Raw genomic sequence first — 121,896 nt, forward strand, 5'->3', positions numbered from 1 at the left:
AAAAAATTAGTTGCACTGAGTTTTTTAATAAATGAACGCGGGAATCCAGGCACGGCGCGTGCTGGCGCGGCATACTATACTGTGTGAAGTGCACCACAGTAGGGTGCGAATTTGAGTGATTTGTTTCTCATAAATGTAATTGTTATTGTACTGGATTCGACTATCATTTTCATTAACAAATCATTACTGATTCTTGAAAATTTTCTATTATCGTCTAATAGTGCAAGATAATTAGGTTTGAAAATGGCAAATAGAACTTAATTCTTAAATTTTTTAGGACAAGTGGAGGATCATTAGAGATGCCTAAAACCACCAAAATCCAACAAAATTTCCTTGTGTTGGGTCCGCCATCTTGAAAAACATGAGAAACTGCGAATCCTCGATGAATCGACTACTATTGGTTGGATTATGGTTTTTTCAGTTTTGTAAGGAAAAATATTATCCACAACTTTTATTTGAAGTAATTTTTTATAACTGTGAAGGAAAACATTTTACGATTAATAAAATGTGCCATCAATTTATTGTTGACAATGTTCATTGTCGATTATACTGTTGCTACTATATCCTTGGCATTACATGCCGACTACTGTGCACAAACTTTTAATTCACGGCGCAAAAACAATAGGGGCTTCCATGTTGCCGATAGGACACATGTCCGAGGAAGCCCAGGAATCTTGCAATAAATATATAAAATCATTTAGACTAGACTTTGCTAGAAAATTTAGTAGGAAACAAAATATGGAGGATGTTTTTGCGCGGCTTTTGATCGCATCTGATCCTGTTATCTCAAGTTTGCGTAAACTACCAGCTAAGTGAAGTGAATCATTATCGCGTGAAGTCATGGCTTTGTTGGAATCGCCAACTGCAAACAATCCAAGAGTAGTTGCAATGTCTGACTGCAGCAACTCTAGCGACAAAAACAATAGCGATTCGGATAGCAATCGGAGCCGTCAAGTTTAAGTGCCTTTACGTCATTTTAATATATGAATGTAATATTTAATGTAATTTCTTAATAAATAAGTATTTGTATTCAAATTCGTATTTACATTTACATACTTTCCCAATCTACTATGTCCTACACATGTACGTAATAATAAATTATTTCTATTCAAAACCCCTTGGTACCTAATTCCATAGAGATTGATTCAAGTTTAAATAAAATTATCCGCCATTTTCGGGCCACGATTTTGTTTTTTGGAAATTTGATTTCAGAATGGTGTTCAGCGACCCCAAAAACCCCCGAGTAATAAATCTGATAGCGCCTCGATAATACCTTCTATATTTGGCCAGCGATTCGGGATTTGGAACCACTGTGCATCCGTCTCACGGGATCAACAGCTTGTGAGCAGAGCGTCGCAAAGCGACTGAAGCGAGATATCTTGAGAATGTGAAACCTACTGGTCAGTTTCATCGGACCGTGAGTCCAGTTAAAAGCTGGCCATCTACGCGTGAAGTACGTACCTCGGCCACGTCTGGACGAGGAACGCGGCCGAACCTAGGAGGGACTTAAACCTCGGCGACGCGCAAAACTTCCTTAACACGTGGTGGAACGTTGTTGAGAACCTTCCATGCGCGGCTCCCGATCACCGCAAGAAGACCGAGCTCAACAGCAACGTCCAAGGGCTGCAGTGCCATCTGTAGGCATGGGCTAGCAGGGCTATAGCCCAGGGACTCCTCCAAGTTGGGGGCGTTGCTTCGCCCGAGCTCGAGAAAGAAAACGAGTCAAATCCAATGTTACACTTGCCGCTAATCCTGACGATGAGAAATTCGATTCGGGTACAATTACCGACATAATGCTGATTTTCCTGCTTTTGAAAAGCATCATGCAAAATTTTCAGAGTGCAAAGTCGATGATGTCCCCGAGATCGACCTTTCAGATCCCGCCAAGTGGCCCCTGTTGACTGAGGAGACCAAGGATATTGGATATTAGAAATATATAACAAGGATATTAGAAATATATAACACCCTTGAGCAGCTTGGATGATACCAATTTTGCGAAATCCAATCGCGTTCATGATATCCAAACATGGTCAGCATGAAAGTCTATGTTTTTCACTAAAATTAAAAGTAGCCAGACTAATAAGACGGTATGGCTTAGATACTCTTAGTCGAAAGGAAAATTTTTCAGCATTTCACGCAAACTTTTTTCTAGTAACCTGCATCCGAATGTTTTTTCAACGGGTTTCAATGATTGGAAACACGAAAATCGCATTGCGGAACGTGAAAAAAGCCGAGAGTACCGAGCTAATCTAACAGCTATGATAAAGCGAGCAAGTGTTTTAGGTAAAATAGACACGAAGGTTCACGAGCAATATGCAAAAGAAGTGACTACTTGCATCGAGTTTTGCGTCGAATGGTCAGCGTGATCAAGATTCGTGTTAAAAGAGATGTACGATGCATTTCATTCAGCTATTAACAAAATATTAAATGATTGCTATGAGAAGCCAGAGATCCGAGCTGAGGCTGAGGGCTTGAGTCACCAATTTCAACTTCTAGAGACTTCTCGTGAAGTTTTGGGCAAACATCTTGGCAAGCGTCGAATGAGTGAATAAATCACTGCAGCGGGTCTCCGCTAATTTAGATGACATTGAGCGTTATTACAATACCCTCAAAAATTATATCGAAGGCTTCGAGAGCTATACGATCACAACGAAGCACAAGGCAAAAAGTTATCTGGATCTGACGAGTATTCAGGGTCAAATTGATAGATCTAAGAGACGAAAGCTCAGGTGTGACGAGAGTGGAGCAAACGAAACAACATTTAATGCTCGCAGTAACATGGGAATCAATACCTATTTGCTCGTAATCGACAAATTGTTCGCAAAACTATCGCGCAGGATTGTTACCTATTCTGAGATCGACTCGAGATTTGGATTTCTCACGTAAATTGTCCTCGCTTTCAGTTAGTAGCATCAGAATGTAGGCTATTGAAATTATTAAAATATATTCTGATGATCTCGAGGAGGGATTAATAGATGAATTTGCACATTTTCAGAATTTTCTGAAAGAGTTCTCATCGGAGACAAATTTATCTGGAGATCTCTTGAAAATTATTCGCAATAAAGGGCTCATCGGATTCTACCCAAATTTGAATACTGTGTCACAACTGTGATTTGTGTCATAAAGGGATAATTCGAGGAGGATTTGATAGTCGGGGTTTTAATTAATAACGCAGTCGTTCCGCAGGTAATTTAGTGAATTGCAACATGCTCGGGCGTAAAAACCCTTCCGGAGTAGAGGAAAAAGCCCGAGCAATACGGATAGTGCAATTGAGTTCATTGACCGAAGTAACATCAGACCCAATTACACAAAGATGAGGGTCTCCAAAGGTCAACCTTAAGTTCTAGTAGAATTATCGCTACCTAAGAGAGCTCTCTTATTTTAGTCGAATCATCGTAGGAGGGACAGAATTAACAGTAAGCGAAAGAACACTCGAACCAATCCAGAGAATTGTGGAAAGCACACCCCCCACCTAAGCGTGCAACGCGACCCCAACCGAGCACATCATGTGACTCGTCCAGCTGATGCCCCCTGAGTGGCTTGGTGAACGAGTCGAAGAATTGGCTAGTGGCTCTAAGAGGCGAGCCCGTAATGGAGAGTGGACCCAATACAGGGATACCAATTGAGGATAAGGCGGTTTATGAAATATGCGCAAAGCTACGCTCGTATATACGCTCGTACATCGAGTATAGAGTTTCCTGTGCGGATAATTTGCGTTCATTACTTGATGAGAAAGTTGTTAACACGTTAAATGTGGGTTTGAATGAGCGTTACGGTGGCATGATCCGTGATTGTAGGAAAGTTTTGCGAATAATCCGATACTTAGTGTCGTCTCCGGAGAATTTTCGAACACTTTTCATTCAAGAACCTTGGATGAGGATTTGCTTAGATCCGTCCCGATCAAAATTAGATTAAATTGATAGTGGTTCCTGAATTTAGATGAAAGAAGGAAGATCACTAGAATTTTTATATTGTTGAAATGAAATTTTTAATTTTTTAGTAGTCACTCAGGACCGAAACTTATTTACCGAAATTTGCGCGCTCACGGTTATCAGGACATCAAGTGGCAACCGCCTGCACTCTGGTTCTACGCACTGAAACTTATCAAGCTGAGCTATATTTTGAACTGTATTGATCGTCAAACGCGTGAACACGCTGCTTAGAATACTCGTATTTATATGTATTTTACCTAAAAATGCTAGCGGTGAACGCTCCTTTTCAGTTCTGAAGAGAGTCATCAGTCTTTTAAGGAACTCTCTTGCTGATCAAGGACTTACTCCTCTAACTTCCTTCGTGGCCAATGCAGATTTGCTTCGTTCCATCCCATTCGAAAATATAATAACCAAGTTTGCTTCGGCGCAGACCAAAAGAGCTAACGTTTATGGTTCATCATCTTTTTCTCAAAAAATTCATGAGCATTTGATTATTACGAAAAAGGCACTATATTTTTAGTTTTGCATGAAACACGACCTGAAAGTCAGTTTTTGTGTGTGTGTGACTCAGTGACTCATCTGTGAAATAAAGCTATATCCTACAGTAAAAGTCCCGAGTGTAATTATTTCACAAAAACGTAATACATTTTTCATTTTTTATATAACTAACGCGCGTCCTGTACCGAGGGGCGAGGATGTCGCCAACCGATAATCTAGCCATTTGCTTTGCACTTCAAAATAAAATTGATTGTTTATTCCCTACGCAACTCACTTACTCTCATTGAATGTTGAGTTGCCTTACTCAGTATAACCCTCCTTTTCATTGCAACGTAGAAAAGGGAGTTGAGTTTGTATCAATTTTTAAGTTCAAATTCAAAAATAGGAAATGCTGGATTAAATATGATGGTATCGATTGACTTACAGTATTTCACTATGACTGTCACCTCCGTTCTGAGCTGGTGATAAATATAACCACGACTCCAGAGTGTGCCACGGGAACGCTGCGGTACGATTTCACACTTCATTCCTTCTCTTTTTTTTCAATCTTGCAATCTGGAACCAAAAATTTCAATTCAAATTTTTTTTTTCATTTTCTACAACGCATGCACGATAACCGCAAGTGTATGATAGCTATGACCAAAAACTTCAAGATTTATTTATTAACGCTAAAAAGATGAAAGTAAACTTTATCAGCAGTAAATAAAGATTTTGGTTAATATCCGATGGATTGAATCAAAATTTATTTGTTCAAGTATAAACTCAAAATGATTTTTTTTTATATTGACCTGTGATTAATTATTATTTTCGGATCACAGTTCAATTGAATTTAAGTAATTCCTCTTAAAAACCGAAATATCATTCGTATTTACATAGACAAACTTTATTTAAAATACCAGTTTTTTTTTCATCAGTGACATGGAAGAAATCAAAACTTGACATCTAGAACCCGGACTCGAAGTTCGTGTTGACCGGTGTAATGAAACTTGTATACATATATTAATATGTAACATGTATTAATATTGAATCACGGATTCCGGTGGCAAAATTTTTGTCGATAATGTATTTAACGAATGAAAATCCTAATTCGCCTATCAGATTTTTCTGCTGGACATATCTGAAGGCTTTTTTAGCACGGTTTCAAGATATTTTCCGAAAACAATAAATTTCGTCAGTGTACATGTTACTGGCTATTTTAAATATATTTCACAGAAAAATTTGAGCGCTAATTATAGTTACTTATTTACGGACTTGAAGTTGAAAAAAACTGTGACTGCATTTAGCAAAATTAAGAAAGCCGTGCTTTTTATTTTGGAGACGTTAAATGTTTTTTTTTTTTGTCAATGTTACGTATCGCAAATTTTTGCTAATTCACAAAGAATCAATATACAACAACCTAGTTAAAAAATGACTCATAATCGGTTTTCTAAATGGAATTCGTTACATTCGCGTATCGTGTGTTTGAGAAAAACATGAGAAAATAGGTTAAGAGTCTGTAATTCTTACGAATCGAAATTGACGATCGGATACCGGTGAAGTTAGTTACTTAATCCTGAGATATAAAATTAAGACTCGAAAAAGTACACGCAAAATTATTTGCGCCAGTTATAATCTATGACGGATTAGATTTCTTAACGAAAAACTAAATTGTTTTTCGAATGAAAAATTTTGAATCTCTTTCTCACTTCTAAAATTTGCTTCCGTATTATTCCGGCCAAAGATGTGTAATCCACGATTGATTTATTACGTACCTAATTTTCATTCCACTTCGTTTGCAATTTTTGAATGAACACACATACGTAGGAAGCATATTAAACATCGTTAGTACCAACCGTAAACAAAATTAAACGATATAAGAATTCGTGTGCGTATACAAAGCGCGCAGTGGGTAGAAATTGAGTTTTCGAACATGAATTTTTTTCCCTGAAATCACTTCTACTGCAGGATTGTATTATTATGCAAGTTGATGAACTGTAATTTCCGGTGCGTTTTTTTTTTTTTGTTGAACTCAGTAAAATTATGCTGACAAACGCGAGGCGCATCGGGAAGTCGTGCCATTCAAACACAATCTCTTACGATTCCAGTTCAGTGACTTCACGCGCCTTTTCATATACATTTCTGACGTATAGGCGTCGAAATTCAAAATTTCGCAGAACTATCAAACAAATTTATGGCAAACCAAAATTGTTTTTACGGCGCAGTTTGTGAAATTTTATTTGGCGACCTGGAGGGGTGAAAACGTTCAAGTTTCAAGACATTCCAACCGACGAAAAGCAACGCGAAGCGCGGCTGTGTTTCCTTATGGGAAATTATTATTTTCTGGAATGATGTTGGAGTGTGAAGTGAAAGGTTGTGGAAAAAATGCTCGAATGCAAAAAGGCCATACTTTTTTTCACAATCCACACGACGCTCAAGAGCAAGTGTAAACCAAGAGCAATAATATTCAAACATAACCTAGTTTACTAAACGAATATTTCGTGTATGTCTATCGTGAAAGCTGCTGTACATCAATCAGACGTATTACTTGAATTCGTATGCCGTTTTACAGGCGAGAAAAACGGCTGGAATTCGCAAACATCTCCGACGAAGAAACGCATTTCCAAATCTGTTTGGATCATTTCAACCCGAAATGCATTTGGAAAACTTGACGGAAAATTTAACACGTCAAATCTATTTTCAATACTGCGACATCCTATAATGTATCTTGTACACAGGATGAATTCTCGACTTGAATCTATTTTTCATACTTTAATATCCTATAATATATCTGGCTATAGGTATTTATACTGTGCAATAAATCTGTAGCTCGAGGTCTAAATACCGTATACGTAGTCCTTTTACCCGCAAAAACAAAAATTGAAAGTCCGACATACACGATTATTTTTACACGAAACCACGGCACGACGTCTGTTCAGTGACGATGCAGCGATGTCGAGCACGGCAAAGAGTGACAAACTATTCCATTGGTGGCGCTAGTGCAGCTGTTTGCGAAATGCGCAACTGTGGATAAAAGCGCGACCGTCTTTTTCGCACACCGCTAGCAATGTGCGAAGGTTTTTTTCTCCCACCGCTAGCGATGCGTGAAAGTTTTTCCCGCACATGTGTATGAAAGACTACTTTCGGTGCTTGTAAATGGTGCATAAAAATGGACTTTCCATGCAGGTGTTGCAAAAAATACATTGACGCCTTATGGCAGTTTCTACTCTACCCCATCCTCTTTGGTTCCTCTTTCCAGGCTTGTATATAGTGCGGTAAAACAGGAGCTCGCGACTATTCTGACGACTGAAGGGGAGGGGGTGTATTCCTCACGCAGAGTGGGGGGGACTCCGTCGACGGCAAGAGAGAGGAAAAGAGAGAAAGGACAGTCACCCGTCAGCTTTCGGCGCCGTCGCGCGTCGGGTCGACGGTTCGCGATGTCGAAAGCTTCCTCGATCCTCGGGTCGTATCTCCACGCCGGAGAAAAGTAGAGAATTAAATGGCAACTAATCGCCCCTGAGACCGCGAGTTGAATAATCAAAAAAGCCAACCGACTCGAATGCAGCGTCGCAATGCACCCGAAATGACATTTGCCATTGACAGTGGTTAGTGAGAGTGATTAGCAGTGAGGATTGTTTGTTTCGTCGACTTTCTTCCGCTCAATGATGGGTACTTAAATGTTCGGCAAGTTATTGAAATTTTACCGCACAGCTTTGATAATAATTTATCATTTATTATTCGAACACAGCTGGTACGGAATTTGAGATCTTTATTCAGTCGCCTTTTTGGGGCTTGTTGTTTCTTGTACGATAATATTGACTGCGTTCCGGAGTTTACTTTTGGCTGGTGAAAACGCTCGGCGTACATAGCGGGGTTCAACCACGGTGTATAAAGTTCTGTCTATTTTTTTCAGCTTTTCTGCAAGTTTCTCGACTCTTTGATATTTTTTCTTTTCCTTTTGTACCTTAGTCTTCTACTTATTGGCTCGACTCACCGGAGGTGAATAAAAGTTTTGCTTTATCCGTAGGGATTATTACGTCGGTAGGAATGATGATACTTTTGGGAAAAGTTGTTCTTTTTTACCCCTAGGACATTTTCAATTCTAACTCAGTTTGCAGGTTCGAAAGTTGAGAACTGACCGAAAAGAAGCTTTCAGAAATGTCAAAGTATGTATCGAGGACTCGAGACACCTTTCGAAAGACCAGCATTGTGTACCGAACGTGGAGTTTGGCTGTATTCATATCCTTGCATGTGGGACGCAATGAGAACCAAATTTTATAAGCGGAAGGTGTTCGAACTAATAGGAATAAGTGAGAAATATGAGAAACGAAAGGTGAATTGAAGCCGGAAAAATTCGTATTGAACGCTAAAAAATATTTCAAATTTTCTGAAAACTTTCACCGAATAAGGTTGGTCCGATCATAATGAATAAACGAAAAGCACCGATCCGTTGGTTTCGATTAATGACAGCTGATGGTTATACTTTCGTAAAAGAATTGTGTGAAAATACCCTGATTTGAGATTTTTCCATTAAAGCTTTTTAATTAATTAAAAAACTGTACGCAAAATCGATATCGGTTTGTATTAATCAAGTATCGCTTCAGCAGTAAGCCTGTATCGAGGTGATTGAATATTCATTTCTGGAAATTTTTGAAGAATCAAATTACAAAAGAAATAATTAGCTTGGATCTATCAAAGTACAAAAAATACGATGTTTGTATCAAAAAAAAAAAAAAAAACGCAAGGATGATTCGATCCTGATAAAGTTAACAAACACTAAAGTTTCTCCACTCGGATTATTTTTTATAAGCGTAAACGCGGTTCATTTTATACAGTTAATTTATTTTCTTCAATTTCGATTATAGTTTTTGAACTTCTGATTTTCTTGGGGCATTGGATCCCACGTTGTCATCAATTGTAACCTTGACGCGTTCCTATCAATATTAAAAATCTCTAAAGTTTCAGAAACTTTTCACCAAATTAGTGAGAAGAAGAGAGTCTTGAATGAGTTTTGCCTCTGATCTTTGACTTAAGGTCCAAAAAAATATACGAGATTTCAGATTAAAACACTCTGAAATAGATTTCAGTTTCACTCGGGGAGATAATAAGTTTTATATGAAAGTTCTAGGAAAAAAGAAGGAAAAATTTAACGTTTCTACCATGAATAAAATAACGTATTTCATTCTCTCGTTATTTCACCACTGCGTAAATTTTCAATCCTTCTTCACAGATACTAGTCATTTTTTTCTATCGACATTCGTCGCAGTAACGTCAGAAGCTTGATTAGAATCCAATATTCAACAGCCAACAGTGAATTCCGATGTAACAAAATATGTTCGAAAATATTCTCACGGACGAAAAATGCCCCGCATATTGTACACGATGACGCATTGAGCGGATAAAAGGAAGGTGGGTAAGAGTACCGTGAGAAAATGGAACCTGTCGACCATAGTGAGTGAATTTAAGGTGCAAGCATGTGCTGGAGAATTGCCACGATTTACATAATGGCTCACCTCTCGAGCATTCGTGCTGATATGGATTATATGGGTAAGCCTGTGAATGTTTTATCGAGCCAAAGCTTGACGGCGGCAACTGGTTTTCTTAATTATGATCAACGTAGGATAATTGGCATTAATGCGCGATGCAAAAACTTTATTCAAATTCAAAGGAATCGAAATACGACACTGCCACCAGTTCACTAGTCAGGGAGGCCACAAATTTTTTGGACAACAAATTCCATCACATTTTCCAAGTTTGCCAGCACCTGAAACCTAGTTTTCCCTCATATTTCCCCAGTTCTAGTAAAGTACTAAAACCTAAATCGTTCGGCTTATCAACTCTGTATTCGGTTCAAATTCAATTCGAATTGACGAACAATATATTGTACAAAAAAGTCAGTATAAGCCAGTTTATTTTTGTGACAAAAAAAAAGTAAATTTGTTACCTCGAAAAATCGTTTCCAATTCCCATGATAGGAAACTGATATTTTCAGTTTTTTTCCAATTCCAGGTTTTCCAGGTTTTCCAGGTTTTTCAGGTTTGTCAAGTTTTCCAGGTTTTTCAGGTTTTTCAGGTTTTTCAGGTTTTCCAAGTGTGTCTTAGTGTTGCTTCGATCGTATTGCATTCGATTCCAGCAAAATGTAACTTTGCTTCCGAATATACTGAAAAGAAAAATTATCACACGTTACTAATTTTTACAGATTTTCAATTTTGCTCTTGTTTTTATTTAAATCAGTACGTTTGTGAAAATTTTCCAGAAGAAATAAAATTTTGACTTTCAGGACGTTTGTTTTCATAAAATGGCAATTGAATCACTCGGTGCTTTTAGAAATAAATTACACGATGAATCCGGCAAGCTAAACAGTGTTACAGAGTAGATGAATTAATCCTCGTTCTAGTAGGTATATGAGTTGAGTAAAATCTCAACTATCGAAACAATGATTTTAGTTTCAATATCCCGTTACATTAACGTTACTAACTTCATCTGGTGAATTTAGTAACCTTTAAATTTCTTTCATGTATATTCAAGAATAAGCACGAACGATCAGAGAAATAAACCAAAGACGCCCGGTTACAAATTTCGCTCAAAATTCAGAAGTCTCGTATAATATTGACTGGCTGGATTATTAAGGTTCGCATTGGATTGAATGGATGAAAATATGTATTACGAATGAATAGAAGCAACGAACCAGCGTAATTTCTAAAACAGGATATCGGTATTCCGATTTTTATCATGCTGTGTAGTGGTGAGATAATAATAATGTTATTGTATATTGACAATAATAGTTTTTGTAGTTTGTTGAAGCTATTCGACTCTGCAGGCGAAGTTGAAACGCGATATTTGATAGAGCAACTGTTTCAGGTGGGAAAAGATTATAATTAACGAGCAAGGTAATTAAACAAGACTAGCCTGCGGTATGAAAAGTGCATTCGCTCTAGAACCGGGGTAACTAATAACTGTGGAAAATTAACGGGGTGAAAGAAAGCTATAAGCTCACCACAAACTTAAAAAATTTCAACAAAATTGAAAATGGTGGCGTAAAAACTTAGTCGGGTTGGCTCATACAGACTGACAAATCTCGTTAGGTACATTCGCATATTATATAATAGGTACATTTTTTTCGCGGATCTGACTCGAATTAAGCGGTGGATAAGGCTATTGGCAATTAGCGAAATCCGCTTCTTACTCGGCCTTAATGTTCAAGCTTAATGCTGCATCAGTCGGATTTTTTCGTTACAGTGAGTCTAGTTTTGGATATTTATAACCTTGTGAATTTAATCGAATCAATTTTGGTAAATGCATATATTTTTTGTGATACCCGTTTCAACATTTAAAATTATTGAGTATTTGAAAAATATAATCAATAATCACGTGTATTTAGCAATTCGGTTTTGGAAATTGAACATTTTGTACACTCACCATTAATTATCAAGTATTAAAAAACTATAACCAATAGTCGCGTGCATTTATATCGTAATCCGGTTTTTGAAAATCAAACAGTCTGTAGTGAGCAGTTAGGGAAGAGAATAATTTTTTTTTTATCTTGTGGTTAGGTGTTTGCATTGTGCGGGGCATGGTTGAAAAAACGTTTTGTTTTTTTTTTTTCAGTTCAAAATTTCCGTTCGTTCGAATCGCTAATTTCGCATACTGATTTCATACGAAAGATAATGACCGTTTTGTATTCGCTTTTCTCAAAATTGTAGGAAGAAACTTTACTTATTCTTTTCTTTCCAAGTACCCAGAAAATAATTACGATATTTAAAAAATTGTCAGTACGTTCGGTGTCAAGAAGTGATCAAAATAATGCCGAATTATTAACACTGATACATTTTATAACAGCAATTGCATTTGAAAATTGTTGTGCTATTGTTTTCGTTCGATATTGGGTGAGTTGATCAGTCATGTATATGTAAAGTAATTGTACGTTATTACTTCGCTTATTTGACATTTCGCCTATTTGCGCCAGTTAGATAAGTAAATAAATAACAACACTCGAAACATATCGACATAGCTGTCACGTCGTCCTAAACGACGAGTGTGGTCGGTTCAATAATAGACACTGAAGTGTCAATATACATTAAAAAACTGTAAGGTAGAAACGATTGGGATATAATAACTTTTAATTTAGTTTCTTATATTCTTACAGGTAAGAACATTTATCTAGTTCAAGTTAGTTTATAAAGTTGTGACAATTGTGAATAAAAAACTTGTATTCTTACAGAAAGACAATTTAGCCGTTTAAACAAATCGTGACTAAGATAGAGATTCTCAATACATATATTTATCAAAAAAGCGTCGGTAAGTTAATTTCAATTAATTTTCATAATTTTCGTTTTCTTTTTCTTTTTTCGTTTGAAACTCGTCGTTTTTAAATATGCAAACGAAGGTTATCAAGTTGCGAAGAAATGAATTCTCCTCCAGAGTGCAATAATTTTCTGATCCCTGAGAACGAAAAACGACATGTATCAGAAAAAGAGGAAAAAAAAATATCACGGGACAAGTAGAGTTGAGCTGAGGTGGAATGCCCGGTACATGTATATTCTTATCTCGTGGGCCAAAATCTCTCAATCACTCGGGAAGGGTCGGAGGGGGAATTGATCACGCTACATTAATCTGATTGTGAAATCGCATATAATGGCTTTGAGAAAAAATTTCCTGCAGGGGATATATTGTACGTAAGGCGTTCCGATAGTCGATTTTAATTTCTTTTTTCACACTCCAGTACGCGGATTTTCATTTTATTGGGGAGAAAAGAAGGACGCAGCAGATCGAAATTAAGATACACGAATCTCAAGGTTTTTTATGCGAATCATGCATTGAGTTTGAGACTTGAACGAATAAAGTTCGTTCGAACATAATTACGTTCAAAACAAGTTCCAGGATTCTGTTTGTGAATAATATGTGGCACCTTCCGTGCAAAATCACCCAATTTTTACCCTAGCCAGATTTTTCGATTTTTCAAAAACTTTTTTAAGTATCTTGAAAGAATTTCTGAAACCTGCGATTCGTGTATAGAATTTTTGTCTCTGATTGCGAAATATGAAAATTCACTAAATGTCGTTTTGAGGAGGGCCCCCACTCGGGTCGAAACGTCAACATGTGTCGTTATCATTGAACTTCGTATCCGAAAATCATTTTGTTCGTCGACGGTGAGGTCAAGAATTATTTTTACATTACGAACGATGTCGACGAAGGCAGCAATATACTGGAATGATTGAGAACTTCGTTATCTTTTCAGCAGTCGGCGATTCCACAAAATTGATCACAGCAATGTGTTGAACATCCGCCTCACTCACAGACAATAGCACTTGACTCTAGACTGTCGATATCAACACATTGCGTATGAGTGTTATTGGCTGGGTAACGAGCGTAAACATAATTCAAAATTTCGTAACGTTCATATATCGTTGGGTTAGTGGAATAAAGAGCCACTTCGGTTTTGAGAGTGAAAAACGTGACACATCGTTTTGAGCTTGAAAAAAGAGCCACCTCGGTTTTGAAGCGAAAAACAGGACAACTCGCTTTTAAAGTTGAAAAAGGGGACACGTCGTTTTGAATTTCAAAAACGGGACACGTCACAAATAAATTTTCGTATCACAAATTTTAATTTCATAATATTAATATTGTAATAATGTTGAAAGCTCCAAGGGTTCAATTCAATCTACGCAAATATTATTAAAAGAAATTAGATCTGTGCGTTGAGAAAAAAAAGACATTAAATTATAATATAACATTAATATATATATATACATATATACATGTGTCCACTTTACAGCCTATTCTCTGATAAGATTTATTTTTTGTAATTTTGAATAATTTATTCAAAATAATTAACTTTTTTATTTTCAATAACGGAGGAATTTAATCTCGAATTTTGATTACAATTTATTAATTATATTCTATGTGAAAAATTGTATCCATCATGTAAAGTATTGAAAAATAAGGTTCATTATTTATCACTTGTAAACTTGTTTAGTCATGTCGCTAGTATTAACGATAAAATTTTTATTATTTTGAAAGTGGTAACTGCATGAAATGAATAGGAAGTCTTTTTTTCTTTCACAGGCAAAGTACGTACGCGATTAATGCAATATATACAATATTATATACAAGACTATGAATAATATGCAATTTAAGGAAATTATGATGGAAACAAGTAGCGTCGTTATGACGTTATTATTTTGCAACTTTTATTGCAGATTATAATATACCTGCATTATAATTTTTAAAAATTAAAAATTTTCCACTTTAAAAAACAACTCAGCAAACAAAGAAATTATAATTTGAAATGAAAAATGAATTTATTAGAAAAATCTACGACATGTCCTGTTTTTGAAAATCAAAATGACGTGTCCCGTTTTTCAAATTTAAAAGCGAGTTGTCCTGTTTTTCACTTCGAACCCGAGGTGTCACGTTTTTGGAGCTCAAAACCGACGTGTCACTTTTTTGAACTTCAAAATCTGCGTGTCTCTTTTTCGAAATTAAAAATCACGCGTCTCTGTATTCCACTAACCCGACGATACGAAGTAAAATAGACCAGTAAAGAAAAATACACAGCATAGTTGAAGATAGTGTTGAAAAAAAAGATTTTTCATTTATTTATAGTTACCGACGAGCCATAAGATAACATTTATAATAAAATAGGCGATTAATTCCCTTCTACACGGCGCAGCTCAGAAAATTTGACCTGATAGTTTAAATCGAACGAGAATAAAAAATAAAATGTGTACATAATAATCATCGAATTCAATTCAAAATTGTCGTAAAAGTGACTGAAGAATAACGAAAGTGAGGATATCGGATAGCCGTTGGTGAAATTTACATGAAAACGTCAAGCGGTTGGGAGAAGTTATACAGATATCGAAGGAAGCTCGAATGTGAATACTTGAGTGTGTACGTGTTATTTTATTTAATCGCGTTATTTTATATATTTGCAATTTCAAGCCTCGTCGTGTATCGGTTCTCGGTTTATTACCTGATCAGGATTCATTTCTTTCACACTTCGCAGAGATTTCTTCACGCAATTTCAAAATCAAACTGTTGCCTCCGACTCTTCTCGGCAAACTGATCCGCTCCGACCTCTTATCCTCGATGTTTACTTCGAATGGATCACATCGTCACAAATTCGACGCGTGATTAAATACAAACTTTGTTGCCGTCAACTTGAGATTATCTTACGACCGTGAAAGGACAAGCGGGTGTTGAATGTCACAGCGAATAAATAGAAATAGCAGAGGGTGAGTATTGTTCGATAGACAATGTCGACCGCGTGTTTACCGTAGTTCCGAATTTTCAAGTGAAACAGAGAAAAAGCCATTTTTCGTGAAACCGAAAAATAACCGCACTGGATCTTTTACTCTTTGCTCCGTACGTAGCGGGAAGTAAGAGGAACTTACTTTCTGCAGAGCGAAAATCAAGCGTGTCAGTTATCGACACCTTTAGACCCAATTATTGACACTTTTACTTTCCAAAATTGTAAATTTAAAGCACAAATTGTGAATTTCTCGATTACTAAAGTCAATTGCTCGACCCTTAGACGCTACAAATTTATGATCATGTCATTTTAGAACTAAGGATCAAACAGCTGCAATCGAAAAAGGTGAATAATTGGGACAGGATTATTAAATGGTACACTCACCGTAGTTAATTATTCGTTGTGACTGCAGAATGTCTTCGCACCGTTGCCGATCAAGCTAACAAGGCTTCGGTACTGATTTGGGAAATAAAAAATCGAAATTTGAGATATTTTTAAGTCATTAATGTGAACGACGTGAGAACTTGATAACGGAAGTAGCCGCCAGTGACGAACAGTACACAAGATTAATCTCGTACAGCATGTATTATGTTACGGAGTTTTATGGTCATGAATTTCGAAATGAGGATTAATGTTTCGTATAAAATTACTAACACTTTGAATAATATATTTACATATTTAAAGTCGAAGACTGCCATACTAGAAGAAACCAACATTGTATACAAAATTGAATGTAAAGACTTTGACAAGTGTTACATTGGCCAATCGTCACAGCATTTCAAAAAAATAATAACAAATCATAACTGTGATCTCGAAACGCGTGATCCTGATAGATCTGCTATGGCTGAGCAATCATTGGTTGAAGGGCACAGTTTCAACTTTGAAAATGAAAAAATAATTGAAAAACAAAATAACTGGCATAAGAGGCTTATCAAAGAAATGATACACATTATCTAAAAACAATACTGTCAACAGAAGAACTGACATTCAGAACCTGAGTCACTTCTATTCTGACATCATTTAAAATTCTCTATATAAATAGGCATAGACTGTTATGTAAACAATTGGGCTAATATACCAACGAATATGTAAACAGGCAGGTGACATTCAAAGATTGTTGTTAATTTAAATATCAAGAGAACGGTTTGCTTAGTAAATGTAAGTTGGTATTTATTTCCTTCTTGAACACCGTGCAATGAGCAACGCAGGTGTCAAAGAATGTCGATTTATGTAAGCGACAAATAATTTGATTATCAATTGTAGTTTAAATAATATGATCAATTATCACACGTGGCATTTATGTACAATATTAAAATTGAAAACACTGAAAAATAGTTTGATACGATAGAGATAAACAATTGCTAGCTGTGCAATGTTTTTAACATGACAGTTGGTGATCAAATGTAATTCATGTAACGATTGGCGACTTTTTAGATATTACAGAAACCTGATGACGATAGGCGGGGCCTGTCGAAACGTCGTATGGAACAATAAAATTGGGCGCTTAATTAGGCTCGTTTCAACCCTGACCGTTATCCAAAGAAATCAAATATTCGTTATATGGTTACAAAAAAATTGATAAAATAATATACACAACTGGACAATGATTCTGAAACAGCTCATTTTTTCCCTAGCCAAGTCAGGGATTATGTTACGCTTGCAAAGATTGAGCCGGTTCCGCTGAAATTCTCTTGAGTCCCTACTTTAAACACAGGGACCCTAAAATTCCAAATTGCCGACTTAAACGGCTAGGGAAAAAATGAGTTATTTCAGTATCATTGTCCACATGTGTACCTCTATGAATTGCAAAATTCCATCCAGCTTGTCAAGTTAAAATTCGTAGGTTTGAAAAATTTTATTTTTCTTACGAAACCCTTTTTGCGGATTTGTACCGTACTAAACGCAAACGGATCGCTTCGCCACTGGATTGGAACAGTTCGACGGTTTTTCGGACAAGGATTAAGGTAGTAGTCTGGTAACTTAAGCCGATTTTCGTGTCTTTTTTGGAGGGCGTTTTTCTGTAGGAAAATAAAAATGAAATAACAATGTCTCACTATACCATATAAGCTTTTTTCAAAATTCAAAATGTGTAAGAAACGGGTCATTCTAACACTACCACAGAAAAAAAATACAACCGACTCTCTCGAAAATAATACCGTATAAATCGATACACTTGCTCTTACATTACTTAAACATGCGTAATATACGTAAATATACGTAAGGTTATATTATATTACATTATTTTATCATGTGATTATACTTGGCATAACTTCCATTGTAACGCGACGATATTTTTTTTTTCTCTCAGACGATAAAAGTAAACCATGTTCTTTGAAACATATCCCGGAGGAACTAGTTTCGGGTCATGGAAAGCTCCTAGCATTTTATGAATCGACGTCATTGGACATTCGAGCAAAATTAATTCTCGAATCGAGTAAATACGCTCTATTAGCACAATTCAATTTCACGTTGTCTTGATTCGACTGAATTTTTCTGTTTGCAATAAAAGCACTAAGTCTCGATAACAGCAGCTGCTATGATCCCACCTGCAGAGCACTGTGTACCATATCTAGCTATCTGGTAAAAATTTTCGCCGTAGATTTCACCACGTAACTCCGCGGAATATCTTTCCGGACGTCTTTGTAAAGTGCTCAGTAAAATGCACAGAGAATTCCTGAGCTTCCTCGATGCGTTCTCCACATCTTTTTCAAATCCCTCGCGATTTATTTGCATCTTTCAACAGCTGCATTCTGATCTGCTCTGACACGTTTATCAGTGGTACTGAAATTCTTTTCACGTACATACCGGTAGGATTCATTCATTTCTGTAGAATATATTAAAAATACTCGTTTATTTTTAAGATCAAACTCATCTGATGCTATTCATGCTTATTTGCGTAAGTAAATGCTCGGAAAGTTTCTCAGGAAACACGGTAAAACTTTGATGGAAAAGAGTATCATGTTTCATGGGATACTAGATAGCCAGTTTTTACCGATCGCGAAAAGTGTACTCATTTTAACCAGTGACTCCATTAATTTTTCAACGGTAACTGGATCAATTTTTTGGATCACCGACGCGTGGCTGGCTTTGCTAATAAAGTCAAAATAACGCAGTGTCGCTTTACGATGTTGGTAAAGGCAGACCAAAGAATCATCTCCCTATTATAAATGTAACAATTCCGATTGCGACCAGAAAAAATTTCCGCGTTCACCATTTTTACACTCGAGCATTTGACGGCAACGACGAAAGCGTTGATGAAAAGTGAGGCATGTTTTGCTGGTTACATTTACAGAGGGTGCGGGTTTCGAGGGCTCGAAAGACGAAGGCATGTTCTACGTCTGGGTCGGCCTCTGCTCGGGCGTTCTGCTGACGCTGAGTGCTGTTCTGGCGAGGGTTGTCGTTCAGCAGTTGAACTCCGGCCGTCCCCTCACCCCCGACACACCGCCGAGGACAAAATTCCCCGCCGACTTGGCCGCGATCGAGGCTGAGGTCGACCTGACAACGACGACGCTTTCGATAACAAAGAAAAAAAGGTAGGCTATCACGGGTGTTTTCAAGTATAGTCTGCAGTATGTGGGATTGCCTACCACTAAGGTGAACAAATATCGGTAATACAGACCCACCGAGTTATCAGTAGGTAGCACGCTTAATTCGTTGCTTATAAATTATGCTGAAACGGTAAATAATCGCGTTTGCAGTCACGTTGAAGTGATTATTATATGACTTAACTTGACTAAAGTTATAATGACTCGGGAGCCCTGTTTTACCGATATTTGTTTCTCTCAGTGGTAGGGAACCAACATACTGCAGCGTTTACTCGGAAACAATACACCCAGTGACTTTTGATGTTATACTAATCATTGGCCATTCATAGTATTTCTCCATTCTTTCGACAGAATATTGAGAAGTTCATGAAGGATGTGTACAAAAATAGGTATGGGGAAGACATTAAAGAGAGCGCAGTTAAGAGGTTGTACTCAGTCGTGGTCAGTATATTCGCCATTGGCGGTATGCTTGGCGGTTTTAGTGGAGGGATGATTGCCAACAGATTTGGCAGGTAAGTTTCGGCACACATATTGTACGGTGGCTCTTTTAATTTCCGCCAGTCTTCTGACCTACATGGTTATTAACTTCTAACACACAAGCACATAAAAGTGTACCCATCATGATTATGTGAGATTTTAAAACGCGTTCACCGCCTGTAGCGCTCTACAAATCTTTTCGAATAGTTTTAAAAGTACTTATTTCCAATCAAGTAAAGTTATAAAAATATCGTTGACGATACATAATTTTTGTATGAAAATACTTCTCAATTTGTTCATTGATCAAAAAATGACAAATTCGTTTTTAACTTATAAGAACGCATATTTCGAAATAGAAATGTTGTGATTTTTCACAGTTTTAAGAATATTTATCATTTTAAATTCCACATAGATGATCGATACCTTCATTGGAAGGATGAACTTTTCTCGGCTATAGGAGTGTATTTTTGATAATTTTCATTTTGGATTGTACTAGTTGGTTGAAAAAAACCTTGGATTGATATGTTGTAAACATTCTTAAAACTCACAAGCTGGAGCATTTAAATTAAACAGGTGAGTTTGATCATCTAAAGCCGTTATGTAGAATATGGGTCAAGTATCTTATGACATCCCAAAGTTATGAAAAAGCCTGCGGCCACGAAGCCAAAAGCATGTCAGATGTCGAAAGAATCATCCACATTTATACATGGACAACTGGTGGTACACTTTTGACGGTTCAATCAGTAGCTAATATCTTACATTACAAGAATCGCACGGATTTGAGATGTCAAGTGTAATAATAGTTTTTGAACAAGCTTTTGCTTGTATTTCAAATGTCCTAATTTCGAATGGGACTGTCATGTCCTTGGCGGGAAAGATTAGTCACAGAAAATCTAAATTACAGATATGCGAGTTGAGAGAGGTTGTTTTTATATAATGCATAATAGTAATCAATTGTTGAAGACTTTTGAAAAAAGCTAGTAGAAAGCGTAATAGGTGTTGAAAAATTATTCACTAACGTTGATGCAAAGTAGACACTCAGACTAAAGGATTAAATTACATATTCATCGGGAGTGATCCTACAATGAATGGGAAACAATGCATAAGGAATTAGCAGTATTTTGTGCAAATTCAGAGTTAGTGTTGGAATTTAGTAAAATTTAACAAGATATCATAAATTCACATCGAAAAAATTACGAGTCATTTAAAAAAAATTCGTCAAGTAATTTCTACTATAATTATTTCGTTACTACGTGTACATGAATAATAAAAAAATGTATTTTAGTATCTGTAATTTACTTTCGTTGCAAAAGTTTTTAACTACTTGTTACAATATTTTTTTGATCCAATTTAATTACTATCACTAGTGACAAAGCACGAATCTTGCGAGTAAATAAAATTAGCCAAATAATAATTGAGCAGCTATGCCTGGCTATAGTTTCGCAATAATTTCGTTCGAAAGCACTCGCATAATTTATTTTAAACAGAAGGATGCGACGAATTTCACTTAGAAATTGTGTTAAAACAGAAGTCACGATATGTAGGAGTGCTTTCAGTGATTTCTATGTATCTAGTGCGCGAATTGAGCGTGATTGAAGGTTGATGTTAACGTGACGTCTGGTTGTCTTTCAGAAAGGGGGGCTTACTGCTAAACAACGTGCTGGGCATCGTCGGGGCATGCCTTATGGGTTGCACCAAAATTGCCAACTCGTATGAAATCCTGTTCCTCGGCCGGTTCATCATCGGTGTTAATTGTGGCTTAAACACCTCCTTGGTTCCCATGTACATATCGGAAATAGCACCACTGAACTTGAGAGGCGGCCTGGGCACGGTGAACCAGCTCGCTGTTACGGTGGGCCTCCTGGTCTCCCAGGTGTTGGGCATCGAGCAGATTCTTGGCACAAGAGATCGCTGGCCGGTTCTTTTAGGTTTGGCCATCTGCCCTGCCATACTGCAGCTATTATTATTACCATTTTGTCCAGAATCTCCCAGGTAAATTCATCTATTATATATTCAAATGAAACAATGTTTAGTACCATTTACGATTTCAATCAAACATACACGTGGTTATTTCGTGGTAATGGCTCATCAGCAATTCAAAACAGTACGAATTTGATCACATTAATAGAATTTGGTGCACATTCTACCGAAATTTGCCCTAATTTATTTACTGGATCCTGCCTACATTTATGCAGCTCAGTGTACTAAAACAAATTGAAATTATTAAAGTACAGGCTATTTCGATAGAATGTATTTTGGATTGTATAAATGCAGCAGGATTCACCCAGTATGTTAAATTCCCTAAATTTAGGAATTACCGATCGTTTAATACTGTACTAACACTTCAATTTTTTCTTAACTCTTGCCAGCTATAGTCTCCGACCGAACCCGGAGGTTTGCTAGAAGTGAAAACCGCTTCCCGTTTCTAGAAATGGGTTAAATAACATTTTGCTTCTTGGGAACCGAATTGAGTTTCCTCTGAGAGGACAAATTTACAGGTATGGTTTAATTTCTTTGACGACAGAAGTGACAATCCTTCGGTAACTGTAGTCAGATTATCTTACTTCGGATACTTGCTCATAACAAAGCAACGGGAAGAGGAAGCAAGGAAAGCCTTGAGAAGACTGAGAGCTAGTAATCAAGTGGAAGAAGACATTAAAGAGATGAGAGCAGAGGAACGTGCTCAACATACAGAAGCTTCCATTTCAATGACACAACTCAGATGCAGTCCAACATTAAGGGCTCCTCTGGTTATTGGTGTTGTTATGCAGTTGTCACAACAGCTGTCCGGTATTAACGCAGTGAGTATCTTACTTCGGAACTGATTGCAAGAGTTTTAACAGTGCAATTACTTATGTTATGTAAGAACTTGAACTTGCCACTTATGGACTGTAACGCAATCATTAAGAAAAATTTTATTCTTCTAGGTTTTTTACTATTCTACAGATCTATTCGTGAGTTCTGGATTGACCGAAGAGAGTGCGAAGTTTGCAAACATTGGAATCCCCTGATGGAAAGGGAAGAACGACGTACCCTCGACTTGTACGGTCTGGGCGGGATGTTCATTTTCTCGATCTACATCATTATTTCATTCTTAATAAAGGTAACTTCATATTTACGCCTTGTTCATCGATCCTGAAACAATTCACCGTATAACGTGCATTTGAAACACGTCTCATACGAAATGTTATAACTAAGAGATCATTGTTGAAAATATGAAATTGAGAGGCTTCAGAACATTCTTGGTTCATGCTATCAATGATTTGATTCGTCTTCAAGTTAATTCGCGGAATTGTGGTTGACTTGACAAATCTTTGAAAAATTTTCAATCCGCCATGAAACTGTTGATTAAAGTTTTCAGAAAGTAATCATATACGACTGTTGCTGAACTGTATTAATATTTTGGCAGGAGTAGAATTGCTTCAACACCATTGCATGGTACATGAACGCCAAACTATTCTGATGTAACTGATGTCATTTCGTCAAATCATTCAAAAACATTTTTTCTATCCATAAATTATTCGATTTGTTTGGAAGCGCATATTGAAAGGCAAAAGGAAGCAAACTTTCATGAAATCATATCATTTTTCAACGACTATTGAATCACTGAATTACTTTTCGACCATTAAAATGTATGCACAATCCATTGATCTATCTCTCGATGTTGAGATTTAAAATTTTATCAGAGTTGCGATCCAAATTCTAGAATTTCACACACCCTCGCGCGCGTGTAAGTTTATTTATTGGCATACATCACGCTATTTTTTCCCACCTGCATATCGATAAGTCAGTGAATGACAAGAGTATAATATGGTAATCCTAATTACTTGCCGATTATGAAAGTAATATAATTATCGTTACGTGAAAGCTTATCACTTAAAAATGATACCGATTGTTTATAATTGAGCGCCGTAGTACGTTGGGTTGCCTACTAATGAAGGGAACAAATATCGGTAAAACAGAGTTACCGAGTCATAATCAGTTCAGTCAAGTCAAGTCAAGTCATTTGATCATTCTAACGTGACTCCGAAACGTGATCACTGACACCTTCAGCATAGGTTATATCCAACGAAATTATTGCCCAGCCAAATCCGTAAAAATCAGTAACACGGGCAGTTCTTTGTAAGTCACTAGGCGAGGACTTTAAATGCGCTGCCTACCGATAATTCGGTAGGTCTGGATTACCGATATATGTTTCCCTCAGTGGTAGACAACCCAATATACTGCGGTGTTTAGTTGGAAATATATGGTATTTGGGAAGGAATAATTTTATACATCAAAACTGTATGAACAATTGTTCTGCATTGCAACTTCGAATCAACAATTGTGACTAATAATAAGTACATTGCACTTTTATTATCAATACAACAATTTTCATCTTCACAAAAAAACAAAATGTCAACTGTATATGTATAAAAATGCATTTATCACTGTCTACTATTTCGACATTATTATTCCTCGTACACTTTGAGGCTTTTACATTCACTAAGTTAAAGACTCCTTGGCTAAAAAATATATATTAATCATTCACTATAAATCTGACAAGGCAGTATACCTCAATTTATAAATATATATAACATTGTAATAAATTTTATAGGCATTTTTATCACAGAAAATTGCATTCATTCGCAGACTAGTTTTATTTCTTCATGGAACGCGTGACTCAAATTTCTTCAATCACTTGACCGAAAAATTGGTTTGATTTGAAAATTGATGTATAATATAAAAAACGCGTTATTTTCTCTCAAAAGTTATCAAAGTGCTACTTATGAGAAAGAATTCTATTATCGTGTAAATTAAATATGAATTTAATGAAAGACGATTTTTCAAATCGTTTATTCGCATCTCGTGAAATGCTACTTGAATAATTTCATTGTCTTCCGTTTCTATGTTCATAGTTCTAGAACCTGAAGAAAAAAGATTAACAAAAAGGTATTGGACCATTTGTACCAACTTAGCGTAATATGCGTAAACTTAGTGTAAACTATTTGAAAAAACTCAAGGTAGTATGAATACTTGGTAATAGATATGGGGAATGAATAAAATAATTGAAAGAAAAAAAAAGTTAAAATACAGTGCTGCGCACCATATAAACGTAATTTAAAAAAAAAAAGAACTTCTAATTATAAGCTGTCCAAAACATACAGAATCAGTGAGAAAAGCAATAAAGCTATTAAACTGAGAATATGCTAAAGTAGGTTTCCTCGTATTGTGGTACTATCAAACTTTACGATACTATATTATTAACAATAATTTAAGTTAAGACTAAAGTTATAATTGCGGACCGAGTAAAGCTAGCATATCCATTTTTTAAATGTTATAAGCTTATGAACTCAATACGATAACTGGTAAAATAGAAGCAATTCTTTTGACTCAGAACTATAAATGCGTGTTAAGTACACAGGCGTTATTGTTAGTAAACATGTAGTAATAACCGACGAGATTAATCTGGCAAGTGTGTAAACTTTTCGAATAGTTTTTACGGTTTCTACCATGATTCCAAGTTCATAGTATATGGTACAGCCAGAGTATAATAACGAGAACAATTCTACAAATTTCAAAAGTATTTTACGACACGCTGAATTATATGTATCGATGAATATAAAATACAGCATTTCATATATTTTATTTTAAAAAGGGTAGCTAATTTGCAGAAAATGTTTTGAGTGAATAAATAAAATCACGGTAAGCTCATTTGACGCAAAGTAGATAGAGCCTTACAAAGTTGGGACCCAGAGTCCATCGAGCAAGTGATTACAGTAACAATGAGTAAAATAAGTTCATTACCACACAAATAAAAAACAAAAATGAAAAAAACAATGACTTGCGCCCTCGTTAAAGCGCCAATGTTCCAATTATGGATGTGTACAGTTCTGTGAAGATAACAATTACACTATAATTATAATTACATTATAACGATACTCATTATGATTATGATTGTCATTATACATAGAATTAATTACGATATGATGATATTAAGAATGATATATAGATTTAGAATAAAGATAAATCAACTGCACACCTGTTATATACCGAATAAAAATGAATAATTATCCCATGAAAAGTACAGTTTTGTTGCGAAAATTGGAAAAAATTAATAAATGATGTTGCGATCAAACTAGCAAGTATGGAAATTCATAATAATATCGATAATACGGGTCCAGTGATCAGAACTCAAAAGATGGTTTCACCAAAACGAAAAAATATCTGTAGATCACTTACAACCGGAGTTTACGTCCGTGGGACGTTGGACGCAGTATTTCGATTGAAATAAACATCCACAGATGAAAAAAGCAGGTATAAATTGCAATTTGTTCAATTAAATAACGCTTTCGCACATTTTCAGTCGTTATAGAGCTCAGTGATTGAAACTCATGCTAGTAGCAATTAAACACAATAATATACAATTAGCGTATTATAAATAAAGAAAAAGGAAAAAAGAACCTACTTACATAAACTTGTAGAATCAATTATTTACAGTGCGTAATAACCTAATCTAACGGAGACTTTTGCAGCTCCCTATCAGTTTGTAGATAAATCTCTTTTTAGTATCACAAAATGGTTTGCTCCTTTGGTGTTTCTTGATCAGCTCTGCAAACACACATAAACATAAACACAGGTATTGATATTTTGAGCGAAATTGACAAAACAAAGGACAATTGTACAGATCAAATGACAAAAGTTGGATTCTTATCGGCAATGGGCGAGCTACACGGTTCAAACACTAGCGACAGAATGTTTTTTGTTTATCATCGAATAAACCGATTGAAAGTACTTATGCCATTCTCAAGCTGTCGATACTGATATTATTAATCAATTGTTAAATGATGAAAAGCTTTTATTTGATCATTCAGGTCGTTAGAAGCTTTATTGGTAATAATTGAAGTATTGTAGTAATTGCTGACATATGTATTCCTTCATTTATTCTATACATACCAGGTATATTTAGCAAATATACGAAATACGGTATTGTTCCGAATATTCGCCGAGGTTTTTCGTCGTTGACAGCACCCTCCAAACGGACTATGCAAACTCGTCTTACGTCATAGTTAAGAAAAACACTCTTCAGAATTGGGGGTCGTCTTATGCTCGGAACAATACGGTAAATAATAGAACACTCAATTACGACCATGCATAATTTATATAAGGTCAATGCGATGATTGGTTGCTTAGAAAAACTTACCATTCGTCGAAATTTGATTCCAATCATTCTTTATTTCTGCGATTCATTGAATAAGAACGATTGAAGAGAAGTCGCGCCTTTTTGTTAATACAAACTGAGAAGACCAAGTTGTGTGTACATACTTTTCTAGTTTATTACCAGTCGTAATAAGTTACGGGATTTCAATTACGAGGCTCTGCACTCTTGATGATAAGGCTCCAAGGTGTCAAAATCTCGCCAAGTAGGCGGCAGGAAGTTGTGAAGATACAATCCGCATCGTTTGCAAGGTACACTGAACAGATTAGTGAAGCTGTGGAACCAGTCCTGGAGAATATGCAAAGATTTCATCAAGTTTTCTCGGAGGATGCATTATTCCGTCGCCCAAAACAAAACGAATAATTAAACGAACCATGAACGATATAACAGAGCATTCAGGTGAAGTGGGTGAATCAAACTGAAGCATAGCCGCGTATGCATTCTCTGTAAGTTTTTTGAACACCTCGTGTCGCGATTCTGTCCACAAATCCGTCGACTCTCCGTACCCTTTTACGACCACGCTCTCGATCAACAACCCCTTGCATGCAATCACTGCTTTCAAAATGTGACCAAGAGTGACGTGGAGCACGGCATTGGAGGAGAGCTGTCGTGAAATGGTTATCGTCATGTCGTCGTACAGTCTGTTTATTGTCATTATGACAGAGTCGACTTGCCTGTTGATATCATTTGTTAAAAAAGCTTGCCGTCGATTCCACGTGTCACAATTTATGACAGCAAGTACTGGAGTACTTACTCCGGAGGAACGTTATGACTGGCCGTTCGCAATCTTTTTTTCACTGGTCTGCCCGCAGTTAGGTACGAACGCGTCATTGAGTTCTGATTAAGTAGTGTTTGGGCGACGTCGCTTTTCTCCTCAACATCCTTTATCCATCTATAAGTGTTTACCAATGTGTCGTGGAACGCTTGTCCTTCCTGTGTCGTGTGCTGGCCCAGGTACATCATACTTGGAAGATCGAACGGTTCCGGAGTTGGTTCCAGAGTGTTCACCGCCTGTTCTACATCTCTGCAAACATTCAGTCAGTAATTCATTTTTCCAGACATGAAAGATTGATCGATCGATAGAAACTTCAGAAGCGTGAAAATTTAAACAATCACAGGCATGTAGTAATTATTATCTGATGAAGTGTGAGTAATGTGTAATTTACCTTACACGGCTAGCAATAGTACTTAGAAATTCCTGGAGGTCCCGAGGAAAATTTGTCATCGAGTTATCTTCACCACCATCGACTCCCTGGCCGCTTCCCACAGAATTAAAAAGCTGCCGGACACTTATTCGCAGTAATCTGATCGCGGTTAACGCAGTTTGCAATTCCGCCATGGCTTATTTTAACGTTGAAAAATTTATTATGTTCTCAAATTGACCATTACTTTGATTAATAGTATCCCATACAAACATCAAAAGTACTTCTGACACTCGGTGATATATTTAAGGTTATTATCAACAAAGTTAGTCGGTTATAATTCAAATGATGCGACGACATTCGAGATTCGATATACGTTACGATATGCGATAGTCGATACTCGAACATCGAAGCTCGACATGGATGGCGTCAAGTCCATGGAGACTACAGAAAGAAATCTCTCTGGAGACTGGAGGTAAGGAGGCGGAACGCAATGCTGGCAAAATGGACTGTGAAAATGAACGATTCGCGGATTTTACCTACCTGGCAGTGCTACCAAAACCGATTCTCACGTATGCATCTTATAGGCCAGCCCCCTGACACACGCTGCTAAAAGTGGTTCGCAAAATGTCCCTCGATTCTACCGCCAATCCGCACCACTAGTGGCGCTAGTAGTTGTCTGACAAGCTTGCGCGCCATCAGCGAAGGCAGCGAGCGTGTCAGAAGTCTACTAGTGCTACGTAGAGGAAATAAAAAACGGGGACAAAACGCGTACAATTTTTTAGTATACGAGAAGTGGTAAGTGTCAGGGGGCTGGTCTCCATGTTACAAAGTAAAGTTATCTGTATATGAGTATCAAAAAGATAGGTTAGGGTTCCGCCAAATAATAATAATAAGCTTATGAATAACTCGTAGCGCCGCTCTTGTGGCCATAAGTTGTACTTTTGTTTTGGACGTGAACTGACCACCCCCCACCACGTTCATTGCAAGGGTACGGTATGTAACGCCGTGTTTGTGTATATGAAGTGGCCGTCGGGTTTTGATTTAGTAGTAGCATCAGCGTTCTTGAGGTTACGGGACGTTATATTTTAAGCGTAGTTTTACTTCTAGAATATGCTGCAACTGTACTACGGAATATTACAACAATGGATTAATTTGTTTAACTAAGATACAATAGCGTTTGCTTTTGGTTATTATTTTAGACGAGTAATATTCTATATGCTTCATTAAAGTAGAATAGTGATTGATTATGGAATATAATTGTGGTTTATTAAGTATGGATCTCTGATACTAGGATCACGTTGCTGAAATTACTTCGAACTATTTGTATGGTTTATCTTTAATGGAATTAATTGAATAAAATCTCGAATAATTAATTATCTTAAGATATGCTTGCATATACTGTGTTCTGTAACATTTTTCATGTGGGTAGTATTCCTTAGCTAGGGTAGGTCAACTTATGAGCAGTGCCGGTTTTAGCACAACTGGCGCCCCGGTTCAAGATTATGTGGCGCCCCTTTCCAAAATGGGAAATTGGCAGCTTGCTGTTTGATCCGTTCGGGCGGATTCAAATTAATGGAACCCATGTGAGAATTTTTAACACTCTCCTTCAGCTTTACCCAGAGCTAACGAATTCGACGTAGAAAGTTTTGAACCTCCTTTTTTAACCCTTTGAAGGCTTAATACTGTACACTTTCAGCACTGCTTCTCTTTTATCTAATTATCACTATGCGGACTGCACCAGGCAGTGGCGCCCCCATAGATTTGGCGACATGGGTGATCGCCCAACCGCGCCCTACGCGAACATCGGCGATGATTGCACCTCTTTGCAGGACATAACTTAAACTATACTAATAAACTGCAAATATAACTATCTTACATAACATTTTTCATATTCGACTGAAACTAATGTACATAGCAATTGTCTTTCTAGATATTGTTTTGTACTTTAATATTAATTGGTAACTTGTTATACTACAATACACTGACGACAAAACACTTGTACTGAAATTCAGGTATATTGAATAGACCGAAACTAAAACTTTGGGTCTCGTTGTTTTTTTTCCTCACCTCTTTGTGAATCTAGTGGAGTTTTTCGGGCGTCTACTTTCATACGTTGCTCGCAGCAACTGGACTGTGTGGGACCAGATTCTCTCGCAACCTTGCGTGAATGAACAGCCAAAGATGGCAGAATTGAGAAATTTTGAAGATCTCGAAAATTAAGAGAAATAAAATACAATGGATTGACAATAATTCCACGATCGGACTATCCATTTGGTGAATCGAGTAACAGGTAGGACAATCTAAGGAATTTCAGCGTACAACCGCTTCTGGTAGCAAAAGCGCATCTGAGCCGAGGTGCTCCTCTGAAAATAGGGAAACTTTGATTAACTGCATGTGATATCGTCGCTGTGTGACTGAAGGCATGCCTGCTTGATTCAAAGAATGTGATCGATGATTTTCCCGCCACTTTCTCTTAGAACTAAGCAAATCGGACGAATTTCAGCGAAAATTACTCCTAGTATCAGGAGCGCAGGAAAACCGAGAAGCTCTTCTGAAGACAGGGACACATCGATTGACTGCATGTGATGTCGACGCTGTGTGACTGAAGGCATGCCTGCTTGATTGAGAGAGGATGTGATCGCTAATTTCCCTACTACTTTCTCATATAACTGAGCGAATCGGACGAATTTCAGCGAAAATTACTCCTGGTATCAGGAGCGCAGGAGAACCGAGGAGCTCTTCTGAAAACAGGGACACATTGATTGATTGATTGACTGCACGTGATGTCGACGCTGTGTGACTGAAGGCATGCCTGCTTTATTGAGAGGGCATGTGATCGCTAATTTTCCCGCCATTTTCTCTTAGACCTAAGTGATTCGGAGAAATTTCAGCTAAAAATGACTCCTGGTATCAGGAGCACAGGAGACCCGAGGAGCTCTTCTGAAAACAGGGACACATTGATTAATTGATTGACTGCATGTGATGTCGACGCTGTATGACTGATGGCATGCATGCTTCGAGTATCAGGAGCGCAGGAGAACCGAGGAGCTCTTCTGAAAACAGGGACACATTGATTGATTGATTGACTGCACGTGATGTCGACGCTGTGTGACTGAAGGCATGCCTGCTTTATTGAGAGGGCATGTGATCGCTAATTTTCCCGCCATTTTTTCTTAGACCTAAGTGATTCGGAGAAATTTCAGCTAAAAATGACTCCTGGTATCAGGAGCACAGGAGACCCGAGGAGCTCTTCTGAAAACAGGGACACATTGATTAATTGATTGACTGCATGTGATGTCGACGCTGTATGACTGATGGCATGCATGCTTCGAGTATCAGGAGCGCAGAAAAACCGAGGAGCTCTTCTAAAAACAGGGACACATTGATTAATTGATTGACTGCATGTGATGTCGACGCTGTATGACTGAAGGCATGCCTGCTTTATTGAGTGGGCATGTGATCGCTAATTTTCCCGCCATTTTCTCTTAGACCTAAGTGATTCGGAGAAATTTCAGCTAAAAATGACTCCTGGTATCAGGAGCACAGGAGACCCGAGGAGCTCTTCTGAAAACAGGGACACATTGATTAATTGATTGACTGCATGTGATGTCGACGCTGTATGACTGATGGCATGCATGCTTCGAGTATCAGGAGCGCAGAAAAACCGAGGAGCTCTTCTAAAAACAGGGACACATTGATTGATTGATTGACTGCATGTGATGTCGACGCTGTGTGACTGAAGGCATGCCTGCTTGATTAAGAGGGCATGTGATCGCTAATTTTCCCGCCATTTTCTCTTAGACCTTAGTGATTCGAAGAAATTTCAGCTTAAAATTACTCCTGGTATCAGGAGCGCAGGAGAACCGAGGAGCTCTTCTAATAACAGGGACACATTGATTGATTGATTGACTGCATGTGATGTCGACGCTGTGTGACTGAAGGCATGCCTGCTTGATTAAGAGGGCATGTGATCGCTAATTTTCCCGCCATTTTCTCTTAGACCTTAGTGATTCGAAGAAATTTCAGCTTAAAATTACTCCTGGTATCAGGAGCGCAGGAGAACCGAGGAGCTCTTCTAATAACAGGGACACATTGATTGATTGATTGACTGCATGTGATGTCGACGCTGTATGACTGATGGCATGCATGCTTCGAGTATCAGGAGCGCAGAAAAACCGAGGAGCTCTTCTAAAAACAGGGACACATTGATTGATTGATTGACTGCATGTGATGTCGACGCTGTGTGACTGAAGGCATGCCTGCTTGATTAAGAGGGCATGTGATCGCTAATTTTCCCGCCATTTTCTCTTAGACCTTAGTGATTCGAAGAAATTTCAGCTTAAAATTACTCCTGGTATCAGGAGCGCAGGAGAACCGAGGAGCTCTTCTAATAACAGGGACACATTGATTGATTGATTGACTGCATGTGATGTCGACGCTGTGTGACTGAAGGCATGCCTGCTTGATTAAGAGGGCATGTGATCGCTAATTTTCCCGCCATTTTCTCTTAGACCTTAGTGATTCGAAGAAATTTCAGCTTAAAATTACTCCTGGTATCAGGAGCGCAGGAGAACCGAGGAGCTCTTCTAATAACAGGGACACATTGATTGATTGATTGACTGCATGTGATGTCGACGCTGTATGACTGAAGGCATGCATGCTTCGAGTATCAGGAGCGCAGAAAAACCGAGGAGCTCTTCTGAAAACAGGGACACATTGATTGACTGCATGTGATATCGACGCTGTGTGTCTGAAGGCATGCCTGCTTGATTGAGAGGGCACGAGATCGCTAATTTTCCCGCCATTTCTCATTGAAACTAAGCAATTCGGAGAAATTTCAGCCAAAAATTACTCCTGGTATCAGGAGCGCAGGAGAACCGAGGAGCTCTTCTGAAAATAGGGACACATTGATTGTTCGATTGACTGCATGTGATGTCGACGCTGTGTGACTGAAGGCATGCCTGCTTGCTTGAGAGGGCATGTGATCGCTCAGTTTTGTGCCTCTTTTTAAAATCAGGGAAATCGGAGAAATTTCAGCGAAAAATTGCTCCTGGTATCAGGAGAATATTTGAGCCGAACGCACAAGCTGGTCAAGATCAATTTATTCACTGGCATGCAACACGTATATATCAGTTTCGCACAATCAGCAAGAAAAAGTGGTCAGCTTCTGCTATTTCACTAGAATGTCTGTCGAAATAGACAACAACACTTCCCAATTCTCATCAGAAAGACTAATATTTCTCAGTTCGAGTTTTGAAATGTTAACTCACGACAAAAGCCTATGATAGACTGACTTTTCGTTTGTTTTCCTTGGTAATTTCCTAAGCGATGATTCATTTGCCTTGAATTTTTGCGATATAAATTTGCACATACTCACTCTTATTCAGGTAGGAAATGATACTAATGACTGCTGCATGTTAAAATCTTTGGAAATGAAAGTTTCTTTGTTTTGTTTTTGAAACATAGTTATAGGATTTATTGATTATACAGCATAAAGATGTTACACAACAAACAAAGGTATAATATATTATGTACAGATAGTTCACAAACAATAATTTAGAATATTATATATTTCACTGTCAACATGGTTCGTAAAGTACATTTATAAACATAATAATCAAAGGTGTATATCCAAGACTTGGAGAATGACAGTAATTTTGACATCGAAGTAATAAAAATTCCATAGAATTTCATGAAATTTTCAGTAGACAGTATTTATAATACCCTACATTCACCAAGCTTGAAGAATTTTCCAGTCACATATACCTGTATTTACAATTATTCGGTGGAAATTTACTGTGCAAAAGTACAAAATTGCGAGAATTACAGTCTGAAGGACGACAGTTTGGATCGGTCAAACTTTCACTTTAGAAACTCTAAATGCTGAGCAGATCTAGTCAGACCTCCATGAATTAATTATCATAAAGCCAGTTGAAGACCTCGTAAATTTTGTAAGATTCCGTTAAACATCAAGTTGACTTATAACGTAACTGATGTTGATAGAGTTGAATTTTGGTTAAGAAACAGCCAATAAGCCTCCAAAAAATTTGGTTAGATCACAAAAATCAACTACCACAGTCCCATCATCTGAAACTTGAGAGATAACACTATTCAATCATTTCTCGAACAAAAAAGGCGTGTCATTCGCGAAATTTGTATAAACCACAGGACTTACTCAGTCGACAAATAAAAGTCTCTACAACGTGCTGCCTCTTACATTAAAAAAGTATGATCAATGACATGAACAGTCATAATAATGTGTAACTGATTTTCCATGCGAAAATACTTTATCGTTGTTGTAAAACCTTCTCGGCAGGTTTTCGACTAGAATGTTCTTTTTCAACATACTATTTTACAAATGAAAGAATACTCGATGATCCCGGAATCATTCAGACATTATTCATAACTAAAGATCATATTTTGAAACCGAATTTGAAGAGCTGTAGAGGGTTCCAGCTGTAAAAAAAATCGGCGAGTATTGCAAACGGGTTTTTAAGAGCTTTAACAAAATTTGAGTTATTTAAAAATGAAAAAAAATTAATATCATCGTATAGAATTTTATCGTACCTATAATGTCACTGAAACGCAATTATCAGATTGCCAAATGTGCTGTACAACTTCCAGTTCGGATTGACAGGCGTTTTTGTGTTGTGGCTGGTACACTTTTCGAAATCATAACCAATAATTCCGATTCCAATTCCCGTTCATATCAAACTATAGTATATTGTGGTAACAGGGAGGCAAAATCGGTCATTTCGGGGCGAGCGTAAGTTTGCAATATGAATTGTAGGCGAACCGAAGACGATAATACGCAAATACGCGATGCGAAAAAAACCGTTGCCTTCTTGTTGCACACCATTCTTTATATAACAAGAGTATGTTCCGCGTTCTTCACTAAACATGAAAACGCATGCGCGCAGTGCAAAAAAGACCACTTTTAATTCCAAGAACTTAAAAGTGGTCTTTTCAGTACTCCGCGCACGCGCATTCGCAGAGCAACTCGACCGGCATGGAAACGAGTACTTTGAGTACGGAAAACAGACATGGAAAAACGCGTAAAACATGTTCGCGTTATATAAAAACATTTCAAATTTCAATATAGTCCGTTCCGAATCGTGGAAATTGATCAATGCACTTTTAGAAACAGTACATCCTCGTGCACGATTTCGGTTGACCAATGACGTCAGACGACCTGGCCTTTGGCCTTGGTTTGTTGTTCTCGGGGCTCCCGATTCCAGCCAAGTGGCGGCCGTCTTCCAAATGACAACGAGTACTGCCCAGAATCGATGGTGATGGCGAGGCGGTCACGCGAAAATCGGATTGGCGACCACCGCCTTGACGTCACGCAGGACAACAGAGGTTCTGACCATTCCGGAGGGAAGCTTCGACCAGGTCATTCGTCGTCACCAGAGACGTCTCCATGAGTCCCCGATGCGTTGTCGAAACAGGTCGCAGCGGGTACCGATTTTCCGCCGCAGTAAACGTCATGGTGTCTTCTACGACGTGAGGCACGCTTTACATGTAAAATGAAGAAAATTTTGTCATAACACACGGTAAAAAATATCACAGAATATAATAGTATAACTTATTTTTCGATTGTATCGCTTTTAGATTCATCAAAATTGTGTGCATGAAATTTAAATGTGTAGCAAAAACCGAAGAGTGTTACAACACAGCTGTGCATTTTTCCATCCCTCAACTTTCAAGTGCTTTGTGTGGTCGTGAGCGGTTATTTTAACTCAGTCTTATCTTTATATCTAAAAGACATCTTTGTGCCTAAAAAATTGTCTGTGATGAGGCGCTTGTATGACGTATACGTTTAATTGCATGTAATTAGGAGCTTCGGTTCTGTACGTCAAGTTGTCTCTAATAAAGCGAAATTACCATGTGCAAGATTGTCATTCTTTCTCTGCTATCTATCCCCTTACAAAGTAAATCGACAGCTACGGAAATACGGCATAATTTTTCTGTCTCATAACCACAAGTTCTGAATCATTCATCGCTGAAACAACTGCTACAGGAACAGTTCCAGCTCACTGGCGAGGACTTTACACGCGCTACCTAACGATAACTCGGTGGGTCTGTATTACCGATATTTGTTCACCTTAGTGGTAGGCAATCCCACATACTGCAGACTATACTTGAAAACACCCGTGATAGCCTACCTTTTTTTCTTTGTTATCGAAAGCGTCGTCGTTGTCAGGTCGACCTCAGCCTCGATCGCGGCCAAGTCGGCGGGGAATTTTGTCCTCGGCGGTGTGTCGGGGGTGAGGGGACGGCCGGAGTTCAACTGCTGAACGACAACCCTCGCCAGAACAGCACTCAGCGTCAGCAGAACGCCCGAGCAGAGGCCGACCCAGACGTAGAACATGCCTTCGTCTTTCGAGCCCTCGAAACCCGCACCCTCTGTAAATATAACCAGCAAAACATGCCTCACTTTTCATCAACGCTTTCGTCGTTGCCATCAAATGCTCGAGTGTAAAAATGGTGAACGCGGAAATTTTTTCTGGTCGCAATCGGAATTGTTACATTTATAATAGGGAGATGATTCTTTGGTCTGTCTTTACCAACATCGTAAAGCGACACTGCGTTATTTTGACTTTATTAGCAAAGCCAGCCACGCGTCGGTGATGCAAAAAATTGATCCAGTTACTGTTGAAAAATTAATGGAGTCACTGGTTCAAATGAGTACACTTTTCGCGATCGGTAAAAACTGGCTATCTAGTATCCCATGAAACATGATACTCTTTTCCATCAAAGTTTTACCGTGTTTCCTGAGAAACTTTCCGAGCATTTACTTACGCAAATAAGCATGAATAGCATCAGATGAGTTTGATCTTAAAAATAAACGAGAATTTTTAATATATTCCACAGAAATGAATGAATCCTACCGGTATGTACGTGAAAAGAATTTCAGTACCACTGATAAACGTGTCAGAGCAGATCAGAATGCAGCTGTTGAAAGATGCAAATAAATCGCGAGGGATTTGAAAAAGATGTGGAGAACGCATCGAGGAAACTCAGGAATTCTCTGTGCATTTTACTGAGCACTTTACAAAGACGTCCGGAAAGATATTCCGCGGAGTTACGTGGTGAAATCTACGGCGAAAATTTTTACCAGATAGCTAGATATGGTACACAGTGCTCTGCAGGTGGGATCATAGCAGCTGCTGTTATCGAGACTTAGTGCTTTTATTGCAAACAGAAAAATTCAGTCGAATCAAGACAACGTGAAATTGATTTGTGCTAATAGAGCGTATTTACTCAATTCGAGAATTAATTTTGCTCGAATGTCCAATGACGTCGATTCATAAAATGCTAGGAGCTTTCCATGACCCGAAACTAGTTCCTCCAGGACATGTTTCAAAGAACATAGTTTATTTTTATCGTCAGAGAAAAAAAATATCGTCGCGTTACAATGGAAGTTATGCCAAGTATAATCACATGATAAAATAATGTAATATATTATAACCTTACGTATATTTGATCGCATGTTCAAGTAATTCTCAATTCTAAATTCGTCTGCATAGCTTTCGAATTTTTTCATTTGAACAACAGGATTACAGGGAGTTCATAGTTAAGTTTCCTTTCTCTCTCAAAACTCCAAAATTTTTATCGCATAGCCACGGCTGAAGGTGAAAAATTTGCCAAATTTCACATTATATTCAGGCAATACGTGGATATAGTAAAGAAATTAACCTGCACGAACTGCCAAAAATCCTGTATGTTATTCGATTAAAGAAATTCTACTGAAAAATTGAGAGCATGAGGTTTTGTCTGAAGTTTATTTTTCTTCTCTTTTCTCTTAATATTCACCTCCAGATATAATAAACACTGAAAAGTATGACGATCATATTGAACCGAGTTTATAATTAAATGATCAAACGAACTTACCTGTGAAGTTCGATCATAATTGTATTTTCTGCCCCGTCCTCTAGATCATCAGGTAGATGTTCAAAGCATCTTACGACAATGCTTGTGAGGACACAAACGTACACGTATGTTTTTGAAATTCTATTTTATAAATATACCTTATAATTAATTAGAATAATTTTTATTGACTCTAAACGTTGTGATGGGAAGGTGTTGTCGCCCGAATTTCTATCTTCCACTTTATATTATTACGGTTATTTATTTATTTAGTTCGTTACGAGAAGTCTCATCAATAATTTATCTTAAGATAAATTGGTGATTTGTTTAAGATGTTTTCTCTTAAGTTTTGTGAATTTCTTAAATCTTCAGCTGATTAAATCCTGGTCTTTAGTTATCTGGAAGACTTTTCCTTTTAGATGAACTAAAGTTGCCAGAATCTCTCTGATCAACTTTTACAACAGAGGTGGAACGACTTAAATCGAATAATGAATTGAAATAAACTTTTCCAGTGCACTTGATGATACCAGCGATACGAAATTCGTAAATAACTTTATTTATTATTCACAAAATAACTCTCAATTCCTACAACATTTTTTACCGAATGCCTTCTCCCTTTTCACCACAATCCCGTGAAAAGAGCGTTGCTTATTAAACTTGAAGTTATTTTCTATCAATCAAACATTTACAAATACCTCTGAATTAACTTAGAACTAATTTACAAACTATAAACCAACGAACAAGTCCTTCCTACACAAACTTTGGGCATGAAAAAAAAATCAAGCAGAAAGTACTACTTAGGCAAATGAACACGCTTCTGGAACTGGTTTATTATAAAACTTGGCAAAGCCGTCTGATTTTTTAGTCCAACTAATAAATTTTCTGATTTCTTCTAAATCGAGGATCTTTCTGCAAGCGGCAAAAGTGAAAGCATGCCTTGTTCTATGTGCCTCAAAGACGTTCGTGTCTAAACCACTTCCGCCTAATACAATTTTCACCCATCTGCTGAGGGTTTGTGATGTTATCATTTCATTACGCGGTCTCCTTGTGGTAATGAATAATCTTCTGATAGTACCATGGATATTCTTAGTCTTTGCGGTATAAGTTTTTAATACGAATGCTATAAAAATGTTGGAGTTTTCGTGAAAATTTGTCAGTTTTAGTACTGGTTGGACTTTGTTAATACTGGATAACGATCTCATATTTCCCGCAAATGCGTTTTAGGCCATTTTCGTCCCGCTTTCGAGGTAAAAAAAGTTAACTTTATGGTTGAGTCGGGAATAAAGGTAATTTCTTGTTGGTATCCGGCTACTTATAGTCAGGTTTGTTATTTTTCAGACTCCAAGAAATTTCTTCCAGAGATTTTGCCGAGCTTACCTGTTCTCCCAAATTATTACCGAATAAAAACTTTCCAATCGGAGCCCCTGTCATTGTTTCCTTATCTGACGTATCGACACTAGAGCTTATGAATCACCTTCGTGTTTCCGAATCAATATGACGTAAATCTGACATCGATAAGAGTGCGATTACGCGGAGCTCAGTATTTCTTAACTAACTCCGATTTCAAATCGGGGGAAAGTTCTTTTGTTGGAATCATTTCCCATCTGCAGGCAATATCCGGATGAATTTCCTTGCTTCAAATTTTTTCCTCTATAATCTTACTGCCTAGTATGTTCAATATGTTTTTACATATTTTCGACAGAGGTTGTTTTGAATTAGAACAACATCCGATTCTCTGCATGTCGTTGATTCGGATCTGCCTCGTCGTGAAGTTGATCCGAATCGGTCTCGTCCTGAGAAGTGTAACGACGCATCTTCGTAACCCGTTACGTAAATTCTTATCTGCGAGGATCTGATTTTCCAGAACTCGTCTGAGAATTGATCGGCTTCGTTGAACAACTCGTGACTAATCTACCCAAGAACTCGTCTAAGAGGAAGCCGTAGGGAAGAATCAACTTGTCATCTAACCTGGGTAGAACTCGTCTGTGGAAAATCTGGTCTGTGATCGTTGGTTTGATTCAAATTTCAACTTAAAATCATTCTTTGAGTAGATGCTATCCTATCTGTGCCTATGATGTCGATGATGTCTGTGCTTCGTTTTACGTAACCATTTTTCCTGCTTTTCAAGTCGCTTCAAAAGTTACCAAAGTTGGTGATCCTCCCTTTTACTAGCTTCTGATTTCGATTCTTCTGAATCACTATCGCGAATTCGATTTCGCGACATGATCAGTATCATTTTGAACGTTTTCTTTCAATTCTCACGAATACGTGGCGTATAGCTGTTACATTACTATACGTTATTATAATAATTTTAAAAGTGGTTGTACGTAGCCCATGAGATGGGAAACTACCTGGTGATCTAGTGGACGGGCTGGAAAATGTAATTATATAATTGAACATCGCCGATAATCTACAGGTAGTTGCGAAAAGAAACTGTAACAGCTTGTCGAAGATTCTGAATTTATTCAACGTTAAACAACTTTTCCACGGGGCGGGGTTGAAATTCCTAATCTTAAAAGTTAGGAAGCGTCTGAATCCGAATTTTTTGGCGGTGAAACTTGAAGTGAAAGCTTCGAATGGTCCGTAATCCGATGCTCAAAGTTCCGAAGGTGCAAAAATGAGAAGATCTGAAACATCTGAAGCATCAAAACTCCGAATAATCGAAAATTTTTAGTACCGTGAATTTCTGGCATGGTGAAATTTTTTCACCACTTTGATCTTTCTTTGTTTTGGATTTTGGATATTTTTACGTTCGGAATCCTGATGACTCTGATTTTCACTTTTTCTGAATTTTTACACCCACTCGTTCAATAAACTAGGCCGCGTGGGCATATTTCAATATCTGGAATTTTACTCCATCGAAATTTTATTCGTCGGATTTCTGCTCTATCGGCACGTTACTTTTCGGAACTTTGCTCTATCGTAGCTTGAATTTTCGGCATCTTGCATTTCGACACTTTGACCCGCCGAGTTCCCGACGATTCGAAAACTTGTTGTTTCGCAAAAGTTTGATTTCTTCGCGTCAAATTTCCTCATGAAATAATTCGGAATCAGGCGGTTTCGGAACTTTTCAAATTCGCAACTTCAACCCCGCCCCTTTTTCCACGTGAAAGCTGTGAGCTTTCGGCCGTCACGTTGCGACCATTCACCGCGGAAAAATTGTCAAACGATTCGCCTCCCTGTAAAACGTTGATTTCCCACTCACCCTTGGTCAGGGGTGGCCGAGGCTGCGGAGTCCGCGACGTCGAGTTGACGGTGTCGGAAAGCGGTCCGACCAGATTCGGGCTGGGACTGAAGGCGGCTTTGAAGTCTGCCTTGTCGAACCCCTCCTCGAGGACATCCGGCTCCTGGAGGTTTTCGTCCTCGTCGGGCAGCAGAGGCATTTCGTATTCCTCGGCGAGGACCTTTCTGGGAACTGCGTTGGAAAATTAGAGGGTACGAGGCGAGCTGAATTTTACGGCCAACTCGATTTCCGCGTCAGTCAAAATCAGGGAAAGTCGGCGTTTCAATTTACACGGTATGTACCCGGTAATCAAAGGTTCGCGGCATCGCGACCGCGAAGCTCGGACGTAAGCTCGCGGACGTCCCGAGCCCCGAGAGATTCGTACTCGACTTCAGGTTCGGTATCGTAACATCGAACCGCAACCGCAACCCAATCAAACCAAAATCCCGCGTCTGCCGCTGATTTATGCGGGAACAGTCATCACCGCTCCATTCCCGCCCGGGCTGATTTCGTTATGTTGGCCTTGTGTGCTCATCGGTTATCCTAACTCGATCGGTTTATACCCGATATTACCCCGGATTTATAGTCCGGTACAGGGTTCGAAGTCGTTCGTGATCGATTAATGCGTAGATGCGGTAGTTGCGGTTCGTCGAATCACTGTTTCGATAGTAAATTAGCTGTCCATTCCTACTTATCTCCGATTCAATCGATATGCCTCATTCGATGAATCCGAAGGCAATGAAATTCGGAGTGAAATTTCTCGAGTCACCTTCGAAAATTAATTCATTCGGCCAACACCAAAATTGGACGATATATATTTATTTTTTTTTTTTTTGCTTCCCTGGGACCGATTTTGATACGTGATACGTTGAACATAATTATCGCCTTTGCCCGTTGATTTGGGAGATTTGTTGTTCAAAATGCGGATCAGCAGCGATATTGGAGGAATTAAATTTAATGTTTATTTTTCGTCTGAAAAGGTCTGAAAAGCGACCTATGTAAATAACTATACGTAGGAATGTATAAAAATTTCGTTAGCAAGGTGGAGAAAATCTCTCAGATACACCGGCCTCCTTATTCTTGTTTTGTTTCCGGTATTCCGCACCTATAGCTACGGTTCAAACTCGGCTACAGCGTTTATTCCATCGGCCATTAGGTATTCGGGTCGTAGACTGGGAATTGTATAAAGCTTTAAAACCGATACACGTCGATACGCCCGAATAAGGAACAAAGCCTTAAAGGACTTCTGCATGAGCACGTGGCGTGTGCGAATTTCTTTGGGACGATCGGAAGAACGTTGGAGCCTAGAACGAAATAAGTTGGGGTCGAAACTATCCATTTTTTTTTTTTTTACCATTTTATGGACAGAAGCGAAAGTTTCGATTTTTACTGTGAAAGAGCAATGCTTTGACATAATTTTAGTAAATTCCAGACATCGGCTTATTAATGACGAAGAATGAAAAAAATGAACTAACTTGCTCGATAAAGAACACACTATTAATTTAAGTGCTTTCAAGCTTCATCGAAACATTTGATAACAGTTCGCCTGACCTTACTTTGGATTGTGTACTAGGAATAACGAAACAGAAAAAAGGGAATTGAATATTCTTGGACTGATAAAATAAAATTAAAAATAATCACACCTGAAAATGTCTGCTGAGAATGATTTTCTAACGTTAAACTAACCTGTAGAATGTTTACGTAATTGTTTATTTTGCCACAGGGGGCTTTGTAGAGAAATTCTGCCAAGAATCTAACAAAAATATTTGCATTCTAAATACGACTATGATGAACTTCTGCTCCAATTCAATTCCCGATTATCCAAATTCGAGTTGTGTCAATTATTCAGGCCCTCATTACTGACCTGCAAAAAATATCACGGTGTACGTAACAGTGAGGACGTTGATCACCTTACATTACACCGATAGCATCATCGACTCGTGAAATCCGACGTTTGATTCTGCCGTCTGAATTATCGACGACCTTTGGGAAATCAGAGATTTTCTCATTCGACATTTCGGATTCGCCAGCGGTGATTCGATCTCCGATTCGCTTTTCCATTTGCATGTTGGAGAAGGAGGGAGAGAGAGAGAGAGAGAGAGAGAGAGAGAGAATGATCCCAATTTGGAGAATTTACGATTACCCGAAATGAAATCGTCCCTGTCATTGATCACGGGATAGCAACTGCCCGTAAAAATACGTCGGTATAATCACATGCAGGGGAAAACGGGAATAATATACCGGAGTACGCGTACAGATACAAAACGGCCGATTCGAATTAATCACCGTAACGCGAACGGGTGAAATTTCGCAATGAAATTTATACCTCGCGTTCGGCAACCGGAATGCAACCACAAAATACACTTGAACCAAAGTAATTACGCTTCTGTTCATTTGATCTTTGCATTTTTATAGTAAATTTCATCGACCCGACTGCGATAAATTATCGTATGAGGTTATTTTCAATAACCGAATTTCGCGAAGCAAATTTGGAATTAATTTATTCGATCAAATGGAAATTGTCCGTTCGTTGAACAAGCGACACGTGCGTCATGATTTCAAAATCATTAACCGCGTATAATTTTGATGCGATGTATGTTTTGGCGAGAAATAATTTAATTTTTTTGTATCATTTTACAATAGAATGTTCATAGTTTTAATCAATTCAAAGGAACAGTGTGTATGAAATCGTAAAAACGATACTTCGATATCTTCTACGTATGATTTTGGATAACTAGACGTTTTTGCATGATCTAAAATCGTTTGTTTTGAAAATCGAAATCCATCGAACTCCCAGACTAAATTCGTCAATTCCGATTCGGCACGTTCAAGTTACACCTGAAGTAATTCCCCTTTCCGCAGATCTTGTGTCGTCTTGGCAACGTTGCAAACAGCCTTCCACGAAGGCTCGATACTCAATAAGCCGGAGCTTAAATCAAAGTTGAAACTTCACCCAAACAACAGTAAATCCGTTTCAGAACATTCGACAGCTGAAAGCCAGTTCTGAGTCAATGAAAAGTACAGTTACCGAGTTATCCGGTGAAAATGTTATAAAGTGCAGTCTAACATTATGGTATAAATCCATCGGCATTTATGCGAGCGATTCAGGCAACAGTTTACGAATCGACATTTGTTTAATAGTCTGGGATTGGAGAGAATGAGGAGTCGGCTAAGCCTGAACAATGAGACGAATCTTGAACGGTAAAATTTTCCCTAAATTGAATAAATGCAGTCGAATCTAGGTTAAATGTGCGCTGAATTGCATTACAGACAGATTTTTCATGTTATTTCAAATTACGCAGGAAAATTTTTTACGGAATAACCCGGTATACATATATGTACATTAGACTGGGCCAAAAAAATTGACTATTTTTTTTTTTTGAAAAATATATCGAGAATATCATTCAGTATGGCAAAAAAAAAATTTCATGAAATTTTAAGCCCTTAATATTAACTTTAAGAGGTCTATCATCGCTATTTTTGATTATTAGTAATAATTTGATGTTTTACGTCAGAACTGTCGAAATATTGAAGTCGATTATCGATTATCGATCGATAAATATTATCGATTGATTCTCGATTGATTCTCGAGAAATTATATCAATTTATTAAGCTTAATTACTCGGAAACGGCTTGTCTGACAAAAATCTATAATCAGACCTTTTTTGTAGGGAATTTAATTTTATAAAGGGATAAGTGAACATAAATTTTTTCACTTCAATATTTCGACAGTTCTGACGTAAAACATCAAATTATTACTAAAAATCAAAAACAGCGATGATAGACCTCTTAGAGTTAATATTAAGGGCATAAAATTTCATGAAATTTTTTTTTTTGCCATACTGAATGATATTTTCAATATATTTTTCAAAAAAATAATAGTCAATTTTTTTGGCCCAGTCTAATGTACATCCGTATTGCTTTATACTCTGAGAGCAAATCAGAGGGGAGGCAAAAGTGCCGGTTTCACGAGTCATATCGCGATAACATTAATTTACTACCTGCGACGGCTGGAAGATGGATTAAGGGGTAGAAACGACCGGTGATACGTCAAAATAGCCCAATAACAAAGAAAACGAAGAGGAAGAGGAAAAACCAGTGATAGAAACGGCGAGTCGGAAGGTTTCTCGAAATAACTTTCTGAGCGAGCGATTTTTGTGTAACTCGACCATAAAAGTGTCACAATTTTGCGCAACCTCGAATATAAAGATTTGCCGGCAATTTATTGTAAGGAATAAATTTATTTTGTAAAAAGAACAGAAACAAATACTGTGAAAAACCGTTTAAAAATTACTAATAATCGATGACAAAAAAAAAAAAAGAAATGAATAACGAGGATGGTTTGAATACTTTTTGTTTTGTACAAACGGTTAAGATATATTTGATTCGTCACTTTTTTCTCCCAATCAAACATTGACGTTCAAAGTATATCAGTGGTATCGAATCGTGGAGAAACGATCAGATTATCTTCTCTCGCATTGAGAAGTTTAAATCTCGAATTGCTTGACAGCATTTATTCAAATTAGTTTGACAACATTTCGACATTTGCAAAACCGCGTTATTCGAGAATTGGATTTAGCCATTTTCCCATAACCTCTCTCCACCCTGACGGTATACAAATTGGGGTGCGGGTCGAACTTTCGAACTACCGAAATTCAGATTGACCATTAATACGTCGAAATTCATCAGTTGGAAGGGTCAAACTCCGGACGGTGTGAATTTTCATGGGGTCAAAATTACGAACGGTTGTAATTCTCCCAAGCTTCTCGTGTAAATTATCTCAATACATGCCGGGCAAGATTTTCTTTCAATTTATAAAAATGATTCAGAGTTTGAACGCCATAAGATAATTTAAAACGTACAAAAATTCCCCTGCATTCGGTATTTGGACCTTTCCGAAATTGAATAAATTTTTTAGAAAAATTCGTTGTTCATTTCCTTTGATGTTTCAGATATTTGGACCGAGAGTGATTTCTAGTTGTAGTTTAGATTATAAACACCTTGACTATTCTCATTATTCACTGTAACCCAAGAACAGACTTCTGGGTGTAATACGAATTGAAACAAACGAAGGATTAAAAGATGGAAAGTTTTCTTTTGATATCAATAATACCTGAACCATTACTGTAACTATCCCAGTTTTATCAGAACTTCCTGTACAAGTAACTAAACGAATGAAATTGCTGTTTGAATTTGAATTTGAACCCTTTGAGTCACAGCGGTAAGTATTCTTCCCGCCTATTTCATATCCATTTTTTTGGGTATTTAGAAAACTTTTCAACACATTTATTTGCGATTTTTTGATATTTCTTACAGTATACCGGTAGGTTTTCAATGCTCGAGAGTAATTATTGCGATACGATGTGAATTATTATTATTGCTGGAAACAAATTGAATGTATATTATAATAAGAATAATTCATTCCCGAGAAAGAAACTCTTCGACACGCACCCATAAATTACACCACTTGTAAGATTTCGGGATCACTGATTACGGATCTGGAATCAGACTCTGCAAATTCAGTACGGCGAATACAATCAGCGACGCCAAAGTACCCCTGCATAAGAATTTTTTAACCCCATTCGATCAAGTTCGAAATTTTCGTGCTTCGCATCGGATCGACCGTCTCGAATTTCCGTAATCTGATTTTAGATTTGTAATCAGGGAGGCCAAAAAGCAGAGAATACTTTGTTGTGATAAAAGTTGACTCGGCGCAGTAATTTTCGACTCAAAGGGTTGACTGTCAAGAATCTCGACCAGCATCCGCAGGAGAATCGAGCGACCCGTTTAGCGCGATAAAGTCGCCAAGTTCGAGGCAGTGGAAAGAACGACGAACCGGTCAGACACAGTTCGGCTTGTCACGCGGCTCGGAGAAGGGACCGAAGCACTCCATTCGGTTTTCCTTTGAGGGAATCGCGATTGAATCGAGCTTAATATTTCACGAACGACGGCACCACGCGGTCAGAACTTTCGCGAGCTTTTCAGGACTCGCAGAACTCCGGGAAACTTGCTGTATGTGCGCCGGAATAATTTATGGCCGGCACAATCGGGTTCCGGGGTCAGTCCTATTTTCGGTGAAGATGAGCCCGTGCATTCAGGGGGCAAAAATTATTATTTACCGGGTCCCTTTCGTTTCTGCGGTACTTTTTCCCCGATCCCCTTTATTCTCGTTTCCTTTTTTCTCCCTCTCTCCATCATCGGCTCATCTCCAAAGCATATTCCCGCTTCTCACCCTTTTCCATTCTCGGCATTTGTGTATTCCCTCCGGTTTATCCGACCCCGGAAAAGCAATCGGAAAGGTCAGCGAATGAGAGCATCGCACACGTGTGTCTCTTTTTTACCTCCTTTCCTTTCCGCACCTTTTTCATCTTACCCTTCGCCGATGGACTTTGTTTAAACACAAATTACTCACTCTCGCTTGTGCGTACAACATAGACTGTCCGTTCTCATTTCGAGTTCCCTCTTTGACCTTTTTGCGAATGAATGTAGCTAATGGGCGATACATACACGTTCACCGTGGGATATGATGGGATATAATAGTTAAATATTCCCTCATCTATGCAGCGTGGGACAGAATAATCTTGAAATGATCCATTCCTAATTTTACGTCATTTTTGTAACGATGCTTGGTGCTTCGTGATACAAAGTATCGCTAATTTCAATACAAGAATTCAGATCTTTTGTGCTCACTGAATGAATAATAATGTGCAAAAAAGTATAATAAAGTTTTAAACAGGAAAGAGAAGAGTAGATTTATGAAAAATTTAATTTAACTATCTGATTCAAGATCGGAATGGAATGAAAAATTACAGTTCTGCGGGAAATCAGATTTCACGACACTTTTTTCACATATGTATTTGAACTGTTCGCAGATGCTGAACTTGAAAAATCAACGCCATTCGATGTATTATGTTTCTACGGTGTTTTAAAACAATTTATGCAAGTACGATTGAAATTTGGATCAATAACTTGTTCATGTTTCATCTTTAGCACCGTTAAAAATAACCTTCATGCGTAAAACGTTGAAATTTTCGTCACCGTATAAAATTTTTATGCCAAAATTAACGCGGATTAGAGTCGATTTTGCATATGGAGTTCGTAACTCACCTGCGAGGCTGTTTCTAAGGGTTTGAACCCCGGGATCCGACATAATTAGAGTGGAGTTTGTAATTAGTTCGAGAAAAGGAAAAGCACTTTGGTACTTTTAACACCGTAGTAGAAACTGTTTTATCCTCTTTGTTGGCATAATGAAGCAAGGTGGATAACAGACTACTGGCTTCAGGCGTAAAGTAAGAGTAATTGTTTGACAGTTGAGAGAACTAGTCCCTAATCGTACCCTTTTCCTACGTCACACATTCTAATGCGGTGAAGTAATTTACAACGACATATATATTAATATTCCGGTTGTTATTCGCAGGCTGTCTAAAGTGTATTTTGCTACAGAAAAAAAAAAAAAGAAAAAAAATTTTATACTCTGCAAACAAACGGTTGAGAACTTGACAGATGAATAAATTTTAGCACAAACATCAGAGTCATTATACAACGCGTGTTACTCAAACTCACGTCAAGGTCCGCTGAATTTACAAATTGGCCCCTCAAAGTAATATGTATTCGAAATGAAATCTATTACAAATTACAGAAATTTTCCGATAGCTTCTGCAAATTGTAACTTATTCAACAAGTAATCGAATCGAAAGCAAACTCTTAACAAAATTACTTTATAAATTTGCTATCGAAGCGAAATTAATTGGAAAAAGCAAAATTTCGGAAATAACGAAGAAAGATATTATTTTTGTAATTTGTAAAAGAATTCTAAAAGTATATGCAAGAGTAACTTTTACCGTTACTTGTAATTTGTAATCAGTTTCGCTGCAATTGAAGGTTATAGGAGGAATTTCGTTAGAGTTGGTTTTCAGTTACAAATCACAAAGGCGATTATTTTTGCGATCACAAATTACTGAAACGATTACTATTGCGATTACATTTTACAATTTATTACAATCACAACGAATTAAAAATCACAGAACGGATTATTTTTGTAAATAATTTCCTAAACCGTAGTTAACTTCGTGTCAATTGTGACTTAATTGAAAAGTAATTTTTTCTAAAGTTTGTTTCCAATTGCAAATTACGAGAATAATTGACGACCATCTTTGAATCGGTCGCATTTTTGAAGTGTAGTTGAGAATCTCACCGGACCAATTACAATCTTGAAATACAATCGACGGTATTCACTGCGTCTGGTATAATTTTGAATGCAGTTGACAGCTTTTTTGCCTCAGCAAACACTCTCGTTATTCGCAACCAATTTCGCTCCGCAAATGATAAAAAATCAAACTCGAGCGAACGTTTGTTACTCAAAGAAGTAAAATGAGACGGGATCGTCTTACCGCAAGTGTAGACAACGTAGAGATAAGGCTTCGTGTTCGAATGCTTGCACGGATTCGAGGTCGCTGGACGAATGAACAATTTTGGGCTCGTCGTTAGGACGCAGCTTCTCCGTCCGTGACAAGCTCTCATCACAGTTCTCGTTCCTCCCTCGCTGACACAGGCTGCGTGGCGTGAAAAGGGGTCGTAAACATCGATCAAACATTAACGGCGATGCTGTCCGAAAAATTACTGGTTTTTCAACTTTGAAATAATCGTCGTCAGTTTTTTAAATTGCAGAAAAATAAAGGGGCACCTTGGAACAAAATCTTGGCAAAGAATCGAAAATTCGGTAGCGTTCTAATCTCTACAGGAAATAAAGAATTTTCGAAACTGGACGATTCTCAGTTTTCAATCGATTTTCACTGATCCTGATTCACGGTATTTTTTAGTCAATCGGCATCTTCCTTAATGTTTTTTATCATAGTGTTACAAAATATACTGATAAAATCACAGCTCGTAAGCGTGAATAGCTCAAAATTTTGATAATCGGTTTTCCTGCAATAAATTATTCGTCATGTTGAAGGTGCTCAAAATCATCGATCTAAGATCCTAAATAATTGAATGGGAGACTGTATATTACGACTATTTAGAAGAGCGGGTAGAATTTGAATGGAATTTGAATGGAATTTGAATGGAATGGAAAAAAATACCCAAATGGAAAAAAAAATTAGAATTAGGTATGGAATTTTAATATTTTGAGATTGGTTGTCCGTTATATGCGTCTTGTCTTGAAATTTCAATTTGTTACCGCTTTTGGCGTCCGTGTTGAAGAAGTATAACCGATGCAAAAAATTGCAAAATTTTTTTACTTCTACTTTTAAATAATTATAATCAACAGTTACATATCCTACATAATTATCATGAGTTTTAAAGCGACAATTTCGAACACTCTCAGGTTTAAGTTGCGAGCCAAGTATATACAATACAGTCCTTAACAATTTTCATTTTCTACCACAACCGAATAACCGAATACTTTTGTACCTGTAATTAGAAATCTAGTTTGTAGCACGATTCGTTTTTATTACGGTCACTCGTGCTGCATATTTTAAGTCTCCATTGCGGTAATTTGAATTCGGGTGTTTGACATTGATATAAAATACAACTAAAAACATGCGGTAAGGTGAGAAAACAGATCAAATAACCTTGCTGTAATCGATAAATACAGTACGGACAACCACATTCACACCGAATACGTTACTTTTACAACATCTTCGTGCAATTCAAGGAACATTCAATGTGTCGCGGAACGTATATTCCCATCCAAGAGTGAGTTGTGGTCAGAATATTCAACACTTCGCGATAACACAAAAATCTGAAAAAGAATCGTAACTGAGTTGATGAGATAATCCGTTTTGAACGGTAATAATAATGCTAAAAATTTGTTACTCAAGTGTTTAGACGAAAATTTGTGTACTAAATCTTTGGTGAAATTTTTTTCGTTTCATTTGAAATGAATTTGTCGATTTTTCCGAACGACTGCGCATTTTTTCGGGATACTTGGTGATTTTGAAAAATCTGATTCGAGAATCTGAAAATTGTATCAAAAGTCCTGTATTTTCGGATAGGTTTTCGTAAATGGTCAAACGTTACACCGAAGAAGTTTTAGAGGCACGGAACAGACAGTTTTACAAATAGCGGGTAAGAAAATTTTGGCAAACGGAATTATTCAAAATCGCCAAAGATTCTAAAAAAATTCACAGGTACTCGGAAAAATAAATAATTCATTTCGTATGGAACGGAAGCAACGTCACTAGAGATTTGTTTGACAGATTTTTGCTCAAACGATTGACCAACGACTTTTCGGCATTATTATTATTCAAGACTAATTATCTCATCATCTTGGTTTTGTTTGACTTTTCTCAGACATTCATCTCATCGCGAAGCGTTCGATACTCTCACCGAGACTCGCGTTGATCGATATCGACGTACGTCCCACAACATCTCATCAAAAATATCCTTTCGTCGATATTTCCGTGAATCTCACGGAGTTCTCGCTTACTTTCCTCCGGAACGCCAGGCGGCTGAGGGCAGTGGAGGTTTTCGTACTCGTTCCTGCCGTAGAATCCGCTGTAGACGGCAACTCGGCTTCCGGGGTTGCAGGATAACGAGACTCTCTCACCGGCGCATGACAGTTTGCTCCGAAACTCGTCTGCGAGAAAATTTCACGTTTAGCTATTGGAGAGGAGGATTTAGCGAGCCCGTGAGCTTATCTCTAGTTTCGGAAGCCCGCAGCTGGTAGAGCGACGAGATTTCAGTGCCGTTCGTTAAGTTCCACTTCACCGAGCACTCCGACTCCGGTTCGAGTTGTGCCCGAAACGCAAAGCGATCATGCCCCCGTTAAGTGAGGAATCGTCGAGGAGGCTTCGATCTCTGCCTAAACTAACTTTGCCTCCGACTAAACGCGTCCCGGCGACGACGCCCAACTCGCTGTAAAGATTACGCGATTCCGTTTAATCCTTCTCCGAAACACCGAAACGATCCCTTCGCGTTTAGTACGGTACAAATCCGCAATAAGGGTTTCGTAAGAAGAATTAAATTTTTCAAACCTACGAATGTCAATTTGACAAGCTGGACGGAATTTTGCATTTTATATGCGGTAAGTACACGTGCGAACAATGATACTGAAACAACTCATTTTTTCCCTAGCCGTTTAAGTTGGCAATTTGGAATTTTAGAGTCCCTGTGTTTAAAGTAGGGACTCAATGGACTTTCAGCGAAATCGGCGCAATATTTTTAAACGTAACAGAAACCTTGACCAGGGAAAAAAAGGAGCTTTTTCAGAATCATTGTCCAGACGTGTACATTATTTTATCAATTTTCTTGTAACTATAGAATGTGCTCTTCCTCTAATTTGAGTGAATCAATGATCGTTGTATGTTTCAATAAATTCTTTGTAAATCATGTTGGATGAATCCTTTCTTATCTCTTTGGTCGGTCAAACAAATGCTAATGATATCCAACCGAATCGAGTTCAGTTTCAAATACAAACATGAATTTTTACATTATTTCAAACATTCGCTGGAAAATGAAACTTGCGATGTATGCTTAAATCATCTCATTCCATGCCAATCATATATATATATATATATATATAGCTAATGAATTTGACCATTTCATGTTTGGAAACTTATTTCATACCGTAGATGGCATGTCTCAAAAACGATAATAATGAATTTTTAATATCGCCATGACGATCTTATAAATGTCTCCAAAAACTGTCAGGTGAAACAAATTTTTGATACGATTTTGTCAGTTGGTTCAAAGTTTTCTGTTCAAAAGTTTGAGAGCAGAGAGCCAAAATTTTAACAACTTCAATCGCTTCTGTACTCTCAATTGTGACTCTCTGCGAGTCATAGTTCATACGAATGATCAATTACTTCCAAAACCACGACGTAACATTGGTATTGATTATCGGGCACAGAATTGAAATTATGCAAGCTTCGTTGAGCACAAAGTTTTTTGAGAGGCACTGGAATTTGAATAGGCATTTAATTTTCATTAGGTTCGACACATTCCGATCAGACACAAGAATTCAAACAGATGTTGAGTGGCGAGTTTTACCATCGAAAAACGTGACGCCCTCTTTGCCTTAAATTTGAGCACGATGAGGGAAAAAGAATCGGAGGTAAGAGGACCGGTAGATGGGATGTTCTGCGCGTAGAGTCCGCAAAAATCAAAATATTTATGGTCGCAATGGAAATCGGGAATGAACGATAAGAATATTCGGTGGTGACATTGAAGCATTCGTTTGGAAGGAGGTCGTAAAGTGGAATAGTTACGTGATAGAAGAATGACAATGTCGATTGTTCACAGATACGAAGATCTGTTTCATGGAATATCAAAACGTAGAGGGGGACAACATTGGTATTTAGGAATTATAGGTTACTGTAAAAATTCATATAACATTTTTCTTTACATTTTTACTACTTTCGTAACGATTCTGCATTTTGGCATTCTACGTTCGTACTTGAATTTTCATATTTTTCAACATCTTCGCATCAACGCCGGCGATTCCGTAGTTCGGCCTCCCAAATCTTCACCTTCTCAGGTTTGAAAAATTCAATAAAACAGACTTTCACGGTTATAAAAAATTCGGTATCGCGAAATTTCCGGCGTCAGGCGAAAGATGTCCGAGAAGCCTCCTCGGCGAATGCCAAGTTGTCCCGAAAGTTAGGTTCCCAGAGTGAATTCGACTCGAATCTCAACTCACATGGTCGACATTTGTAGGCGAGCTCGACGAGTCGGGGCCGACGTAGACGGTGGTGTAGAAGGCAAGGATCCCGTTCGTTTTCATCGCCCGTCAAGACTCGACACTGTCTCTTCTTCTGGCAGGCCTCGACGACCGTCTGCAGCAGCGAGTACTGTCGCAGGATCCCCAAGAAAAGGAAGAAGAGAGCGGAAGGTGAGGAAACGACGGCGAGTGAAACGAAACGAAACGACAAAAAGGTGAAAAAAAAATAAAAAAAAAAAAAAAAAAAATGAAAATACGATTGAGAAGAAAGAGCAGAAAAGACGGAGGGACTTTATTTCGTTAGCGCGAAGACAAAACGTTTGACCCTCCGAACCGTTTTCGCTTTTATATATCTACCCTTCCCCACGATCCGTGGTCGACGTCCCTCCACTTTGTCTGGAAGCAAAGAAACAACGGGAAATAATTAACTTCGGGCTTCGCTGTGCGTTAGATATATGACTATAATATTATTAAACAACGGACGTCTCTCGACGAGAGATCGGAAGAAGGGAGGTGGACGGTCTCGTGGATGGATGGATGGACGGATGGATGGATGGGCAGATGGAAGGATCAGGAAGCAATTATTCTCCTGTCCCAGATTCACTGATTTCTGTACTAATAACTGGATAGCTGATTAGCGTCCTCGGCAGCGTTGCCAACCTATCAGAGGAATAACCCAGTGAACACAATTATGTCAAACTGATGTCAGAATGACGTCATGTCACGTCATGATTTACGTAAGATGTGAGTCATATATGAGTCACATATGTCTCATAATTTCCCACTTCCTGACGTAAGATTCTTACGTAAGATAAATGACGTAAATATGACCTCCAATTGACATCATTATGACTTGACTGGCGTCAAAATGACATAACTCTGATGTCATAGTGATAAAAAGTATTTAAGAATGCTTATAATAATATAACTGTTACAACAGAACTTGTAAAGTCAAAATGTTTATATTTTTCATTTATAAATAGTGATTATTTTGTTACTGTACCTCTATTACAATATAATAATTAATTTTGAAATTAGTTTATATATTTTATTTATGACAATATCCTAATATTTTCAATGTTAAAAATATATTTAATGTTTGCATTTAAAGAGAATTTGCGGTAAGTTAAATTTGGACACTAAATATAAAAGTAAAAATTAAGAAATGTCATATGAAATTCCACTTATGAATTATTAAATCAATACATGATACAACATAGAACATAAATAGAAAAGTATCGTTGATCGTTTTTTTTTATACCGTCGTGACATTAGTATTATGTCACTCGTATGCAAAAGAATGACCGGAAGCTGATGCTGGGGTATGACGTTCATCGTACGTCAATTTTACGTAAAAGTATGAGTTGTTTCTTACGTAAGAATATGACGGTTTATGATATCCTTTTGACGTCAGAATATGACTTGTAATTTATGTAATTGTATGATTTATTTCTTACGTAAATAATATATAAATTTATGACTTTGATGCGACGTCACACATATGATGGGGATAAGACATAATATTTACGTAATATTTAAGTCACAATCATGACGTCATATAAAAGTCAAATTTTATGTCAGCACTATGTCATAATGATGTCATACTACATGACATCATATCAGAGTCATCAATAAAGTCATTTTTATGTCATATCTATGTAAAAAGTCGATGATCTCTATGTGACCTATCTATGACGTCATATGGAGGTCGTGTGTTCACTGGGAACTCTTTGAATGGTGACAAAACGATTCTTTGGATTTCTTATTTAAACGGTACCACAATAATTCTTCATATTTCTTATTTTAAAAAGTGATGCTTGACGGTATTGTAACTCAATAAATATAAGAATACGGAATACATTTCATTTTTTCGCTTTATAACATGAACAATTTTCCTAGAAATATATATATATAATTGTAAAAAAAAAATCTGATATGCGAAAAAAGTTGATTTTTATCAATTTGCGAATTCAAACAAAACTTTGATTAGTCACATTGACTTCACACCGAACAAAGTTGGATGTGACGTGAAGAAATTCGTCACAACGAATGCAACTTTATTCATCTGTATAATATCTTTTTTCCTTTTACTTTGTCATTTTCCCAACACCATTAACAATTGTCAAGAGTATTTCGCCGTTTATTAAAGGCTGCACAGAGAATCGGTATTGTACCATTTTCCATCGGTAATCTATCGCTCGCCATTCGTAAAGCTTATGGCACAATTGTTCCAGCACCGATTCATGCCGCGCTCTTTCATTTGCGAATCGTTGACACACAGACACAAACGCACAAGAATATATATTACAGGTAGCGTTCGTTATTTGTCGCGCTATTCATTGGCAGACTACCGGATTGCAATCATCTGCCGGCATGCGTTAATCTCAATAATATAGGTATACATATAATACATATATGGGATATTCCAATTGAACTCGACCTCATTTGTGCAGATTCAGTTCCCAATTTTTTTTTTTCGGAATTCCAACAGCCCGCAAGAAGACCCTGAATTTTGTTCAAATTTTTTTAAAGACCAATCTCATTTGCGCAATGTTTTTTTTTTTTGATCATCTTTTTTAAAAAACTGACGGTAAAATTTCATTGAAAGAAAATCCTTGCTTCGTTTAGAAGTTCGATAAAAAAAAAAAAAAAAATCTAAAACTCCCTAAATTGATTTTTTCTCTCCGGAAGCAAAACAAATCGATTTCCCATCGAGTACGTCATGATTGGATCGTCCCGAATTTTTCGCACAAAAACGCGCATTCGTTACAAATATTTCAAGACTCGGCAAATTTTACACCGACTTTTCGTTGAAGAGGAAAAACAATTTCAACTCGACTCGACAATATTTGGTGAAAAATTGAATAAACCGTCTCGAATAACGTGAATGAAATCATTTCCAATTTTATTTTTTTTTTTATCCTGTAACATTTGAAAATATTTTGAAAATATTTTGAAACATTCTTCCAGCTTCGAGAATACTCGGACAACTCTTGAAAACTTTCTGGTATTATTTAGAAACGCATAAAATCCTCTGGTAACCTTTGAAAAAATTCACAGACTTCTCGTGGGTTGATAAAATATAAAAAAAAAAATTGAGAACCGAATATGAACAAATGCGGTCAAGCGTAGGTCGAATTCAGTTGGAATGTCCCATGTATGAAACATGGGGTAGGTCATCGTCCAACGCATTTCCTTTTTTGCACTACGACGAAACCAGGTTTGAGGTGAGGCGAATTATCGCAATTTACAAAATCGCTTCGATTAATATTCATAATGTTGAAGCCGCTTTTCAACAGCTTTTCACTATTGTATACCTTCACCTACGTGCTTATCGACAGATTTAAAGCTGGAGTCGTTTTTGAACTGGTCAATTCAATTTGTCCGCGACAATTTTTACACCGTAGGTTTGTCGAGTGATTTTTAGCAGGGCAATGTAAGCTTGAAAGCTTTTGCATTTCTCACATTTTTAAAAGATTTCGAACAAACGGCTGAATTATATGCATCTAATTTTTTTTTTTTTTTTTTTTGAACATAGAATTAATGTAGAACAAATAAACGGTGAAAACCATTTACTCAAATTGACTGTCGTTTCGATCAAACCAAAGTTCGACCTTCCTTAGAGCTTACATGAAAGAAAAAAAAAAAGAAAAAAAAAAAGATCAAATTGTATACATGACATTTTTTACACAATATTTTAAGGAGAATTTACTTTCGCAACGGTAAATCACAATGTTTGCATCTTTAACACAGTTTTCAGACCAATATGGTTAGATTAACAGCTTTAAACTATGAAATTTCCAACTAATTCAATGTCGAGAGAAAAAAGCAAGGTAGATTCGTCACATGTAATAGTTATAAAAATATACACACCGCGAAAAATTACATTCAACCGATTAAACAATTGAACGACAGAAATTGAAACTTTTGCTTTGACCGAATCGTGAGAAAATTTGAATGAATAGTTTTCACCGTTTGTAATGACGAAATTTTGTATTTCTTCTTCTACGATAATAATTGGCAAGAAAAATTGGCGAAAGTTTCGCAGAAATCGATACAAATCAAAATTTGCTAAAAATATTCCTTTTTTCCTTTTTTCTTCTTTCTTCCTTTTTCAGGTACATGCATCGGTACTAGAAATTGCATCGAATTCGCAGGGATTTGAGAACGACCGTAGGCATTAATATTTATCACGCGGCGTGTGACACAGGTCAAAGGTCGACACGAATTTCGGACAACTATGAGGTATAACAATGATTCGTTTCGACGTTGAATGATCCCCTATTTCAGGCTTTACGGAAATTACATCGCAGGCATTCAAAGAACTTTTGCCTCTCGTTTTTCTGACCCACACGTCATAAAAGTTTCAACGATACGCTCCGAGAGACGATTGTAAATTTGAATTTTTCCCACAATTTCATTATCAGGTTCGTAATTAATAACGCAATAAAAAAAAATAAATAAAATAAAATAACAATCCATGATGTCGTTGAAGTTTCGAGCTTCTTGAAACTCATTTTGCTTGATAATTAATTATCCAAGATTTTGTACACAGAGATAAAGAAGTCTTGAAATTTTTTTTTGTGTTTTTGAGTCCGGGTCTGATTTGAAAATTTTCAGGACTTTCATTTCTTTATAAATATAATTATTATAAACCTGTTTCCCATCCGTTTATACTTATACCTGTACAGTCTTCTTTTCAATCAATCGTTAATAGAATCATTGAAATCGTTTCCACGGTTACTTTGAAATTTTATACGACATCCTCATGATTTTCTGAAAAATGCAAGTGCCCAAAGTTTCTCATTATTCACATTTCTAGCTGCAAGTATCATCTTAACTTGGTCCTCTAGTCGGAATTTCACAACCGACTTCGTACAACCCTACAAATAGAATTTCCTCCCCCATAAAGTTAAATTTCGCCAAGTCATTTATCACTTACATCGCTATACGTAGAATGAAATATTCGTGTACTCTTTTTCTAATATCTCACAATATTTCGACGTCCGTTCTCTTTCTCGTGAAATCGCAAAAATTTCACGTGATATATTTCACAAGGATAACGCAAATATTTCACGAAATTGAAATGTCTCTACTGTCAAGCCGTGCAATCTAATCTTTCCGATTCTCGTATTTTTGTCTACTTTTATTCAACGGTAATCTTTCAAGTTTCGTTCTTTCTTCAGTAACTGCGAAACTTGTTAAAATTGTTAATGTATCCGCACAGTATATTTCAGCAAATGATTGCCAAAAGCTGCTCTAAGCTACAGAATATTAGCAATGTTTTCAAAATATTTGTTCCGATAACGTGACGGTGCACTGAAAGAAATTTTTAATTCGGGTGTATCAATTTGTACAGATTACGGTCTTATTTGCCATTCGCTAAATCAATCACTGTAAGTATCATGAGCTTTTATTGACCAACGAAGGCTGTCCTATCAACCACCGGTTGTTTGCACCGGTGAGTTTCTAAATGCCGCTGACCTATGAGTCGGCTAAAATAATACAATAGGGTTGAGTTACAGGACGCCATAGAAAAGAAAGAAAGAGCGAAAAAAAAACGCTGCTCAAACTTCGACGTCAATTATAATTACGATTATAATTAAAGCTTTTAGCGAATATCGAGTATCGAATAGAAGTTTGAATTAAATTATCCGTATTCGTATTAAGTATTAAAAGTATTGAAAGGTATTCATCGCAATAAATTGAGCATAACGATCAATATGAAAAATGAAAAAAAGTATTGAATAGATTATTATAAATATTTGATTTACATTTGAGGTATGACATTTTTTTAATCAACAGATTCGATCATTTGAATCGTTGCTGTGATCTTGTCCGATAGTAAAATCTGCTATTCTTCCAACTTGATCTGAATAATTGACTAATATTATAGAGGATCGATTAAAAATTTACGTAAACAAATAACAAATCAAATAAGTAACACAACCAAATATTTTAGAAAATGCGGTAAATAGGAGAAATTTACTTAGTCTATTATAATTGCATTGATTTTAGTTGGTCTACTAAATACGTGTGAAAATGTGTTTTCACCATTTTCCAACAATCACTTTCATACAAACGGTTCGTATAAAATTTCAACGACGGCCACTAATCGTAAGCTAAAAATAATCGATGCATCGATTAATCGAGTCCATAAAAATAATCGAACACGACTCAATTGAGTCGATAAAAATTAAACTATTAACCGATTATTTCGTGTTTTTTTTTTTTTTTTTAAACGGTGCATGTGAAACAAAAATGACTTGTTGTTTCGTTCGAAATAATTTTCAATTTCAGTTGAAAATATTCGTTTATCTTTCATTTATTACATCAAATAGGTACTCGGTGAATAAAACGATGATAATAATTGATACTTTAATTACATAAATTGATATTGCATTGCGTCGTTCGTGGGAGTAAAAAGCAAAAACCGATTATTAATAAATGTAATTCGAGTCGTTCGATCAATCGAGTTTAAAAAATAATCCATTATTTTCACTCATCCTTAAATTTCGAAACGAACGATGCACAGAAAACAAAGCATCGATATCATTTTCCCATCGATGTATTTTATACACCGGCGATACTTTTCACCGCTTATTCCCCACACATATCAGGCGTTGAAAAATAGTTGCGTCTGTGTTGCGTGTCGTTTGAATGTGTCGCGCATTCTGAGATGTATGAAGGATGATATTAGGAAAGTTTTGCTACTGCGAACTTCACAACTGGGTTAATAGCGCTGCTCTGCGATCCCGCAAATGTATTCAGTGCTGAAAATCTACGCTGAGAGAAATTTTTAATTCCGATTAACGCTCAGTCTTTAACTATTTTCATTTTTTACCACAATAGAAAAATATAGTTCCAAGTACAAAATGAAAATTAGTTTTCTAGCTGTTACCGGAAATTCTAGCATCCGTTGATATTCTTTCTCATTGCGATCACTGTTGACTATATTTTGTTAAAACCGTTGCGAAAATTTAATGCTTGTGCAAGAATAAATTGACGTTAAAGCCTTGCTTAACTAAAAAAGTAGAGTAAACCTCAGAAACTGATTTTGCGTTACAATTACCAAGAAAGGTTCGACAATATCGCAAAATGGTTAGGCGTGGCTAGTTTTTCGTAATTCCAACAATATTCAAACAGTTTTTTTTTAACGATACCTGTTTTGATCAATTTTTCTACTTACCGTGACAAATGAAATTTTTCTCAGTGTATTTATTACGGAGAAATTCTTGTCATCGACCATATATGAGGAGCTGAATTTCAAAAGGGTATCTTTTTATTTTTTAGTTTATTTCAATACAAGTAAAAAACTGTCTACTTTAAGCTATAACTTTTTTTATTAATTTTTTTTTTATTCACACGCATAGTGCTTGTGGTGATAGAAGCCGTGAGTTAATTTTTACTGAAAAATTTTTTTTACTTTTAATGTAATTAATATTTAAAATTAGAAAAAGTGCCCTTTTGATCCGAATTTATAAAAAGATACCCGTTTGATCCAAAGTCATAAAAAGCACCATTTTGATTCAAGGTGATAAAACAAAGTGTATAATTAAATATTAATGATAAAGAGATTAATATTAACATTAATGTTCGTAATAATTGTTAATTTTAAATTAATATAAAAACATAAAAAACATAATAATAATAATAATAATAAATATATAAACGATGTTTATATAATTTACTAATAACGATAAATACTGAATTATTCATTAGATTTTTCAAAAAGATCTCCTTTTGATCCCAATCGTAAATTTAATTATTTTCTTTATGCTGAAAGAAGTTTGAATTCATATAATTTGATGAAAAATATCGATAGAGTTTAGGATTTTCTACCAGATTCTTAAAACAAAAAAAAAAAAAGTCGAAAATTGATCAAAAGATACCCTTTTGAAATTCAGCTCCTCATATCGCAACCTCGATACGGCTACGTGAAGATTCTTCGTCAAAAGTCGAGGATCGTGACCGAAATGCACCGTTCAATTCAACGCTCTGGCTAACGATCCTTGATTACGGTTCGAAGGTAACAAAGTGAGAAGCTCGATTTCAATCCTTCGCTTCGTCGGGTCGTAACGATTCGAGTGTACCCGCTAAATGGACTCAGACGAATGTGTAATAAAAGGAAATTTACCACAAAGATAGACATTCAAAACTCACACAGTAATAACTCCAAAAACCATATCAAAATTAAAGAGAAACGATTTAAGGGGCACACCTAGTGCGACAGCCTAAGAAAAGGCGATTTTTGGGAATTCATAAAAAAAAAAACCATCTTATCGATTATTTTAAAATTTTAAGGGTATATTTATACATATTCCAGTTTTTCACAGCTTTTGAAAACAGAGTCATGCGTTTCATTTCGATAGAAATAAATATGCGGTATTACAGGCATGGGAAGAACTATAAACCCTTTGGGACTTTTTCGTGAACGCAATTTTACCAAAGCGTCAGATTACCTGTTTCTTGGAATGCAATTCCGTGTGTCAAAGTCAAAATTAGGGAGACATCGCCTCGCACGATTTGGCACAACCGAAGGAATAACGGCTGCCGAGTTTTTACGAAGCATCAGTGACACCGACTGCTGTGAATTTTTGAATTCCTCCGACAAAATTACGGGTGAAATTTTTACACGACATTTATTGCTTTCCGGTTTAAAACGACGAATTTCAACGATGCGTTCGATTTTTCGATTTTTCAGCAGTGATAATTCGTATAATTATGTATAAAGATTGTATACCTCTCTCATAGAGATTTGTAACCAACTGATATTAGCACTGGCTACAGTTTTATTTATTATTAGGTCGATATATTTCGGACTCAAAAATGAAAAAAATGTATTCAAATCGAACTTGTGAATTTTCATGTAAGAAAATTACGAATTTATCAGCTTAGGGAGATTTTTTTTCGTGCCTTGGCATGCAAATTCATTATTTTTCTCGGCCTATAACAACTCTGCTAATAATTTTACCAAATCAAACCGTGAAATTAAATTTTTCGTAGATATTATTAGTTTTCAAATGAGTTTAGAATCGAATTATTCAAGAAAAATCCTGTTCTTTCTATTCTCAAATACGAAAGGATTCAGATTTTGCGATTAAATGTTGAAAAATGTATGAAAAATGTGAACTGAAATTCAGATTCATTGATCGAGAAAAATGTATTCGTCTTTCAAACACACGAGAAAATCTTTCTCAGAAATATTACTTGAATATTCAACACATTATACGCAGTAAAATAATCTTATTCAAGATTTTAAGCCGTTTTCAGTAGTTTCAACGATTGAAAGACAAAGCTCTGAAGTAAGTTGCTCCGAATGATCGAAGGAATTCAATAACTGCGCTAGTTTGAAGGTCGTGGAAAGTCTTCCGCTCGTTTCCGGAGACAATCGGAGAAAATTACGGAAGAAACGATCCGAGATATTGTCGATGAATTTTTATCGAAACGAACAAGTCGGGAAGTTATCGGGTGAAGAGAAAAGAAACGAAAAACAATTTAGCGAAGAGAGGCACGACGGTAAAAAATTTCGGAAGTGAACTGCGCTGTATAAGTAATTTTGTCTCTACACGTAGAGAAGAAAAGGAGCAGATTTTACTCAAAACTGCAGGAAAAGAGGAACACATCAGAGTTTCTAGTAAAAAATACCCTTCTCAACTATACTTTTCACTACAAATGTAGCAGATTTTACTCTGTACACAGTGGTTTTCAATGATTCTACAATAATTTCTGCATTTAACGAAGTGACATTTATATTTTGAGTACACTGAGAGAAATTTTTAGTTCCGGTTAACGCTCAGTCCTTAATTATTTTCATTTTTTACCACAATCGAAAAATATAGTTCTAGGTAGAAAATGAAAATCAGTTTTCTAGCTGTCACAGGAAAGTCTCGTGTCCGTTACTATTCTTTCTCATTACTATCACTGTTGACTATATTTTCTTGCAACTTTTGCGAAAATTTAATGCTTGTGCAACAATAAATTGACGTTAAAGCCTTGTTTAACTAAAAAAAGTAGCGTAAACTTCACAAACTGATTTTGCGTTGCAATTACCAAAAAAGGATCGACAATAGCGCAAAATGGTTACGCGTACCTCGTTTTTCGTAAATCCAACAATATTCAAACAGTTTTTTCAACGATATCTTTTTTTCTTGTTACTGTAAAAAATGAAATTTTCTCAGTATAAAATCTGCTTTTTTATTCTTTCCGTGTATAACACGCAGGGTGAGTATAACTTACAGGGTTCAATTTTCCAGCCTTTCGACGAATTTCAACATCACGCGCATGCGCTAATTTTCTCGTCTGCTAAGACAAGCCAGTTAACCTAAAAACTTGTAAGTATTCAAGGTTATGTCGATCGTTCGTTCGCCTTGAAATCTGAACAGATCAGCCCCATACGCGGTGATCAGTTGAATCGTATCTATGATAGTATCGATCAATAAACACTGCAATTTATACATCAAAGGAACATCCGAATCGAACAAGACAAACAACAATTTATTTTCTATCCAATTATAAATTCATATTCCTAATACAACGAACAGAATCCGATGGGTAAAAATGCTTTCATTTGTACAATAAATTCGATAATAAACATGAACGACACATCAATGACCAATCATTGTTTTTCAAAAAATATTTAGTATTACGATACAACAAATTTCCTCGCGAAATCGAATCTACTGTTCGGATCTGAATTTTGTCAAGTTGCCGAACCTGCAAGAGCAGAAGAAAAACCGTCTCAGTCAGCCAATGATAAGTGAAATTATTTAACGCATGCGCACTTCGGGTCAGAAATGTTTCTCAGACTGTAACGGTATGAAACGTGTCGTAAGCCGGGTCGAAGGTGAATCGGAAGGTCGACATCCGGCCTGGATTGACCTTTTCATTCTTTATTTCCGCAGAGGCGGCATCAGGACGCGATAGGATCTCGGAATTCCCTATCGCCCTCCCCTCCCCCTTATCCTCCTCTCTCTCTCTCTTTCTCTCTCTCTCTCTCTCTTACCGCCGCCAAATCTGCAACCAAGGAACGACGGTGGCTCTTCCAGGATCTGCCATCCCATAATCGCTCTGTTACGTTTTTGCCTGTCTCGGGCACCGCCAGACGGCGATTGAGTGCCGCCATCAATGAAGGATACATTGCCTGTTCTCCGGAGGGATCGAAGGACGCGATGAAAAGTGGACGTGGTTTGAGACGATGATTTCAAACATGTTGTATCTTTGTTATGATTAAGGGTGTTGCCTTACGTCAGTCGATTTCGACGTTGACGTATGAAGGGTGGGGCACTTAAAGTGTGACATAGCAATAGTACGGGAACCATTGATGATAGTCGAAAAGGTTTCAGATGAAAGTTACATTGTTCGAGAAGGCCGTCATACCGCAACATCTGGTTTCTTTTTCGGTGGAGGCGCTGAAGCTGCGTCGAGGTCGACGCCACTTTTTTAAATGGAACAATGTATTTTTTTTCTACGAGATTATTACCGACTTTGAGGAAAATAATATAGACATCGGAAGAGGGTAGAAATAGAGAATCATGAATATAACAGAAGCACGATGAAAATACAGTTCTTTAAATCCGACTGTAATTCGACATTTTCCGTTTCTACACATCGATTTTTACCTTCTAACTATTTTTAAATATTGAATAATTATGTCTCGACTCTTTCCATGCATTTTAAATGTCTTCATTTCGTACCTAATCAAATTTTGAATATATATCATTGGTTGAATTGAAATTCTTGCATTCGAAAGTTCTATTCCTATCAATCACCTCTTCAAACATAAGATTTTTCCAAAACCTTGCTTTCGTAAGTATCAATTTCTAGTCCTCTATAAGATTCTAACAAATTCTAAGCCCATGATCGAGTTTAGGTAAAAGGATATTAAAATTTATTACTTTTCTTGCATTAATCCTTCTGCAAAAATTAGTGTTTGCCTTTTCTTTTCTAACGTCAGTCATCGGTATAACCTCTTCAAACCACGTGATCACTGGGTTCGAAATGGACACTGATATGGGCATTGAGCTTCCAAATGACGAGCAAATGCTGAACACCTAGAGATATTATAAACAGAGTAAGCAAGGTACAGGAGTTAGCATAAATGGAAAGGTCGGACGGACAAAAAGAGAGAAAAAATCTTACGACTAGCTATCCGTTTCTACCAAGCATGCGCAGTGTGTTACTGCGCAGAGATAGAGTAGCAATAAAACACTGCGCATACTCGGTAAAGAAGAATAGCTCGGTCATTAGACTTTCTCTCTCTTTTTGTCACTTGGACCCATATACGATTCGCTTACTTACTATATTCGCAATATCTCTATGCCGAACCGCCGCCAAGGCTGCCAACAGTAACGGCAGCTAATCACCACCCAGGTAGTGTAGTCCTCTTACCTTTACCGACCGAGTAAACTGTCCCTTTCTCGGGATACGAATAACTTTCCTGAATTCCGCTACGAAACCGCGATGCAACGTCGAAATGTGAAACCTTTCTTTTCGTTTGTTTATTTGATGCGGGGAGAAAAAAAGCTGAGTTTTCTCGGTCGGTAAGGGTAGGAGTACTACATGACCTTAAGAACGAATGAATCTGCGAGTTGAGAAGGGTAAAGTCAAATTCTACTATTCAATAATTAGAACAAAATGTTAAGGAATGAACGTAACGTGACTTCACGTTAGTTTAGAATGAAAATTCATTTAACAACTGCGTGGTTCAACCAAATTAATATTTTGAATACAAAAAAGGGAAAAAAAATCGTATTCTTCGTCGGTTCAAATTCCTCAAACGCGTTTTGATCCACATGCGAAAGTTAATGCTGACATTATAACGGAGCGATCCACTGTTAAAAACAACGATAACTTCTGGGCTTTGTGAAAGTTTACGTTTACGTTCCTGCAGCTGGCGTGAAACGAGCGTGTGATTATCGCAGTGTATTATTCTAGAATGCGAGGGACTTCTCTTCATTGAAGTTGGTGAATGGCGTTAATATTTCGGTATAATTAGCACTCTCCGCCGGGCAAACTGCGTGAGATTCAAGAGTTGGATTACGTGTGTCAGAGTTCTGTCATTCATAGTCCACCAAACACGAATTATTGCGCCGAAACTACCAGATTTTAGACGGGAAACGGTACGCGAACCGCAAGCTTGCGTGTCGATTCAAACGAGAGTGTTACACGTGAACTTTAGATATCTATACACGAGCACATATGTCGGGCAGCTTGAGATTCTCACGATTCTTTCTTAAGTGGGGGTAAAAAATCAAAAAAACCGAAAATCAGAATGTCCAGAATTCCGAATTTAATAAACTCGAATAACACATATGAGAGAACGGATACTATCAGAGATTTTAAACCTCGAATGGTGCCGACCAAAAAGCTGCAGTTTACCTAAAATGTATTTAACAGAGGGCTCTATTATCCGAACCCACTTACTTCAGAAAACGTTAATCCAAGAATTCAGAGGTGCAGAATTTAATAATGTATAGAGTCAATATTCCAGAGAATGAATTTGTAGAAAGTTTCATATTCTCAAATATCTAAATATTATGAAAATAAAACTTGGAACTTGATCATCTAGAAACGGCGGAAAACAGATATCCAGAATTTAGAAGGGTCATTATTCAGAATCGTATAATTCAAAAAGATCAGAATTCCGAAATTAACCGTATAGATGGCTTTCCACCAGAATTTCACATTCCGAGTCTATCTAACTAATCTATTTTGACTTGTAAAATGTTTTATATACAGAATCAAACAAATTATGCAATATTTTCATCTCATTAAAACATTGAATACGACTTTTGATATGATAAACTTATATTTCTTGGCTTCTAATACTAAATATGAGTTATTGACTCTTCTGATATGTTGCGATTCTTCATTCTGACGATTCTGATTCACTGCAATTCTATATTCCGAGCCAGCTATGAGATCACTACTCGGAGTTCTAACCGTTCTGATTCTTGATCCTTCGCATTTATGAATTCGAATAGATGAAAATTCTACTTTACGATCCATCCGAAGGTTATTTATTTGTGTTTGTGAGCAATCGCATTTGCCTCATTCCGCTAATGGCCTTTCGGGAAAATAATATCTCATTCAGTCAGAAAAAGTTAAGAGTTATCATTTTCCATTGTGGTAAAAAAAAAAAAAAAAAAAAAACAAAGTATGCTCAACAGTTATCAAATCTCAATTTGTTCATCGCAGTGGAGAAATAATTCATTTCAATGATTTTTACCGCAGGAAAAACGATAATTTATCGTTACTTTCAGTTTCGTGCAGCAAAAGACTAGTCGCTCAGAAAATTGATAGAAAATAAAAATAAACAATTAAAATAAAATAAAAATGCAAACTCAGTTCCGAAGAATTAGTTCATCTGAATTTGATTAATTTGCCTTTTTTCAATGATCGTTAATCAGACTGTGACTAAAAATCATACTTAACGTACACACCTCGCGGTGCTTAACTCTCCTGAAAATTATTATGCCGGAATCCATCATAATAGACGTGGAATTTACCAGAATTCCAGAGCTAAGCTTGACCGCCAGTAATGCAGGGTAATTTATTAGCGTGCAACAGTTGGCTGTGGCCATTTCTTGCATTTAATAGGTTCAATAGTTTTTAAGTGTAATTGGAGAAGTTTTCAGTTTTTAGGATAAAATTTTTCCCAAAATACGTAAGCAGCGATATGAAACAAATTTAAACATTGCTGGGGCAAAATCGGCATTATTGTCTTGTATTCGGTTTCTTGGAATATGTCAAAATCCTTGTCAGTTGGTAAAAATCTCTCAAAACGTTTAGCCTTTGGTGCTAAATAATTATAATAAAATCACAATAGATTTCAAATTATTGGAAAGTATTTTTTTTATTTTTTTCGTATTCAATTAGGGTTACAATATTTTTATTTACCATTGGAAATTTTAGAGTTATTTAAGTTTCTCAAAAAGTATAATCTGCCCCGTTTTTCCCAGTCACAAGTTAATTTATTCCTGTTACGCGGTGTTTTTTATGCAAATACCAGCTAATTACGAGGTACTTACAATTTAATGTTTAATTGCTCTACATTTATTACAATTTTCTTTTGAAATCCCTTACGTGAGTGTCGATTGCATTACTTAATTACGAAATCATCGTTTAAGAAATGTTATAATGAACTTGACAAAAACCCGGATTTGGATAATTTTTGAAGATGAATGAGAAACGACTTTTGTATACAGGGTGGGACATTTAAAGTGACCAGGGCGATTTTTTCGAAAACGAAGCAAGATCTCAAAAAAAGCTTTAGACGAGAGCTGTAGGGTTTTGAAGGGGATGGAACACAGCGCGTTCGAATTTTTATTAAGTGGATGCGCCAAAGAAATACGAAGGTCAGCTTCGGTTGTTTAAACGGGATGGTGTAATTTTTATTTTGAAAATGAAAAGAGTATTCAATTTCGAGTAAAAAAGTATGAGTACACCAGTTTCCTAAAATTGACACTCAATAGGATGTTTCAAAAATAAGAAAAACATGTCCGTTCTCCACTTTACGCGGATTAATTTACAATTTTATCAAAGCAAATGTTCGAAATGATGGCCATTAACTTCATTACACTTCGATTCCTTTTTTTCGTTGCGACACTTGCGGTTTCTGAAAACAACCGTATGACTCGATCAAAAGTTCTGCGAGATGGTTGACTTCTTTCGGGGTATCGTTCTCCGTGTAAATTACAAGCTGCGCTAGCGTTTTTATGCGTCTCCCCATAAATGTAAATCATATCGATCTTCTCGGCAACCGTATACCGATCCATTTTTCAAATATAATAATTACGATAATAGGAATTCTGAATGTTACTACTGAGGAAATTTCTACGACGTGATGCGAATACTTTCAATAACGATCAATGAATAACATTCGTCTACAACTTTGTGTTCTGACTGATAACTCTTGGTTCGATTTTCAAAGGTGGCATTAAGCATCTAATGCCTGAAAAAATTGTTTACATCTTACAAAACTTAGAGGCATTGTTTTTCCCGTGTAAAGTAAAAAGTTGAAATCGAACCAAGAGTCATCAGTTAAAATACAAAGTTGTAAACGAATGTCATTCGTCGATGTTGTTCGTCGGTTGTATCTTTTTCTTATTTTTGAAATATCCTATTCAGTGTCAATTTTAGGAAACTGGTGTACTTGTACTTTTATACTCGAAATTGGATACTCTTTTAATTTTCTAAATAAAAAATACACCATCCCGTTTAAAAAACCGAAGCTGACTTCGTATCTTCTTGACGCATCCACTTAATAAAAATTCGAACGCGCTGTGTTCCCTCCCCTTCAAAACCCTACAGCTCTCGTGTGAAACTTATTTGAGATTTTGCTTCGTTTTCGAGAAAATCACCCTGGTCACTTTAGATGCCCCACCCTGTACAATCACTTTGCTACTTTTGGAAATAAGTGTAGAATTTTGTAAAAGTCAAAAATATTACGCACAGATTACGTGCCATAAAGCCCAATTTTCAATCCTTATATTCATGGCACAGATTTTCAGCCTCAATACTAACCTAATCTATACCTGAATTCAATTCAGATTAGATTTAGGATGCAAATCGAGCTGCACAGGCATCTCTGTACTGATTGTGAAAGAGACATCGAAAGGATTCGCGGTTGGGCGACGAGCTTAAAGCTCGACGTCTATATGGGTAGAATTTCCATCAGGTGGCTCTGCAGAATTCCGTTGGATGTATAAAGACTTACCGCGCCCCCGGGAAAAGTGGAAGAAAAATCACCTCCTACAGTTCGTGTACCGCCACTATCAGGATGAATGTTTCTTCTTTGAGGAGAGAGAGAGAGAGAGAAAAACGACAGCAAACGAAAAAACATCTAAGGCTGTATCCGCGCAGCCTTTCAGACTCCTGCGGGACTCCGAGTCGATATTTCCATGATTTCTCTGGGATACGAGATCAGTCTCTGCAGGATCGAAGGGTTCGAGATGAATCGGCGGTTTTTCACCCGCGTCGCATGACTTTTACGTACCGTGACATTCAAATTCTCCAATTCACGAATATACTTGTATCGCTGAGTTCAAACCCGCGGGCTCTAATCTCAGGCGATCCTGAGGCTGTTGGATAAATAAAGTGAGACGTGAATGCCTTGATTTATTTCTTCCTAAGGAAAAGCTGCGAGGTTTAGTGTTTTTATTTTTTCTCTGCTTTTTTTGTTTTTTTTTTTTTTTTTATTTTATCACATCTTTATACCTCTTTCCGAACTGTCTTCGGGCGTTATTCATTTTATTCCGCACATCAAGCAGATATTTAAGTATGTGTTGCGATTTTTTACGGTTTTATTCTTCTTTTCTTCTTACTTCGAATTGTAAGAATCGTAGTTACTATATCAAAGAAAGTTGTAATTTTTCGTTATCGAGTCGATGGATTTTTCATTATTTTCACCGCTGTTTTTCAAAATGCGAACGTACAGAATGCAAAATTATAGTTCATATTTTACTGACAATAAATAACAAATGTTATTTGTATATAATTGATATAAGCAACAATGAGATACAAAATGAATATTTCAATTACAGTCGGATGTGCACAAATTGCAATCGACATTTGTGTGTTGTAATTTTAAGCTGGAAAAAATAAATGGGTGATTTGAATTTTACAATTGCGGGAAAATGACATACAGTCTACATGTTTTAAGGAAATGTTGAAATTTTTTGAAAATTTATATTCAAGGTGATAATTGATTTATACTAAATAATAAAAAAAAAAAGAAAAATCGAATTGAATCGAATACAGGTGTCAGTCACGACTGAAAATGATTTTTACGATACTTTTAATTCGTGTTTATATATTTTGTATAATTAGATATAATGATTAGATTTATCGTTTCATGTACCGCCTGACTTGAGATATATGTATATAATTAATTGGAAATCTTTGAACTCAAAAGATTTCTCAACGTAACGCAACATCAAATTGTAATTTCAGCGGCACGTTTAGTAAATTCCAAACGGCGTAAAGTAAAAGTATAGTAAAGTTGAAAAATGCTAGGAATAGCGAGGATCCGGATCAATCACGAATCGATTCCATACGTGGAAAGTCTTGAAAAAAATAACGGCAACTCAGCTGGTCGAGGGAAATACATTTTTTAACCGCAACTCCGACTTGCTTATACAAGCGTACATTTGTTCCCCGCGGGATACGGACGCAGCCGATAAATACGAATGTCGGTGAATGCGGGAGGAGCGATAAATCCGGGGAAAAGGGTTTCGGGAAGATGGTAGAAAAATTGGTGAGAAGCGAGGGCCGCGTTTATGGGATATAATCAAGATCACGAAGGGATTCATTTGTTTATAGGTACATACGCGAGATCCTCGAAATGAAAATTTGCCAGTTTTACAGCTGCAGGAACAACGAAATGTAACGGTTCACTGAGAGAAATTTTTAGTTCCGGTTACCGCTCAGTCGTTAACTATTTTCATTTTTTACCACAATTTAAAAATACAATTCTAGGTAGAAAATGAAAATTAGTTTTCTAGCTGTTATCGAAAAGTCTAGTATCCGTTACTATTCTTTCTCATTACGATCACAAAAGTTAAGTTGTTATATGAAAGAAAAAACATAAATACACAAATAAGTAAATTACGAAACAGGGGTTTAAGGATAGAAATCGATTGAAGTTGATTGGTTACATGAATTTTATCGAAACAACATGTAATGACCATGAAGAATGCGTTTTCGCAAATTTACACGAAAGTTTTCCAATCGTTACAGCAACTCTCCGTGATATTTTCAATGCCACCTGTATTTACTAGGTTAAATTTACAAAAAATGTAACGAAAGATAAACTTGTGTGCTTTATGATAGATAATGGAAAAAGATGTTAGTTCTTATGAAATATATGTTTTAAAAAATTTGTGGAAAACCGATTAGTTCGTAGAATTTGTACAATTGCTTACTCTCTGAGCGTTGGAAGAAGCTACACTGAGAGAAAAATTTAGTTCCGGTTATCGCCCGATCCTTAACTATTTTCATTTTTTACCACAATTTGAAAATACAGTTCTAGGTAGAAAATGAAAACTAGTTTTCTAGATTTTACCAGAAAGTCTAGCATCCGTTACTACTCTTTATCATTACGATCACTGTTGACTATATTTTCTTGCAACTGTTGCTGAAATTTAATGCTCGTGCAAGAATAAGTTAACGTTAAAGCCTTGTTTAACTAAAAAAGTAGAGTAAACCGAACAAACCGATTTTGCGTTGCAATAACCAAAAAAGGATCGACAACAGCGCAAAATGGTTACGCGTACCTCGTTTTTCGTAATTCCAACAATATTCAAACAGTTTTTTTTTAACGATACTTGTTTACTGAATTTTTCTAGTCACTGTAACAAATGAAATTTTTCTCAGTCTTGTTTTTGATTTGAAGAAATTTTTCGTTATCGAAATAAAAACAATCGCAAAAAAAAGGCGAAAAACTCATTATTAAAGACACGAGGCGTAGACGATGTATAAAGAAAATTGTTCAAACCTGTATTCCCAGATATAAAACCAATCAATGTTATTCTATCATACAGAAATTTCGAGCGAATCATCTTCTTCTTATGAAAACTGTATAAACCTTTTTTTGTTCAATAAATCAATAAATTAGGGGTGTATAAATGGTATAAACAAAATTTATCATTGTAAATATTACTTATTTTCAATCATTGTATCGTCCTTCCATTCGTTTGCAAAATCAAAATAAGCCTTTTACATATATATAATGATCATTGTCAAACGATTTTTTTTTTCTTGTGACAATTCTTCGGTGATTGGTTCTTTCTTCAAATAATAACAGTTTTTTTCTGTTACTCAGCTTTTACTCTCATCTATTGTTGTGCAAAGTGGTTTCGTTGCACAGATCTCGTTTTCGTAAATGGTTTTTCACTTTTCGTCATTATAAGCTTGCTAAGCTTGTTACGTTTTGTCTCATGTAGTTTTATTGTTAGATGAAAATGTGCCTGGACTGTGTTTAGTAAAAAAGAAATGTACGATTGTAAAATTGACAGGTGAAAGAATAAATTGAAATGCGGACTACGAGGTATCAATTCGACGTTGATTCACGCATACTACACGATCACTTTCTCATTTGGTTTACGTAGTTGGCGCGCTATTTGAACTGTTACAGGAGGAATGAGCTGGTAAAAGCAAGATGTCGTGTTTGCTTCAGCGGAGAATTGGGCAAAGATAAATGTGTAAGCTCGCTTTGGCGTGCGGTGAAAACGAAAGCTTGATAAAGCTTCGACCAACCAGAGCAGCGTTCTTGAAACCGAGCCTCCGGTAACCGGATGTTTACTCGCTTCTAATTTCGCCCATTTTTCGGAGCGTTCGCACTGTTGCGAATAAAGAGACTCGGAAACAATTCGGCAAATTAATAGCCGACAATACAATGTCTTTTCTCTGTATAATGATTTCGAAACGAGGCGGTTTATCAGCAGAAAAGGTTTCTTCTAAGAGTTGTGTAAATAGTCTTCCGCATATTATAATGAGCCATTTGTACAGTGAAATCGTAGAATATTTCTAGATTTTCAGCCATCTTAACCCTTTCAACCATGCGTTTTTCTTTGCGGTGAAATTCCTTGGGACTGGGTATGTAAGAGTTGTCGAGGTCGCTAATTTCAAAAATGGGGTCAGATCCGAGAATTTTACAAAATTCAAAATGCTTTATTTAATACGAGCGAATCGGACCAATTTTTATATTTTTAGTCCACCATATTGGATCAGTCGTATCGAATTTTGGAATACTGAAATCGGATTCGTCTTCAGCGGCCCCGAAAACCCTGAGTAACAAATTTCAAGAGAATCGGATCAATTTTTATATTTTCATTCCGCCATATTGGATCCGATATTATGAGTTTAAAAATTTGGACGTCACGTTCATTTTCAGCGACCCCAGGAACCCCGAGTAATAAATTTCAAAAGAATCGGATCAATTTTCGTATTTTCAATCCGCCATATTGGATGCAATATTTTGAGTTTCGAAATTTGGACGACAGTTTGGACTCGAGGTGCAGTGAGTTAATGATTTGAAAAAATCATGAGTATTAAAAGTGGTCAGGATCAATCACACGTTGAAAATTGTTATCCGGAAAATCAGTGGGTAAATTAAAAATTTTCTACCATCATGTTTTTAAAGAGATCTTCGTAGTTTACGAATATAAAGGCTCGATGAGATTTGATGACGCAACTTAACGACTGTCTCTTCATAAAATGACCGAAATGTATCGTTCTTTGATAAACCAATCTTTTCAAGTAAAGTTTTCCGTCTACTTCGCCCTTTCCAAGAAATGTCAATTATGTCTGTGTGGACGGGCCGAGACTTTCCCTGCACGTCTTCATAAGACGCAATGAAACTTTTGAGGAATTTCAGGAGATGCCTCGAATTCCATTTCCACAGCAGGGTCGAGGTGACGGGAATGTCGGAGGGGTGGAAAAATTTGAATATCCTGGCAAATTTCAAATGACACGCGACGAGGTGAAAATTTTGATATCGCGAAACCTGCAGCGCTAATTATTTAACACCACAATAACAGTTCAAATGTGAATATCAAAAAACAGAAATTCTTGCACGTGTTTAACGAGATGACGAAAAATTTGGTAAAATTTGTTAAAAATTCTCATCCACGCCTGTGGAAATATCACCGGTTGTAATATTCTCTCCGCTAGGTGGCTGAAACGTTCTCTAAATTCTCGCGAACACGATTAGATTCACTGCGCTATAATTTAAAGTTGATACCGATTGTCAGTGAATTCTTTAACGACATACTTATGAATCCACATCAAAAGTCATCGCGTATAAACGAAGATATAGATTCAAATGAGTTGGAAAAATTCTGGGATACTTTTTAACTATGATATTTCCAGGCAAATTATTTGGAATTTTGAAAATGAAGTAAAAATCCATAAGACAACAAAATATCGGAAAACGTATCGATCTACTCAAAAAATCATAAGGCACTCATATTTTGCGCTGAAAGACATAATTTCAACCAAATCTCGAGACACAGATATTGAAGAAAAAAAAAAAATATGGAGATACTGTGCCGTGGAAAGAAAGTATTTATTTGAGTGAGTGTAGTTATTTTTTGGTTAACGTGCGTCCAGCTGATCGTGGAAGCATATTTTATTTACAAAAATTATTATAGATCCCAGTTTTCGTCTAGCGACGTCAATTTTGTATAAATCGTTTTCACGATGGCTCATTTCACTCCTCATTCTTTCCCGAATTGCGAAAATAATCTCTCAGCACTTTTTGGAGTTGTGGGAATAGTAACACGTATCACAATAGCACACATTTTTTTAAACGATTATTGGTGTATGAGTAACATTCCTGAATTCCTTTACAAAAGAGCGATACACCGTTGAAATTTGAACCCTTCGCGTTCGATTGTTTATTCAATATAGAGAGAAAAAGGATGAGTTTACTCGGTCGGTAAGGGTAGAATGCCAAAGGACCTTAATTGTAGCTAAGAAGCGTACAGCACCAGTGGTTTAAAATAAGATACGAGTGTTGAAACGGGGGGAAATTAATTAATCTAAAAATCAATGAAATTCCCTGAGAAAACCGCGGTGGAAATTGAAAAGCAAGAATAAAAGGATTGAGAGAGTCTCTTGAAAGACGTGGATGTACAATGTTTACGGAGGAGAAGAATTAAAAGCATGCGGCTGTAGGTTCGAAGATGAACCAGCTTCGATCTCGAAATTGAACCCCGGACCGCAGAGCGATCGTAAATCGACATGAGGAGGAAACAGCGTCACGTGGTGCGAATTTTAACTCCTCGTTGTTAGGCTTCTCCCTCGGCTACGTACGTGTGTGTTTGTATTTCGTCGCCAGTGGCGAAGAAACTATGTAGGGTGGATTTGTACAACGAGGAATCGCAGAGGCAAACACTTGACGCGGAATTGCCGCGGAGAAAACGCCGACCCGCGACGGATGGACCGTACTTGACGGGGTCACATCCGGTTTCGTCGAAACTGCTCTGCCCATTTTCCCGGACACTTTTACCCTCCTTTTCGTCCCCATTTCTCGCCCTTTACCCCATTCCGACCTCTTTCTCGCTCCGATATTTCGCTCTTCTTCATACCGTTACAGCAGATCGTGATCTTATCCTCCGGACGGATGATTTTACCGACCGTCGATAATGCAGTTCTCTCCCACCCTTTGGCGATACTGAAATTGATCCCTTCGGGTTTCGGGACGAATTGACACTCTCGGTTTTTTTTTTCGGAGAAAGGAGATGATAATGGATATGAGAATTGCGGAGTGGACTAGATTTCAGACCGCAGGGAGTAAAAATGTCCAAAAGTCGCAGTGTCGAATTTTCAACAAGCTGATAATCTGTTTAACAGAATTTTTAAAATACAGAAACTCGAAATACAGAAAATTATAACAATAAATGTGTAAGAAAGTACTTTCGTACATAGAAAAACAAACTACAGAGTCGTTTGAACTATTTTCGTGCCTGCTTATATTCTTAATAATTCAAATAGTTCTCATTCTCAGCCAACCTCGAATTGCAACTACACTGAGAAAAATTTCGTTTGTTACAGTAAGTAGAAAAATTCAGTGAAACAGGTATCGTTAAAAAAACTCTGTGAATATTGTTGGAATTACGAAAAACGAGGTACGCGTAACCATTTTGCGATATTGTCGATCCTTTTTTGGTTATTGCAACGCAAAATCAGTTTCTGAGGTTTACTCTACTTTTTTTGTTGAATAAGGCTTTAAAGTCAATTTATTCTTGCACAAGCATTAAATTTTCGCAACAGTTACAAGAAAATATAGTAACAGTGATCGTAATGATAAAGAATAGTAACGGATGCTAGACTTTCTGGTAAAATCTAGAAAACTAGTTTTCATTTTCTACCTAGAACTGTATTTTTAAATTGTGGTAAAAAATGAAAATAGTTAAGGATCGAGCGATAACCGGAACTAAATTTTTCTCTCAGTGTAGCTTCTTCCAACGCTCAGAGAGTAAGCAATTGTACAAATTCTACGAACTAATCGGTTTTCCATAAATTTTTTAACACATATATTTCATAAGAACTACCACTTTTTTCCATTATCTATCATAAAGCACACAAGTTTATCTTTCGTTACATTTTGTGTAAATTTAACGTAGTAAATATAGGTGGCATTGAAAATATCACGGAGAGTTGCTGTAACGATTGCAAAACTTTCGTGTAAATTTGCGAAAACGCATTCTTCGTGGTCATTACATGTTGTTTCGATAAAATTCATGTAACCAATCAACTTCAATCGATTTCTATCCTTAAACTCCTGTTTCGTAATTTACTTATTTGTGTATTTATGTTTTTTCTTTCATATAACAACTTAACTTTTTCGATTAAACGATAACAACGTAAACATTACTGATGATAATCTCGTCGAAATCAAGTATTTTCCATTTCCTTCAAATGAATTGTATTCAATATATTCCTAGATACTTATTCTAAAGGGGGAAAAAGTGTCGTTACTTTCGAGGTGGTATTAGAAGATGTATAATTTTGTAAAATTGTGATATGCCAAATATAAAAACTCGAATACCGTCAATCATGTAAAATAAAACATTCGGTATTTAAAATTCCATACTCGATGGGAAATCGTCAACTGCAATATATATTTGCGATTCTGGTCAAATAGCTAGTTATTGATTGGAGTTAATTAGTGTCACAAAGTATTTTTCTCTTTCAACTACGTGAGACGATAATTATAACGCTGGGAAATATTTGCACAACTCTTTTTTTTCAACGTTATAACTGAAATTCAGAAAATATAATACCTTGCACGATTGATGAAACATTATGAAAATCGCTTGATCCTAAAAAAATTTTGTTTATCTCATCGATTGAAATTTCGTTTCATCGAGAAAACCTTTGGAAATTCATTTTTGAAAATTTTTCCGAAGACAAAATCTGAGCATCTGTCTTTCGGTTGTGAATTTCACACAGATGAAATACGTAAATCATCTGAGAAGACAGAATGAAGTTTTGAATTTTGATAACGTTGAACGAGAATGAAAGAATAAAGTAATGAACTTCGAACCAGTCCAGATTTTTTTGACTAATCGATTAATCGATAAAAAATAAAGTGCGAGTAAGTCGATTTATTATATTAGTAAATTACTATGAAATTGAAGTTGAACAAAACAAGGAAAAAAAAAAATTTGTTCAAATCGGTTAAGAAATAAAATGGAAATAATTTCACAGATTTTCAGTAATACACGATGTATAATTTTAACTGCAATCATTTTCAATTTTGACATCGTTTTTCAGATGAATATTGTCTCGCAATTTGACACTTCTTTTTTCTTTTCGTTTTGGCAAGAAAAAAAAAAAAAAATTCGACGTTGTTTTTTCTTCAAATCATGAACCCTGTTAGGAATTCAATTATTCAAGTCAAAGTAGTTGGATTGGGCCGGAGTTTGAGTTACGAAAGCGCCTAATTCCGAATTATTCGGTGGCGAAACTTCAAGTCAAAGAAACCAAACTTTTTAGGGAACAATAAAGTTTCGAATGGTCGGAAACCCGATGACTCAAGATTCCGAAATTCAAGTTACGATGGAGCAAAGTTCCGAAGAGTAAAGTTCCGGTAGAGTAAAATTCCGAAAATTAAAATATACTTACAGAGCGTAATATACTCAACTAGTTGGTATAAAAAATCAATTTAACCAAGATTCCGAATGTAAAAATATCGAAAAGTGGTGAAATTTCACTAAGCCACAAATTCCCGGAACTGAAAATCTTCGATCATTCGAAACTTCGATGTTTCACATTTCAAAATTTTTTCATTTTCGCGACTTTCGAAACTTTGATGTTTGCTGTTGTTTTTTTTTTTTTTGGATTTCTTTATTTCAAGTTCCGCCAACAGAGAAAAAAAAAAAAAAATTCGGATTTTGGTCCTTTCCGTAATTTTCAAACTCCAAGTTTCAACCCCGCCCTGTTGAAATGAACATATCGCGTAGAACGTGCGAATAGGCGAAAATTTACACAGGCCTAAAGCCGCGCGAAATGAACAATTTAAATACTAAATACCAGACCGCGGTTGCGCATTAATATATATACAAATACATGTAATATAACGTGTTTAATACAATTGTCGCACGGTTATTTACGTAATTGTGAACCGAATGAAAATTAACGAAACGTCTCAAGAATGTCAAACTGAAATTACACGAATTAATCGTGGGTAATAGAATTGGAATTATTTAAATTTTAGGAAAATTCAATTCGTTCGTAATAAACGTTCAAGTAACCGTGAAAATATACTTGAAACGTTTGACCTACATAGCTATGAAATTTCCCCAAGAATATTTTACATTTCAAAGTCTCGTTATACGCTCTCAATGTATGTTCAACTTCATATTAATGAGCTGTTCTCGTACACTCGAGGGGAGGATTCTCGAGCAGCGAAATATGTCGCGAGACGTCGTACGTACGAAAAGTAATAACAAAATAAAATAAACGGTATTTTCTGTCAAAAATTCTGCAAATACTCAGCGATATTTGATTTCCTTTTCAATCAAAGCTTACGCGTTGATCGTCTTGCAATTTTTTTTCAATTTTTCGCCATTTCTTTTTAGAATTAGCTATTTCAAATTTCGAATTTTTCGCGAACAGGTGAAAGCAGAAACTGCTGCCAAATGATATAATTCTGCTCCTCGAGATTTCGAAAACCGTTTTTATATTTATTTGAGAATATTATTTCCTGTTTTACATCGGGGTGAAAACTTGAGGATAAACTCGTTGCGTATCGCTGCCGGAACATAAATAACTCGGTATGTACTTGTAAAAAGCTTGCGCTATCGATCGGGAGAAAAGTTATGAAATTTAACGTGGCCATACTCCGTTTATCAAAGCTCCTCGCATTCCTCGCTTTGTGCATGAAATTTCGTCAAAGTTTCTGTAGAGGATAAAATGACATCGGCGAGAGAAGAGAAGTAAAAAATTAAAAAAAAAATAAAATAAAAAAATACATTACTTCAGAAACAATAGATGGTAAAAGCTGCACTGTTAAAAATTTCTGTATGAAATCTTTTTACACTGTATTGAAGGTTTTATTCGGATACAGAACAGTGAATTAATCATAAATTTACTGTTTATTCAGTTCACAAGTACAATGAATTTACTAAACAATTGAGTAAATTCAAAATACTTTTTCGTGTTTTTCCTATAAATCTTAGTAGAATCAAAAATTTTCATTATAAATTTAAGAAAAATACGTGATAATTTACGTCACTTTATTGAATTTGTAAATTTACAACCTCATTTCGTAAATTACCAATTATTTTGTACAGTAAATGTGCGGTAAATTCACAATTAATTTTAACAGTGCGTAAGCAAATTTTGTTTTTGGCATTCATGGTCGACAAAGTTGAGACAAAATTGAGTCAGAAATTGTTGAAGTTATACAGTGAAATAATGCGATAAAAATTTAAAGCTCTGTTACTTGTTACAGTTCGAGCATTTTTAATTTTTTTACTTATTAAATGTTGAACGCTGCTTTCCGTGAAAGTAAACATTTTTTTTCGAATTTAAATTTGAATTTTATCTTGTCAAAATAATAAAAATCAGTAGCCCAATGATCATATATATATTTTTTTTTTTTTTACAGTTTCAAGTAAGTTTCACTTTGGATGATATTTCAAAATTTATTTACAAGTTGGTATTTAAATGGACCGTTTCTTTAAATATTTTTACAAAAAATTCATCCTTTATTCTACGTTGAAAGTTGTTGTTTATAAACTCGCCTACTGAAACTGTGTCAATATAGCGGTGATTCCATTTCATGGTCAATGTATCGTCATGGCCCTTTCGAAATCGAACTTCATGCCTTCGTGCCAATATGCTATCATAGACATTGGATGGAAATAACATCATAAAAACCCAAGAAAACGACTCAAGTCCGCTTTTTTTTTTTTTTTTTTTTTTTACTACAGATTTAACAGATCTTCAACCGAAAAACTGTAGAGATTTTTTCATACTGTTTTTTTAATACATTTTTACTCACTGAAACCGGGAAAAATACTCAAAAAAATTCCATCAAGTGATGTTTTTTCTTGAACTCGTATCTGTAGTTTTATTGATTTTGAAAATCGTCTGCAACAGTGATTTCTCATTTCAATTTAATGTTTATTAGAGTGAGACTCGGGAATAAATACAAACTGGGAAACAGAAAATGGAAAAGTATTAAAAAGAAGAAGAAAAGGTTTCATAGTTAAAAAGAATGAACACGGAATGTTGAGTAAATTTCACGGAGAGATAGTTTATTTAATTTCATGAGAAATATTGTTTGGTTTGTTATAATGAAATGTTGGTTTTTTCATTATTGTTACACTTTTTAATGCAAACAACTTGTATTTTTCATCAATACTGTGTGCGATGAAGGGAAATGGAAGTAATTTTTGGATTCAGGAGACTCGAAAACGAAATATTTACCAAAAACATCCGATGCGGCTGAATAAAATTTTTCTTTTTTTTTTTTTTGCAGATCCGTGTTTTTGAAACCCGTCGGAAATTCAGGTTAGATAAATTTTATAAAGATATTTTAAAATTGGCTAAGGATAACTTAACTCAGAGAAATTTTTATTTCCGATTACCGCTCACAGTCCTTAATTATTTTCATTTTTTACCACAATCGAAAAATATAGTTCCAAGTAGAAAATGAAAATTAGTTTTCTAGCTGTTACCGGAAAGTCTAGTGTCCGTTACTATTCATTCTCATTACGATCACTGTTGCTATATTTTCTTGCAACTGTTGCGAAAATTTAATGCTTGTGCAATAATAAATTGACGTTGAAGCCTTGTTTAACTAAAAAAGTAGAGTAAACCTCAAAAACTGATTTTGCGTTGCGATTACCAAAAAATGATCGCCAATAGTGCAAAATGTTTACGCGTACCTCGTTATTTGTAATTCCAACAGTATTCAAACAGTTTTTTTAACGATACCTGTTTTACTTAATTTTTCCAGTATACTGTGAGAAATGAAATTTTTCTCAGTGTTGAAATTGTCGCAGGTAAAAGGGGGAAATTCACGATTTGATTTCATTATTTTCTACGTATCTGTATTTTCTTTTATCCAGGTAACGACAACGAGTTTTAATCCAGAGATTTCTGCGTAGAGAAACGTTCTGCAGAATTGCGCGGAGAAATTTCATTTCCACTAAGGTATAAAATTGTATTCAATAAAGGGGGAAATCCTCCGTAGCAAATTTGGATTAATCACCGCAAGCATCATTTAATCCGTGAAACTTTCCTCGGGCTTATTTGATGGCGATCATCAAACTCGCGGAAATGTCAACGCTTCTGTCTGCTGCAATGACAGCGTCGCGAAGTCTGGCTAATCTTCTCTCAGAAATCTCAATCACCCTAATCTCGCTCTGCCGACGATACAGTTAAACGAGTGGCTCTTTTTCGCGTGGAAAAAAACACGCCCAATTCACCCAGAGACTCGATATAATTCGGATCTAACCGTTTGGCACCGTTTCGTTGCCGCTCTTATATCGGTCAACACGAAGGCGTTTCCCTTTCGTTTTTTTTTTTTTACATGAAAAACGAATTATATTATTCAAACTTGAAGGAAACGAAAGAACGCAAAAGATAACAACAAACTTCCATTGTATAAAAGTAATTTAAAAGATCTGATTTGACGCTTTTTCGTTAGAGTAATTTTTTTTATCCCAGGAAAGTAATAATTTTCCAAACGAAAAAAATCTATTCGATTACGTTGAATAAAGAACACTACTAAATAAGGGATTTTAAATTGAATAAGGATTGGTTGAATTTCAAGGAATTTTATTGAATTTTAACGAAAACTTTTCTCCGATCAAACTTTCCTCGCCAAACTCGAAGGAAGAAGAATTCGGTGGAGGAAAAAAAAAAGTAAAAAAATAAAACAAAACTGGGACAAAGGTCCGAAGTGTGTTGAATATTGACGAGGAATCACTTGCAAAAAAAAAAAAAAAAAATTTCGTACGAGTTGAATTTGTATCGTTCGATGATATCTTGTAATATTGCTGGAGATTTGTTCGAGCCCTTTTTTCAACAATAAGTTCCGCTTCGTTCTTAACTCGATTTACGAGAGTTCTTTTTAGTGGCTTTGTTTACACCGAGGATTGAATAAAAAATTTTTTACACAAGTGGCTCTAAAACTGACGCATGACGGAGGATGTTTTCCACGGCTTTCAACTTCTTCACTGGTATTTGTAATTTGATATCACGGCTCGAAATGTGAGTCCTGACGAAACGTGAAGCAGGGCTCAGTGCGAAGGATTTATATTTCATCCTCGGGTTATTAAAATAAAACCCACGCGTTCAACAGCTTATAAAATGGAAATAAAAGCGGACCAGAGGATTTGTTCTGTCAAATCCGGATAGAATATTTTACCCCATCGATTGGAAAATAGTTAGATTCGAAAATCTAGGGGAAGAAAGCTGATCCAATACTATTATTTTCATCGTGATTAATAATTTCAAATGCAGTTTCAACATTGGAATTACACCAACAAAAGTGAATTGCAGTTTTATTTATAATTTTATTATATATAGGGCATTCCATGCCAATTCAACCTGGGTTTTACCCTTGACCTCTCTTTTTTTTTCGACTTAAATTTGAATTTTCTACAATTTTTCGAAACGATTTTATCGACTGACCAAAATTAAAGATTTGAAAAACTTCTGAAAAAACTCGGCTTGGAACGTTTGATTATCTTTATTTTTGACACCGCTATCAAACTTTTAGTACGATAAGAAATTTCGACTTGTGTACCCAGATTTTTGGCCGGCAGTGTGTATATATTAGGGTGATTCAGAAAAAAAATTTTTTTTTTTTCCCTTCCGAACAGGTTCAAAAGTTTCATTTAGGTATACAAAGACACCAGTTAAAATTTAAGATTTTAATATTAATATTAAGGGATGGCTCGTCGCACTTTTCGATTTGCCACAAGAATAACATAGGATAAGTGTTGTGTGATTGTGCTAGTTTTTATAACTAGCTAACGAAGCATCGTACGAAAAATCTGAAGACTTTTTTTTCTAGGAAATTGAATGCTCTACAAAAAAGGTATCAAATCAAAATTTCGTAAAACTAACTGTGACAAAGTTAGAGCCTGTCAAAAGTTGAATTACTTATAATTTGACCTTTTTTTGAATATTATAGCGTAGCTACCGGTCTTATAAAGAAGTGTACATGAGTTTTTTTTGTAAAGCTTACGCTCGATTTTAAACAGATGATAACTGATGAATCATTTTTGCAACAATGAAAAAAAACTATCTTTTACCATTTAAAAAAAAAAAAAAAAATAATAAAACGAGAAAAACAATTTCAGAGCAGATTTCTGCTAAAAATTTTTTTGAAGTGTACAATTTTTTTATTGTTGGAAAGATTGATTATCAGTTATCATCTATTTAAAGTAAAATGTACGCTTCAAAAAAAAACTCATGCACACTTTTTTTATGAGACTGGTAGCTACGCTATAATATTCAAAAACGGTCAAATTATAGGTAACTCAACGTTTGACAGGCTGTAACTTTGACACAGTTAGTTTTACGAAATTTCGACAAAAGAGTTTTTTTGTAGAGCATTCAATTTCCTACAAAACTATGTCTTTAGGGTTTTTGTACGACGCTTCGTTAGATAGTTATAAAAACTAGAAGAAGCAAACAACATTTTTTCTATGTTATTCTTATGGAAAATCGAAAAGTGCGATGAGCCACCCCTTAATATTGATATTAAAATCTTAAATTTTAACTGGTGTCTCTGTATACCTGAATGAAACTTTTGAACCTGTTTGAAAGAAAAAAAAAAAAAAAAAAATTTTCCTGATTCACCCTAATATATATTATATATGTACATAATAACACCGCGGGAGTAATTTAAACGGAATTAAGTATCGTCGGTCCATTTTCTCATTTCATTATCAATTCCTGGTGCCCGGATGAATATTTTCTTGGTACGCGAGTTCTCGTTTTCTATTCCCATCATGAGCCCATCCTTATCTTATCCAATTTCGTTTAATTTCATTCAACGCCTCCGAACGGAATTAATTACATCCACTCATTCCTGCAACGGGTTGCTTCGAGAATTCTAGCGTTAAATTTGCACGAGTAAAAATTCCGGTAACACGCTCTTTTATTTACTTCTGTTTTTGATAGCTAAGAGCCGGAAATTTCTCCTTTCACATTAAATAATGCAGCTGTGTATTTTCATGCCGAACATTAAACTCGCACTCTTTACTCTCAACGTGATTTCTACCGATCTGTTGAAATTCTACAATCTTACGGTATCTTATAGAAAAAATCTTCCGCATTAACGGTAAAATTTTTCAACACCGTGACAATATGCACAGAAATAAAAACACAGTTTGTTTGGTCGCAACTCGTTTGAAATAAGACGAGAAAAAAAAGAATCATTTAGGATTTCATTAAAATTCGATGCAAATTTTTTAATTATAAATATACGTTCTCTTTACATAAATATAAATTACTTTCACGCACACACACACACACACAGAGCGAATAAATTACCCAACAGTTTCATAGTCGAAAAAATTGATTAGTTTGCTGATTACGCAACAAGTACGGCAAAAACATTTGTCGTAATGATAAAAAATAAGAAAGCATTCGCAAAGCTTGCGTTTCACCTTCCTCCGAGCTTTGTATAAAGCGCATCGGCTGAACGAATTCTGTACGTTTCGTTTTTATGATTGGGGTGGTTTTTTTTTCATCCTCCCAATTTCCCTTTGTCATTCATATCCTTTTCATTGTTTGGATTTTTTCGATTGCCTAGAGAGGGAAAATGCGAGCTTCAAACTGTCACTTGTTCGCAGCGATCAATTTTCATTCGAAGTTTTTAGATTCCCCTCGAGACGGCTATCGTAAGCTTAAATTTTGACGTTAACGAGACTGAGAGACCGAGTGTCTTCTCATTACTTAAATGTTCTCTTGCTTTCAGAAAATTAAATCCCTGCCCATTCTTCTCGCAGCTTTACGCGCTACGCTTAAGGTCATGTAGTACTCTCACCCTTACCGACCGAGCAAACTAACCCCTTTCCGGGATACGAATTAATTTCCTGACTTCCGCTGGAAAAGAGCGATGCACCGTCAAAATTCAAACCCTTTTCCTTCGTTCGTTCGTTTATTTAATATTGGAAGAAAAAAAGGTGATTTTTCTCTGTCGGTAAGGGTAGGAATGTACTACATAACCTCAATATGAAGCATCCGTAAAACTTGCGGTACAAGATGTCGCTACAGCTTGATCACATAGAAATCTGCCTTAATTATTGTGAACTCAATTTTTTCGCTGTATACGAATCAGCTACGCTTTTATGTACAATTGTCACATTTCATGCCCGTCGGTAAAATAAATTTCTTTAAATGAAAAAATAATGAAACATAAATTCCTATAAAAAAGCGAGACAAATGTTCCGTCCGAGGGTAGTTGTATTTCTTTTTTTTTTTTACATAAACTGACGGTGCACAAGGAAATTCAAATCTGTTATTATGACAATACTTCAATTACTGTTGTTTCTTTTTTAATAATTACACTTGTGAGTTGCATATAATTATGTTTGACTGATATTTTCCGTACCTTGTACATAAATCCTTTTTATTATCTGGTACCAGATTTTTATCCGACTGAGAAAAATTTGATAATTTAATTCATCAATGCGTTAATTTTCAAATTTTTCGATTATCGTTTTACCGAATATCTGAACCCGGATATCTTGACATATTTCAAACTTTTGTTTCAAATTTGTTTTACGTGGTTGAAAATATCTTACACGGCGCAAAAATGAAGGGAACATAAAAAAATTGACAAACAAATGTTTCAAACGTGGGGAAGAAAATAAATAACTAGTAGATTTCGGTAACTCGATTGAATTAATCAGTATTCGTTTCGAATAAAGTTTTTCTGCAGCTAAAAAATCGATTTTAATCGATGCATTTTTGACATCTGATTCGTTTGAATATCATTTTTGAATAACCAAATCAAGTCTTTTCGAGTTTCTGAAATATTGACAATTAATTCTGTTGTTCAATGTTCAAACGACTGGCATAAAATATTACATGGAAAAAATTCGACAAAAATAGATGATTGGCAAGTTCAATTCCGTCAAGCCACAAACATATACATTTCGAAAATTCATAACCAAAGTTTCACCAATCAGATTTCTTTTCCAACGGACAGGTTTTGTCAACAGATCGAATACCGATCTGAAAAAATATGCGTGTAATTTTCGTTCTCATTTTTAATTTTACAGTCTATTGAAAATTAATTTTCCGTCGGTAAAAAACAATATTCAAGTTTTTAGAATAACTTTAAACGACATGGAAAACAATAAATATATATATATATATCTATATAAATTGGGAACCTGTTAATACAACTTTTGATACGCTTAATTGAAAAATACAAAGATAAATTGCGTTGAAATATTTTCTTTCCAACCTTGGATTTAATTTAGTTCTAAAAGGGTGAAATAAAGTTATGTGATTCTTTAACCGCCTTGATAATTCATTGCCCTTGTTACGTAGCTAATAAGATGTAGCTCAGGGTTTCTTCTTTCGCCCGGATTAAGGATGTGCTGGCTATAAATTCTCAACAAAAAGTGAGTCTCGTCGACAATTTTGAATACTTTCTGATGAGACAAGAATCGGAAAAAATGCATTACAATGAAGACGATACGAAAATTGAATTTGAATAATAATATGTAATGCCCGAAATTTATCAATAAATTGTCGAGACAAAACATTGTTCGGCAATAAATTTTCAGGGAATGCTTTTTTATATCGTGTAAAATGAATTCTTTAATTTTTCTGAATGCACAGGAATTTTTAAAGAATTTTCTTATTAGTTTAAAATTTCAGTTTTCAAAAATTTGTAAAGGCTGTATTTGCGAAACTGTTCGCCTAGTACCCCGGAAACTTCTTATTTGTCACGTACAACGTTTTTACAAAACTCGGTACTTAATCCTCCATTTTTCAAAATTAAAAATTTCGAAAACGGAAATTTCAAAATAACGAGAAAATTTTTCGAAAATTCACGAGTATTCGGAAAAATCAACGAATTCATTCGACTCGACCTGGAGAAAAAAAATTCTCCAAAAACTTGTTAAACAACGTTTTGTTCGTACGATTAATTGACACCATCCGGGCATTTTTATGATTCAATTTTGATTTTCTTATCGTCTTTATTGCGGTTGATGTCTTCCGATTTTCACCTCGTCAGAAAGTATTCAATACCGTCGACGAGACTCGCGTTTGGTGGAGAATGTATAGCCAGTAGATCCTTAGAAAAGGACCGAAATGAGAATAGAAAAGAATAGATATAGGACCTACCTGCACGTTGCTGGTACAATTTAGGCCGAATACTTGGTCAGGTGTGATAACCGGCAGCGGACATTGAGGAACTTGCAGAATGCCGAGGGATGCTGTCGGATTGTCCGTGTAGTGCGCAAGGGTGACGCTTATTGTCGTGCCGGGAGGGCACCGAAGGGTCAGGGGAACGGATGTCGCCGAAGAGGAAGCCGTACATCCGAGCAGATAACGGGTGCGCAGTGTTTCCGAAAGGAGAGCTGGAACCAGAAAATATTAAAAGAACCCCGAACAATTATACTCATTTTATTCCCGACTCGACCGTGATGTTGACAAAAGTAGCATATCATTACGTCTCGGGCGATATTTCTTCGACTTTATTCCCTTGTGACATAATGTACTTTGGATTACACCACGATCGATTATTTTCAGATTTTTATGTTTGTGACGCAAGGGTGGAAAAATTAGAGGTAGTAGCATTTTTTTGAGACTTTTATTTCCCGTACGTCTCGAAATGAGTTGTTCGTTGTTTAATTTGGAAATTTTCAAACACTATCGAGAATCTCGGTTCTTCTTTCAATCATTTTGCGATTGGTCTCGCACATTTCTTTGATAAAATTTTTGTTAAAAATCGATGGTTAACGTGTCTGAGATTTTATTTTTTCGAGAAACGAAGCTTGACGATTTTTATGATTTTTCAAACTTGCTGATGATAATTATCATCGATTGATGTCTAGTCGACCTCGCATCGTGAAAATTTCCGAAAAATCAATTTTGACTGTTACGTAATTTCCACCTACATTTTATAGAGCAGAGAATGCCGCATTTTTTTTATTTTTCGCTAAACTGTTTTCTTTTGGTGAATGTCTGACTCATACCACATTTTAACCTTCCAACTCCATTTTGTTCGAAATTATTGCAAAAAGAAACGTGATTTTCAGTTTTACCACGAGAATTCCGCTATTTCCACTTGCAAAAATATTTTTTTCAAATCATAGATCCGGCAGAAATTTGTGTGCATATGAAAGATTTTTTAAAGATTTTTTGATGTCAAACTCCGTCTTATAACAATTTTTCAACATTCGGATCGTTGATTTCCGGTGGATTTTGAAGAGTCGTTACGACCTTTTTTTCACAGTGTTAACATCTGGTTTCATGTGATTTTCCATGATTTTTTCAGATTTTTCTCAATGGTCCGACATTGTTAGAAAAGTCAAAAACTGATATTGTTCACTAATGTATGGGCATGATCTCTAGACACTTTTTTCCAGTGACAGAAATAACACTGGAAACCGTAACGTGTGATTAGTTTGAGAGATCTTTTCCCGTTGAACGTTAATTTCGAAATTCATGACCATAAAACTCCGTAACATAATACATGCTGTACGAGATTAATCTTGTGTACTGTTCGTCACTGGCGGCTACTTCCGTTATCAAGTTCTCACGTCGTTCACATTAATGACTTAAAAATATCTCAAATTTCGATTTTTTATTTCCCAAATCAGTACCGAAGCCTTGTTAGCTTGATCGGCAACGGTGCGAAGGCATTTGGCAGTCACAACGAATAATTAACTACGGTGAGTCTACCATTTAATAATCCTGTCCCAATTATTCACCTTTTTCGATTGCAGCTGTTTGATCCTTAGTTCTAAAATGACATGATCATAAATTTGTAGCGTCTAAGGGTCGAGTAATTGACTTTAGTAATCGAGAAATTCACAATTTGTGCTTTAAATTTATAATTTTGGAAAGTAAAAGTGTCAATAATTGGGTCTAAAGGTGTCGATAACTGACACGCTTGATTTTCGCTCTGCAGAAAGTAAGTTCCTCTTACTTCCCGCTACGTACGGAGCAAAGAGTAAAAGATCCTGTGCGGTTATTTTTCGGTTTCACGAAAAATGGCTTTTTCTCTGTTTCACTTGAAAATTCGGAACTACGGTAAACACGCGGTCGACATTGTCTATCGAACAATACTCACCCTCTGCTATTTCTATTTATTCGCTGTGACATTCAAAACCCGTTTGTCCTTTCACGGTCGTAAGATAATCTCAAGTTGACGGCAACAAAGTTTGTATTTAACCACGCGTGGATAACATCGAGGATAAAAGGTCGGAGCGGATCAGTTTGCCGACAAGAGTCGGTTTGATTTTGTAATTGCGTGAAGAAATCTCTGCGAAGTGTGAAAGAAATGAATCCTGATCAGGTAATAACCCGAAAACCGATACACGACGAGGCTTGAAATTGCAAATATATAAAATAACGCGATTAAATAAAATAACACGTACACACTCAAGTATTCACATTCGAGCTTCCTTCGATATCTGTATAACTTCTCCCAACCGCTTGACGTTTTCATGCAAATTTCACCAACGGCTATCCGATATCCTCACTTTCGTTATTCTTCATTCACTTTTACGACAATTTTGAATTGAATTCGATGATTATTATGTACACATTTTATTTTTTATTCTCGTTCGATTTAAACTATCAGGTCAAATTTTTTGGCTTGCACCGTGTATAGGGGAATTAATCTTCTATTCTATTATAAAAATTATCTTATGGCTCGTCGGTAACTATAAATAAATGAATGACCTTTTTTTTAACACTTTCTTCAACTATGCTGTGTATTTTTCTTTACTGGTTTATTTTACTTCACGTATGAACATTATGAAATTTTGAATTATGTTTACGCTCGTTACCCAGCCAATAACACTCATACGCAATGTGTTGATATCGACAGTCTAGAGTTAAGTGCTATTGTCTGTGAGTGAGGCGGATGACAGTGCGAAGGCTAATCTGAACATTCAACACATTGCTGTGATCAATTTTGTGGAATCGCCCACTGCTGAAAAGATAACGAAGTTCTCAATCATTCCAGTATATTGCTGCCTTTGTCGACGTCGTTCGTAATGTAAAAATAATTCTTGACCTCACCGTCGACGAACAAAATGATTTTCGGATACGAAGTTCAATGATAACGACACATGTTGACGTTTCGACCCGAGTGGGGGCCCTCCTCAAAACGACATTTAGTGAATTTTCATATTTCGCAATCAGAGACAAAAATTCTATACACGAATCGCAGGTTTCAGAAATTCTTTCAAGATGCTTAAAAAAGTTTTTGAAAAATCGAAAAATGTGGCTAGGGTGAAAATTGGTTCATTTTGCACGGAAGGTGCCACATATTATTCACAAACAGAATCCTGGAACTTGTTTTGAACGTAATTATGTTCGAACGAACTTTATTCGTTCAAGTCTCAAACTCAATGCATGATTCGCATAAAAAACCTTGAGATTCGTGTATCTTAATTTCGATCTGCTGCGTCCTTCTTTTCTTCCCAATAAAATAAAAATCCGCGTACTGGAGTGTGAAAAAAGAAATTAAAATCGATTATCGGAACGCCTTACGTACAATATATCCCCTGTAGGAAATTTTTTCTCAAAGCCATTATATGCGATTTCACAATCAGATTAATGTAGCGTGATCAATTCCCCCTCCGACCCTTGCCGAGTGATTGAGAGATTTTGGCCCACGAGATAAGAATATACATGTACGGGGCATTCCACCTCAGCTCAACTCTACTTATCCCGTGATACTTTTTTTTCCTCTTTTTCTGATACATGTCGTTTTCCGTTCTCAGGGATCAGAAAATTATTGCACTCTGGAGGAGAATTCATTTCTTCGCAACATGATAACCTTCGTTTGCATATTTAAAAACGACGAGTTTCAAACGAAAAAAGAAAAAGAAAACGAAAATTATGAAAATTAATTCAAATTAACTTACCGACGCTTTTTTGATAAATATATGTATTGAGAATCTCTATCTTAGTCACGATTGGTTTAAACAGCTAAATTGTGTTTCTGTAAGAATACAAGTTTTTTATTCACAATTGTAACAACTTTATAAACTAACTTGAACCAGATAAATGTTCTTACCTGTAAGAATATAAGAAACTAAATTAAAAGTTATTATATCCCAATCGTTTCTACCTTACAGTTTTTTAATGTATATTGACACTTCAGTGTCTATTATTGAACCGACCACACTCGTCGTTTAGGACGACGTGACAGCTATGTCGATATGTTTCGAGTGTTGTTATTTATTTACTTATCTAACTGGCGCAAATAGGCGAAATGTCAAATCAGCGAAGTAATACCGTAGAATTACTTTACATATACATGACTGATCAACTCACCCAATATCGAACGAAAACAATAACATAACAATTTTCAAATGCAATTGCTGTTATAAAATGTATCAGTGTTAATAATTCGGCATTATTCTGATCACTTCTTGACACCGAACGTACTGACAATTTTTGAAATATCGTAATTATTTTCTGGGTACTTGGAAAGAAAAGAATAAGTAAAGTTTCTTCCTACAATTTTGAGAAAAGCGAATACAAAACGGTCATTATCTTTCGTATGAAATCAGTACGCGAAATTAGCGATTCGAACGAACGGAAATTTTAAACTGAAAAAAAAAAATAAACGATTTTTCAACCATGCCCCGCACAATGCAAACACCTAACCACAAGATAAAAAAAAATTATTCTCTTCCCTAACCGCTCACTACAGACTGTTTGATTTTCAAAAACCGGATTACTATGTAAATGCATGCGACTATTGGTTATACTTTTTTAATACTTAATAATTGCGAGTGTACAAAATGTTCAATTTCCAAAAACGAATTGCTAAATACACATCATTATTGATTATATTTTTCAAATACTCAATAATTTTAAATCTTTGAAACGGGTATCACAAAAAATATATGCATTTACCAAAATTGATTCGATTATATTCACAAGGTTATAAATATCCAGAACTAGACTCACTGTAACGAAAAAATCCGACCGATGAAACATTAAGGGCCGAGTCAGAAGCGGATTTCGCTAATTGCCAATAGCCTTATCCACCGCTTCGAGTCAGATCCGCGAAATAAGAATCGTCCCTCGCATTGGATGTCGGACGACCTTATTCGAGCGTGGAATTGAAATTGAGAGCGAGAGAGAGAGAGAGAGAGAGGGAGGGAGGTTAGAAATTGTTCGAATCCTTTCGGGTTATATTGGCCGACGGAGAAGGTGTCCGATAGCCGTTAACAATTTTATTAAATTCGGCGAGGATTTACGCGGATTTGGATACTGTGTTTCGTTATAAATTTGTCGAGTCCTGCGGGATGGGGAAGGCAAAGGAAAGCCGGGAGATATCCGCCCCATTCGAAGGGCTCGAACGGCCCTGCGTTACCCTTATATTAAAATACACACCCGGGATATACGAACCCGTATTTCAACCCTAAATCGCCCCGAGATCTTTCTTGTGCCAAAGCATCGCTGCGCAGCTTTCGGAACTACGGCGAAGCAAACGTCACAAGTATTATGTTTCCGAATGATTTTTCTTTTCTTCTCTTCCATTTTCCCACTCATGTTCTCTTCGTTCCTTCCTTCGTTTTACTTTCTTCTTTCGTTGCTGGGTTTATTTGCGGAAGCTGCTTATCTTCTTCCTCTGAGGAAAGAGGCGGAGACACTCCGAATACGATGTTGAAGAAATATCGAGATCGGAGGAAGATGGATCGAGATTTGTCACCCGACCAAGATTTTACGCCGCCATTTTGAATTTTGTTGAAATTTTTGAAGTTTCATCCAGTGGCGCAAGTTTCTTTTCAAACGAATTTCTAATCTACAGTTATTGGGTTGTGAATATTTGAACAATTTCACGGTTCAACCTTTTTTGGAGAACTATTGAGAAATGGTCGGAAATTTGAAGATTTAATTTCAATTATTTCAAGATCGGTTTTATGTTGGAATCATTTTTTTCCTTCGTCTTATCGTTGTAACATTGGACGAAAATTTTCATTTTCAACAATCGACGTCCGATCGTTTAGAGAATTTAAAAAATATTCTGTGATATTTTTGAGTCCACGATAAACTTTTTGAAATTACGGAAAATATCGCGTGTTATTCGCTATAAAAATAGTAAATAAGGTAAATTCATCTTTCTTACAATTTTAACAAGTTTCTTACGGGGTAAAAAATATTCAGGAACGTTTTTGGAACATCGAATCGCGCAAATTCGAGATTTTCAAAGAATAAACATAGGCGGAGTCGTAAAATTTTTTATGCGTTCACAACCCAACTGCAACTTTTCCGTGGTAGTGTGAAAAATAAAAAAACAAAAACGCATGGTTGCAAAGACACGAATATCATTTAGCACCTGAAAAGCTTTGATCAAATTGAAAATGCTGCGGTTAAAATTTGGTCGAGTTGGCACGGACACCCCGTATGTACGCACGCACGTATACATTTTTTAACCTTCGACCTTTTGCTGTACGCCAATTTAATTTCCCTCCCCCTTTCACTCTCGTACGCCAATTTCGCCGAGCTTCGCGTATTTTCCTCGACTCGCGTTTCGATCCTTCGCTTCTGATACACCGCGAGATCGGTTTATCCTCCCGATATTCGGTATTCCTTACTCGCTACAATCTTTATTCTTCGAACATACACGCGATCCGATTCGTTATACCTGCCGTCTTTATATTCCTTGCATGTAATCCGATTAACATCTTGAACTCGTAAACCGTAACTTGAATCTTATCTGCGGAGAGCTGAGAGTTAGGGATTTATCCGAACTGACCGAATTATCGGAAGAGTTTTTCGCGTTGGATGAATGCTAGAATTTTCAATGTGAGAATCGCCAATTCGGAAATGCAGAATCGTTCAAAAATTCAAAATACAGTATCAGATTGTAAATTACGGTTTCAGTAGAACAAAGAATTTGTAACAAATGCTACAAAATCATTCTCATCATGGACTCTGGAACGTCGTTAGAATTCGATCGATCGTTCTGAGTGAGTATAAAAAGAGCCGGAACAGGAGTCGGTGATTTTCAATGGAAACTTTAAGTGACGGGTAAATTTTTTAAATAGCCATCAGATCGGTAAAAAATGGAAAAAATTATTTGTTACTCATGATTTTGCAGAAACAACGCAAGCTTCTATAAATCTATGAAATCCAGGGATCTCCTATCCGTTGTAATATTTGTAACAAAAAAAAAAAAAAGAACTTGCAAAGCAAGGATTTTTTCGATCCATCTAATTTTCAAACTGCTACTTCAACAAAAATTCTGCAATCTATGTCACATTGTCACGATTTAATTGAGTATAAAACGAATCCAAAGAGTCGCAAAAATCACACCGACGCAAAAGTTCGCAACAGCAGTACTATTTCGATTTCGTATCTTAATTGACCGGCTTTTTTACGCCCTAATAATACGAAACTGACCCTTTAATATATACGTATAACGCATTATATTATACTAACTATTGTTTACACAAGGGACGCAGGTCCCAGGAAACCAATAAATATCTCTGTTTTGTTACATTCTCCTCCTCATCTCTCCCTGTCTCCCTCATTCGTCGAGGAAATTCCCAATGCGTTACACTTCACGTCGATAAGACAGAGACTATATTACAATGCATGTATATATATATTTATATTTAAAACGGTGAATAACCTACTTCCAAAAGAAATAAAAAAATCGACTGCGGATAGTCGGAACGAGAAGTGGAAGAGGGACAAGTCGAGTTGGGAGTATAGCATTACCATTTAGGAGGACCAAAAAATGCCCAAAAAAGTATGCACGTACTACGAAGGAGTAAGGATGTACAATGCGCTACCGACAGAGGTGAAAGACTGTGAGAAATTGGAACAGTTTAAGGTAGTAGTCTGCTAACTTGAGCCGATTTTCATTTTTTTTTTGGAGGGCGTTTTTTTCGTAGGAGAATAAAAATTAATCGTTTTGGATATTTAGGATGTTTTTATTTACATATTAAAGATACGAAAAGAAATTTTTTTGAAAAAATTAACGGTTTATTGTTATTATTATTATTATTATTATTATTATTATTATTATTATTAATATAATTAATCACCTTTTGGAACTCTCTACCGCCAATTGTTACTACTTTGATATCATTGGATGTGTTTAAAGCAGCTTCCTTCAATCATCTTATGGCAATTGAGCGAGCTGATGTTGTGAGCGCGTTGGATTAATGTGCAGTTACATGGCTGTGTTTAATTTGAGTCCTGAATCTGTGAATCACTATTATGTGCAAATGTGCTTTTTTATTTTTTTTTTAGGCAGCCCAGTGCAATTTAAGCTTTATTATTTTTTTTTTGTTCTTATTGACAATTGACGTTGAGAGACCATACATATAGTACTATTATTATTCTTAAAATGTTTTTTTTTTTTATTGCTTATTGTTAACTACGATTTTCAATTATTCTTTCAACTATTGTTCTTATTGTTATTATTATTGATCGAAGTTGGCACGTCGAAAAAAAAGCGCGTGGGTGGCCCCGTTGATTTTGGCTCTTGATGTTGTCTGAAATCAAAAATTCACGACAATTCTTGATCTACAGACATATGTCATTCTTGTCGGAACTGCCGAGAAATTTTTTCACCCCCAACTTTCTATTTTACAACCCCTTCTTTGCTAAGATAAAAGGACCTTTTTTTTTCAAAGTCCGCCATTTCGTTATTTATCCACAAAATTTAACCTCAGTAGTGCCGATGAGAATGACATGTCTGTAGATCAAGAATCATCGGGAATTTTTGATTTCAGATAACATCAGGAGCCGAAATCACCGGGGCCACCCACGCGCTTTTTTTTCGAGGTGCCAACTTCGATCAATAATAATGATAATAATAATAATAATAATAATAATAAACCGTTAAATTTTTTCGAAACAATATTGAAATTTCAATTTTTTCTTCAATTTTAATTGAGAATAACTTTTGAAAAATTAAACTGAGGCAAAAATATTAAGAGATCTTTTTTCTAGAACATTAAATTTCCTTTAAGAATCTGTCATGATCTTTTTTATACATTCATTGATTCGTTAGTCACGAAATTCCAAATTAAAAAAGTCAAATCGAGAAATTATATCAATTTATTAAGCTTAATTACTCGGAAACGGCTTGTCTGACAAAAATCTATAATCAGACCTTTTTTGTAGGGAATTTAATTTTATAAAGGGATAAGTGAACATAAATTTTTTCACTTCAATATTTCGACAGTTCTGACGTGAAACATCAAATTATGACTAAAAATCAAAAATTGCGATGATAGACCTCTTAAAGTTAATATTAAAGGCTTAAAATTTCATGAAATTTTTTTTTTGCCATACTGAATGATATTCTCAATATATTTAAAAAAAAAAAAAATAGTCAATTTTGTTGGCCCAGTCTAATGTATATGTATGCACTTGTGTGCAAGATAATATTATAAATGTACAACAAATAGCTGAGGAAGCTAAATGAACATATATCTATCTATCTATCTATCCCCTCTCCCTCTCCCTCACTCTCCCTCTCTCTCCCTCTCTCTCACTCTCCCTCTCTCTCTCTTTCTTCCTCTCACAAGCCAGACGTATCGTTGCTCGAGTAGGAATAAATCGCCCTAATGGCGAAGGTATCGATACGACAGGTGAGAGATTAGGCTTGGTGGTGGATGGTCACGTGCAGAGAAAGTGATCCACTTTTCCTCTTTCTCTTTGCACCGTCAAGGCATGCAAACCTTGATCCGCGTTCAACGGACCATCTCACGTATCCGGGGACCCTTCAATCCGACGTTGGATCCCTTTTGCCTCGGTATCGTTAAGTGAAAGTGAAAAGAGTAAATAAAAGCGGGGGAATTCCGCGCCAATATACTTTTCTTTTACACACTGTGTAACATGGATTACTTTGTTTCTTTTTTCTTTTTCTTTTTTTTTTTTTTGTTTTATTTCAATTTATTTACTCGTTCGATCTTCGACGCGCGTGAGATTTCGAGGAATGCGCTTGCCGTGATAAAAAACCTCGGTTTGGTTCCTTTTTTTTTCTTCCTTTTTTTTTTTTTTTTTTTTTTTTTTTTAAGCGATGAGGAGGAAACGGTGACACATTTCAGGCCGTATCTTTGTAAATCAAACGTTAGAAATGTTCTCGGTGAAAAATAAAGGTTTTGAGAATTTTTCGGAATTCTTCAGAGCGTTCAAACAATGTTTAAGTAGATCAATAAAATTCTTTAAGAAAAAAAAAAAAAAAAATGGTAAAAGAATCAGCCCGTCACGAGCCCGATCTTGAGATGTTTGGAAAAGGTAATACAGTTTTTGAGAATTTTTCGAGAATTTTGAAAAAAGGTTTTTTTCGAAATCACTCTCAACATTTATAAATAGTGAGGCGGTTGAGTAAAAAATCTGAAAAAAATTCCAACTACTGTTTTAGAGTTGGGTCAACTGCAGAAACATTTTTGAACACAATCAAAAATGGCGAGGCTCGGTCGTTGTTGGGTTCGTATGGAATTCCTCGTGTATACAGAGTTTCATTGAAACCGTAGAAACGGTTTCGAAATTACAGTGCGAAAGTTTTGAAAAACGTTATTTCAAGTGGAATGAGTATACAGGGTGGCGATAATTTTTGTTAAATAAAAAAAATTTTTAGTTCCGGTTACCGCTCGGTCCTCAACTATTTTCATTTTTTACCACAATCGAAAAATATAGTTCTAGGTACGAGATGAAAATTAGTTTTCTAACCGTTACCGAAAAGTCTAGTATCCGTTACTATTCTTTCTCATTACGATCACTGTTGCTAGATTTTCTTGCAACCGTTGCGAAAATTTAACGCTCGTGCAAGAATAAATTGACGTCAAAGTCTTGTTTAACTAAAAAAGTAGAGTAAACCTCAAAAACTGATTTTGCGTTGCAATAACCGAAAAAGGATCGACAAAGTCGCAAAATGGTTAGGTGTACCTCGTTTTTCCTAATTCCAACAATATTCAAACAGTTTGTTTTTTAACGATACCTGTTTTACTGAATTTTTCTAGTTACCGTAACAAATGAACATTTTTCTCAGTGCCGTCTGTCGCCACCCTGGAATACATAGCTAAGGGATATTGGATGATATTCATGAATCCAAGGTTAGGTTTAGAAAGATGAAAGCGGTATATTTCGATCGTCGGTTATTCGCGAAGCTTCGCGTATCAATATCAACGACTCGAAGACCATCCCCCTTAACGTCCGTTTCCAATAAGCCGGCTTCTTCCACCGCGTCTCCTTATTATATATACGATCATTAAACTTCGCCGATAACAATATTCAAATTTTATGCGATCGCCGGCTCCGCGGAGCCGGCAATTCGTCCCAATTCCCTCCGTCTCATATTTTTCAATCAAACAATCATCCTCCTCGTCACAACTGCGAAAACCCGTCGTCTATGGCTTTCCAATCAACGCCTCTCGATCTGCACTTGAATACGCCAATCTATTTCTACGGGAAATATTCTGCCGATGACTTTTACCGTCCAATTTCGGAACGGAGGTCAAGTGGAAAAAGACGCGGATAATATCGCGGTTTTAATTGGCGTAGAAATAACGTTTTATCATTTTGGAGAGTTGAAAATTTGTGATAATTTTTAGTTTTATTTTCATGAATCGAGTAACCAATTTATCGAAATTTCGGGATACAGAATCTTCCGATCAACATTCATTTCGGATAAACGGTTTAGATGCCCCTTCAATCATTACACTGAAACAAATTTTGAAAATTGTGTCTGTCACATTTTCTAAACATCCGTGAGGTGACAAATTTTTTAGAATGTGACATTCGCCAAACGAAATTCCTTTCGCGAATATACGGAAAAGATATAACGTAAAACAAAAATTAGAAGCAGTAAAATAGTCTTATTATCTGTAGATCTGGATTCAAAATTGCCTCAAAATCGTTTAAATTTTAATAACCGTGATTTTTCTGACCTCGGTAGACAAATTTTTTTTGGTTCCTTAGCCAAGTAAATCCTTGTAAATTTTTTGGTATTATTTCTAAAACTTGATATCGCGGCAGAATTTGAGAAGTCCGTATTATAGAATCTTTCGAGTTTACATTGCACAAGCTATTAACAAGATTTTAATTCTTTGTTTTTATTTTGGCTGTCGTGGAAAGAATAAATTCCATTTCTTGTATGCTTTTAAAACTGTTTAATGACAGACTTTTACCTTTTTTTTTGTTTTCAATTTATGTAAATCCGTTGCGATATTTCAGAAAACTAGAAAGATCCCGAAAAAAAAACCCAAGACAAATGTTGATAGAAATGTTATTCTTTGCATCGAGTAAACATTTACCATTTATTTTTAGTTTTTCTCACAAGAAAATTTTCTTACGCAAAGTCAAGTTTCGAAATAATGTTCTCGAGGTTGGATAAATCAGTATTCGTGATATTTGGGAGAAAAAAAAAAAAAAAATCACTTCCGTCGATCGAAATGTGCAGATAATTCATGAAAAATTTTTCTAATTCTTTGTTAATTTTGAAAAATGTAAGAACAAAGCGACAGCAGCGAAGTCTCTTCTGTACACCCTGTTTGTTCTCCGAAACTAGACTCTTGAAAGTCTCTGATAAATATTAGGAAAGTTGATTGACCAAAAATCGAAACACTCGCTTACCGCGGAAGCGATTTTCTTCCGTCATATGCAAAATGTATTTTTCCATAGTTATTCGACGCGGTGTCAAATTAGCCGAACTGTGTTTGGTTGCGATGATTCAGAATTTTCAGTAAACGAGAGATGGAAAAAGCTCCCCAGGTGTGCAGTTTAATATTACATCCTCGTACGTACAATTCCGCAGGGCATCAATCAAACGATCAAATTGCTTTTTACATACCGCGGAGCAAATCGCTCGGCGCTTTCTAGTTACCGAATCACACGCGTGTATTTATTTTCGTTTTGGAGGCGGGGTTGAAGTTCCGAAATTAAAAAGTTCCGAAAGCGGCCAATTCCGAATTATTTGGTGGTGAAACTTGAAGTAAAGAAGTCGAACTTTGGAGAAACAACAAAGTATCGAAGGATCGGAAACCAGACGGATCAAAGTTCCGAAAATTCAAGTTACGATGCAGCAAAGTTCCGAAAAGTGAAGTTCTGATGGAGGAAAAATTCTGAAAAATAAACTTTCGACCGAGTCAAATTCCAGAAATTAAAATTTACGAGTGGCTGTAGATAATCAAATAAAAAACTGACAATCAGAATGACCGGGACTCCCATTGTAAAAATATCGAAAATCCAAAACAGAAATGTCAAAGTGGTGAAATTTTACCAAGCCAGAAATTCACAGAACTGAAAATCTACGATTATTCAGAATTTCGATGTTTCGGTTTTTCTGAATTTTCTTATTTTTGCACTTTCGAAATTTTGCTTTTTCGGAATTTTGAGCGTCTGGTTTCTGACCTTTCAAAACTTTCATGTTTCGTCAAAGCTTGATTTCTTTACTTTAACCTTCAAATTCGAAATTTCAACTTCGCCCCTCGTTTTGTCATTTCTGCTCCGTTTTCGGAACACGGTAATTTGTCGAATGGGGGTGGGGGTTGAGCGCAAGCTTGAAGAGCCAACGTAAAGTTCTCGATATAACCGTGCGGCTTGAAATTTTATTACGATTACCATTTTTGACATTGATTCTGAGCGAATATTGCCCCGAGGGAAATTGTTATTCAAATTATGAGTCTCACATTTCCCTTCGTGGACGATTTTTTTTTTTTTTTACCCCCAACTTTTACCCGGATATTTTTCGGAGGTTTTCATTAATTTTCAACGACATAATTAGTCAGACGGAGTTCTAGTGAGAATGATTTTTTACACTTTCTTTTCTGCGAATTCACCGGCGTTCTTCCGTTTTTTTTTTTTTTTTTTTACTACAGATTTACGAAATACAACTTCGAGCTGATGTTTCGGTTTCGCGGTATTTTGAATTGTTTTCTCTCTGAACCCTTCAATTCACACTGAAACGATTAGGGTTCCACCTTTTTTTTGGAGCTTTTTACTTATTGAACTACTTTTTTGGAAACAACTGCAGAATTTTTTGGTTTCACATGGTCCCTGAAATATTTCCAAGTCTAAAGAGAATACGAAATTTATTTTTAATTATGTATTTAAAAATTAGCACATTTGAACAATGAGTCGAAATTCGTACTTTTCTATGAAAAAAGCGTTTTCTGCTAATCTGCCATTAAAATCCGAATGCCAATTTTGACACAAACTTCATACGTGTCATGAAATTTTTCTTCTCGTTGTTTTAGTTTGTTCGTCATATTTGATCCAGCATTCCGATTTTTCGAATTTCGAGTTCAGATTCGTAATCAGCGACTCCAAAAGTCCATTAGTGCAAAATTAAATTCATTTCTCTACATCAGTCAATTGAAATAAATTTGTAATTCGCGCAATTCCTTCATAAAATCACGGAATTCTTGGGCGAAAATTTACACTTGATTAGTTAAGAATTTTCTAATTCTTCTCTTGAATCCGTGTTTCATTCACCTTAAATTTGTAAAATTTTGACATCATCTCGAACTTCTCGTACGTACAGAAAAATAAAGAAAATCAGTGCAATTCACTCGAGAAATAGAAATGATAACTCAAACAAACCATGTCGAATTAAGTGCGACTCAATAAATTTCAGCCGCCTTTTCTAAACCTCGATTCAGCAATCTTTTTGTCTATCTCTATATAATCTTCAAGTAGACTGGCATTACAAACCCTCGTAACGTTGATTGACGATCGTTTGCAGTGAGCTTAGAGCTTTCTTTCACCCCGTTAATTTTCCACAGTTATGATTTACCCCGGTTGTACAGCGAACGCACTTTTTATGCCGCAGGCTAGTCCGGTTTAATTACCCTGCTCGTTAATTATTATCTTTTCCCACCTGAAACAGTTTCGCTATCAAATATCGCGTTTCAACTACGCCTGCAGAGTCGAATAGCTTCAACAAACTACAAAAACTATTATTGTCAATATATAATAACATTATTATTATCTCACCACTACACAGCATGATAAAAATCGGAATACCGATATCCTGTTTTAGAAATTACGCTGGTTCGTTGCTTCTGTTCATTCGTAATACATATTTTCATCCATTCAATCCAATGCGAACCTTAATAATCCAGCCAGTCAATATTATACGAGACTTCTGAATTTTGAGCGAAATTTGTAACCGGGCGTCTTTGGTTTATTTCTCTGATCGTTCGTGCTTATTCTTGAATATACATGAAAGAAATTTAAAGATTACTAAATTCACCAGATGAAGTTAGTAACGTTAATGTAACGGGATATTGAAACTAAAATCATTGTTTCGGTAGTTGAGAACGACTTTAAAGGAGTTCACTTTCCAAACTCTGAATAGACTTTGCTTGTTAAAAATAGATCAGTCGTTTCGAGACGATCCTACATTTGCGAAGTAATGATTTTTCTAAAAATGACCGATCAACTTCAATGAGCTTCGCTCTCTAAATTATTCAGATGTACATTCATCGGGTAAGTCTTCGGCAAACGGGTTATAATTAGTAATCTCATTAATGAGCGTGACGACGCATAGACGTCTTGAGAGATAAATATGAGAAAAGAATAAACTGAAACGAGTTGAAAAATTCAACCACTTATTCATTCCGTCGCGCATATTTCACTTGAAGCGCCTCACGCGTATTCCAGAAATTTTCACCTCGTTGTTACGCGCCTGTTAGTAATTAAATTAACGGGGGCCCGACTAAGCGAGGCATTGTTAATTAACGTTGAGTTGGTTTTTGAGATTTTACTCAACTCATGTACCTACTAGAACGAGGATTAATTCATCTACTCTGTAACACTGTTTAGCTTGCCCGATTCATCGTGTAATTTATTTCTAAAATCACCGAGTAATTCAATTGCCATTTTATGAAACCAAACGTCCGGAAAGTCAAAATTTTACCAAAAAATGGAAGGACCTTTTCCTAATAACTTGTAGTTAGTAACGAATTCATTAAATTGAAGTACTCCGCTTCAAATGCCTGATTGAATTATACGATCAGCGTATCATTATATGGGTAATTCCACGCCGAGTCGACCAATTTGTCTGACCCTCGTGATTTCTGATTTTGTTTGAAAAAATTTCTGAAATTTTCCGAACTCTGAAACAGCACTCCGAATTTAAAATTTTTTTTTATTCCACTGCTTGGATAGGTATAAATATTCACAGTGATTTTAAAGCAAACCTTTTTAAAATTCTCGCAAAACTCTCAAAAACTGTATTTCTTATCCCAAATATTTCAAGCCGGGCCATAATGGGCCAATTTTTTTTCATTTTCTTCCGCACTTTTAATTTTCTCGGTCATCCAAAATATTATTTATACGATTATCCTGATATATTCTCAAAACTTCTATTTTTCACTTGGAAAATTTCTAAACCGGGTTCATTATGGAGCAATTTTTGTCAATTATTTTTCGCATATTCAAATTTTTTTTTCATCAACTTCACAATGAAACCAGTCTAGAAATGTTCTAAGCGAGGAATAGAAGTCTTTGGAAATTTTCAGATTGTTTAAACATCGTTTTAATTGATAAAGAAAAATGATATACGAAAAGTTTGAAAGAGAAAATATAGTCTTACAGAATTTCTGGAAGATTGTAAAAAAAATTTGAAAATCACTCTCAATGTTCGTAAATAATCAACCAGTGAAATGAAAAAGTCGGAAAAAATTCAGGGTACTGTTTCAGGGCTGGGAAAATTGCACAAAAAATTTCGAACAAAATCAGAAATGATGAGGGTCAGACGCTGGTTGGATTGGCATGGAATTCCCCATATAAAAATTCGATGATCGCTTTACCTTTCGTTCGGTGTAAAAAAAAAAAAAAAAATCGCAGGTACCATTCGTGAATTCAGAGTTGGGAGAATTTTCTTTTCATAGGTAGAAAAGGCTTCATGTTTATTATTATCATTACTTCTTTTCCGTATTCATTGTGAAAAACTGGCCGAATTTTCAGTGACTCGATTGAAAATCGACGAGAAATTGTGTCCTCCGGGACCTTCGAGGGTTTCGTTCCCTGTCCGATCGGTAGTCCGGACACGATTCAAGAACGAAGCAAAGTTTATACGAGTAAGAAAAACTGTCGCTCTTATTAAGCCTGCCGCTACGTTATCTTCAAGGGAAAATGAAAATTCGTGATATGAATAAAGATTCGGCCTTGACGATTCATTGTTTTCTGGATTTGACGGTGTTTGAACATTTTTTTTTTTTTTTTGATTTTTTTTCCTTCAAACCGACTCGTGATTGTCAACGAAAATTGAAGTTAATTGTAGGGATGATTTTTTCTTTATCTGTCTTTCGCAAAGAAAGAAAATTCACCAATGTGTCTCTCTTTGAAATTCTATGGAATTACTTTCTTTGTTTTTTGCATTTAGTGACATTTGAAAAAAAGTACACGAATTTGTTGATAATTTTTTCTTTCTTTTTTCATTCTTCAACGGAAATTTTTCCTACCATTTTGTTCGAGTGTTCATTATAATTCATTGATTTTGAAATTCGTGTGTATTCGGTCATTGGGAAACAGAATTATTTTGTACGGAATTATACCTCCTATGTATTTTTGAGGTATCAAATATCATTATCGGATTTATTTTAATCTTAACGAGTTTGATAGAAAAACGCAGTAAAAAAAAAAAAAAAAAAAACCTATCCAGTTAATCAATACATTTACCTACTATGCTATTTTTAATTTTTTTCGAAAAATTACGCATACCATTTGGAAAAAAATGCTTTTTGGATTTTTCATATTTCGTCTTATTAATAGGAGACTAAATTTTTTTATTTGATCAATTCTTCCGTCCTCATTCTAAACAACTTTCTGAAGCCTAGATTGTGGTTACTCAAACGGGGACACAGAAAAGCAATTTTTCACGAATGTTGTTGATTGCTTAAAATTCAATCGTAAAAATAGGTAACAGCAGCAAGTGAAGAAAAATTAACTTCTGAATTCTTTTCATCCTTCTCCAGGAAAATTTGGACAAAAGTACTCATTTAAATAAAGACCAGAGCAAAAGTGAAAATCTGTAAAAATTTATAACGTATGATAATTTTTTTTCAGTATATTCGGATACAAAGTGACAATTTGTTGAATTCAAATGCAAAACGATCGTAGCAACACTAAGATAGCGGCCACACACGTGGACAACCTGAAAAACCTGGAGACCTAGGAAAACCTGGAAAACCTGGAATTGGAAAAAACTGAAAATATCAGTTTCCTATCATGGGAATTGGAAACGATTTTTCGAGGTAACAAATTTACTTTTTTTTGTCACAAAAATAAACCGGCTTATACTGACTTTTTTGTACAATATGTTGTTCGTCAATTCGAATTGAATTTGAACCGAATACAGAGTTGATAAGCCGAACGATTTAGGCTTTAGTACTTTACTAGAACTGGGGAAATATGAGGGAAAACTAGGTTTCAGATGCTGGCAAACTTGGAAAATGTGATGGAATTTGTTGTCCAAAAAATTTGTGGCCTCCCTGACTAGTGAACTGGTGGCAGTGTCGTATTTCGATTCCTTTGAATTTGAATAAAGTTTTCGCATCGCGCATTAATGCCAATTATCCTACGTTGACCATAATTAAGCAAATCAGTTGCCGCCGTCAAGCTTTGGCTCGATAAAACTTTCACAGGCTTACCCATATAATCCATATCAGCACGAATGCTCGAGAGGTGAGCCATTATGTAAATCGTGGCAATTCTCCAGCACATGCTTGCACCTTAAATTCACTCACTATGGTCGACAGGTTCCATTTTCTCACGGTACTCTTACCCACCTTCCTTTTATCCGCTCAATGCGTCATCGTGTACGATATGCGGGGCATTTTTCGTCCGTGAGAATATTTTCGAACATATTTTGTTACATCGGAATTCACTGTTGGCTGTTGAATATTGGATTCTAATCAAGCTTCTGACGTTACTGCGACGAATGTCGACAGAAAAAAATGACTAGTATCTGTGAAGAAGGATTGAAAATTCACGCAGTGGTGAAATAACGAGAGAATGAAATACGTTATTTTATTCATGGTAGAAACGTTAAATTTTTCCTTCTTTTTTCCTAGAACTTTCATATAAAACTTATTATCTCCCCAAGTGAAACTGAAATCTATTTCAGAGTGTTTTAATCTGAAATCTCGTATATTTTTTTGGACCTTAAGTCAAAGATCAGAGGCAAAACTCATTCAAGACTCTTTTCTTCTTCTCACTAATTTGGAGAAAAGTTTCTGAAACTTTAGAGATTTTTAATATTGATAGGAACGCGTCAAGGTTACAATTGATGACAACGTGGGATCCAATGCCCCAAGAAAATCAGAAGTTCAAAAACTATAATTGAAATTGAAGAAAATAAATTAACTGTATTAGATGAACCGCGTTTACGCTTATAAAAAATAATCCGAGTGGAGAATCTTTAGTGTTTGTTAACTTTATCAGTATCGAATCATCCTTGCGTTTTTTTTTTGATACAAACATCGTATTTTTTATACTTTGATAGATCCAAGCTAATTATTTCTTTTGTAATTTGATTCTTCAAAAATTTCCACAAATGAATATTCAATCACCTCGATACAGGCTTACTGCTGAAGCGATACTTGATTAATACAAACCGATATCGATTTTGCGTACAGTTTTTTAATTAATTAAAAAGCTTTAATGGAAAAATCTCAAATCAGGGTATTTTCACACAATTCTTTTACGAAAGTATAACCATCAGCTGTCATTAATCGAAATCAACGGATCGGTGCTTTTCATTTATTCATTATGATCGGACCAACCTTATTCGGTGAAAGATTTCATAAAATTTGAAATATTTTTTAGCGTTCAATACGAATTTTTCCGGCTTCAATTCACCTTTCGTTTCTCATATTTCTCACTTATTCCTATTAGTTCGAACACCTTCCGCTTATAAAATTTGATTCTCATTGCGTCCCACATGCAAGGATATGAACACAGCCAAACTCCACGTTCGGTACACAATGCTGGTCTTTCGAAAGGTGTCTCGAGTCCTCGATACATACTTTGACATTTCTGAAAGCTTCTTTTCGGTCAGTTCTCAACTTTCGAACCTGCAAACTGAGTTAGAATTGAAAATGTCCTAGGGGCAAAAAAGAACAACTTTTCCCAAAAGTATCATCATTCCTACCGACGTAATAATCCCTACGGATAAAGCAAAACTTTTATTCACCTCCGGTGAGTCGAGCCAAAAAATAGAAGACTAAGGTACAGAAGGAAAAGAAAAAATATCAAAGCGTCGAGAAACTTGCAAAAAAGCTGAAAAAAATAGACAGAACTTTATACACCGTGGTTGAACCCCGCTATGTACGCCGAGCGTTTTCACCAGCCAAAAGTAAACTCCGGAACGCAGTCAATATTATCGTACAAGAAACAACAAGCCCCAAAAAGGCGACTGAATAAAGATCTCAAATTCCGTACCAGCTGTGTTCGAATAATAAATGATAAATTATTATCAAAGCTGTGCGGTAAAATTTCAATAACTTGCCGAACACTTAATTACCCATCATTGAGCGGAAGAAAGTCGACGAAACAAACAATCCTCACTGCTAATCACTCTCACTAACCACTGTCAATGGCAAATGTCATTTCGGGTGCATTGCGACGCTGCATTCGAGTCGGTTGGCTTTTTTGATTATTCAACTCGCGGTCTCAGGGGCGATTAGTTGCCATTTAATTCTCTACTTTTCTCCGGCGTGGAGATACGACCCGAGGATCGAGGAAGCTTTCGACATCGCGAACCGTCGACCCGACGACGCCGAAAGCTGACGGGTGACTGTCCTCTCTTTCTCTCTCTCTTTCCCTCTCTCTTGCCGTCGACGGAGTCCCCCCCACTCTGCGCGAGGAATTCACCCCCGCCCCTTCAGTCGTCAGAATCGTCGCAAGCTCCTGTTTTACCAACTTCGTTCTCTTAGCCGCTGCGCACTACAAGCCTGGAAGGAGGAACGACGCGACGTGATGCGACGCTGTTTTCATCCCCCGCCCCCCGTAAAAACTACGGCCGCAAACGTATCCCGCGATTCCAATCGGAAAGTTTATTATTGTTATTCTGCCGCCCCGGAGCGACAATGAATCGCTTTTTCAAAAAGGCGGTGATTCTGGATCACCTTGATCGGCGAGTATACAAAATTAACGTTCCGGTTCGTTTCGAGCTGAGAAATGTTCCTCTGTTCGATTTTGATGCTTGGATTTTCGAAAACTACCGCAGTTATCGAATTTAATATCTAGTCGATTTCGAGGTAACTTTAAGGCGGCGAGACGACTGTTTTTTTTTCCAGTTTTCTGAGTATTTTTTTAAGACAAACTGTTGAAATAAAATTTTTCATAATTTCCAAATTATATCTAGCGACGTTTAAACAAACTTTATGAATTTTTTGCAAACGAAATATGGAACATAACCTAATGTAGATATACAATAATAATTTGAGATGTCAATTCACTTCACTTTTTATATAATTGTGTATAATTGTCAAATAATTTATATCGATATATATATATATATATATCTTTATTGACTCTAAATGAGAATTTTCCAATTCAATTCGTTGAAATTACTAATTTTGTGTCACCCGAATAATATTTCATACCGGCAAAACGTTTTCATACTCCCCGATATTCGATCAACAAATATGAATTTATGAAAATTCGCTGATATATTAATAATAACTGAAAATCAACGGGTACTCAATCGTATCGGTAATTCTCGACTAATTCACACGGATAGATACCGAGCTAATTTAATCGTGATTGGAATTTATCGCGGTCGAATGCGATGCAGTGATTAATTAATTATAATACACTAAATACTTTCGATTAAATCTGTTGAATGCAGACGGTAATTTTGTCAGAAATGGAAAATTTGAAAGAATTAATAAGAACCGTCGTTTTGCCAATCTTGTTAGAGATTTCGCAAACATGAAGCATTGAAAAGTTATACCGTACATTTTTCGAAGAAATATCAAAACCTGAGGAAAAGATATCAGGAAAAAAATGTATGAATAATACTTTAAATGGAAAAAAGCATCAACGTTTTTCGCGGTGAATTGTAGAATTCAATAAGATTCGTATCCTTGAAATTCCAGGTCCACAAATAAGATTTCGCAAACTGCGCTGCGCGAAAACAATTTTGGTTTGCTATAAATTTCTTTGCTAGTTCTGCGGAATTTTGAATTTCGACAGTTATACGTCAGAAATGTGCAAAAGACGCGTGACGTCACTGAACCGGAATCACAAGAGATTGTGTTTAAATGGCAAGACTTTCCGATGCGCCTCGCGTTTGTCAGCATAATTTTACGCTGGCGCGGCAGCCTTTGTTGGGTTGAACAGAAAATAAGAAAGAAGAAGAAAAAAAAAAAGAAAGGACCGGAAATTACAGTTCATCAACTTGTATAATAATACAATCCTGCAGTGGAAGTAATTTCAGGGAGAAAAAGTCTCGTTCGAAAACTCAATTTCTACCCACTGCGCGCTTTGTATATATACACACAAATTCTCATATCGTTTAATTTTGTTTACGGTTGTTACTAATGATGTTTAATATCCCTTTTATATATGTGCGTTCATTCGGAAATTGCGAACGAAGTGGAATCAAAATTAAGTGCCTAATAAATCAACCGTGAACTTAGACGTATTTGGCCGGAATAATATGGAAGCAAATTTAAGAAGTGAGAAAGAGAGATTCAAAATTTTTCGTCCGAAAAACAGTTTAGTTTTTCGTTAAAAAATCAAATCCGTCATAGAATATAACTTGCGCAAATAATTTTGCACGTATTTTTTCGAGTCTTTATTTTAAATCTCAGGATTAAGTGACTAACTTCACCGATATCCGATCGTCAATTTCGATTCGTAAGAATTACAGACTCTTGACCTATTTTCTCATGTTTTTCTCAAACACACGATACGCGAATGTAAACGAATTCCATTTAGAAAACCGATTATGAGTCATTTTTTAACTAGGTTGTTGCATATTGATTCTTTGTGAATTAGCAAAAATTTGCGATACGTAATATTGACAAAAAAAAAAAAAACATTTAACGTCTCCAAAATAAAAAGCACGATTTTCTTAATTTTTCTAAATGCAGTCACAGTTTTTTTCAACTTCAAGTCCGTAAATAAGTAACTATAATTGGCGCTCAAATTTTTCTGTGAAACATATTTAAAATAGCCGGCAACATGTACACTGACGATATTAATTGTTTTCGGAAAATATCTTGAAACGGTGCTAAAAAAGCGTTCAGATATGTCGTGCAGAAAAATCTGACAGGCGAATCGGGATTTTCATTCGTTAAATACATTATCGACAAAAATTTTGCCACCGGAATCCGTGATTCAATATTAACATATGTTACATATCAATATATGTATACAAGTTTCATCACACCGGTCAACACGAATTTCGAGTCTGTGTCCCAGATGTCAAATTTTGATTTCATTCACGTAACTAATAAAAGAAAAAACCGTCTAACTAGACAAAGTTTGTTTTTCTACAAACCACAACGATATTTCGGACTTTAAGAAAAACTACTTATTAATTTTCTCAAACATTTATCGTAAATAAATGAATTGAACAGACTTCAGTTTCGCAAATCAATCCAACTTTCATTCGAAAATAACAATTAATCACAGGCCGACGTAAATAAAAAACAAAAAAAAAATGATTGTTTCGAGTTTATATTTAAATAAATAAATTTTGATTCGATGACATCGAATGTTGACCAAAATTATGATTCATTGCTCGCGAAGCTTGCTTTCGTCTTTCTTTCACGTTGACAAATACGTACATGGAAGTTTTTGGCGGACATAGTCATGAATATTTTGGTTATCATTCGATGTATATAGAATCAAAATTTATTTATTAAAAAAAAAAAAAAAAAAAAAAAAAAAACGAGACACTCTTTTTATTGACCTGCTTCATTCGTCGTTGTTTTTTTTTCTTTGTCCTCGGATATGGAAAAAATGAATAAAAAGGATATATATATATGTATGATACCTGCATATTCGTAGTAACCGAGTTTCATTCTTTTTATACATAGATATATATATATATATATATATATTTTTTTCCCAATACCACCCGCGTATTCGGGGAATATCGTGTGGGTTTCTATTATCTCTGAAGCAGATATGCGTGCATGTAGATAAACGAGGGGAACACGATTCGCGTCGTTGGTGCTCATTTTTTGCTCCACTACCCGCGTTTCGGTTCGGCGCCGCTGTTTTGGCAAATATTTTCCCATTACTTGGGGGAAAAATTTCGCTTTGTACTTTGAACGCTCGCATTGGAAATTGATTTGAAATTTAAACACTACGGTAATTAAAGCGGATATAAATTTATTGTAGCTATGTGCGTGGAAAGCCGTGGGCAAAAGTTAACCGCTATCAAAGGAAAATCATTTGTTCGGTTTTTCATAACTCGAGGGGAAATAAACTGTATGAAACGGATTTGTAGAAATTTGTAAAGTCGTTGAAATTTTACATTGAACGAAGCGATTCCGTCGAACAATTGTTACTGGATGAAATAAAAATATTAACCACTTGGAAAGATTGTTAGCAGACCAGAATTAATTACTTGATTAAGAATGTATTTTGCATTTTATTTCAATGTTAGTAAAAAGTACGAAGGCAATTTTTTAATTGAAATTTTTTGGTTATAAAATACAAGTCTAATATTAAATCGACTCGGAATACTAAAAAAATGGTTTTTAAAATTGAAATCCGATCGTAATTTTAATATTAACCCGTGCCCCAAAGGCCCTTTAAAGGATTCGAAATGGATTTGGTTTTTTTGTCAACTTTTCGATCAATATGCGTATAAACAATGAAATAACATTGAGTGGCAACTTGAACTAATGTAAAAGTAATTTCACCGCATTCCGTAGATTTATCTGAATTTCTTAACGTGATACGGACATCAGAGCAACGTAAAGATAAAAAGCTGAATTTTTGATATGTTATTAATCGCTAATAAATACGTATGAAACAATCGTTTCTAATTGGATAAAATTAGAGATTATTTGATTTGAATTTAAGAAGCACAAAATAAGTAATGTTTTAAGGAAAATTTTTAACGTGAAAAAACGGTGAAACTTTTACAAAAATGAGCCGGAAATCGATGTGAAAATCTCCGACCATAATTATTGCCGATCTATAAACGTTGCGGTTTTTTGCTCTGATTATTTTTCGATTATCTCGTATTTATTTCATGTCAAAAAAGTAACGCTGTAGAAATACGGATAACGGCATTGATTTTCGCAGGAAAAAACTATGTTAATATTATTTTTTATCAAATTTTTCACCTCGTTAATCACTCCTAATCGATTTTAACGTTGATTTCGCGTTGAAAAATCATTTTTCAGTATTTCGAGTCAACTTAATAAGTGGTGAGAGAAGAAAAAATTTGTTTTCACCAATATCAATTGCCACCCCAGCGTGTACGGTAAACGTAATGAAACGTTGTCGTGATTTTTTTTGCACTGTAAAAAAAATGTCACCAGCACGCATCGCTGTATCCCCATTTCTCACGCGAAGAAAATCGCGACCGGCGAACTATGCGGAAATAACGAGCAACGTTGTCCGTACGCATCAGATTTTTTTCTAGTTTTCTAGGGTAGCCATTTTGCCTCTCGTGAGAATAAAAAAAAAAAAAGAAAAAAAAAAAAAAAATTCCAACCGATTAACGAGATGAAAAAATCGCTCGCAGACACAGACACACAAACAGATGTAACCCCTTAATAAATTTAACACGAAGACCGGAAGCCGTGCGTAAACCGGCCCCTTCAAAAATGTCAGCTATTCCAATATCTGCCCACGGAATTCGTTGCGGGGAAACCGGGCCGTTTCATCTCGGAAATACGCGATCGCACTGCAGATGCGGGAATGGATTTCAAAAAATTCAGTCATCAAAACGCCCGTCGTCTATGAGTGTTTACTTCTCGAAGTGAGAAAAAAACAAAAAAAAAAAAAATGCACCTCAACCGAGATAAAAATATCGGTACGATCGATTAAACTACGAAACGAAGAAAAATCTCAACGCGTTTTCGGACCATCGTAAAAAGATCCGTGTTTCGGTGTTTCGTTGAATGCGGGACGTTTTTTGGCGCGAAAAAAAAAACAATATATTTTTCACGTTAAAAAGAACTCGTTCTTCGTTATTGTCTGAATATCGATTTTTTTTGTCTGGAAATTTTTTTCAAAACATATATTTTATTATTGTTGTTGTTGTTTGTATTTTTTTTTTTTTCGGTCTTATTGATGCGAGAAGGTTTGCAAATAACCGAAGATGAGACGGCTGATAGATGGTAATTTTATGTGTGTTTTGTAACGCTTGAATTTTGAAAAATTGTCCATAATTGTTTAACTGAATTCGAGCTAGTCGGGAAAACGTTTTTCAGCATATTTCACACGGTGACTTTAAAATTATTCGAAACGATTTTTATTAGACAGGGTACACTTTTTATTCCAATAATCAGGTTTCAAGAGGAAAATTAATATTTCAAGTGCAAAATAGACGCTCTGTGTCAGTTGCGAGTTGAAGATGTGCGAAAATTTGATCAATTTCGTAAGCTTTTTTCTTTTTTTTTTTTCAATCGAAATATGAACAAGCGATAATTGCGTGACAGTGAATATTTAGAATGTTACCCCGATTAAAATTTATAATATATGGAAGTTAAAATTTGGGTCTCGTCGTTGAATCGGGTTTAAATATGAAATTGCAATTCGTGTTTACGAATTTTTATTATTTCACAGAACTTGTATTTATCTTCTTCAGTTAAAAACTTGGATCATTTTCAATGAATCGATAATTGTGCAATAATTCATTCAATAACCAGCATTTCAAAATTTATTCTTTCTTGTTCCAAACGTTAATCAGATACTGAAAATGTGAAGGAAGAAAGAGACGTTTTCTTCAATGTGTGCCATTCTTTGTAAATTAAAAAATAAAACGTGTTTATCTTTGTTTTCGAGAAAACAAAAGTCTTTACCAGCACGAGATTCAACAGTTTGGTCAAAATTTTCGCGACGTCGTATAAAGTATCTCAAAAAAAAAAATAATATAACTATTTTTGCAATCAACTTCTCCGAGTTCCGTCAAAATTAAGTCACTCAAAATATTGTTTTTTTTTTTTTTTTGAAATTATCGCCGTTTTAAAAATCGGGAGAATATTTTTGCTCTCGATTCGGGCGGCTGTGTGATATTACTTTTACCGATTGGTTCGCGAGTAAAACATTTCGGAAGGGCCCTTGAGAGCCCTCGAGCGCAGCCTGCAGCCGGTAGATTAAAAATAAGGTGGAATACGTTTACTGAATTTTCTCACAAAACTCGACTCACCGGGCCAAGAGATTCGACGCCCTCCTTCGAATAGCGCGAAAGTTCCCCCTTGAAAACCATTTAATGCTCCCACAGGTTGCCCAATAGATTGATCCCTTTCGCAAAAGTGTCCTGAGAAAATCGCTGCTGGAGAAATTGGGTTCCACTTAACAACCACGTTCCAGATCGAAAATAAAACTAGACTACCTCGGAAGTTGAAAATATTTCCCCCTTTCCGTCTTGCGCAGAAAAAAAGTCAATCGTTACAGTTGGTAGAAATTTCTAGTAAAATAAGCGTCTTTGTATGATAGCTTTATATGATATTGTTGTAAATAGGTGTAACTGTAACGTGGGATTTTTGATACGCGTTAAAATTGGCTCCTCGAACTCTAGGCGGAACCCTGAAGTAGGAATTTTGCAATATACAGGGTGGGACATTTAAAGTGTGACAGAACAATAGTACTCGAACTATTGACGATGCTCAAAAAAGTTTCAGATGAAAGTTACGTCGTTCGAGAAGGCCGTCATACCGGAACATCTTGTTTCTTTTTCGGAGGAGGCGTTGAAGTTACGTCGAGGTCAACGCCACTTTTTTAAATGGAACAATGTATTTTTTTTCCTACGAGATTATTACCGACTTTGAGGGAAATTCAGTGATCTACAACACAAGTATCGTTCTAGGCACGCGGAGTATGAAAACAGTCGAGAAATCGAATAAAATCAAGATAATTATTTTCAAAGGATTTACTAACCTTGGTTTCTGTCTACCTACCGATGATGCCTAACCTAACCTAACCTAACATCGCTTGATTACTTTTTACGGGGTTTTTTCACAGAGCGCGTAATGGCGGTAGCACCACCCACGCCTCAAGACATGAAAGAAAGAATGCGCCGAGCATGTGCTGAAATTACACCACAAATGTTGGCTGAAGTTAGACGGTCTTTTCATCAGCGAATTCACAATTGTTTACAAGTCGAGGGTCATCACTTGGAGCATCTTCCGTAGGTAGACAGAAGCCAAGGTTAGTAAATCCTTTGAAAATAATTATCTTGATTTTATTCGATTTCTCGACTGTTTTCATACTTCGCGTGCCTAGAACGATACTTGTGTTGTAGATCACTGAATTTCCCTCAAAGTCGGTAATAATCTCGTAGAAAAAAAACACATTGTTCCATTTAAAAAAGTGGCGTTGACCTCGACGTAGCTTCAGCGCCTTCACCGAAAAAGAAACAAGATGTTCCGGTATGACGGCCTTTTCGAACAATGTAACTTTCGTCTGAAACTTTTTTGACTGTCATCAATAGTTCGAGTACTATTGCTCTGTCACACTCTAAATGCCCCACCCTGTATAGCAATCGCTGGTAATTTCATCAGAAACTCCGAGAAAGGGACACTTTACAGGTCAGCTAATGAAATGTTTTAGGATTTTTTTTTTATTCTTGTTTCAAGTACACGCGACACCAGGCATGGAATCGGCGGAGAATTCGGACAACGGTTGCGGACAATTTCGACGAAGGAGCGACGAAAGCGAGGCAACACCGCGAGCGGAGGGCCTCACGCGAGGCTACGAAAAGCGCGCCAATGAAGAACTCTGCCGCGAGAGAAACCGAGGCGGATGCGATTACGTCACAACGCCACTGCCGAATGGGGGAGCGCCAGCGAGCGCGGCAGCCAATCAGCGTTCCGCGACAGCAGAAATCGACGTTAGCGATCAGCTAGGATTTAAGAATTGCGTAATTTGAGAACCAGTAAGCTCTGCAGAATTTTTGCGGATTAAAGGGGCACGATTTCTAAGGCTGCAGCATGGTTCAATGGGTTAAATTTCAAAAGTGGTGACAGAAAATGAAATCAACTAATTATGAAATTAAGTTTGCATAAAATTGTATTTGGAAGGGAAACACATTTCGCAATACGATATTGGGTGATTATATTTCATATTTTTATTCGCGCCTTACCGCTGGAAAAATCATCCTTTACATTTTAAAAATTTCTCTCTTTATGTTCAACAGAGACGGAGCATTTAGATTTTCTTGTAATGCTAGGGAAAAAATTGGCTGGATTACGATATTTTTAACACCTGCGTGCAAAGTTCTCGAATTTTACGCGAGAAATTTATCGCAATCTGATCGCAGTGAGATATCGATATTCATCCGATCCTTTATAAGTAAAGATATTAAGAGTTCACATGCCCAAATTTTTTAAAATCTAGGTGCTATTTTGAAAGTTTCAATTTTGAAAATTTCGAGGGCTTAAGGCTACAGAAATTTACAGTCCAGTCACGGTTTTTAGGAGAGTCAGATTTTTTATCTCGGTAATTTGCGTTCAGCAAATTCCGCTGCACAAGGTCTAGTCGCTTTAGAGTGTTTGGGAAGGATTACCTCTCATCTAGGTGGCTGTGTGTGAGTGCTCAGGTTAGCGATACGATCGTGTAATCTTGGATGTTGCTCGAGTGATATTCAAGTTTCGGTTGCATCACGGTTGGCCGCTTTGAATAAAGATTGTTGAATTAGGAATTATTTTTTATTTCCGATATTGAGTAGTTGTGCTATTGACGCGTTAGTCATTCGGAACTTGTGGCACATTTATTAGTTTTTCTTTATCGACTAGTTCCAGCCTAATTAGTTGTTAAATTTGACATTGTTCTCTAATTTTTTTTTTCTTTTTACTTGGCGAGTAGCGGCGCCATAAATAATTATAAAATTTGACTCTGTTCTCTATATTCTTATTTTTTATTAATTTTTAGTTTTTTTTGTTTTTGTGTTTGGCAAATAGCGTCGTAATTAATATTGACTCAAAATCCGTGGCGATTAGCGCCTTCGTTCATTACTCTCCTTCTCTTCGGTTGTATTAGTCTGATTTTCATATTAAGAGTGCGACTAGCGAAAGTAGTTTCAAGATTTATTCGACATTTTGTTTTCGATATTTTTGTTTTTGGAAAATATCTCTTTTTTTAGTGTGTAATAATTCTAATACAGAATGTATTATTTCATTTCATTTTGTTAAACTTCATAGCGTATGAACGTCTGTTCTTTTTCTCCAAAAAATGATCCCATCTTATTTACAATTAGTGCCGGAAGAAAATAGCCGAGGAATAGAGAAGCTGACGATAGAGAAGCGTGTTTATCACGTCAGACGCCCGACAAAATTTTGCGATATCTTTTACAAGATCTATTTTACAGCTTTCATCGCGGGTCGCCAAATTATTATACGCAAGGTAAGTTCTTCGCTCCTTTGGGTGGCCGAGTTACAATAAAAATCCACGGTAGAGTTCAAGAAAATTTTAAACCTGAAACTATTGGAATAAGGCCTTAAAATCAGATTGTTGTTGCACTAAAATACAATTATGGAAATAGTGACGTGAAAACATACAGTTTAAGTGATGAAAATCAAAAAAAAAAAAATTAAACACGTACTATTCAACTTATAACGAAACTGATTTTCATTTTTTAATCAGAATTGTGTTTTTGAATTACGGTGAAAAGTGAAAATACTTGTGGGCTGTATGATTGCTATAAATAGAAATTTCATGGCCCGATATTATAAAAACCTAGAGAAAACCTTGAACTTCTCCGGAAAATCTATGAAATATTTTTATCAATCGTGGATCTAGCTGTGTGTACTGACTGGATTCTGGATTAAAATATTTCAATGAAATTTCAATTTTAACTTTAAATTCTCGATATTTGAACCATCAAAAAAATTTGTGAAATCTGAGCTAAGCAGAGTTAGTAAATCGTGCCACACATCATTATTGTTCTTAATATTTGTTTAAAAACAAGAGGAAAAAAGGTATTTCTTTTAGGTATTGGATCAAAGAACTTAGTGCGTTCATTCTGAATGATATTTTGGACAAATTTAAATTTTAATATCAATTTCTCGATTGAAACTCGAAGTCGAAATTTATAAAAAGGTTTCGAATCAGGATTCATAACAGATTTTTAACCTTTCAAGCGTATATTTTTCCTTGCAGTAAAATTTCTTAAAACTGTGTATATAATGATTTTCGATGTCACCGATGTAAAAAATGAGGTCAGATACGAGAAATTTTCAAAATTCAAAATGGCCGATCGAATACGAATCACCATGATCCCTCTCGAAACATCAACATTGACATCCCAGAAGTCCAAATATGCGGAAAAAAAAGATGACAACGATATCTAGAAAATTCAAAAACGGTGTCTCACATACAAGACGCTGTGCCGCTGAGGGTTGATAATTTTCGATATATTCGTGAATAAGTATTAACGATAAATATTTTCCTAGCGGAGGATCTGCCAGATTTTTCCCTAAGCGCGTAACGCTTCTTCCGGAATAATCGCGAGGTGAACGAGGTTCGCTCAGAGCGGGTGAAATTGAGTTTAAAGTGCGTCTCAGCATAAGTATTATATATAAACGAGGAGTTCGCCGGTCGGACTCGAACCACTACGAACCACTACGAACCACTACGAACCACTAGAAAGCAGCTGCAGGCGGCTACCGAAAAGCTTGCGGCTTGAGGCGTCGCGCGTTTATTGGCGCTCGGAGTCTCGCCGGATCTGACGTAATCTTGTCGACGAGCACCTAGACGCTACTCACCTCTCTCTCCCTTGCTCTCGGCAATTTCGCGTGAGGCGACGTATTGGCGACATCCTTTCACCCGGTGTCCTTACACTCCTCCCCTCTCCACCTCTCTTCAAAATTGTCTCCAGCGCCCGTTTTTCCGCTTATACCTAACGACACTTGACGTATGAAAGAGCGCGCGATTTGAAAGTTTGAATAAAGCTTTGCCGCGCGCGGGAAAAACGAATGAAAAATAAATCGCATTTGCAAAACTCGCCTTTTTTGAACTTCCCTTCATTTCTGGCATCGATATATCGCACCTTGTAACTTGTTTGACTAACTTTTCATCAGAGAATTTTTACACACCAGTGCTGCTTCGAGTTTGTTGGGTTTGAAGCTTCGTTATTTTCAAGCGTCAAGCCTCTGTGTTGATCTCATTTTTTCAAACAAGTATCCATATTATTCGATGGAAATTCGAGTCTCGATAGAGAAAAATTTAAGAAACTCAAGCTGCACAAACGTGATCTTGTGTCTCTAAGTTCTTTATCTTACACTTTTGTAGATAGAAATTTTTAGTTATGTTGATTGTTATAATCCTATAACGCAAAAACTGTCGATCACTTACAGATCGAGTATAATAATAAAAAAAAAAAAACAAAAAAGGATTTGGAACGAGTTTGAAGTGATTTCGAACGGATTCAAAATGATGAAAGTTGGTCCGAAACTAAAATCAAGGAGTTTCGTGCAACTTGTCAGTAATTTCGAACGATTTCAAACGATTTTTAAATTGTTACAAATGATTTTAAACTAATATCAACGAATTTTAAACGATTTAAAAATCGTTTCTAGCCGTTTCAAGCGGTGTAAAATAATTATAATGGATTTCGAAGTGATTTCAAGTGGTTTTAAAATGATTGGAAAGTAATACCAAGAAGTTTAGAACAATTTGCAAGTAATTTCGAACGGTTTCAAGTGATTTCTAAATTGTTACAAGTGCCTTTCAACTAGTTTTAAGGGGTTCGAAGAATGCAGAGATGATTTCAGGCACTTTCAGGTTGACGACAAATTGTCTCGAACTAA

General features: G+C 36.2%; 2 protein-coding genes, 1 long non-coding RNA gene and 1 pseudogene across 6 annotated transcripts; 1 reads left to right on the top strand and 3 right to left on the bottom strand.

Annotated features, from left to right (window-relative positions):
- Positions 1-1,078: 1,078 nt before the first annotated feature.
- Positions 1,079-15,583, bottom strand: LOC124295515. Its single transcript, XR_006905468.1, has 3 exons — positions 15,382-15,583; positions 10,351-10,566; positions 1,079-4,985 (listed from the first exon to the last, which is right to left on the bottom strand). It is a non-coding gene; the product is annotated as an uncharacterized LOC124295515 (long non-coding RNA).
- Positions 9,526-24,783, top strand: LOC107216994 (annotated as a pseudogene).
- On the bottom strand, positions 24,762-28,507 carry LOC107226393 (mediator of RNA polymerase II transcription subunit 27-like). 3 transcript variants are annotated; one of them, XR_006905466.1, is made up of 6 exons: positions 28,047-28,507; positions 27,635-27,904; positions 27,254-27,554; positions 26,866-27,168; positions 26,619-26,764; positions 24,762-26,273 (listed from the first exon to the last, which is right to left on the bottom strand). XR_006905466.1 is itself a non-coding variant. In XM_046745886.1 (5 exons), exons 1-4 carry the CDS (start codon positions 28,217-28,219, stop codon positions 27,031-27,033), a joined length of 882 nt encoding a protein of 293 aa, XP_046601842.1. In that variant the 5' UTR covers positions 28,220-28,507; the 3' UTR covers positions 24,762-26,273; positions 26,988-27,030. The 3 variants fall into 3 exon arrangements, 1 of the variants encoding a protein (XP_046601842.1); XR_006905465.1 differs by lacking the exon at positions 26,619-26,764; XM_046745886.1 differs by lacking the exon at positions 26,619-26,764 and having other exon boundaries at positions 26,988-27,168.
- A 5,070-nt stretch (positions 28,508-33,577) lies between these two features.
- Positions 33,578-109,729, bottom strand: LOC107226392 (protein eva-1 homolog C-like). Of its 2 annotated transcripts, XM_046745883.1 has the most exons (11): positions 109,473-109,729; positions 107,599-109,228; positions 89,126-89,361; positions 65,677-65,832; positions 54,137-54,175; positions 53,759-53,909; positions 51,548-51,697; positions 49,509-49,670; positions 41,101-41,310; positions 36,191-36,431; positions 33,578-35,538 (listed from the first exon to the last, which is right to left on the bottom strand). In XM_046745883.1, exons 2-11 carry the CDS (start codon positions 107,669-107,671, stop codon positions 35,367-35,369), a joined length of 1,590 nt encoding a protein of 529 aa, XP_046601839.1. In that variant the 5' UTR covers positions 107,672-109,228; positions 109,473-109,729; the 3' UTR covers positions 33,578-35,366. The 2 variants fall into 2 exon arrangements, with proteins under 2 accessions (XP_046601839.1, XP_046601841.1); XM_046745885.1 differs by lacking the exon at positions 65,677-65,832 and having other exon boundaries at positions 107,599-109,729.
- Between the last annotated feature and the right edge of the window lie 12,167 nt (positions 109,730-121,896).

Source organism: Neodiprion lecontei, chromosome 7 (genome assembly GCF_021901455.1).
Source record: "Neodiprion lecontei isolate iyNeoLeco1 chromosome 7, iyNeoLeco1.1, whole genome shotgun sequence".
Taxonomy (NCBI): Eukaryota; Metazoa; Arthropoda; class Insecta; order Hymenoptera; family Diprionidae; genus Neodiprion; species Neodiprion lecontei.

What these genes read in the sequence shown, in the direction of transcription:
- LOC107226393 (XM_046745886.1), bottom strand. Translation starts at nt 28,219, where the DNA reads ATGGCGGAATTGCAAACTGCGTTAACCGCGATCAGATTACTGCGAATA. An exon ending in ACTATTGCTAGCCGTGTAAG is followed by an intron (nt 27,905 to 28,046) that starts GTAAATTACACA and finishes GAATGTTTGCAG; the next exon opens with AGATGTAGAACAGGCGGTGA. An exon ending in AGTCATAACGTTCCTCCGGA is followed by an intron (nt 27,555 to 27,634) that starts GTAAGTACTCCA and finishes TGATATCAACAG; the next exon opens with GCAAGTCGACTCTGTCATAA.
- LOC107226392 (XM_046745883.1), bottom strand. Translation starts at nt 107,671, where the DNA reads ATGTGCTGGAGAATTGCCACGATTTACATAATGGCTCACCTCTCGAGC. An exon ending in CTACGTTGTCTACACTTGCG is followed by an intron (nt 41,311 to 49,508) that starts GTAAGACGATCC and finishes TTTCCAACGCAG; the next exon opens with TTCCCAGAAAGGTCCTCGCC. An exon ending in TCGATAACAAAGAAAAAAAG is followed by an intron (nt 35,539 to 36,190) that starts GTAGGCTATCAC and finishes TTACATGTAAAG; the next exon opens with CGTGCCTCACGTCGTAGAAG.